A 106,902-nucleotide genomic window follows, 5' to 3' on the forward strand; every position below is an offset into this window, starting at 1 on the left:
TTTGATCCTTTAAATCATACTACAACCAGACTTCCAGGCCCACCAGGTCACACAGTCATGCCCAGCAAAGGAGCTCTGGGCCTGGGCACACTTCACGCAGTTTGACCCTTTAAATAATACTACAACCAGACACATACAGGTGCGCACATATACACAGATACACATTCTGTTTAATTTCTTTACATCTGCAGACTAGAGTAAGCTGAGGGTATAGTGTTAAACCAGGTACTACATAAACAGTATATAGTATATATACAGAGGATATAGTGTTAAACCAGGTACTACATACAGAGTATCTAGTTTTACCAAAAGATCGTGCTGATCTTTGATCTCCTGGTTCTTCATCTCCAGCGCCACTTTCAGACTCATGTCCTGCTCTATGGGCTGGTATAACACACACACACACACACACACACACACACACACACACACACACACACACACTTGATTTCAACTTGACAGGTACAGAGTATATAGTATACATAGAGAGTGAATAGTTTTACCAGATTGAGTGCTACAGATTCTTGTGATGAAAGGTGACAAACCCAGCGATATGAAGAAAACAAGTACTGGGTTAGTCCCTTAAAGGTTTAAAGGAGTCTCCCTTAAAGGTCTTAGTCCTGCTCATATCACATGATGACGTGTGAGTGAAACAGTGCAGAGGTGTAGAGACCTGGACTTGGCGACATGCAGGTCTTTCCTGGCAATTCGTGCTGCATTCTGCTGCAGGAGAACCAGAACATGCTTCTCCACACACACACACACACACACACACACACACACACACACACACACACACACAGGTGCGCACATATACACAGATACACATTCTGTTTAATTTCTTCACATCTGCAGACTAGAGTAAGCTGAGGGTATAGTGTTAAACCAGGTACTACATAAACAGTATATAGTATATATACAGAGGTCTCTCTTCTCCAAAGTAGCGGAGAGATATGAAAGGATAAAAGGGGAAAAGAATAAAATGCGCGTCGGTTTTAAATTCGCAGGCTGGAGTGGAAAACGAGCACGTGACGGAAAGGCTTCCGTACCCGATGGGTCCAGCTCTCGTGGCCAGTCGGTAGCTCGAAGGCCGTGCACATTCGATGCCGCGCGGCCCCTGGGGCTCACGTTTTCAAGGGTCTAAGTGCGCACGTGCTGATGACCGGCGACCTAGCTCCGTGCCTGGGCACAATTCGGGCACTTTGACCCCCTTCAAGTGAATGGATAGATGGGGGGAAACCATACTTCCAGGCCCACCGTGTCACATCGACCATGCAGGGCAAAGTGGCTTCGTCCCTGGGCACACTTTCTTGTGATTTGAGCCTTTAAATAATACAGGATCCAGACTTCCAACGCTCTCTAAATCACATGCCCAGCAAAGTAGCCTTAAACCTGGACACACAATGGAGACCATTTGATCCTTTAAATCATACTACAACCAGACTTCCAGGCCCACCAGGTCACACAGTCATGCCCAGCAAAGGAGCTCTGGGCCTGGGCACACTTCACGCAGTTTGACCCTTTAAATAATACTACAACCAGACACATACAGGTGCGCACATATACACAGATACACATTCTGTTTAATTTCTTTACATCTGCAGACTAGAGTAAGCTGAGGGTATAGTGTTAAACCAGGTACTACATAAACAGTATATAGTATATATACAGAGGATATAGTGTTAAACCAGGTACTACATACAGAGTATCTAGTTTTACCAAAAGATCGTGCTGATCTTTGATCTCCTGGTTCTTCATCTCCAGCGCCACTTTCAGACTCATGTCCTGCTCTATGGGCTGGTATAACACACACACACACACACACACACACACACACACACACACACACACACACACACACACACTTGATTTCAACTTGACAGGTACAGAGTATATAGTATACATAGAGAGTGAATAGTTTTACCAGATTGAGTGCTACAGATTCTTGTGATGAAAGGTGACAAACCCAGCGATATGAAGAAAACAAGTACTGGGTTAGTCCCTTAAAGGTTTAAAGGAGTCTCCCTTAAAGGTCTTAGTCCTGCTCATATCACATGATGACGTGTGAGTGAAACAGTGCAGAGGTGTAGAGACCTGGACTTGGCGACATGCAGGTCTTTCCTGGCAATTCGTGCTGCATTCTGCTGCAGGAGAACCAGAACATGCTTCTCCACACACACACACACACACACACACACACACACACACACACAGGTGCGCACATATACACAGATACACATTCTGTTTAATTTCTTCACATCTGCAGACTAGAGTAAGCTGAGGGTATAGTGTTAAACCAGGTACTACATAAACAGTATATAGTATATATACAGAGGTCTCTCTTCTCCAAAGTAGCGGAGAGATATGAAAGGATAAAAGGGGAAAAGAATAAAATGCGCGTCGGTTTTAAATTCGCAGGCTGGAGTGGAAAACGAGCACGTGACGGAAAGGCTTCCGTACCCGATGGGTCCAGCTCTCGTGGCCAGTCGGTAGCTCGAAGGCCGTGCACATTCGATGCCGCGCGGCCCCTGGGGCTCACGTTTTCAAGGGTCTAAGTGCGCACGTGCTGATGACCGGCGACCTAGCTCCGTGCCTGGGCACAATTCGGGCACTTTGACCCCCTTCAAGTGAATGGATAGATGGGGGGAAACCATACTTCCAGGCCCACCGTGTCACATCGACCATGCAGGGCAAAGTGGCTTCGTCCCTGGGCACACTTTCTTGTGATTTGAGCCTTTAAATAATACAGGATCCAGACTTCCAACGCTCTCTAAATCACATGCCCAGCAAAGTAGCCTTAAACCTGGACACACAATGGAGACCATTTGATCCTTTAAATCATACTACAACCAGACTTCCAGGCCCACCAGGTCACACAGTCATGCCCAGCAAAGGAGCTCTGGGCCTGGGCACACTTCACGCAGTTTGACCCTTTAAATAATACTACAACCAGACACATACAGGTGCGCACATATACACAGATACACATTCTGTTTAATTTCTTTACATCTGCAGACTAGAGTAAGCTGAGGGTATAGTGTTAAACCAGGTACTACATAAACAGTATATAGTATATATACAGAGGATATAGTGTTAAACCAGGTACTACATACAGAGTATCTAGTTTTACCAAAAGATCGTGCTGATCTTTGATCTCCTGGTTCTTCATCTCCAGCGCCACTTTCAGACTCATGTCCTGCTCTATGGGCTGGTATAACACACACACACACACACACACACACACACACACACACACACACACACACACTTGATTTCAACTTGACAGGTACAGAGTATATAGTATACATAGAGAGTGAATAGTTTTACCAGATTGAGTGCTACAGATTCTTGTGATGAAAGGTGACAAACCCAGCGATATGAAGAAAACAAGTACTGGGTTAGTCCCTTAAAGGTTTAAAGGAGTCTCCCTTAAAGGTCTTAGTCCTGCTCATATCACATGATGACGTGTGAGTGAAACAGTGCAGAGGTGTAGAGACCTGGACTTGGCGACATGCAGGTCTTTCCTGGCAATTCGTGCTGCATTCTGCTGCAGGAGAACCAGAACATGCTTCTCCACACACACACACACACACACACACACACACACACACACAGGTGCGCACATATACACAGATACACATTCTGTTTAATTTCTTCACATCTGCAGACTAGAGTAAGCTGAGGGTATAGTGTTAAACCAGGTACTACATAAACAGTATATAGTATATATACAGAGGTCTCTCTTCTCCAAAGTAGCGGAGAGATATGAAAGGATAAAAGGGGAAAAGAATAAAATGCGCGTCGGTTTTAAATTCGCAGGCTGGAGTGGAAAACGAGCACGTGACGGAAAGGCTTCCGTACCCGATGGGTCCAGCTCTCGTGGCCAGTCGGTAGCTCGAAGGCCGTGCACATTCGATGCCGCGCGGCCCCTGGGGCTCACGTTTTCAAGGGTCTAAGTGCGCACGTGCTGATGACCGGCGACCTAGCTCCGTGCCTGGGCACAATTCGGGCACTTTGACCCCCTTCAAGTGAATGGATAGATGGGGGGAAACCATACTTCCAGGCCCACCGTGTCACATCGACCATGCAGGGCAAAGTGGCTTCGTCCCTGGGCACACTTTCTTGTGATTTGAGCCTTTAAATAATACAGGATCCAGACTTCCAACGCTCTCTAAATCACATGCCCAGCAAAGTAGCCTTAAACCTGGACACACAATGGAGACCATTTGATCCTTTAAATCATACTACAACCAGACTTCCAGGCCCACCAGGTCACACAGTCATGCCCAGCAAAGGAGCTCTGGGCCTGGGCACACTTCACGCAGTTTGACCCTTTAAATAATACTACAACCAGACACATACAGGTGCGCACATATACACAGATACACATTCTGTTTAATTTCTTTACATCTGCAGACTAGAGTAAGCTGAGGGTATAGTGTTAAACCAGGTACTACATAAACAGTATATAGTATATATACAGAGGATATAGTGTTAAACCAGGTACTACATACAGAGTATCTAGTTTTACCAAAAGATCGTGCTGATCTTTGATCTCCTGGTTCTTCATCTCCAGCGCCACTTTCAGACTCATGTCCTGCTCTATGGGCTGGTATAACACACACACACACACACACACACACACACACACACACACACACACACACACACACACACACACTTGATTTCAACTTGACAGGTACAGAGTATATAGTATACATAGAGAGTGAATAGTTTTACCAGATTGAGTGCTACAGATTCTTGTGATGAAAGGTGACAAACCCAGCGATATGAAGAAAACAAGTACTGGGTTAGTCCCTTAAAGGTTTAAAGGAGTCTCCCTTAAAGGTCTTAGTCCTGCTCATATCACATGATGACGTGTGAGTGAAACAGTGCAGAGGTGTAGAGACCTGGACTTGGCGACATGCAGGTCTTTCCTGGCAATTCGTGCTGCATTCTGCTGCAGGAGAACCAGAACATGCTTCTCCACACACACACACACACACACACACACACACACACACACACACACACACACAGGTGCGCACATATACACAGATACACATTCTGTTTAATTTCTTCACATCTGCAGACTAGAGTAAGCTGAGGGTATAGTGTTAAACCAGGTACTACATAAACAGTATATAGTATATATACAGAGGTCTCTCTTCTCCAAAGTAGCGGAGAGATATGAAAGGATAAAAGGGGAAAAGAATAAAATGCGCGTCGGTTTTAAATTCGCAGGCTGGAGTGGAAAACGAGCACGTGACGGAAAGGCTTCCGTACCCGATGGGTCCAGCTCTCGTGGCCAGTCGGTAGCTCGAAGGCCGTGCACATTCGATGCCGCGCGGCCCCTGGGGCTCACGTTTTCAAGGGTCTAAGTGCGCACGTGCTGATGACCGGCGACCTAGCTCCGTGCCTGGGCACAATTCGGGCACTTTGACCCCCTTCAAGTGAATGGATAGATGGGGGGAAACCATACTTCCAGGCCCACCGTGTCACATCGACCATGCAGGGCAAAGTGGCTTCGTCCCTGGGCACACTTTCTTGTGATTTGAGCCTTTAAATAATACAGGATCCAGACTTCCAACGCTCTCTAAATCACATGCCCAGCAAAGTAGCCTTAAACCTGGACACACAATGGAGACCATTTGATCCTTTAAATCATACTACAACCAGACTTCCAGGCCCACCAGGTCACACAGTCATGCCCAGCAAAGGAGCTCTGGGCCTGGGCACACTTCACGCAGTTTGACCCTTTAAATAATACTACAACCAGACACATACAGGTGCGCACATATACACAGATACACATTCTGTTTAATTTCTTTACATCTGCAGACTAGAGTAAGCTGAGGGTATAGTGTTAAACCAGGTACTACATAAACAGTATATAGTATATATACAGAGGATATAGTGTTAAACCAGGTACTACATACAGAGTATATAGTTTTACCAAAAGATCGTGCTGATCTTTGATCTCCTGGTTCTTCATCTCCAGCGCCACTTTCAGACTCATGTCCTGCTCTATGGGCTGGTATAACACACACACACACACACACACACACACACACACACACACACACACACACACACACACACACACACACACACACACACACACACACACACAGAGAGAGACAAACAGAAAGACACACAGACATATTGACCATTTTTGGCAGATTTCACCACATTATTACGAACGTGGATACGTTATCTTATAATTATAAGCAGTGTGAGATGTGAAGCTAAGTGAAGCACATGTGCAGAATTTCTAACAATAGCCTGTTTTGTATAGCCTGGCTAACTGACCAATCGGTGAAATTAAATGTGGTTGCTGAGCCTGTCGCAGCTGGGTCAATTTAATTTGATTTCATTGTGTTTAATTTTAAACTCAGCTGCGTGCCACGAGACACAAGTTAATCTGAGCATTTTTTGTTTTAATGCCGACTTAACCTAGCCATGTTTTACAGTTATCTTGAAATAATTGAGGTTCATGGCTAGAGGGTGCTGTTCATCTTTTTTTTTCTTTTTTTCTTTTTCTTTTTTGTATTATCGATCAGGAAAAAACTATAAAATAGATGAAGTGGATGTTTTCTATGGATCATATGGAATTTGAGTATATGAGTGAATGTTACTATGTAAATGTATAAGAATTTGTGGATAAGATTATTATGAGATTATTTCTAATCAAACGACTACACTATACAACCACATCTTCCTTTTATTTACATATTATACAGATATTTATATTTTACTTACAGAGCAGCTCCTCACTGGTTTGGCTCAGAAGCTTCTTTTCGATGTTCTCTTTCTCCAGGTACTCCTGCAGGTTAGGCATCTCCTCCGCCAACCGCCTGAGGGCAGAAGAGACGTGGTGTGAAGCGTAGCCCGCTGTTAAAGGCTACAGATATAGTACATCTGTGAGGCTAACCGCACTTATTATATGAAGCCTTACAGAGGTCATATGGAATGATCTCATTCGATCAACCCTAATGTAACCCTTACAAACTTTCATCAACTCATTTGAATAACACGACCATAGCCCTCAAGAACTTTCCTAAAATGTTTTAGGATGTTCTGAACAGATTCTCTCTTAAAGGTTAAATCCCTTGCAGGTGTTAGTCCTGCTCATCCCACATGCTGATGTGTGAGTGAAACAGTGCATAGGTGTAGAGAACTGGACTTGGCGAGATGCAGGCCTATCCTCTCAGTCTGGTGCTATTCTGTTACTAGAGGACCTGAACACGCTTCTCCAACAGCACGTTCTTCTGGGCCTGATGACAACGCGCACACACATGCACACGCACACGCACACACACGGGCACACGTACAGACATACAGATGCTGTTTAATTTCTTCACATCTGTAGATACACTAGCATAAGTTGATATATACGTTTATGAGTTTGATTATGAGCTGATTTCAACTTGACAGGTACAGAGTATATAGTATACATAGAGAGTGCATAGTTTTACCAGATTGAGTGCTACAGATTCTTGTGATGAAAGGTGACAAACCCAGCGATATGAAGAAAACAAGTACTGGGTTAGTCCCTTAAAGGTTTAAAGGAGTCTCCCTTAAAGGTCTTAGTCCTGCTCATATCACATGATGACGTGTGAGTGAAACAGTGCAGAGGTGTAGAGACCTGGACTTGGCGACATGCAGGTCTTTCCTGGCAATTCGTGCTGCATTCTGCTGCAGGAGAACCAGAACATGCTTCTCCACACACACACACACACACACACACACACACACACACACACACATACAGGTGCGCACATATATACAGATACACATTCTGTTTAATTTCTTCACATCTGCAGACTAGAGTAAGCTGAGGGTATAGTGTTAAACCAGGTACTACATAAACAGTATATAGTATATATACAGAGGTCTCTCTTCTCCAAAGTAGTGGAGAGATATGAAAGGATAAAAGGGGAAAAGAATAAAATGCGCGTCGGTTTTAAATTCGCAGGCTGGAGTGGAAAACGAGCACGTGACGGAAAGGCTTCCGTATCCGATGGGTCCAGCTCTCGTGGCCAGTCGGTAGCTCGAAGGCCGTGCACATTCGATGCCGCGCGGCCCCTGGGGCTCACGTTTTCAAGGGTCTAAGTGCGCACGTGCTGATGACCGGCGACCTAGCTCCGTGCCTGGGCACAATTCGGGCACTTTGACCCCCTTCAACTGAGTGGATAGATGGGGGGAAACCATACTTCCAGGCCCACCGTGTCACATCGACCATGCAGGGCAAAGTGGCTTCGTCCCTGGGCACACTTTCTTGTGATTTGAGCCTTTAAATAATACAGGATCCAGACTTCCAACGCTCTCTAAATCACATGCCCAGCAAAGTAGCCTTAAACCTGGACACACAATGGAGACCATTTGATCCTTTAAATCATACTACAACCAGACTTCCAGGCCCACCAGGTCACACAGTCATGCCCAGCAAAGGAGCTCTGGGCCTGGGCACACTTCACGCAGTTTGACCCTTTAAATAATACTACAACCAGACACATACAGGTGCGCACATATACACAGATACACATTCTGTTTAATTTCTTTACATCTGCAGACTAGAGTAAGCTGAGGGTATAGTGTTAAACCAGGTACTACATAAACAGTATATAGTATATATACAGAGGATATAGTGTTAAACCAGGTACTACATACAGAGTATCTAGTTTTACCAAAAGATCGTGCTGATCTTTGATCTCCTGGTTCTTCATCTCCAGCGCCACTTTCAGACTCATGTCCTGCTCTATGGGCTGGTATAACACACACACACACACACACACACACACACACACACACACACACACACACACACACACTTGATTTCAACTTGACAGGTACAGAGTATATAGTATACATAGAGAGTGAATAGTTTTACCAGATTGAGTGCTACAGATTCTTGTGATGAAAGGTGACAAACCCAGCGATATGAAGAAAACAAGTACTGGGTTAGTCCCTTAAAGGTTTAAAGGAGTCTCCCTTAAAGGTCTTAGTCCTGCTCATATCACATGATGACGTGTGAGTGAAACAGTGCAGAGGTGTAGAGACCTGGACTTGGCGACATGCAGGTCTTTCCTGGCAATTCGTGCTGCATTCTGCTGCAGGAGAACCAGAACATGCTTCTCCACACACACACACACACACACACACACACACACACACACACACAGGTGCGCACATATACACAGATACACATTCTGTTTAATTTCTTCACATCTGCAGACTAGAGTAAGCTGAGGGTATAGTGTTAAACCAGGTACTACATAAACAGTATATAGTATATATACAGAGGTCTCTCTTCTCCAAAGTAGCGGAGAGATATGAAAGGATAAAAGGGGAAAAGAATAAAATGCGCGTCGGTTTTAAATTCGCAGGCTGGAGTGGAAAACGAGCACGTGACGGAAAGGCTTCCGTACCCGATGGGTCCAGCTCTCGTGGCCAGTCGGTAGCTCGAAGGCCGTGCACATTCGATGCCGCGCGGCCCCTGGGGCTCACGTTTTCAAGGGTCTAAGTGCGCACGTGCTGATGACCGGCGACCTAGCTCCGTGCCTGGGCACAATTCGGGCACTTTGACCCCCTTCAAGTGAATGGATAGATGGGGGGAAACCATACTTCCAGGCCCACCGTGTCACATCGACCATGCAGGGCAAAGTGGCTTCGTCCCTGGGCACACTTTCTTGTGATTTGAGCCTTTAAATAATACAGGATCCAGACTTCCAACGCTCTCTAAATCACATGCCCAGCAAAGTAGCCTTAAACCTGGACACACAATGGAGACCATTTGATCCTTTAAATCATACTACAACCAGACTTCCAGGCCCACCAGGTCACACAGTCATGCCCAGCAAAGGAGCTCTGGGCCTGGGCAGACCATGCAGTTTGACCCTTTAAATAATACTACAACCAGACTTCCAGGCACAAGAGGTCACACAGTCATGCCCAGCAAGGTTGCTTTAAACGTGGGCACACTTCAGACCGTTTCACTCTTTAAATCGTTCAAAGCACCACATTTCAAGGCCCAAGAGGTCACAGAATCATGCCCAGCAAAGTAGCTCTGGGCCTGGGCACACTTCATGCAGTTTGACCCTTTAAATTATACTACAACCAGACTTCCAGGCACAAGAGGTCACACAGTCATGCCCAGCAAAGTAGCTCTGGGCCTGGGCACACTTCATGCAGTTTGACCCTTTAAATAATACTACAACCAGACTTCCAGGCACAAGAGGTCACACAGTCATGCCCAGCAAAGGAGCTCTGGGCCTGGGCAGACCATGCAGTTTGACCCTTTAACCAAAACTAGAAACAGACCTCCAAGCCCAGGAGGTCACAGAATCATACCCAGTAAAGTAGCTAGCTAGCTTTCAGCTCAGTAAACCATACAATCAAATGTCCACCAAGCATTTAAACCGCAAGCATTTAAACCAGTAGATACAGCTAGTTACCGGCTGCACGGTTAACAGTGCAAAGCCATTACCAAGCTACCTAGCTAGCTAGCTAGCTACCGGAAGCACTTTTAACAGTGCAAAGTCAGTAGCTAGCTAGCTAGCTGTGACTTTGCACTGTTAAAAGTGCTTCCGGTAGCTAGCTAGCTAGCTAGCTGGCAGCTCAGTAACCGTACAAATTCGCCTGCTGCTGAAAACTGTCAAGTTGTATTTATAGCTTTCGTTTTAGTTCTCTCAGCTTACTTATTTGTTTTTTGTGTGTGTGGTTTTTTTTAGGGAAGTTCAATAATTTCTTAGAAATCTTGGAACATTTTGCCAGTTGGCATCTAGGAAAGCCTTTCTGCCCACAGACAATAAACACAAGCCAGAATTCCTCAAACAGGAATGAATCTACTAATTTACAACACGGTTTAGTAACATTTCAGGCACATGAGTGGAGGAACTAGCAAATTCTAAATGATGAAATCGAAGCTGATAAAAATCCATGAAAATTTAAACTGGTCATGAAAAAATGCTTGTGAATTGAAAATGTAAGTGATAGTTATCTGGAAAAGAAAGGATTAAAACAGTCTTGATTTGATATATTTTTAAAAAATCAAATATCAAGTTTGATCATTCATGACCAGGGGAGTTTCTATGAGGGTGTAAACAACAAATGCATGTGAACTAAATACTACAGTGGTATATAATTAAATAATTTGAATAACTTTGTGTCACGTCATTTAACGTTTAACTCAAGCCGTTTGTGTTACCGGACTCTTTTATCACTTAATATTAGTAACTGTTTTAGTTGCCTTGTTTATCCAATTACATTCATTAATTAATCAATGGTTTAACCCAAGCAATTTTCGTTACTTCCGCCTCTCGAGGCAAAAATGTCAATCAGAACGTTGCGCCCGCAAACTTCAAATAAACGATAAATAAGGCAAGTAATAAAAATTGATAAAGTTGAAAGATAAGTTGATTAAACTTGAGTCAAATAAAACTACTCATCAAACAAAGCATCAATTCATATGCATTTTATTGACTCTAAATTTAATTTACGTGCATTTTTATCAGCCACATTTTTGGTGTACAGGCCTGAGTTTTGTCGTCGAAGAGAATAAAAGAATCCGTCGTGTAAACCTACGCCATCTGCAGGCTAAGATGGTGTTGGGGTGACCCGGATGTGAAATTTGTCAGGCTGATGACATATTGCGATATTAATTGTGAGATTTCCTTACCATCTTTGTTCTTTGCAGAAGGGCACAGTGCGGCCAAACAGCGTAAGGAGTGGACTCCTTGGTATACGTTTCGACCAGTGTTTCGCCCGATTTTACTGCAGGCATGCTGTCGAGACTTGTACTCGTTTCAGGTTGCTTGACTTTATTAAGAAATTCTCAGCTATATCACTATAGTTTGGACATGTGTGAATGTGAAGATTCGGCAAGTGAAGTTGAAGGGCAAAAGAGCAGGCCTAGCTTTAAGTACTGCTTATGATTGTTAAACTAGTTAGCTTAGCTAGCTAGGACAGAAGCTCTGGGCCTGGGCACACTTCAGGCCATTTGACCTTTTATATAATGGAAACACCAGACCTCCAGGCCCAAGAGGTCACACAGTCATGCGCCTGCAACAAAATGTTTTTAAAATACATTCTGGAGATGTTGACGAAGTCTTCATTGTCCTCTTTTAGCAATGTCAGTGTGCTGTCTTATGAGTTGTATTTCTTTTCGAATTCTTGTAAAAGTGAAAAATATTCAAAGAGTTTTGGCTATCCCTGTGTGCTAAACAAAGGATAAGACATCAGCCTTCAGAGTTTAGGATTGTGGGTTCAAGTCCCATCTGGGTCACTTATATCAGTACTACTCTTGCTTAGCCCTTTAAGAGGTTGCAGTCATCCACCCTTGCTTTGGCCAAAAAGCAAAAGTGCCTGGTTTATTTTACTCATAGTGTGGCTATAATGCAAAATTAACTTTTTGCCTTTGTGAACTTGCTTGAAAAGGCATTAAAATTTTACATTATCAGAAACGAGCAATGATTGGGGTTAGATTTTTGTGAAGTGGAAAGCAGGAAGTTTTCCAGTCTAGTAAACCAGGTTGAATACTTGACTGGTGCAGAGAAAACAAGTCTCTTGCGTCGCGTGTTTGCTAGTCATATTCATAAAGGATCCAAGTCTAATCATGTTGATACTGCAAAGGTATAAAACCTTTAAAGCCATCTAGAATGAAGCTGAGATAATATATGGACAAATATTAAACCTAGTCAAATCATGTTTGGTGAGCATGAGAACGCTTCCTGTTGCCAAATGATTGTAGATTAAACAAAAGACAAAGCAAAGTCTTGACGAGCCAAGGAACCAGTGGCTGAACATCATTTCAATTTTACCGTCAAAACTATGCTCTGGGAGATTTTTTTCTTTTGAAAATACACTGATTCTCACTTAAGGAACCCCTCATATGACAAACGAGTAGCCAGCAAAAGTGCGTCATTTTGCTTTTACTTGCCAGACTGCTGGCTGTTCTTTATGTGAAAAAAAAACAAACAAAATGGACTTGTCTTATGGAGAAGACCTTCCAAGAGTATGCACAATCAGTATGTCGTTTGGCTCAGTGGCCTAATGGATAAGGCATCAGCCTTCGGAGCTGAGGATTGTGGGTTCAAGTCCCATCTGGGTCACTTATATCAGTACTACTCTTGCTTAGCCCTTTAAGAGGTTGCAGTCATCCACCCTTGCTTTGGCCAAAAAGTGAAGATGGGAAACAAAATGAAAACCTCTTAAAATTGACTGAATAAATGTGCCAACAGCAAGAAGTGGCCCACCCCACTTCTGTTACCACTCATGTCCCCAATCTTGATCCACCTTTCTGCATCACTCAAAAGCTTGCTTTGCACCATGGTGTACATTTGCTAGAGTCCCATAACTGTTCCATGTTGGCAGATGAGTGATGCATACATTGAGGCTCTTAAAATGAGTATCTTCTTTATTTTATTTGTAGTTCTGGTTATAAATGTGAACTTGCTGAAAAGATTTTTAAAAATTAAATTATCACAGTTTTGTAAAGTGGAATTGTTTACAGTTTTGTAAAGTGGAAACCAGCAAGGTTCCCATTCATGGTTCCCATCCAGATTGGATTCAGGGGTGGTGCAGAGAAAACAAGTGTGTTCCTCTGCATGGTTTTGCTAGTCATATTCATAAAGGATCCAAGTCTAATCATGTTGATACTGCAAAGCTATAAAACCTTTAAAGCCATCTAGAATGAAGCGGAAAGAATATTTTGAGAAATCCGAAACCGTGACAAGTCGTGTTGGTTGAGCATGAGAACGCTTCCTGTTGCCAAATGATTGGAGACTAAACAAAAAACAAAGCAAAGTCTTGAATAGCCAATTTCAATTTTACACAATGCTAAAGACCAAATTATCTTGGACATTGCATTTTGATATCTGCAAAGATTTTCTCCATTAAATGAGCGAAAAGATTAACGAAAAAATGTGTTTGTACTGTCTCAAATGGTTGTTGCACACAAGCAGGATAGGTCCATCTCAAATTTAAACAGTGCCTCAAAGCTTGCTTGAAAAAATGTTTTGAATGTATACTCATGGAATAGCGCTCTGATTAAATTTTCATTTTTAGGGCTTTTAAAAAGCCATTGTTGTAACATGCCAGTGTCGTAGTGGTATCATGCAAAATTCCAAGTCTTGTGAACCGCGTTTGTTTCTCGGCTGGTGCACAGTCATTGAAGCAAGATATTTTATAGACTTCTATTTGTGGTATCTTGAGGACTTCTGAGCTTTTCCAAGGCTTTTTATGTGGCATGCAGGTTCCATCTGAGAAGCAAACAACACTCTTTCAAATGTGTGTGATTTTTGCTTTTGAAAGTAGGCTGATTCTCAATTATGGAACCCATGATATGACACACAAGCAGCGAGCAAAAGTGCCTGGTTTATTTTACTCATAGTGTTGGCTATAATGCAAAATTAACTTTTTGCCTTTGTGAACTTGCTTGAAAAGGCGTTAAAATTTTACATTATCAGAAACGAGCACTGATTGGGGTTAGATTTTTGGGAAGTGGAAAGCAGCAAGTTTTCCAGTCTAGTAAACCAGGTTGAATACTTGACTGGTGCAGAGAAAACAAGTCTCTTGCGTCGCGTGTTTGCTAGTCATATTCATAAAGGATCCAAGTCTAATCATGTTGATACTGCAAAGCTATAAAACCTTTAAAGCCATCTAGAATGAAGCTGAGATAATATATGGACAAATATTAAACCTAGTCAAATCATGTTTGGTGAGCATGAGAACGCTTCCTGTTGCCAAATGATTGTAGATTAAACAAAAGACAAAGCAAAGTCTTGACGAGCCAAGGAACCAGTGGCTGAACATCATTTCAATTTTACCGTCAAAACTATGCTCTGGGAGATTTTTTTCTTTTGAAAATACACTGATTCTCACTTAAGGAACCCCTCATATGACAAACGAGTAGCCAGCAAAAGTGCGTCATTTTGCTTTTACTTGCCAGACTGCTGGCTGTTCTTTATGTGAAAAAAAACAAACAAAATGGACTTGTCTTATGGAGAAGACCTTCCAAGAGTGTGCACAATCAGTGTGTCGTTTGGCTCAGTGGCCTAATGGATAAGGCATCAGCCTTCGGAGCTGAGGATTGTGGGTTCAAGTCCCATCTGGGTTGCTTATATCAGTACTACTCTTGCTTAGCCCTTTAAGAGGTTGCAGTCATCCACCCTTGCTTTGGCCAAAAAGTGAAGATGGGAAACAAAATGAAAACCTCTTAAAATTGACTGAATAAATGTGCCAACAGCAAGAAGTGGCCCACCCCACTTCTGTTACCACTCATGTCCCCAATCTTGATCCACCTTTCTGCATCACTCAAAAGCTTGCTTTGCACCATGGTGTACATTTGCTAGAGTCCCATAACTGTTCCATGTTGGCAGATGAGTGATGCATACATTGAGGCTCTTAAAATGAGTATCTTCTTTATTTTATTTGTAGTTCTGGTTATAAATGTGAACTTGCTGAAAAGATTTTTAAAAATTAAATTATCACAGTTTTGTAAAGTGGAATTGTTTACAGTTTTGTAAAGTGGAAACCAGCAAGGTTCCCATTCATGGTTCCCATCCAGATTGGATTCAGGGGTGGTGCAGAGAAAACAAGTGTGTTCCTCTGCATGGTTTTGCTAGTCATATTCATAAAGGATCCAAGTCTAATCATGTTGATACTGCAAAGCTATAAAACCTTTAAAGCCATCTAGAATGAAGCGGAAAGAATATTTTGAGAAATCCAAAACCGTGACAAGTCGTGTTGGTTGAGCATGAGAACGCTTCCTGTTGCCAAATGATTGGAGACTAAACAAAAAACAAAGCAAAGTCTTGAATAGCCCATTTCAATTTTACACAATGCTAAAGACCAAATTATCTTGGACATTGCATTTTGATATCTGCAAAGATTTTCTCCATTAAATGAGCGAAAAGATTAACGAAAAAATGTGTTTGTACTGTCTCAAATGGTTGTTGCACACAAGCAGGATAGGTCCATCTCAAATTTAAACAGTGCCTCAAAGCTTGCTTGAAAAAATGTTTTGAATGTATACTCATGGAATAGCGCTCTGATTAAATTTTCATTTTTAGGGCTTTTAAAAAGCCATTGTTGTAACATGCCAGTGTCGTAGTGGTATCATGCAAAATTCCAAGTCTTGTGAACCGCGTTTGTTTCTCGGCTGGTGCACAGTCATTGAAGCAAGATATTTTATAGACTTCTATTTGTGGTATCTTGAGGACTTCTGAGCTTTTCCAAGGCTTTTTATGTGGCATGCAGGTTCCATCTGAGAAGCAAACAACACTCTTTCAAATGTGTGTGATTTTTGCTTTTGAAAGTAGGCTGATTCTCAATTATGGAACCCATGATATGACACACAAGCAGCGAGCAAAAGTGCCTGGTTTATTTTACTCATAGTGTTGGCTATAATGCAAAATTAACTTTTTGCCTTTGTGAACTTGCTTGAAAAGGCGTTAAAATTTTACATTATCAGAAACGAGCACTGATTGGGGTTAGATTTTTGGGAAGTGGAAAGCAGCAAGTTTTCCAGTCTAGTAAACCAGGTTGAATACTTGACTGGTGCAGAGAAAACAAGTCTCTTGCGTCGCGTGTTTGCTAGTCATATTCATAAAGGATCCAAGTCTAATCATGTTGATACTGCAAAGCTATAAAACCTTTAAAGCCATCTAGAATGAAGCTGAGATAATATATGGACAAATATTAAACCTAGTCAAATCATGTTTGGTGAGCATGAGAACGCTTCCTGTTGCCAAATGATTGTAGATTAAACAAAAGACAAAGCAAAGTCTTGACGAGCCAAGGAACCAGTGGCTGAACATCATTTCAATTTTACCGTCAAAACTATGCTCTGGGAGATTTTTTTCTTTTGAAAATACACTGATTCTCACTTAAGGAACCCCTCATATGACAAACGAGTAGCCAGCAAAAGTGCGTCATTTTGCTTTTACTTGCCAGACTGCTGGCTGTTCTTTATGTGAAAAAAAACAAACAAAATGGACTTGTCTTATGGAGAGGACCTTCCAAGAGTGTGCACAATCAGTGTGTCGTTTGGCTCAGTGGCCTAATGGATAAGGCATCAGCCTTCGGAGCTGAGGATTGTGGGTTCAAGTCCCATCTGGGTCACTTATATCAGTACTACTCTTGCTTAGCCCTTTAAGAGGTTGCAGTCATCCACCCTTGCTTTGGCCAAAAAGTGAAGATGGGAAACAAAATGAAAACCTCTTAAAATTGACTGAATAAATGTGCCAACAGCAAGAAGTGGCCCACCCCACTTCTGTTACCACTCATGTCCCCAATCTTGATCCACCTTTCTGCATCACTCAAAAGCTTGCTTTGCACCATGGTGTACATTTGCTACAGTCCCATAACTGTTCCATGTTGGCAGATGAGTGATGCATACATTGAGGCTCTTAAAATGAGTATCTTCTTTATTTTATTTGTAGTTCTGGTTATAAATGTGAACTTGCTGAAAAGATTTTTAAAAATTAAATTATCACAGTTTTGTAAAGTGGAATTGTTTACAGTTTTGTAAAGTGGAAACCAGCAAGGTTCCCATTCATGGTTCCCATCCAGATTGGATTCAGGGGTGGTGCAGAGAAAACAAGTGTGTTCCTCTGCATGGTTTTGCTAGTCATATTCATAAAGGATCCAAGTCTAATCATGTTGATACTGCAAAGCTATAAAACCTTTAAAGCCATCTAGAATGAAGCGGAAAGAATATTTTGAGAAATCCGAAACCGTGACAAGTCGTGTTGGTTGAGCATGAGAACGCTTCCTGTTGCCAAATGATTGGAGACTAAACAAAAAACAAAGCAAAGTCTTGAATAGCCAATTTCAATTTTACACAATGCTAAAGACCAAATTATCTTGGACATTGCATTTTGATATCTGCAAAGATTTTCTCCATTAAATGAGCGAAAAGATTAACGAAAAAATGTGTTTGTACTGTCTCAAATGGTTGTTGCACACAAGCAGGATAGGTCCATCTCAAATTTAAACAGTGCCTCAAAGCTTGCTTGAAAAAATGTTTTGAATGTATACTCATGGAATAGCGCTCTGATTAAATTTTCATTTTTAGGGCTTTTAAAAAGCCATTGTTGTAACATGCCAGTGTCGTAGTGGTATCATGCAAAATTCCAAGTCTTGTGAACCGCGTTTGTTTCTCGGCTGGTGCACAGTCATTGAAGCAAGATATTTTATAGACTTCTATTTGTGGTATCTTGAGGACTTCTGAGCTTTTCCAAGGCTTTTTATGTGGCATGCAGGTTCCATCTGAGAAGCAAACAACACTCTTTCAAATGTGTGTGATTTTTGCTTTTGAAAGTAGGCTGATTCTCAGTTATGGAACCCATGATATGACACACAAGCAGCGAGCAAAAGTGCCTGGTTTATTTTACTCATAGTGTTGGCTATAATGCAAAATTAACTTTTTGCCTTTGTGAACTTGCTTGAAAAGGCGTTAAAATTTTACATTATCAGAAACGAGCACTGATTGGGGTTAGATTTTTGGGAAGTGGAAAGCAGCAAGTTTTCCAGTCTAGTAAACCAGGTTGAATACTTGACTGGTGCAGAGAAAACAAGTCTCTTGCGTCGCGTGTTTGCTAGTCATATTCATAAAGGATCCAAGTCTAATCATGTTGATACTGCAAAGCTATAAAACCTTTAAAGCCATCTAGAATGAAGCTGAGATAATATATGGACAAATATTAAACCTAGTCAAATCATGTTTGGTGAGCATGAGAACGCTTCCTGTTGCCAAATGATTGTAGATTAAACAAAAGACAAAGCAAAGTCTTGACGAGCCAAGGAACCAGTGGCTGAACATCATTTCAATTTTACCGTCAAAACTATGCTCTGGGAGATTTTTTTCTTTTGAAAATACACTGATTCTCACTTAAGGAACCCCTCATATGACAAACGAGTAGCCAGCAAAAGTGCGTCATTTTGCTTTTACTTGCCAGACTGCTGGCTGTTCTTTATGTGAAAAAAACAAACAAAATGGACTTGTCTTATGGAGAAGACCTTCCGAGAGTGTGCACAATCAGTGTGTCGTTTGGCTCAGTGGCCTAATGGATAAGGCATCAGCCTTCGGAGCTGAGGATTGTGGGTTCAAGTCCCTTCTGGGTCACTTATATCAGTACTACTCTTGCTTAGCCCTTTAAGAGGTTGCAGTCATCCACCCTTGCTTTGGCCAAAAAGTGAAGATGGGAAACAAAATGAAAACCTCTTAAAATTGACTGAATAAATGTGCCAACAGCAAGAAGTGGCCCACCCCACTTCTGTTACCACTCATGTCCCCAATCTTGATCCACCTTTCTGCATCACTCAAAAGCTTGCTTTGCACCATGGTGTACATTTGCTAGAGTCCCATAACTGTTCCATGTTGGCAGATGAGTGATGCATACATTGAGGCTCTTAAAATGAGTATCTTCTTTATTTTATTTGTAGTTCTGGTTATAAATGTGAACTTGCTGAAAAGATTTTTAAAAATTAAATTATCACAGTTTTGTAAAGTGGAATTGTTTACAGTTTTGTAAAGTGGAAACCAGCAAGGTTCCCATTCATGGTTCCCATCCAGATTGGATTCAGGGGTGGTGCAGAGAAAACAAGTGTGTTCCTCTGCATGGTTTTGCTAGTCATATTCATAAAGGATCCAAGTCTAATCATGTTGATACTGCAAAGCTATAAAACCTTTAAAGCCATCTAGAATGAAGCGGAAAGAATATTTTGAGAAATCCGAAACCGTGACAAGTCGTGTTGGTTGAGCATGAGAACGCTTCCTGTTGCCAAATGATTGGAGACTAAACAAAAAACAAAGCAAAGTCTTGAATAGCCAATTTCAATTTTACACAATGCTAAAGACCAAATTATCTTGGACATTGCATTTTGATATCTGCAAAGATTTTCTCCATTAAATGAGCGAAAAGATTAACGAAAAAATGTGTTTGTACTGTCTCAAATGGTTGTTGCACACAAGCAGGATAGGTCCATCTCAAATTTAAACAGTGCCTCAAAGCTTGCTTGAAAAAATGTTTTGAATGTATACTCATGGAATAGCGCTCTGATTAAATTTTCATTTTTAGGGCTTTTAAAAAGCCATTGTTGTAACATGCCAGTGTCGTAGTGGTATCATGCAAAATTCCAAGTCTTGTGAACCGCGTTTGTTTCTCGGCTGGTGCACAGTCATTGAAGCAAGATATTTTATAGACTTCTATTTGTGGTATCTTGAGGACTTCTGAGCTTTTCCAAGGCTTTTTATGTGGCATGCAGGTTCCATCTGAGAAGCAAACAACACTCTTTCAAATGTGTGTGATTTTTGCTTTTGAAAGTAGGCTGATTCTCAGTTATGGAACCCATGATATGACACACAAGCAGCGAGCAAAAGTGCCTGGTTTATTTTACTCATAGTGTTGGCTATAATGCAAAATTAACTTTTTGCCTTTGTGAACTTGCTTGAAAAGGCGTTAAAATTTTACATTATCAGAAACGAGCACTGATTGGGGTTAGATTTTTGGGAAGTGGAAAGCAGCAAGTTTTCCAGTCTAGTAAACCAGGTTGAATACTTGACTGGTGCAGAGAAAACAAGTCTCTTGCGTCGCGTGTTTGCTAGTCATATTCATAAAGGATCCAAGTCTAATCATGTTGATACTGCAAAGCTATAAAACCTTTAAAGCCATCTAGAATGAAGCTGAGATAATATATGGACAAATATTAAACCTAGTCAAATCATGTTTGGTGAGCATGAGAACGCTTCCTGTTGCCAAATGATTGTAGATTAAACAAAAGACAAAGCAAAGTCTTGACGAGCCAAGGAACCAGTGGCTGAACATCATTTCAATTTTACCGTCAAAACTATGCTCTGGGAGATTTTTTTCTTTTGAAAATACACTGATTCTCACTTAAGGAACCCCTCATATGACAAACGAGTAGCCAGCAAAAGTGCGTCATTTTGCTTTTACTTGCCAGACTGCTGGCTGTTCTTTATGTGAAAAAAAACAAACAAAATGGACTTGTCTTATGGAGAGGACCTTCCAAGAGTGTGCACAATCAGTGTGTCGTTTGGCTCAGTGGCCTAATGGATAAGGCATCAGCCTTCGGAGCTGAGGATTGTGGGTTCAAGTCCCATCTGGGTCACTTATATCAGTACTACTCTTGCTTAGCCCTTTAAGAGGTTGCAGTCATCCACCCTTGCTTTGGCCAAAAAGTGAAGATGGGAAACAAAATGAAAACCTCTTAAAATTGACTGAATAAATGTGCCAACAGCAAGAAGTGGCCCACCCCACTTCTGTTACCACTCATGTCCCCAATCTTGATCCACCTTTCTGCATCACTCAAAAGCTTGCTTTGCACCATGGTGTACATTTGCTAGAGTCCCATAACTGTTCCATGTTGGCAGATGAGTGATGCATACATTGAGGCTCTTAAAATGAGTATCTTCTTTATTTTATTTGTAGTTCTGGTTATAAATGTGAACTTGCTGAAAAGATTTTTAAAAATTAAATTATCACAGTTTTGTAAAGTGGAATTGTTTACAGTTTTGTAAAGTGGAAACCAGCAAGGTTCCCATTCATGGTTCCCATCCAGATTGGATTCAGGGGTGGTGCAGAGAAAACAAGTGTGTTCCTCTGCATGGTTTTGCTAGTCATATTCATAAAGGATCCAAGTCTAATCATGTTGATACTGCAAAGCTATAAAACCTTTAAAGCCATCTAGAATGAAGCGGAAAGAATATTTTGAGAAATCCGAAACCGTGACAAGTCGTGTTGGTTGAGCATGAGAACGCTTCCTGTTGCCAAATGATTGGAGACTAAACAAAAAACAAAGCAAAGTCTTGAATAGCCAATTTCAATTTTACACAATGCTAAAGACCAAATTATCTTGGACATTGCATTTTGATATCTGCAAAGATTTTCTCCATTAAATGAGCGAAAAGATTAACGAAAAAATGTGTTTGTACTGTCTCAAATGGTTGTTGCACACAAGCAGGATAGGTCCATCTCAAATTTAAACAGTGCCTCAAAGCTTGCTTGAAAAAATGTTTTGAATGTATACTCATGGAATAGCGCTCTGATTAAATTTTCATTTTTAGGGCTTTTAAAAAGCCATTGTTGTAACATGCCAGTGTCGTAGTGGTATCATGCAAAATTCCAAGTCTTGTGAACCGCGTTTGTTTCTCGGCTGGTGCACAGTCATTGAAGCAAGATATTTTATAGACTTCTATTTGTGGTATCTTGAGGACTTCTGAGCTTTTCCAAGGCTTTTTATGTGGCATGCAGGTTCCATCTGAGAAGCAAACAACACTCTTTCAAATGTGTGTGATTTTTGCTTTTGAAAGTAGGCTGATTCTCAATTATGGAACCCATGATATGACACACAAGCAGCGAGCAAAAGTGCCTGGTTTATTTTACTCATAGTGTTGGCTATAATGCAAAATTAACTTTTTGCCTTTGTGAACTTGCTTGAAAAGGCGTTAAAATTTTACATTATCAGAAACGAGCACTGATTGGGGTTAGATTTTTGGGAAGTGGAAAGCAGCAAGTTTTCCAGTCTAGTAAACCAGGTTGAATACTTGACTGGTGCAGAGAAAACAAGTCTCTTGCGTCGCGTGTTTGCTAGTCATATTCATAAAGGATCCAAGTCTAATCATGTTGATACTGCAAAGCTATAAAACCTTTAAAGCCATCTAGAATGAAGCTGAGATAATATATGGACAAATATTAAACCTAGTCAAATCATGTTTGGTGAGCATGAGAACGCTTCCTGTTGCCAAATGATTGTAGATTAAACAAAAGACAAAGCAAAGTCTTGACGAGCCAAGGAACCAGTGGCTGAACATCATTTCAATTTTACCGTCAAAACTATGCTCTGGGAGATTTTTTTCTTTTGAAAATACACTGATTCTCACTTAAGGAACCCCTCATATGACAAACGAGTAGCCAGCAAAAGTGCGTCATTTTGCTTTTACTTGCCAGACTGCTGGCTGTTCTTTATGTGAAAAAAAACAAACAAAATGGACTTGTCTTATGGAGAAGACCTTCCAAGAGTGTGCACAATCAGTGTGTCGTTTGGCTCAGTGGCCTAATGGATAAGGCATCAGCCTTCGGAGCTGAGGATTGTGGGTTCAAGTCCCATCTGGGTTGCTTATATCAGTACTACTCTTGCTTAGCCCTTTAAGAGGTTGCAGTCATCCACCCTTGCTTTGGCCAAAAAGTGAAGATGGGAAACAAAATGAAAACCTCTTAAAATTGACTGAATAAATGTGCCAACAGCAAGAAGTGGCCCACCCCACTTCTGTTACCACTCATGTCCCCAATCTTGATCCACCTTTCTGCATCACTCAAAAGCTTGCTTTGCACCATGGTGTACATTTGCTAGAGTCCCATAACTGTTCCATGTTGGCAGATGAGTGATGCATACATTGAGGCTCTTAAAATGAGTATCTTCTTTATTTTATTTGTAGTTCTGGTTATAAATGTGAACTTGCTGAAAAGATTTTTAAAAATTAAATTATCACAGTTTTGTAAAGTGGAATTGTTTACAGTTTTGTAAAGTGGAAACCAGCAAGGTTCCCATTCATGGTTCCCATCCAGATTGGATTCAGGGGTGGTGCAGAGAAAACAAGTGTGTTCCTCTGCATGGTTTTGCTAGTCATATTCATAAAGGATCCAAGTCTAATCATGTTGATACTGCAAAGCTATAAAACCTTTAAAGCCATCTAGAATGAAGCGGAAAGAATATTTTGAGAAATCCAAAACCGTGACAAGTCGTGTTGGTTGAGCATGAGAACGCTTCCTGTTGCCAAATGATTGGAGACTAAACAAAAAACAAAGCAAAGTCTTGAATAGCCCATTTCAATTTTACACAATGCTAAAGACCAAATTATCTTGGACATTGCATTTTGATATCTGCAAAGATTTTCTCCATTAAATGAGCGAAAAGATTAACGAAAAAATGTGTTTGTACTGTCTCAAATGGTTGTTGCACACAAGCAGGATAGGTCCATCTCAAATTTAAACAGTGCCTCAAAGCTTGCTTGAAAAAATGTTTTGAATGTATACTCATGGAATAGCGCTCTGATTAAATTTTCATTTTTAGGGCTTTTAAAAAGCCATTGTTGTAACATGCCAGTGTCGTAGTGGTATCATGCAAAATTCCAAGTCTTGTGAACCGCGTTTGTTTCTCGGCTGGTGCACAGTCATTGAAGCAAGATATTTTATAGACTTCTATTTGTGGTATCTTGAGGACTTCTGAGCTTTTCCAAGGCTTTTTATGTGGCATGCAGGTTCCATCTGAGAAGCAAACAACACTCTTTCAAATGTGTGTGATTTTTGCTTTTGAAAGTAGGCTGATTCTCAATTATGGAACCCATGATATGACACACAAGCAGCGAGCAAAAGTGCCTGGTTTATTTTACTCATAGTGTTGGCTATAATGCAAAATTAACTTTTTGCCTTTGTGAACTTGCTTGAAAAGGCGTTAAAATTTTACATTATCAGAAACGAGCACTGATTGGGGTTAGATTTTTGGGAAGTGGAAAGCAGCAAGTTTTCCAGTCTAGTAAACCAGGTTGAATACTTGACTGGTGCAGAGAAAACAAGTCTCTTGCGTCGCGTGTTTGCTAGTCATATTCATAAAGGATCCAAGTCTAATCATGTTGATACTGCAAAGCTATAAAACCTTTAAAGCCATCTAGAATGAAGCTGAGATAATATATGGACAAATATTAAACCTAGTCAAATCATGTTTGGTGAGCATGAGAACGCTTCCTGTTGCCAAATGATTGTAGATTAAACAAAAGACAAAGCAAAGTCTTGACGAGCCAAGGAACCAGTGGCTGAACATCATTTCAATTTTACCGTCAAAACTATGCTCTGGGAGATTTTTTTCTTTTGAAAATACACTGATTCTCACTTAAGGAACCCCTCATATGACAAACGAGTAGCCAGCAAAAGTGCGTCATTTTGCTTTTACTTGCCAGACTGCTGGCTGTTCTTTATGTGAAAAAAAACAAACAAAATGGACTTGTCTTATGGAGAGGACCTTCCAAGAGTGTGCACAATCAGTGTGTCGTTTGGCTCAGTGGCCTAATGGATAAGGCATCAGCCTTCGGAGCTGAGGATTGTGGGTTCAAGTCCCATCTGGGTCACTTATATCAGTACTACTCTTGCTTAGCCCTTTAAGAGGTTGCAGTCATCCACCCTTGCTTTGGCCAAAAAGTGAAGATGGGAAACAAAATGAAAACCTCTTAAAATTGACTGAATAAATGTGCCAACAGCAAGAAGTGGCCCACCCCACTTCTGTTACCACTCATGTCCCCAATCTTGATCCACCTTTCTGCATCACTCAAAAGCTTGCTTTGCACCATGGTGTACATTTGCTACAGTCCCATAACTGTTCCATGTTGGCAGATGAGTGATGCATACATTGAGGCTCTTAAAATGAGTATCTTCTTTATTTTATTTGTAGTTCTGGTTATAAATGTGAACTTGCTGAAAAGATTTTTAAAAATTAAATTATCACAGTTTTGTAAAGTGGAATTGTTTACAGTTTTGTAAAGTGGAAACCAGCAAGGTTCCCATTCATGGTTCCCATCCAGATTGGATTCAGGGGTGGTGCAGAGAAAACAAGTGTGTTCCTCTGCATGGTTTTGCTAGTCATATTCATAAAGGATCCAAGTCTAATCATGTTGATACTGCAAAGCTATAAAACCTTTAAAGCCATCTAGAATGAAGCGGAAAGAATATTTTGAGAAATCCGAAACCGTGACAAGTCGTGTTGGTTGAGCATGAGAACGCTTCCTGTTGCCAAATGATTGGAGACTAAACAAAAAACAAAGCAAAGTCTTGAATAGCCAATTTCAATTTTACACAATGCTAAAGACCAAATTATCTTGGACATTGCATTTTGATATCTGCAAAGATTTTCTCCATTAAATGAGCGAAAAGATTAACGAAAAAATGTGTTTGTACTGTCTCAAATGGTTGTTGCACACAAGCAGGATAGGTCCATCTCAAATTTAAACAGTGCCTCAAAGCTTGCTTGAAAAAATGTTTTGAATGTATACTCATGGAATAGCGCTCTGATTAAATTTTCATTTTTAGGGCTTTTAAAAAGCCATTGTTGTAACATGCCAGTGTCGTAGTGGTATCATGCAAAATTCCAAGTCTTGTGAACCGCGTTTGTTTCTCGGCTGGTGCACAGTCATTGAAGCAAGATATTTTATAGACTTCTATTTGTGGTATCTTGAGGACTTCTGAGCTTTTCCAAGGCTTTTTATGTGGCATGCAGGTTCCATCTGAGAAGCAAACAACACTCTTTCAAATGTGTGTGATTTTTGCTTTTGAAAGTAGGCTGATTCTCAGTTATGGAACCCATGATATGACACACAAGCAGCGAGCAAAAGTGCCTGGTTTATTTTACTCATAGTGTTGGCTATAATGCAAAATTAACTTTTTGCCTTTGTGAACTTGCTTGAAAAGGCGTTAAAATTTTACATTATCAGAAACGAGCACTGATTGGGGTTAGATTTTTGGGAAGTGGAAAGCAGCAAGTTTTCCAGTCTAGTAAACCAGGTTGAATACTTGACTGGTGCAGAGAAAACAAGTCTCTTGCGTCGCGTGTTTGCTAGTCATATTCATAAAGGATCCAAGTCTAATCATGTTGATACTGCAAAGCTATAAAACCTTTAAAGCCATCTAGAATGAAGCTGAGATAATATATGGACAAATATTAAACCTAGTCAAATCATGTTTGGTGAGCATGAGAACGCTTCCTGTTGCCAAATGATTGTAGATTAAACAAAAGACAAAGCAAAGTCTTGACGAGCCAAGGAACCAGTGGCTGAACATCATTTCAATTTTACCGTCAAAACTATGCTCTGGGAGATTTTTTTCTTTTGAAAATACACTGATTCTCACTTAAGGAACCCCTCATATGACAAACGAGTAGCCAGCAAAAGTGCGTCATTTTGCTTTTACTTGCCAGACTGCTGGCTGTTCTTTATGTGAAAAAAAACAAACAAAATGGACTTGTCTTATGGAGAGGACCTTCCAAGAGTGTGCACAATCAGTGTGTCGTTTGGCTCAGTGGCCTAATGGATAAGGCATCAGCCTTCGGAGCTGAGGATTGTGGGTTCAAGTCCCATCTGGGTCACTTATATCAGTACTACTCTTGCTTAGCCCTTTAAGAGGTTGCAGTCATCCACCCTTGCTTTGGCCAAAAAGTGAAGATGGGAAACAAAATGAAAACCTCTTAAAATTGACTGAATAAATGTGCCAACAGCAAGAAGTGGCCCACCCCACTTCTGTTACCACTCATGTCCCCAATCTTGATCCACCTTTCTGCATCACTCAAAAGCTTGCTTTGCACCATGGTGTACATTTGCTAGAGTCCCATAACTGTTCCATGTTGGCAGATGAGTGATGCATACATTGAGGCTCTTAAAATGAGTATCTTCTTTATTTTATTTGTAGTTCTGGTTATAAATGTGAACTTGCTGAAAAGATTTTTAAAAATTAAATTATCACAGTTTTGTAAAGTGGAATTGTTTACAGTTTTGTAAAGTGGAAACCAGCAAGGTTCCCATTCATGGTTCCCATCCAGATTGGATTCAGGGGTGGTGCAGAGAAAACAAGTGTGTTCCTCTGCATGGTTTTGCTAGTCATATTCATAAAGGATCCAAGTCTAATCATGTTGATACTGCAAAGCTATAAAACCTTTAAAGCCATCTAGAATGAAGCGGAAAGAATATTTTGAGAAATCCGAAACCGTGACAAGTCGTGTTGGTTGAGCATGAGAACGCTTCCTGTTGCCAAATGATTGGAGACTAAACAAAAAACAAAGCAAAGTCTTGAATAGCCAATTTCAATTTTACACAATGCTAAAGACCAAATTATCTTGGACATTGCATTTTGATATCTGCAAAGATTTTCTCCATTAAATGAGCGAAAAGATTAACGAAAAAATGTGTTTGTACTGTCTCAAATGGTTGTTGCACACAAGCAGGATAGGTCCATCTCAAATTTAAACAGTGCCTCAAAGCTTGCTTGAAAAAATGTTTTGAATGTATACTCATGGAATAGCGCTCTGATTAAATTTTCATTTTTAGGGCTTTTAAAAAGCCATTGTTGTAACATGCCAGTGTCGTAGTGGTATCATGCAAAATTCCAAGTCTTGTGAACCGCGTTTGTTTCTCGGCTGGTGCACAGTCATTGAAGCAAGATATTTTATAGACTTCTATTTGTGGTATCTTGAGGACTTCTGAGCTTTTCCAAGGCTTTTTATGTGGCATGCAGGTTCCATCTGAGAAGCAAACAACACTCTTTCAAATGTGTGTGATTTTTGCTTTTGAAAGTAGGCTGATTCTCAATTATGGAACCCATGATATGACACACAAGCAGCGAGCAAAAGTGCCTGGTTTATTTTACTCATAGTGTTGGCTATAATGCAAAATTAACTTTTTGCCTTTGTGAACTTGCTTGAAAAGGCGTTAAAATTTTACATTATCAGAAACGAGCACTGATTGGGGTTAGATTTTTGGGAAGTGGAAAGCAGCAAGTTTTCCAGTCTAGTAAACCAGGTTGAATACTTGACTGGTGCAGAGAAAACAAGTCTCTTGCGTCGCGTGTTTGCTAGTCATATTCATAAAGGATCCAAGTCTAATCATGTTGATACTGCAAAGCTATAAAACCTTTAAAGCCATCTAGAATGAAGCTGAGATAATATATGGACAAATATTAAACCTAGTCAAATCATGTTTGGTGAGCATGAGAACGCTTCCTGTTGCCAAATGATTGTAGATTAAACAAAAGACAAAGCAAAGTCTTGACGAGCCAAGGAACCAGTGGCTGAACATCATTTCAATTTTACCGTCAAAACTATGCTCTGGGAGATTTTTTTCTTTTGAAAATACACTGATTCTCACTTAAGGAACCCCTCATATGACAAACGAGTAGCCAGCAAAAGTGCGTCATTTTGCTTTTACTTGCCAGACTGCTGGCTGTTCTTTATGTGAAAAAAAACAAACAAAATGGACTTGTCTTATGGAGAAGACCTTCCAAGAGTGTGCACAATCAGTGTGTCGTTTGGCTCAGTGGCCTAATGGATAAGGCATCAGCCTTCGGAGCTGAGGATTGTGGGTTCAAGTCCCATCTGGGTTGCTTATATCAGTACTACTCTTGCTTAGCCCTTTAAGAGGTTGCAGTCATCCACCCTTGCTTTGGCCAAAAAGTGAAGATGGGAAACAAAATGAAAACCTCTTAAAATTGACTGAATAAATGTGCCAACAGCAAGAAGTGGCCCACCCCACTTCTGTTACCACTCATGTCCCCAATCTTGATCCACCTTTCTGCATCACTCAAAAGCTTGCTTTGCACCATGGTGTACATTTGCTAGAGTCCCATAACTGTTCCATGTTGGCAGATGAGTGATGCATACATTGAGGCTCTTAAAATGAGTATCTTCTTTATTTTATTTGTAGTTCTGGTTATAAATGTGAACTTGCTGAAAAGATTTTTAAAAATTAAATTATCACAGTTTTGTAAAGTGGAATTGTTTACAGTTTTGTAAAGTGGAAACCAGCAAGGTTCCCATTCATGGTTCCCATCCAGATTGGATTCAGGGGTGGTGCAGAGAAAACAAGTGTGTTCCTCTGCATGGTTTTGCTAGTCATATTCATAAAGGATCCAAGTCTAATCATGTTGATACTGCAAAGCTATAAAACCTTTAAAGCCATCTAGAATGAAGCGGAAAGAATATTTTGAGAAATCCAAAACCGTGACAAGTCGTGTTGGTTGAGCATGAGAACGCTTCCTGTTGCCAAATGATTGGAGACTAAACAAAAAACAAAGCAAAGTCTTGAATAGCCCATTTCAATTTTACACAATGCTAAAGACCAAATTATCTTGGACATTGCATTTTGATATCTGCAAAGATTTTCTCCATTAAATGAGCGAAAAGATTAACGAAAAAATGTGTTTGTACTGTCTCAAATGGTTGTTGCACACAAGCAGGATAGGTCCATCTCAAATTTAAACAGTGCCTCAAAGCTTGCTTGAAAAAATGTTTTGAATGTATACTCATGGAATAGCGCTCTGATTAAATTTTCATTTTTAGGGCTTTTAAAAAGCCATTGTTGTAACATGCCAGTGTCGTAGTGGTATCATGCAAAATTCCAAGTCTTGTGAACCGCGTTTGTTTCTCGGCTGGTGCACAGTCATTGAAGCAAGATATTTTATAGACTTCTATTTGTGGTATCTTGAGGACTTCTGAGCTTTTCCAAGGCTTTTTATGTGGCATGCAGGTTCCATCTGAGAAGCAAACAACACTCTTTCAAATGTGTGTGATTTTTGCTTTTGAAAGTAGGCTGATTCTCAATTATGGAACCCATGATATGACACACAAGCAGCGAGCAAAAGTGCCTGGTTTATTTTACTCATAGTGTTGGCTATAATGCAAAATTAACTTTTTGCCTTTGTGAACTTGCTTGAAAAGGCGTTAAAATTTTACATTATCAGAAACGAGCACTGATTGGGGTTAGATTTTTGGGAAGTGGAAAGCAGCAAGTTTTCCAGTCTAGTAAACCAGGTTGAATACTTGACTGGTGCAGAGAAAACAAGTCTCTTGCGTCGCGTGTTTGCTAGTCATATTCATAAAGGATCCAAGTCTAATCATGTTGATACTGCAAAGCTATAAAACCTTTAAAGCCATCTAGAATGAAGCTGAGATAATATATGGACAAATATTAAACCTAGTCAAATCATGTTTGGTGAGCATGAGAACGCTTCCTGTTGCCAAATGATTGTAGATTAAACAAAAGACAAAGCAAAGTCTTGACGAGCCAAGGAACCAGTGGCTGAACATCATTTCAATTTTACCGTCAAAACTATGCTCTGGGAGATTTTTTTCTTTTGAAAATACACTGATTCTCACTTAAGGAACCCCTCATATGACAAACGAGTAGCCAGCAAAAGTGCGTCATTTTGCTTTTACTTGCCAGACTGCTGGCTGTTCTTTATGTGAAAAAAAACAAACAAAATGGACTTGTCTTATGGAGAGGACCTTCCAAGAGTGTGCACAATCAGTGTGTCGTTTGGCTCAGTGGCCTAATGGATAAGGCATCAGCCTTCGGAGCTGAGGATTGTGGGTTCAAGTCCCATCTGGGTCACTTATATCAGTACTACTCTTGCTTAGCCCTTTAAGAGGTTGCAGTCATCCACCCTTGCTTTGGCCAAAAAGTGAAGATGGGAAACAAAATGAAAACCTCTTAAAATTGACTGAATAAATGTGCCAACAGCAAGAAGTGGCCCACCCCACTTCTGTTACCACTCATGTCCCCAATCTTGATCCACCTTTCTGCATCACTCAAAAGCTTGCTTTGCACCATGGTGTACATTTGCTAGAGTCCCATAACTGTTCCATGTTGGCAGATGAGTGATGCATACATTGAGGCTCTTAAAATGAGTATCTTCTTTATTTTATTTGTAGTTCTGGTTATAAATGTGAACTTGCTGAAAAGATTTTTAAAAATTAAATTATCACAGTTTTGTAAAGTGGAATTGTTTACAGTTTTGTAAAGTGGAAACCAGCAAGGTTCCCATTCATGGTTCCCATCCAGATTGGATTCAGGGGTGGTGCAGAGAAAACAAGTGTGTTCCTCTGCATGGTTTTGCTAGTCATATTCATAAAGGATCCAAGTCTAATCATGTTGATACTGCAAAGCTATAAAACCTTTAAAGCCATCTAGAATGAAGCGGAAAGAATATTTTGAGAAATCCGAAACCGTGACAAGTCGTGTTGGTTGAGCATGAGAACGCTTCCTGTTGCCAAATGATTGGAGACTAAACAAAAAACAAAGCAAAGTCTTGAATAGCCAATTTCAATTTTACACAATGCTAAAGACCAAATTATCTTGGACATTGCATTTTGATATCTGCAAAGATTTTCTCCATTAAATGAGCGAAAAGATTAACGAAAAAATGTGTTTGTACTGTCTCAAATGGTTGTTGCACACAAGCAGGATAGGTCCATCTCAAATTTAAACAGTGCCTCAAAGCTTGCTTGAAAAAATGTTTTGAATGTATACTCATGGAATAGCGCTCTGATTAAATTTTCATTTTTAGGGCTTTTAAAAAGCCATTGTTGTAACATGCCAGTGTCGTAGTGGTATCATGCAAAATTCCAAGTCTTGTGAACCGCGTTTGTTTCTCGGCTGGTGCACAGTCATTGAAGCAAGATATTTTATAGACTTCTATTTGTGGTATCTTGAGGACTTCTGAGCTTTTCCAAGGCTTTTTATGTGGCATGCAGGTTCCATCTGAGAAGCAAACAACACTCTTTCAAATGTGTGTGATTTTTGCTTTTGAAAGTAGGCTGATTCTCAATTATGGAACCCATGATATGACACACAAGCAGCGAGCAAAAGTGCCTGGTTTATTTTACTCATAGTGTTGGCTATAATGCAAAATTAACTTTTTGCCTTTGTGAACTTGCTTGAAAAGGCGTTAAAATTTTACATTATCAGAAACGAGCACTGATTGGGGTTAGATTTTTGGGAAGTGGAAAGCAGCAAGTTTTCCAGTCTAGTAAACCAGGTTGAATACTTGACTGGTGCAGAGAAAACAAGTCTCTTGCGTCGCGTGTTTGCTAGTCATATTCATAAAGGATCCAAGTCTAATCATGTTGATACTGCAAAGCTATAAAACCTTTAAAGCCATCTAGAATGAAGCTGAGATAATATATGGACAAATATTAAACCTAGTCAAATCATGTTTGGTGAGCATGAGAACGCTTCCTGTTGCCAAATGATTGTAGATTAAACAAAAGACAAAGCAAAGTCTTGACGAGCCAAGGAACCAGTGGCTGAACATCATTTCAATTTTACCGTCAAAACTATGCTCTGGGAGATTTTTTTCTTTTGAAAATACACTGATTCTCACTTAAGGAACCCCTCATATGACAAACGAGTAGCCAGCAAAAGTGCGTCATTTTGCTTTTACTTGCCAGACTGCTGGCTGTTCTTTATGTGAAAAAAAACAAACAAAATGGACTTGTCTTATGGAGAAGACCTTCCAAGAGTGTGCACAATCAGTGTGTCGTTTGGCTCAGTGGCCTAATGGATAAGGCATCAGCCTTCGGAGCTGAGGATTGTGGGTTCAAGTCCCATCTGGGTCGCTTATATCAGTACTACTCTTGCTTAGCCCTTTAAGAGGTTGCAGTCATCCACCCTTGCTTTGGCCAAAAAGTGAAGATGGGAAACAAAATGAAAACCTCTTAAAATTGACTGAATAAATGTGCCAACAGCAAGAAGTGGCCCACCCCACTTCTGTTACCACTCATGTCCCCAATCTTGATCCACCTTTCTGCATCACTCAAAAGCTTGCTTTGCACCATGGTGTACATTTGCTAGAGTCCCATAACTGTTCCATGTTGGCAGATGAGTGATGCATACATTGAGGCTCTTAAAATGAGTATCTTCTTTATTTTATTTGTAGTTCTGGTTATAAATGTGAACTTGCTGAAAAGATTTTTAAAAATTAAATTATCACAGTTTTGTAAAGTGGAATTGTTTACAGTTTTGTAAAGTGGAAACCAGCAAGGTTCCCATTCATGGTTCCCATCCAGATTGGATTCAGGGGTGGTGCAGAGAAAACAAGTGTGTTCCTCTGCATGGTTTTGCTAGTCATATTCATAAAGGATCCAAGTCTAATCATGTTGATACTGCAAAGCTATAAAACCTTTAAAGCCATCTAGAATGAAGCGGAAAGAATATTTTGAGAAATCCGAAACCGTGACAAGTCGTGTTGGTTGAGCATGAGAACGCTTCCTGTTGCCAAATGATTGGAGACTAAACAAAAAACAAAGCAAAGTCTTGAATAGCCCATTTCAATTTTACACAATGCTAAAGACCAAATTATCTTGGACATTGCATTTTGATATCTGCAAAGATTTTCTCCATTAAATGAGCGAAAAGATTAACGAAAAAATGTGTTTGTACTGTCTCAAATGGTTGTTGCACACAAGCAGGATAGGTCCATCTCAAATTTAAACAGTGCCTCAAAGCTTGCTTGAAAAAATGTTTTGAATGTATACTCATGGAATAGCGCTCTGATTAAATTTTCATTTTTAGGGCTTTTAAAAAGCCATTGTTGTAACATGCCAGTGTCGTAGTGGTATCATGCAAAATTCCAAGTCTTGTGAACCGCGTTTGTTTCTCGGCTGGTGCACAGTCATTGAAGCAAGATATTTTATAGACTTCTATTTGTGGTATCTTGAGGACTTCTGAGCTTTTCCAAGGCTTTTTATGTGGCATGCAGGTTCCATCTGAGAAGCAAACAACACTCTTTCAAATGTGTGTGATTTTTGCTTTTGAAAGTAGGCTGATTCTCAATTATGGAACCCATGATATGACACACAAGCAGCGAGCAAAAGTGCCTGGTTTATTTTACTCATAGTGTTGGCTATAATGCAAAATTAACTTTTTGCCTTTGTGAACTTGCTTGAAAAGGCGTTAAAATTTTACATTATCAGAAACGAGCACTGATTGGGGTTAGATTTTTGGGAAGTGGAAAGCAGCAAGTTTTCCAGTCTAGTAAACCAGGTTGAATACTTGACTGGTGCAGAGAAAACAAGTCTCTTGCGTCGCGTGTTTGCTAGTCATATTCATAAAGGATCCAAGTCTAATCATGTTGATACTGCAAAGCTATAAAACCTTTAAAGCCATCTAGAATGAAGCTGAGATAATATATGGACAAATATTAAACCTAGTCAAATCATGTTTGGTGAGCATGAGAACGCTTCCTGTTGCCAAATGATTGTAGATTAAACAAAAGACAAAGCAAAGTCTTGACGAGCCAAGGAACCAGTGGCTGAACATCATTTCAATTTTACCGTCAAAACTATGCTCTGGGAGATTTTTTTCTTTTGAAAATACACTGATTCTCACTTAAGGAACCCCTCATATGACAAACGAGTAGCCAGCAAAAGTGCGTCATTTTGCTTTTACTTGCCAGACTGCTGGCTGTTCTTTATGTGAAAAAAAACAAACAAAATGGACTTGTCTTATGGAGAGGACCTTCCAAGAGTGTGCACAATCAGTGTGTCGTTTGGCTCAGTGGCCTAATGGATAAGGCATCAGCCTTCGGAGCTGAGGATTGTGGGTTCAAGTCCCATCTGGGTCACTTATATCAGTACTACTCTTGCTTAGCCCTTTAAGAGGTTGCAGTCATCCACCCTTGCTTTGGCCAAAAAGTGAAGATGGGAAACAAAATGAAAACCTCTTAAAATTGACTGAATAAATGTGCCAACAGCAAGAAGTGGCCCACCCCACTTCTGTTACCACTCATGTCCCCAATCTTGATCCACCTTTCTGCATCACTCAAAAGCTTGCTTTGCACCATGGTGTACATTTGCTAGAGTCCCATAACTGTTCCATGTTGGCAGATGAGTGATGCATACATTGAGGCTCTTAAAATGAGTATCTTCTTTATTTTATTTGTAGTTCTGGTTATAAATGTGAACTTGCTGAAAAGATTTTTAAAAATTAAATTATCACAGTTTTGTAAAGTGGAATTGTTTACAGTTTTGTAAAGTGGAAACCAGCAAGGTTCCCATTCATGGTTCCCATCCAGATTGGATTCAGGGGTGGTGCAGAGAAAACAAGTGTGTTCCTCTGCATGGTTTTGCTAGTCATATTCATAAAGGATCCAAGTCTAATCATGTTGATACTGCAAAGCTATAAAACCTTTAAAGCCATCTAGAATGAAGCGGAAAGAATATTTTGAGAAATCCGAAACCGTGACAAGTCGTGTTGGTTGAGCATGAGAACGCTTCCTGTTGCCAAATGATTGGAGACTAAACAAAAAACAAAGCAAAGTCTTGAATAGCCCATTTCAATTTTACACAATGCTAAAGACCAAATTATCTTGGACATTGCATTTTGATATCTGCAAAGATTTTCTCCATTAAATGAGCGAAAAGATTAACGAAAAAATGTGTTTGTACTGTCTCAAATGGTTGTTGCACACAAGCAGGATAGGTCCATCTCAAATTTAAACAGTGCCTCAAAGCTTGCTTGAAAAAATGTTTTGAATGTATACTCATGGAATAGCGCTCTGATTAAATTTTCATTTTTAGGGCTTTTAAAAAGCCATTGTTGTAACATACCAGTGTCGTAGTGGTATCATGCAAAATTCAAAGTCTTGTGAACCGCGTTTGTTTCTCGGCTGGTGCACAGTCATTGAAGCAAGATATTTCATAGACTTCTATTTGTGGTATCTTGAGGACTTCTGAGCTTTTCCAAGGCTTTTTATGTGGCATGCAGGTTCCATCTGAGAAGCAAACAACACTCTTTCAAATGTGTGTGATTTTTGCTTTTGAAAGTAGGCTGATTCTCAATTATGGAACCCATGATATGACACACAAGCAGCGAGCAAAAGTGCCTGGTTTATTTTACTCATAGTGTTGGCTATAATGCAAAATTAACTTTTTGCCTTTGTGAACTTGCTTGAAAAGGCGTTAAAATTTTACATTATCAGAAACGAGCACTGATTGGGGTTAGATTTTTGGGAAGTGGAAAGCAGCAAAGTTTTCCAGTCTAGTAAACCAGGTTGAATACTTGACTGGTGCAGAGAAAACAAGTCTCTTGCGTCGCGTGTTTGCTAGTCATATTCATAAAGGATCCAAGTCTAATCATGTTGATACTGCAAAGCTATAAAACCTTTAAAGCCATCTAGAATGAAGCTGAGATAATATATGGACAAATATTAAACCTAGTCAAATCATGTTTGGTGAGCATGAGAACGCTTCCTGTTGCCAAATGATTGTAGATTAAACAAAAGACAAAGCAAAGTCTTGACGAGCCAAGGAACCAGTGGCTGAACATCATTTCAATTTTACCGTCAAAACTATGCTCTGGGAGATTTTTTTCTTTTGAAAATACACTGATTCTCACTTAAGGAACCCCTCATATGACAAACGAGTAGCCAGCAAAAGTGCGTCATTTTGCTTTTACTTGCCAGACTGCTGGCTGTTCTTTATGTGAAAAAAAACAAACAAAATGGACTTGTCTTATGGAGAAGACCTTCCAAGAGTGTGCACAATCAGTGTGTCGTTTGGCTCAGTGGCCTAATGGATAAGGCATCAGCCTTCGGAGCTGAGGATTGTGGGTTCAAGTCCCATCTGGGTCGCTTATATCAGTACTACTCTTGCTTAGCCCTTTAAGAGGTTGCAGTCATCCACCCTTGCTTTGGCCAAAAAGTGAAGATGGGAAACAAAATGAAAACCTCTTAAAATTGACTGAATAAATGTGCCAACAGCAAGAAGTGGCCCACCCCACTTCTGTTACCACTCATGTCCCCAATCTTGATCCACCTTTCTGCATCACTCAAAAGCTTGCTTTGCACCATGGTGTACATTTGCTAGAGTCCCATAACTGTTCCATGTTGGCAGATGAGTGATGCATACATTGAGGCTCTTAAAATGAGTATCTTCTTTATTTTATTTGTAGTTCTGGTTATAAATGTGAACTTGCTGAAAAGATTTTTAAAAATTAAATTATCACAGTTTTGTAAAGTGGAATTGTTTACAGTTTTGTAAAGTGGAAACCAGCAAGGTTCCCATTCATGGTTCCCATCCAGATTGGATTCAGGGGTGGTGCAGAGAAAACAAGTGTGTTCCTCTGCATGGTTTTGCTAGTCATATTCATAAAGGATCCAAGTCTAATCATGTTGATACTGCAAAGCTATAAAACCTTTAAAGCCATCTAGAATGAAGCGGAAAGAATATTTTGAGAAATCCGAAACCGTGACAAGTCGTGTTGGTTGAGCATGAGAACGCTTCCTGTTGCCAAATGATTGGAGACTAAACAAAAAACAAAGCAAAGTCTTGAATAGCCCATTTCAATTTTACACAATGCTAAAGACCAAATTATCTTGGACATTGCATTTTGATATCTGCAAAGATTTTCTCCATTAAATGAGCGAAAAGATTAACGAAAAAATGTGTTTGTACTGTCTCAAATGGTTGTTGCACACAAGCAGGATAGGTCCATCTCAAATTTAAACAGTGCCTCAAAGCTTGCTTGAAAAAATGTTTTGAATGTATACTCATGGAATAGCGCTCTGATTAAATTTTCATTTTTAGGGCTTTTAAAAAGCCATTGTTGTAACATGCCAGTGTCGTAGTGGTATCATGCAAAATTCCAAGTCTTGTGAACCGCGTTTGTTTCTCGGCTGGTGCACAGTCATTGAAGCAAGATATTTTATAGACTTCTATTTGTGGTATCTTGAGGACTTCTGAGCTTTTCCAAGGCTTTTTATGTGGCATGCAGGTTCCATCTGAGAAGCAAACAACACTCTTTCAAATGTGTGTGATTTTTGCTTTTGAAAGTAGGCTGATTCTCAATTATGGAACCCATGATATGACACACAAGCAGCGAGCAAAAGTGCCTGGTTTATTTTACTCATAGTGTTGGCTATAATGCAAAATTAACTTTTTGCCTTTGTGAACTTGCTTGAAAAGGCGTTAAAATTTTACATTATCAGAAACGAGCACTGATTGGGGTTAGATTTTTGGGAAGTGGAAAGCAGCAAGTTTTCCAGTCTAGTAAACCAGGTTGAATACTTGACTGGTGCAGAGAAAACAAGTCTCTTGCGTCGCGTGTTTGCTAGTCATATTCATAAAGGATCCAAGTCTAATCATGTTGATACTGCAAAGCTATAAAACCTTTAAAGCCATCTAGAATGAAGCTGAGATAATATATGGACAAATATTAAACCTAGTCAAATCATGTTTGGTGAGCATGAGAACGCTTCCTGTTGCCAAATGATTGTAGATTAAACAAAAGACAAAGCAAAGTCTTGACGAGCCAAGGAACCAGTGGCTGAACATCATTTCAATTTTACCGTCAAAACTATGCTCTGGGAGATTTTTTTCTTTTGAAAATACACTGATTCTCACTTAAGGAACCCCTCATATGACAAACGAGTAGCCAGCAAAAGTGCGTCATTTTGCTTTTACTTGCCAGACTGCTGGCTGTTCTTTATGTGAAAAAAAACAAACAAAATGGACTTGTCTTATGGAGAGGACCTTCCAAGAGTGTGCACAATCAGTGTGTCATTTGGCTCAGTGGCCTAATGGATAAGGCATCAGCCTTCGGAGCTGAGGATTGTGGGTTCAAGTCCCATCTGGGTCACTTATATCAGTACTACTCTTGCTTAGCCCTTTAAGAGGTTGCAGTCATCCACCCTTGCTTTGGCCAAAAAGTGAAGATGGGAAACAAAATGAAAACCTCTTAAAATTGACTGAATAAATGTGCCAACAGCAAGAAGTGGCCCACCCCACTTCTGTTACCACTCATGTCCCCAATCTTGATCCACCTTTCTGCATCACTCAAAAGCTTGCTTTGCACCATGGTGTACATTTGCTAGAGTCCCATAACTGTTCCATGTTGGCAGATGAGTGATGCATACATTGAGGCTCTTAAAATGAGTATCTTCTTTATTTTATTTGTAGTTCTGGTTATAAATGTGAACTTGCTGAAAAGATTTTTAAAAATTAAATTATCACAGTTTTGTAAAGTGGAATTGTTTACAGTTTTGTAAAGTGGAAACCAGCAAGGTTCCCATTCATGGTTCCCATCCAGATTGGATTCAGGGGTGGTGCAGAGAAAACAAGTGTGTTCCTCTGCATGGTTTTGCTAGTCATATTCATAAAGGATCCAAGTCTAATCATGTTGATACTGCAAAGCTATAAAACCTTTAAAGCCATCTAGAATGAAGCGGAAAGAATATTTTGAGAAATCCGAAACCGTGACAAGTCGTGTTGGTTGAGCATGAGAACGCTTCCTGTTGCCAAATGATTGGAGACTAAACAAAAAACAAAGCAAAGTCTTGAATAGCCCATTTCAATTTTACACAATGCTAAAGACCAAATTATCTTGGACATTGCATTTTGATATCTGCAAAGATTTTCTCCATTAAATGAGCGAAAAGATTAACGAAAAAATGTGTTTGTACTGTCTCAAATGGTTGTTGCACACAAGCAGGATAGGTCCATCTCAAATTTAAACAGTGCCTCAAAGCTTGCTTGAAAAAATGTTTTGAATGTATACTCATGGAATAGCGCTCTGATTAAATTTTCATTTTTAGGGCTTTTAAAAAGCCATTGTTGTAACATACCAGTGTCGTAGTGGTATCATGCAAAATTCAAAGTCTTGTGAACCGCGTTTGTTTCTCGGCTGGTGCACAGTCATTGAAGCAAGATATTTCATAGACTTCTATTTGTGGTATCTTGAGGACTTCTGAGCTTTTCCAAGGCTTTTTATGTGGCATGCAGGTTCCATCTGAGAAGCAAACAACACTCTTTCAAATGTGTGTGATTTTTGCTTTTGAAAGTAGGCTGATTCTCAATTATGGAACCCATGATATGACACACAAGCAGCGAGCAAAAGTGCCTGGTTTATTTTACTCATAGTGTTGGCTATAATGCAAAATTAACTTTTTGCCTTTGTGAACTTGCTTGAAAAGGCGTTAAAATTTTACATTATCAGAAACGAGCACTGATTGGGGTTAGATTTTTGGGAAGTGGAAAGCAGCAAAGTTTTCCAGTCTAGTAAACCAGGTTGAATACTTGACTGGTGCAGAGAAAACAAGTCTCTTGCGTCGCGTGTTTGCTAGTCATATTCATAAAGGATCCAAGTCTAATCATGTTGATACTGCAAAGCTATAAAACCTTTAAAGCCATCTAGAATGAAGCTGAGATAATATATGGACAAATATTAAACCTAGTCAAATCATGTTTGGTGAGCATGAGAACGCTTCCTGTTGCCAAATGATTGTAGATTAAACAAAAGACAAAGCAAAGTCTTGACGAGCCAAGGAACCAGTGGCTGAACATCATTTCAATTTTACCGTCAAAACTATGCTCTGGGAGATTTTTTTCTTTTGAAAATACACTGATTCTCACTTAAGGAACCCCTCATATGACAAACGAGTAGCCAGCAAAAGTGCGTCATTTTGCTTTTACTTGCCAGACTGCTGGCTGTTCTTTATGTGAAAAAAAACAAACAAAATGGACTTGTCTTATGGAGAAGACCTTCCAAGAGTGTGCACAATCAGTGTGTCGTTTGGCTCAGTGGCCTAATGGATAAGGCATCAGCCTTCGGAGCTGAGGATTGTGGGTTCAAGTCCCATCTGGGTCGCTTATATCAGTACTACTCTTGCTTAGCCCTTTAAGAGGTTGCAGTCATCCACCCTTGCTTTGGCCAAAAAGTGAAGATGGGAAACAAAATGAAAACCTCTTAAAATTGACTGAATAAATGTGCCAACAGCAAGAAGTGGCCCACCCCACTTCTGTTACCACTCATGTCCCCAATCTTGATCCACCTTTCTGCATCACTCAAAAGCTTGCTTTGCACCATGGTGTACATTTGCTAGAGTCCCATAACTGTTCCATGTTGGCAGATGAGTGATGCATACATTGAGGCTCTTAAAATGAGTATCTTCTTTATTTTATTTGTAGTTCTGGTTATAAATGTGAACTTGCTGAAAAGATTTTTAAAAATTAAATTATCACAGTTTTGTAAAGTGGAATTGTTTACAGTTTTGTAAAGTGGAAACCAGCAAGGTTCCCATTCATGGTTCCCATCCAGATTGGATTCAGGGGTGGTGCAGAGAAAACAAGTGTGTTCCTCTGCATGGTTTTGCTAGTCATATTCATAAAGGATCCAAGTCTAATCATGTTGATACTGCAAAGCTATAAAACCTTTAAAGCCATCTAGAATGAAGCGGAAAGAATATTTTGAGAAATCCGAAACCGTGACAAGTCGTGTTGGTTGAGCATGAGAACGCTTCCTGTTGCCAAATGATTGGAGACTAAACAAAAAACAAAGCAAAGTCTTGAATAGCCCATTTCAATTTTACACAATGCTAAAGACCAAATTATCTTGGACATTGCATTTTGATATCTGCAAAGATTTTCTCCATTAAATGAGCGAAAAGATTAACGAAAAAATGTGTTTGTACTGTCTCAAATGGTTGTTGCACACAAGCAGGATAGGTCCATCTCAAATTTAAACAGTGCCTCAAAGCTTGCTTGAAAAAATGTTTTGAATGTATACTCATGGAATAGCGCTCTGATTAAATTTTCATTTTTAGGGCTTTTAAAAAGCCATTGTTGTAACATGCCAGTGTCGTAGTGGTATCATGCAAAATTCCAAGTCTTGTGAACCGCGTTTGTTTCTCGGCTGGTGCACAGTCATTGAAGCAAGATATTTTATAGACTTCTATTTGTGGTATCTTGAGGACTTCTGAGCTTTTCCAAGGCTTTTTATGTGGCATGCAGGTTCCATCTGAGAAGCAAACAACACTCTTTCAAATGTGTGTGATTTTTGCTTTTGAAAGTAGGCTGATTCTCAATTATGGAACCCATGATATGACACACAAGCAGCGAGCAAAAGTGCCTGGTTTATTTTACTCATAGTGTTGGCTATAATGCAAAATTAACTTTTTGCCTTTGTGAACTTGCTTGAAAAGGCGTTAAAATTTTACATTATCAGAAACGAGCACTGATTGGGGTTAGATTTTTGGGAAGTGGAAAGCAGCAAGTTTTCCAGTCTAGTAAACCAGGTTGAATACTTGACTGGTGCAGAGAAAACAAGTCTCTTGCGTCGCGTGTTTGCTAGTCATATTCATAAAGGATCCAAGTCTAATCATGTTGATACTGCAAAGCTATAAAACCTTTAAAGCCATCTAGAATGAAGCTGAGATAATATATGGACAAATATTAAACCTAGTCAAATCATGTTTGGTGAGCATGAGAACGCTTCCTGTTGCCAAATGATTGTAGATTAAACAAAAGACAAAGCAAAGTCTTGACGAGCCAAGGAACCAGTGGCTGAACATCATTTCAATTTTACCGTCAAAACTATGCTCTGGGAGATTTTTTTCTTTTGAAAATACACTGATTCTCACTTAAGGAACCCCTCATATGACAAACGAGTAGCCAGCAAAAGTGCGTCATTTTGCTTTTACTTGCCAGACTGCTGGCTGTTCTTTATGTGAAAAAAAACAAACAAAATGGACTTGTCTTATGGAGAGGACCTTCCAAGAGTGTGCACAATCAGTGTGTCATTTGGCTCAGTGGCCTAATGGATAAGGCATCAGCCTTCGGAGCTGAGGATTGTGGGTTCAAGTCCCATCTGGGTCACTTATATCAGTACTACTCTTGCTTAGCCCTTTAAGAGGTTGCAGTCATCCACCCTTGCTTTGGCCAAAAAGTGAAGATGGGAAACAAAATGAAAACCTCTTAAAATTGACTGAATAAATGTGCCAACAGCAAGAAGTGGCCCACCCCACTTCTGTTACCACTCATGTCCCCAATCTTGATCCACCTTTCTGCATCACTCAAAAGCTTGCTTTGCACCATGGTGTACATTTGCTAGAGTCCCATAACTGTTCCATGTTGGCAGATGAGTGATGCATACATTGAGGCTCTTAAAATGAGTATCTTCTTTATTTTATTTGTAGTTCTGGTTATAAATGTGAACTTGCTGAAAAGATTTTTAAAAATTAAATTATCACAGTTTTGTAAAGTGGAATTGTTTACAGTTTTGTAAAGTGGAAACCAGCAAGGTTCCCATTCATGGTTCCCATCCAGATTGGATTCAGGGGTGGTGCAGAGAAAACAAGTGTGTTCCTCTGCATGGTTTTGCTAGTCATATTCATAAAGGATCCAAGTCTAATCATGTTGATACTGCAAAGCTATAAAACCTTTAAAGCCATCTAGAATGAAGCGGAAAGAATATTTTGAGAAATCCGAAACCGTGACAAGTCGTGTTGGTTGAGCATGAGAACGCTTCCTGTTGCCAAATGATTGGAGACTAAACAAAAAACAAAGCAAAGTCTTGAATAGCCAATTTCAATTTTACACAATGCTAAAGACCAAATTATCTTGGACATTGCATTTTGATATCTGCAAAGATTTTCTCCATTAAATGAGCGAAAAGATTAACGAAAAAATGTGTTTGTACTGTCTCAAATGGTTGTTGCACACAAGCAGGATAGGTCCATCTCAAATTTAAACAGTGCCTCAAAGCTTGCTTGAAAAAATGTTTTGAATGTATACTCATGGAATAGCGCTCTGATTAAATTTTCATTTTTAGGGCTTTTAAAAAGCCATTGTTGTAACATGCCAGTGTCGTAGTGGTATCATGCAAAATTCCAAGTCTTGTGAACCGCGTTTGTTTCTCGGCTGGTGCACAGTCATTGAAGCAAGATATTTTATAGACTTCTATTTGTGGTATCTTGAGGACTTCTGAGCTTTTCCAAGGCTTTTTATGTGGCATGCAGGTTCCATCTGAGAAGCAAACAACACTCTTTCAAATGTGTGTGATTTTTGCTTTTGAAAGTAGGCTGATTCTCAATTATGGAACCCATGATATGACACACAAGCAGCGAGCAAAAGTGCCTGGTTTATTTTACTCATAGTGTTGGCTATAATGCAAAATTAACTTTTTGCCTTTGTGAACTTGCTTGAAAAGGCGTTAAAATTTTACATTATCAGAAACGAGCACTGATTGGGGTTAGATTTTTGGGAAGTGGAAAGCAGCAAAGTTTTCCAGTCTAGTAAACCAGGTTGAATACTTGACTGGTGCAGAGAAAACAAGTCTCTTGCGTCGCGTGTTTGCTAGTCATATTCATAAAGGATCCAAGTCTAATCATGTTGATACTGCAAAGCTATAAAACCTTTAAAGCCATCTAGAATGAAGCTGAGATAATATATGGACAAATATTAAACCTAGTCAAATCATGTTTGGTGAGCATGAGAACGCTTCCTGTTGCCAAATGATTGTAGATTAAACAAAAGACAAAGCAAAGTCTTGACGAGCCAAGGAACCAGTGGCTGAACATCATTTCAATTTTACCGTCAAAACTATGCTCTGGGAGATTTTTTTCTTTTGAAAATACACTGATTCTCACTTAAGGAACCCCTCATATGACAAACGAGTAGCCAGCAAAAGTGCGTCATTTTGCTTTTACTTGCCAGACTGCTGGCTGTTCTTTATGTGAAAAAAACAAACAAAATGGACTTGTCTTATGGAGAAGACCTTCCAAGAGTGTGCACAATCAGTGTGTCGTTTGGCTCAGTGGCCTAATGGATAAGGCATCAGCCTTCGGAGCTGAGGGTTGTGGGTTCAAGTCCCATCTGGGTCACTTATATCAGTACTACTCTTGCTTAGCCCTTTAAGAGGTTGCAGTCATCCACCCTTGCTTTGGCCAAAAAGTGAAGATGGGAAACAAAATGAAAACCTCTTAAAATTGACTGAATAAATGTGCCAACAGCAAGAAGTGGCCCACCCCACTTCTGTTACCACTCATGTCCCCAATCTTGATCCACCTTTCTGCATCACTCAAAAGCTTGCTTTGCACCATGGTGTACATTTGCTAGAGTCCCATAACTGTTCCATGTTGGCAGATGAGTGATGCATACATTGAGGCTCTTAAAATGAGTATCTTCTTTATTTTATTTGTAGTTCTGGTTATAAATGTGAACTTGCTGAAAAGATTTTTAAAAATTAAATTATCACAGTTTTGTAAAGTGGAATTGTTTACAGTTTTGTAAAGTGGAAACCAGCAAGGTTCCCATTCATGGTTCCCATCCAGATTGGATTCAGGGGTGGTGCAGAGAAAACAAGTGTGTTCCTCTGCATGGTTTTGCTAGTCATATTCATAAAGGATCCAAGTCTAATCATGTTGATACTGCAAAGCTATAAAACCTTTAAAGCCATCTAGAATGAAGCGGAAAGAATATTTTGAGAAATCCGAAACCGTGACAAGTCGTGTTGGTTGAGCATGAGAACGCTTCCTGTTGCCAAATGATTGGAGACTAAACAAAAAACAAAGCAAAGTCTTGAATAGCCAATTTCAATTTTACACAATGCTAAAGACCAAATTATCTTGGACATTGCATTTTGATATCTGCAAAGATTTTCTCCATTAAATGAGCGAAAAGATTAACGAAAAAATGTGTTTGTACTGTCTCAAATGGTTGTTGCACACAAGCAGGATAGGTCCATCTCAAATTTAAACAGTGCCTCAAAGCTTGCTTGAAAAAATGTTTTGAATGTATACTCATGGAATAGCGCTCTGATTAAATTTTCATTTTTAGGGCTTTTAAAAAGCCATTGTTGTAACATGCCAGTGTCGTAGTGGTATCATGCAAAATTCCAAGTCTTGTGAACCGCGTTTGTTTCTCGGCTGGTGCACAGTCATTGAAGCAAGATATTTCATAGACTTCTATTTGTGGTATCTTGAGGACTTCTGAGCTTTTCCAAGGCTTTTTATGTGGCATGCAGGTTCCATCTGAGAAGCAAACAACACTCTTTCAAATGTGTGTGATTTTTGCTTTTGAAAGTAGGCTGATTCTCAATTATGGAACCCATGATATGACACACAAGCAGCGAGCAAAAGTGCCTGGTTTATTTTACTCATAGTGTTGGCTATAATGCAAAATTAACTTTTTGCCTTTGTGAACTTGCTTGAAAAGGCGTTAAAATTTTACATTATCAGAAACGAGCACTGATTGGGGTTAGATTTTTGGGAAGTGGAAAGCAGCAAAGTTTTCCAGTCTAGTAAACCAGGTTGAATACTTGACTGGTGCAGAGAAAACAAGTCTCTTGCGTCGCGTGTTTGCTAGTCATATTCATAAAGGATCCAAGTCTAATCATGTTGATACTGCAAAGCTATAAAACCTTTAAAGCCATCTAGAATGAAGCTGAGATAATATATGGACAAATATTAAACCTAGTCAAATCATGTTTGGTGAGCATGAGAACGCTTCCTGTTGCCAAATGATTGTAGATTAAACAAAAGACAAAGCAAAGTCTTGACGAGCCAAGGAACCAGTGGCTGAACATCATTTCAATTTTACCGTCAAAACTATGCTCTGGGAGATTTTTTTCTTTTGAAAATACACTGATTCTCACTTAAGGAACCCCTCATATGACAAACGAGTAGCCAGCAAAAGTGCGTCATTTTGCTTTTACTTGCCAGACTGCTGGCTGTTCTTTATGTGAAAAAAACAAACAAAATGGACTTGTCTTATGGAGAAGACCTTCCAAGAGTGTGCACAATCAGTGTGTCGTTTGGCTCAGTGGCCTAATGGATAAGGCATCAGCCTTCGGAGCTGAGGGTTGTGGGTTCAAGTCCCATCTGGGTCACTTATATCAGTACTACTCTTGCTTAGCCCTTTAAGAGGTTGCAGTCATCCACCCTTGCTTTGGCCAAAAAGTGAAGATGGGAAACAAAATGAAAACCTCTTAAAATTGACTGAATAAATGTGCCAACAGCAAGAAGTGGCCCACCCCACTTCTGTTACCACTCATGTCCCCAATCTTGATCCACCTTTCTGCATCACTCAAAAGCTTGCTTTGCACCATGGTGTACATTTGCTAGAGTCCCATAACTGTTCCATGTTGGCAGATGAGTGATGCATACATTGAGGCTCTTAAAATGAGTATCTTCTTTATTTTATTTGTAGTTCTGGTTATAAATGTGAACTTGCTGAAAAGATTTTTAAAAATTAAATTATCACAGTTTTGTAAAGTGGAATTGTTTACAGTTTTGTAAAGTGGAAACCAGCAAGGTTCCCATTCATGGTTCCCATCCAGATTGGATTCAGGGGTGGTGCAGAGAAAACAAGTGTGTTCCTCTGCATGGTTTTGCTAGTCATATTCATAAAGGATCCAAGTCTAATCATGTTGATACTGCAAAGCTATAAAACCTTTAAAGCCATCTAGAATGAAGCGGAAAGAATATTTTGAGAAATCCGAAACCGTGACAAGTCGTGTTGGTTGAGCATGAGAACGCTTCCTGTTGCCAAATGATTGGAGACTAAACAAAAAACAAAGCAAAGTCTTGAATAGCCAATTTCAATTTTACACAATGCTAAAGACCAAATTATCTTGGACATTGCATTTTGATATCTGCAAAGATTTTCTCCATTAAATGAGCGAAAAGATTAACGAAAAAATGTGTTTGTACTGTCTCAAATGGTTGTTGCACACAAGCAGGATAGGTCCATCTCAAATTTAAACAGTGCCTCAAAGCTTGCTTGAAAAAATGTTTTGAATGTATACTCATGGAATAGCGCTCTGATTAAATTTTCATTTTTAGGGCTTTTAAAAAGCCATTGTTGTAACATGCCAGTGTCGTAGTGGTATCATGCAAAATTCCAAGTCTTGTGAACCGCGTTTGTTTCTCGGCTGGTGCACAGTCATTGAAGCAAGATATTTCATAGACTTCTATTTGTGGTATCTTGAGGACTTCTGAGCTTTTCCAAGGCTTTTTATGTGGCATGCAGGTTCCATCTGAGAAGCAAACAACACTCTTTCAAATGTGTGTGATTTTTGCTTTTGAAAGTAGGCTGATTCTCAATTATGGAACCCATGATATGACACACAAGCAGCGAGCAAAAGTGCCTGGTTTATTTTACTCATAGTGTTGGCTATAATGCAAAATTAACTTTTTGCCTTTGTGAACTTGCTTGAAAAGGCGTTAAAATTTTACATTATCAGAAACGAGCACTGATTGGGGTTAGATTTTTGGGAAGTGGAAAGCAGCAAAGTTTTCCAGTCTAGTAAACCAGGTTGAATACTTGACTGGTGCAGAGAAAACAAGTCTCTTGCGTCGCGTGTTTGCTAGTCATATTCATAAAGGATCCAAGTCTAATCATGTTGATACTGCAAAGCTATAAAACCTTTAAAGCCATCTAGAATGAAGCTGAGATAATATATGGACAAATATTAAACCTAGTCAAATCATGTTTGGTGAGCATGAGAACGCTTCCTGTTGCCAAATGATTGTAGATTAAACAAAAGACAAAGCAAAGTCTTGACGAGCCAAGGAACCAGTGGCTGAACATCATTTCAATTTTACCGTCAAAACTATGCTCTGGGAGATTTTTTTCTTTTGAAAATACACTGATTCTCACTTAAGGAACCCCTCATATGACAAACGAGTAGCCAGCAAAAGTGCGTCATTTTGCTTTTACTTGCCAGACTGCTGGCTGTTCTTTATGTGAAAAAAACAAACAAAATGGACTTGTCTTATGGAGAAGACCTTCCAAGAGTGTGCACAATCAGTGTGTCTTTTGGCTCAGTGGCCTAATGGATAAGGCATCAGCCTTCGGAGCTGAGGATTGTGGGTTCAAGTCCCATCTGGGTCACTTATATCAGTACTACTCTTGCTTAGCCCTTTAAGAGGTTGCAGTCATCCACCCTTGCTTTGGCCAAAAAGTGAAGATGGGAAACAAAATGAAAACCTCTTAAAATTGACTGAATAAATGTGCCAACAGCAAGAAGTGGCCCACCCCACTTCTGTTACCACTCATGTCCCCAATCTTGATCCACCTTTCTGCATCACTCAAAAGCTTGCTTTGCACCATGGTGTACATTTGCTAGAGTCCCATAACTGTTCCATGTTGGCAGATGAGTGATGCATACATTGAGGCTCTTAAAATGAGTATCTTCTTTATTTTATTTGTAGTTCTGGTTATAAATGTGAACTTGCTGAAAAGATTTTTAAAAATTAAATTATCACAGTTTTGTAAAGTGGAATTGTTTACAGTTTTGTAAAGTGGAAACCAGCAAGGTTCCCATTCATGGTTCCCATCCAGATTGGATTCAGGGGTGGTGCAGAGAAAACAAGTGTGTTCCTCTGCATGGTTTTGCTAGTCATATTCATAAAGGATCCAAGTCTAATCATGTTGATACTGCAAAGCTATAAAACCTTTAAAGCCATCTAGAATGAAGCGGAAAGAATATTTTGAGAAATCCGAAACCGTGACAAGTCGTGTTGGTTGAGCATGAGAACGCTTCCTGTTGCCAAATGATTGGAGACTAAACAAAAAACAAAGCAAAGTCTTGAATAGCCAATTTCAATTTTACACAATGCTAAAGACCAAATTATCTTGGACATTGCATTTTGATATCTGCAAAGATTTTCTCCATTAAATGAGCGAAAAGATTAACGAAAAAATGTGTTTGTACTGTCTCAAATGGTTGTTGCACACAAGCAGGATAGGTCCATCTCAAATTTAAACAGTGCCTCAAAGCTTGCTTGAAAAAATGTTTTGAATGTATACTCATGGAATAGCGCTCTGATTAAATTTTCATTTTTAGGGCTTTTAAAAAGCCATTGTTGTAACATGCCAGTGTCGTAGTGGTATCATGCAAAATTCCAAGTCTTGTGAACCGCGTTTGTTTCTCGGCTGGTGCACAGTCATTGAAGCAAGATATTTTATAGACTTCTATTTGTGGTATCTTGAGGACTTCTGAGCTTTTCCAAGGCTTTTTATGTGGCATGCAGGTTCCATCTGAGAAGCAAACAACACTCTTTCAAATGTGTGTGATTTTTGCTTTTGAAAGTAGGCTGATTCTCAATTATGGAACCCATGATATGACACACAAGCAGCGAGCAAAAGTGCCTGGTTTATTTTACTCATAGTGTTGGCTATAATGCAAAATTAACTTTTTGCCTTTGTGAACTTGCTTGAAAAGGCGTTAAAATTTTACATTATCAGAAACGAGCACTGATTGGGGTTAGATTTTTGGGAAGTGGAAAGCAGCAAAGTTTTCCAGTCTAGTAAACCAGGTTGAATACTTGACTGGTGCAGAGAAAACAAGTCTCTTGCGTCGCGTGTTTGCTAGTCATATTCATAAAGGATCCAAGTCTAATCATGTTGATACTGCAAAGCTATAAAACCTTTAAAGCCATCTAGAATGAAGCTGAGATAATATATGGACAAATATTAAACCTAGTCAAATCATGTTTGGTGAGCATGAGAACGCTTCCTGTTGCCAAATGATTGTAGATTAAACAAAAGACAAAGCAAAGTCTTGACGAGCCAAGGAACCAGTGGCTGAACATCATTTCAATTTTACCGTCAAAACTATGCTCTGGGAGATTTTTTTCTTTTGAAAATACACTGATTCTCACTTAAGGAACCCCTCATATGACAAACGAGTAGCCAGCAAAAGTGCGTCATTTTGCTTTTACTTGCCAGACTGCTGGCTGTTCTTTATGTGAAAAAAACAAACAAAATGGACTTGTCTTATGGAGAAGACCTTCCAAGAGTGTGCACAATCCGTGTGTAGTTTGGCTCAGTGGCCTAATGGATAAGGCATCAGCCTTCGGAGCTGAGGATTGTGGGTTCAAGTCCCATCTGGGTCACTTATATCAGTACTACTCTTGCTTAGCCCTTTAAGAGGTTGCAGTCATCCACCCTTGCTTTGGCCAAAAAGTGAAGATGGGAAACAAAATGAAAACCTCTTAAAATTGACTGAATAAATGTGCCAACAGCAAGAAGTGGCCCACCCCACTTCTGTTACCACTCATGTCCCCAATCTTGATCCACCTTTCTGCATCACTCAAAAGCTTGCTTTGCACCATGGTGTACATTTGCTAGAGTCCCATAACTGTTCCATGTTGGCAGATGAGTGATGCATACATTGAGGCTCTTAAAATGAGTATCTTCTTTATTTTATTTGTAGTTCTGGTTATAAATGTGAACTTGCTGAAAAGATTTTTAAAAATTAAATTATCACAGTTTTGTAAAGTGGAATTGTTTACAGTTTTGTAAAGTGGAAACCAGCAAGGTTCCCATTCATGGTTCCCATCCAGATTGGATTCAGGGGTGGTGCAGAGAAAACAAGTGTGTTCCTCTGCATGGTTTTGCTAGTCATATTCATAAAGGATCCAAGTCTAATCATGTTGATACTGCAAAGCTATAAAACCTTTAAAGCCATCTAGAATGAAGCGGAAAGAATATTTTGAGAAATCCGAAACCGTGACAAGTCGTGTTGGTTGAGCATGAGAACGCTTCCTGTTGCCAAATGATTGGAGACTAAACAAAAAACAAAGCAAAGTCTTGAATAGCCAATTTCAATTTTACACAATGCTAAAGACCAAATTATCTTGGACATTGCATTTTGATATCTGCAAAGATTTTCTCCATTAAATGAGCGAAAAGATTAACGAAAAAATGTGTTTGTACTGTCTCAAATGGTTGTTGCACACAAGCAGGATAGGTCCATCTCAAATTTAAACAGTGCCTCAAAGCTTGCTTGAAAAAATGTTTTGAATGTATACTCATGGAATAGCGCTCTGATTAAATTTTCATTTTTAGGGCTTTTAAAAAGCCATTGTTGTAACATGCCAGTGTCGTAGTGGTATCATGCAAAATTCCAAGTCTTGTGAACCGCGTTTGTTTCTCGGCTGGTGCACAGTCATTGAAGCAAGATATTTTATAGACTTCTATTTGTGGTATCTTGAGGACTTCTGAGCTTTTCCAAGGCTTTTTATGTGGCATGCAGGTTCCATCTGAGAAGCAAACAACACTCTTTCAAATGTGTGTGATTTTTGCTTTTGAAAGTAGGCTGATTCTCAATTATGGAACCCATGATATGACACACAAGCAGCGAGCAAAAGTGCCTGGTTTATTTTACTCATAGTGTTGGCTATAATGCAAAATTAACTTTTTGCCTTTGTGAACTTGCTTGAAAAGGCGTTAAAATTTTACATTATCAGAAACGAGCACTGATTGGGGTTAGATTTTTGGGAAGTGGAAAGCAGCAAAGTTTTCCAGTCTAGTAAACCAGGTTGAATACTTGACTGGTGCAGAGAAAACAAGTCTCTTGCGTCGCGTGTTTGCTAGTCATATTCATAAAGGATCCAAGTCTAATCATGTTGATACTGCAAAGCTATAAAACCTTTAAAGCCATCTAGAATGAAGCTGAGATAATATATGGACAAATATTAAACCTAGTCAAATCATGTTTGGTGAGCATGAGAACGCTTCCTGTTGCCAAATGATTGTAGATTAAACAAAAGACAAAGCAAAGTCTTGACGAGCCAAGGAACCAGTGGCTGAACATCATTTCAATTTTACCGTCAAAACTATGCTCTGGGAGATTTTTTTCTTTTGAAAATACACTGATTCTCACTTAAGGAACCCCTCATATGACAAACGAGTAGCCAGCAAAAGTGCGTCATTTTGCTTTTACTTGCCAGACTGCTGGCTGTTCTTTATGTGAAAAAAACAAACAAAATGGACTTGTCTTATGGAGAAGACCTTCCAAGAGTGTGCACAATCAGTGTGTAGTTTGGCTCAGTGGCCTAATGGATAAGGCATCAGCCTTCGGAGCTGAGGATTGTGGGTTCAAGTCCCATCTGGGTCACTTATATCAGTACTACTCTTGCTTAGCCCTTTAAGAGGTTGCAGTCATCCACCCTTGCTTTGGCCAAAAAGTGAAGATGGGAAACAAAATGAAAACCTCTTAAAATTGACTGAATAAATGTGCCAACAGCAAGAAGTGGCCCACCCCACTTCTGTTACCACTCATGTCCCCAATCTTGATCCACCTTTCTGCATCACTCAAAAGCTTGCTTTGCACCATGGTGTACATTTGCTAGAGTCCCATAACTGTTCCATGTTGGCAGATGAGTGATGCATACATTGAGGCTCTTAAAATGAGTATCTTCTTTATTTTATTTGTAGTTCTGGTTATAAATGTGAACTTGCTGAAAAGATTTTTAAAAATTAAATTATCACAGTTTTGTAAAGTGGAATTGTTTACAGTTTTGTAAAGTGGAAACCAGCAAGGTTCCCATTCATGGTTCCCATCCAGATTGGATTCAGGGGTGGTGCAGAGAAAACAAGTGTGTTCCTCTGCATGGTTTTGCTAGTCATATTCATAAAGGATCCAAGTCTAATCATGTTGATACTGCAAAGCTATAAAACCTTTAAAGCCATCTAGAATGAAGCGGAAAGAATATTTTGAGAAATCCGAAACCGTGACAAGTCGTGTTGGTTGAGCATGAGAACGCTTCCTGTTGCCAAATGATTGGAGACTAAACAAAAAACAAAGCAAAGTCTTGAATAGCCAATTTCAATTTTACACAATGCTAAAGACCAAATTATCTTGGACATTGCATTTTGATATCTGCAAAGATTTTCTCCATTAAATGAGCGAAAAGATTAACGAAAAAATGTGTTTGTACTGTCTCAAATGGTTGTTGCACACAAGCAGGATAGGTCCATCTCAAATTTAAACAGTGCCTCAAAGCTTGCTTGAAAAAATGTTTTGAATGTATACTCATGGAATAGCGCTCTGATTAAATTTTCATTTTTAGGGCTTTTAAAAAGCCATTGTTGTAACATGCCAGTGTCGTAGTGGTATCATGCAAAATTCCAAGTCTTGTGAACCGCGTTTGTTTCTCGGCTGGTGCACAGTCATTGAAGCAAGATATTTCATAGACTTCTATTTGTGGTATCTTGAGGACTTCTGAGCTTTTCCAAGGCTTTTTATGTGGCATGCAGGTTCCATCTGAGAAGCAAACAACACTCTTTCAAATGTGTGTGATTTTTGCTTTTGAAAGTAGGCTGATTCTCAATTATGGAACCCATGATATGACACACAAGCAGCGAGCAAAAGTGCCTGGTTTATTTTACTCATAGTGTTGGCTATAATGCAAAATTAACTTTTTGCCTTTGTGAACTTGCTTGAAAAGGCGTTAAAATTTTACATTATCAGAAACGAGCACTGATTGGGGTTAGATTTTTGGGAAGTGGAAAGTAGCAAAGTTTTCCAGTCTAGTAAACCAGGTTGAATACTTGACTGGTGCAGAGAAAACAAGTCTCTTGCGTCGCGTGTTTGCTAGTCATATTCATAAAGGATCCAAGTCTAATCATGTTGATACTGCAAAGCTATAAAACCTTTAAAGCCATCTAGAATGAAGCTGAGATAATATATGGACAAATATTAAACCTAGTCAAATCATGTTTGGTGAGCATGAGAACGCTTCCTGTTGCCAAATGATTGTAGATTAAACAAAAGACAAAGCAAAGTCTTGACGAGCCAAGGAACCAGTGGCTGAACATCATTTCAATTTTACCGTCAAAACTATGCTCTGGGAGATTTTTTTCTTTTGAAAATACACTGATTCTCACTTAAGGAACCCCTCATATGACAAACGAGTAGCCAGCAAAAGTGCGTCATTTTGCTTTTACTTGCCAGACTGCTGGCTGTTCTTTATGTGAAAAAAACAAACAAAATGGACTTGTCTTATGGAGAAGACCTTCCAAGAGTGTGCACAATCAGTGTGTCGTTTGGCTCAGTGGCCTAATGGATAAGGCCTCAGCCTTCGGAGCTGAGGATTGTGGGTTCAAGTCCCATCTGGGTCACTTATATCAGTACTACTCTTGCTTAGCCCTTTAAGAGGTTGCAGTCATCCACCCTTGCTTTGGCCAAAAAGTGAAGATGGGAAACAAAATGAAAACCTCTTAAAATTGACTGAATAAATGTGCCAACAGCAAGAAGTGGCCCACCCCACTTCTGTTACCACTCATGTCCCCAATCTTGATCCACCTTTCTGCATCACTCAAAAGCTTGCTTTGCACCATGGTGTACATTTGCTAGAGTCCCATAACTGTTCCATGTTGGCAGATGAGTGATGCATACATTGAGGCTCTTAAAATGAGTATCTTCTTTATTTTATTTGTAGTTCTGGTTATAAATGTGAACTTGCTGAAAAGATTTTTAAAAATTAAATTATCACAGTTTTGTAAAGTGGAATTGTTTACAGTTTTGTAAAGTGGAAACCAGCAAGGTTCCCATTCATGGTTCCCATCCAGATTGGATTCAGGGGTGGTGCAGAGAAAACAAGTGTGTTCCTCTGCATGGTTTTGCTAGTCATATTCATAAAGGATCCAAGTCTAATCATGTTGATACTGCAAAGCTATAAAACCTTTAAAGCCATCTAGAATGAAGCGGAAAGAATATTTTGAGAAATCCGAAACCGTGACAAGTCGTGTTGGTTGAGCATGAGAACGCTTCCTGTTGCCAAATGATTGGAGACTAAACAAAAAACAAAGCAAAGTCTTGAATAGCCAATTTCAATTTTACACAATGCTAAAGACCAAATTATCTTGGACATTGCATTTTGATATCTGCAAAGATTTTCTCCATTAAATGAGCGAAAAGATTAACGAAAAAATGTGTTTGTACTGTCTCAAATGGTTGTTGCACACAAGCAGGATAGGTCCATCTCAAATTTAAACAGTGCCTCAAAGCTTGCTTGAAAAAATGTTTTGAATGTATACTCATGGAATAGCGCTCTGATTAAATTTTCATTTTTAGGGCTTTTAAAAAGCCATTGTTGTAACATGCCAGTGTCGTAGTGGTATCATGCAAAATTCCAAGTCTTGTGAACCGCGTTTGTTTCTCGGCTGGTGCACAGTCATTGAAGCAAGATATTTCATAGACTTCTATTTGTGGTATCTTGAGGACTTCTGAGCTTTTCCAAGGCTTTTTATGTGGCATGCAGGTTCCATCTGAGAAGCAAACAACACTCTTTCAAATGTGTGTGATTTTTGCTTTTGAAAGTAGGCTGATTCTCAATTATGGAACCCATGATATGACACACAAGCAGCGAGCAAAAGTGCCTGGTTTATTTTACTCATAGTGTTGGCTATAATGCAAAATTAACTTTTTGCCTTTGTGAACTTGCTTGAAAAGGCGTTAAAATTTTACATTATCAGAAACGAGCACTGATTGGGGTTAGATTTTTGGGAAGTGGAAAGCAGCAAAGTTTTCCAGTCTAGTAAACCAGGTTGAATACTTGACTGGTGCAGAGAAAACAAGTCTCTTGCGTCGCGTGTTTGCTAGTCATATTCATAAAGGATCCAAGTCTAATCATGTTGATACTGCAAAGCTATAAAACCTTTAAAGCCATCTAGAATGAAGCTGAGATAATATATGGACAAATATTAAACCTAGTCAAATCATGTTTGGTGAGCATGAGAACGCTTCCTGTTGCCAAATGATTGTAGATTAAACAAAAGACAAAGCAAAGTCTTGACGAGCCAAGGAACCAGTGGCTGAACATCATTTCAATTTTACCGTCAAAACTATGCTCTGGGAGATTTTTTTCTTTTGAAAATACACTGATTCTCACTTAAGGAACCCCTCATATGACAAACGAGTAGCCAGCAAAAGTGCGTCATTTTGCTTTTACTTGCCAGACTGCTGGCTGTTCTTTATGTGAAAAAAACAAACAAAATGGACTTGTCTTATGGAGAAGACCTTCCAAGAGTGTGCACAATCAGTGTGTTGTTTGGCTCAGTGGCCTAATGGATAAGGCATCAGCCTTCGGAGCTGAGGATTGTGGGTTCAAGTCCCATCTGGGTCACTTATATCAGTACTACTCTTGCTTAGCCCTTTAAGAGGTTGCAGTCATCCACCCTTGCTTTGGCCAAAAAGTGAAGATGGGAAACAAAATGAAAACCTCTTAAAATTGACTGAATAAATGTGCCAACAGCAAGAAGTGGCCCACCCCACTTCTGTTACCACTCATGTCCCCAATCTTGATCCACCTTTCTGCATCACTCAAAAGCTTGCTTTGCACCATGGTGTACATTTGCTAGAGTCCCATAACTGTTCCATGTTGGCAGATGAGTGATGCATACATTGAGGCTCTTAAAATGAGTATCTTCTTTATTTTATTTGTAGTTCTGGTTATAAATGTGAACTTGCTGAAAAGATTTTTAAAAATTAAATTATCACAGTTTTGTAAAGTGGAATTGTTTACAGTTTTGTAAAGTGGAAACCAGCAAGGTTCCCATTCATGGTTCCCATCCAGATTGGATTCAGGGGTGGTGCAGAGAAAACAAGTGTGTTCCTCTGCATGGTTTTGCTAGTCATATTCATAAAGGATCCAAGTCTAATCATGTTGATACTGCAAAGCTATAAAACCTTTAAAGCCATCTAGAATGAAGCGGAAAGAATATTTTGAGAAATCCGAAACCGTGACAAGTCGTGTTGGTTGAGCATGAGAACGCTTCCTGTTGCCAAATGATTGGAGACTAAACAAAAATCAAAGCAAAGTCTTGAATAGCCAATTTCAATTTTACACAATGCTAAAGACCAAATTATCTTGGACATTGCATTTTGATATCTGCAAAGATTTTCTCCATTAAATGAGCGAAAAGATTAACGAAAAAATGTGTTTGTACTGTCTCAAATGGTTGTTGCACACAAGCAGGATAGGTCCATCTCAAATTTAAACAGTGCCTCAAAGCTTGCTTGAAAAAATGTTTTGAATGTATACTCATGGAATAGCGCTCTGATTAAATTTTCATTTTTAGGGCTTTTAAAAAGCCATTGTTGTAACATGCCAGTGTCGTAGTGGTATCATGCAAAATTCCAAGTCTTGTGAACCGCGTTTGTTTCTCGGCTGGTGCACAGTCATTGAAGCAAGATATTTTATAGACTTCTATTTGTGGTATCTTGAGGACTTCTGAGCTTTTCCAAGGCTTTTTATGTGGCATGCAGGTTCCATCTGAGAAGCAAACAACACTCTTTCAAATGTGTGTGATTTTTGCTTTTGAAAGTAGGCTGATTCTCAATTATGGAACCCATGATATGACACACAAGCAGCGAGCAAAAGTGCCTGGTTTATTTTACTCATAGTGTTGGCTATAATGCAAAATTAACTTTTTGCCTTTGTGAACTTGCTTGAAAAGGCGTTAAAATTTTACATTATCAGAAACGAGCACTGATTGGGGTTAGATTTTTGGGAAGTGGAAAGCAGCAAGTTTTCCAGTCTAGTAAACCAGGTTGAATACTTGACTGGTGCAGAGAAAACAAGTCTCTTGCGTCGCGTGTTTGCTAGTCATATTCATAAAGGATCCAAGTCTAATCATGTTGATACTGCAAAGCTATAAAACCTTTAAAGCCATCTAGAATGAAGCTGAGATAATATATGGACAAATATTAAACCTAGTCAAATCATGTTTGGTGAGCATGAGAACGCTTCCTGTTGCCAAATGATTGTAGATTAAACAAAAGACAAAGCAAAGTCTTGACGAGCCAAGGAACCAGTGGCTGAACATCATTTCAATTTTACCGTCAAAACTATGCTCTGGGAGATTTTTTTCTTTTGAAAATACACTGATTCTCACTTAAGGAACCCCTCATATGACAAACGAGTAGCCAGCAAAAGTGCGTCATTTTGCTTTTACTTGCCAGACTGCTGGCTGTTCTTTATGTGAAAAAAACAAATAAAATGGACTTGTCTTATGGAGAAGACCTTCCAAGAGTGTGCACAATCAGTGTGTCGTTTGGCTCAGTGGCCTAATGGATAAGGCATCAGCCTTCGGAGCTGAGGATTGTGGGTTCAAGTCCCATCTGGGTCACTTATATCAGTACTACTCTTGCTTAGCCCTTTAAGAGGTTGCAGTCATCCACCCTTGCTTTGGCCAAAAAGTGAAGATGGGAAACAAAATGAAAACCTCTTAAAATTGACTGAATAAATGTGCCAACAGCAAGAAGTGGCCCACCCCACTTCTGTTACCACTCATGTCCCCAATCTTGATCCACCTTTCTGCATCACTCAAAAGCTTGCTTTGCACCATGGTGTACATTTGCTAGAGTCCCATAACTGTTCCATGTTGGCAGATGAGTGATGCATACATTGAGGCTCTTAAAATGAGTATCTTCTTTATTTTATTTGTAGTTCTGGTTATAAATGTGAACTTGCTGAAAAGATTTTTAAAAATTAAATTATCACAGTTTTGTAAAGTGGAATTGTTTACAGTTTTGTAAAGTGGAAACCAGCAAGGTTCCCATTCATGGTTCCCATCCAGATTGGATTCAGGGGTGGTGCAGAGAAAACAAGTGTGTTCCTCTGCATGATTTTGCTAGTCATATTCATAAAGGATCCAAGTCTAATCATGTTGATACTGCAAAGCTATAAAACCTTTAAAGCCATCTAGAATGAAGCGAAAAGAATATTTTGAGAAATCCGAAACCGTGACAAGTCGTGTTGGTTGAGCATGAGAACGCTTCCTGTTGCCAAATGATTGGAGACTAAACAAAAAACAAAGCAAAGTCTTGAATAGCCAATTTCAATTTTACACAATGCTAAAGACCAAATTATCTTGGACATTGCATTTTGATATCTGCAAAGATTTTCTCCATTAAATGAGCGAAAAGATTAACGAAAAAATGTGTTTGTACTGTCTCAAATGGTTGTTGCACACAAGCAGGATAGGTCCATCTCAAATTTAAACAGTGCCTCAAAGCTTGCTTGAAAAAATGTTTTGAATGTATACTCATGGAATAGCGCTCTGATTAAATTTTCATTTTTAGGGCTTTTAAAAAGCCATTGTTGTAACATGCCAGTGTCGTAGTGGTATCATGCAAAATTCCAAGTCTTGTGAACCGCGTTTGTTTCTCGGCTGGTGCACAGTCATTGAAGCAAGATATTTTATAGACTTCTATTTGTGGTATCTTGAGGACTTCTGAGCTTTTCCAAGGCTTTTTATGTGGCATGCAGGTTCCATCTGAGAAGCAAACAACACTCTTTCAAATGTGTGTGATTTTTGCTTTTGAAAGTAGGCTGATTCTCAGTTATGGAACCCATGATATGACACACAAGCAGCGAGCAAAAGTGCCTGGTTTATTTTACTCATAGTGTTGGCTATAATGCAAAATTAACTTTTTGCCTTTGTGAACTTGCTTGAAAAGGCGTTAAAATTTTACATTATCAGAAACGAGCACTGATTGGGGTTAGATTTTTGGGAAGTGGAAAGCAGCAAGTTTTCCAGTCTAGTAAACCAGGTTGAATACTTGACTGGTGCAGAGAAAACAAGTCTCTTGCGTCGCGTGTTTGCTAGTCATATTCATAAAGGATCCAAGTCTAATCATGTTGATACTGCAAAGCTATAAAACCTTTAAAGCCATCTAGAATGAAGCTGAGATAATATATGGACAAATATTAAACCTAGTCAAATCATGTTTGGTGAGCATGAGAACGCTTCCTGTTGCCAAATGATTGTAGATTAAACAAAAGACAAAGCAAAGTCTTGACGAGCCAAGGAACCAGTGGCTGAACATCATTTCAATTTTACCGTCAAAACTATGCTCTGGGAGATTTTTTTCTTTTGAAAATACACTGATTCTCACTTAAGGAACCCCTCATATGACAAACGAGTAGCCAGCAAAAGTGCGTCATTTTGCTTTTACTTGCCAGACTGCTGGCTGTTCTTTATGTGAAAAAAACAAATAAAATGGACTTGTCTTATGGAGAAGACCTTCCAAGAGTGTGCACAATCAGTGTGTCGTTTGGCTCAGTGGCCTAATGGATAAGGCATCAGCCTTCGGAGCTGAGGATTGTGGGTTCAAGTCCCATCTGGGTCACTTATATCAGTACTACTCTTGCTTAGCCCTTTAAGAGGTTGCAGTCATCCACCCTTGCTTTGGCCAAAAAGTGAAGATGGGAAACAAAATGAAAACCTCTTAAAATTGACTGAATAAATGTGCCAACAGCAAGAAGTGGCCCACCCCACTTCTGTTACCACTCATGTCCCCAATCTTGATCCACCTTTCTGCATCACTCAAAAGCTTGCTTTGCACCATGGTGTACATTTGCTAGAGTCCCATAACTGTTCCATGTTGGCAGATGAGTGATGCATACATTGAGGCTCTTAAAATGAGTATCTTCTTTATTTTATTTGTAGTTCTGGTTATAAATGTGAACTTGCTGAAAAGATTTTTAAAAATTAAATTATCACAGTTTTGTAAAGTGGAATTGTTTACAGTTTTGTAAAGTGGAAACCAGCAAGGTTCCCATTCATGGTTCCCATCCAGATTGGATTCAGGGGTGGTGCAGAGAAAACAAGTGTGTTCCTCTGCATGGTTTTGCTAGTCATATTCATAAAGGATCCAAGTCTAATCATGTTGATACTGCAAAGCTATAAAACCTTTAAAGCCATCGAGAATGAAGCGGAAAGAATATTTTGAGAAATCCGAAACCGTGACAAGTCGTGTTGGTTGAGCATGAGAACGCTTCCTGTTGCCAAATGATTGGAGACTAAACAAAAAACAAAGCAAAGTCTTGAATAGCCAATTTCAATTTTACACAATGCTAAAGACCAAATTATCTTGGACATTGCATTTTGATATCTGCAAAGATTTTCTCCATTAAATGAGCGAAAAGATTAACGAAAAAATGTGTTTGTACTGTCTCAAATGGTTGTTGCACACAAGCAGGATAGGTCCATCTCAAATTTAAACAGTGCCTCAAAGCTTGCTTGAAAAAATGTTTTGAATGTATACTCATGGAATAGCGCTCTGATTAAATTTTCATTTTTAGGGCTTTTAAAAAGCCATTGTTGTAACATGCCAGTGTCGTAGTGGTATCATGCAAAATTCCAAGTCTTGTGAACCGCGTTTGTTTCTCGGCTGGTGCACAGTCATTGAAGCAAGATATTTTATAGACTTCTATTTGTGGTATCTTGAGGACTTCTGAGCTTTTCCAAGGCTTTTTATGTGGCATGCAGGTTCCATCTGAGAAGCAAACAACACTCTTTCAAATGTGTGTGATTTTTGCTTTTGAAAGTAGGCTGATTCTCAGTTATGGAACCCATGATATGACACACAAGCAGCGAGCAAAAGTGCCTGGTTTATTTTACTCATAGTGTTGGCTATAATGCAAAATTAACTTTTTGCCTTTGTGAACTTGCTTGAAAAGGCGTTAAAATTTTACATTATCAGAAACGAGCACTGATTGGGGTTAGATTTTTGGGAAGTGGAAAGCAGCAAGTTTTCCAGTCTAGTAAACCAGGTTGAATACTTGACTGGTGCAGAGAAAACAAGTCTCTTGCGTCGCGTGTTTGCTAGTCATATTCATAAAGGATCCAAGTCTAATCATGTTGATACTGCAAAGCTATAAAACCTTTAAAGCCATCTAGAATGAAGCTGAGATAATATATGGACAAATATTAAACCTAGTCAAATCATGTTTGGTGAGCATGAGAACGCTTCCTGTTGCCAAATGATTGTAGATTAAACAAAAGACAAAGCAAAGTCTTGACGAGCCAAGGAACCAGTGGCTGAACATCATTTCAATTTTACCGTCAAAACTATGCTCTGGGAGATTTTTTTCTTTTGAAAATACACTGATTCTCACTTAAGGAACCCCTCATATGACAAACGAGTAGCCAGCAAAAGTGCGTCATTTTGCTTTTACTTGCCAGACTGCTGGCTGTTCTTTATGTGAAAAAAAACAAACAAAATGGACTTGTCTTATGGAGAAGACCTTCCAAGAGTGTGCACAATCAGTGTGTCGTTTGGCTCAGTGGCCTAATGGATAAGGCATCAGCCTTCGGAGCTGAGGATTGTGGGTTCAAGTCCCATCTGGGTCACTTATATCAGTACTACTCTTGCTTAGCCCTTTAAGAGGTTGCAGTCATCCACCCTTGCTTTGGCCAAAAAGTGAAGATGGGAAACAAAATGAAAACCTCTTAAAATTGACTGAATAAATGTGCCAACAGCAAGAAGTGGCCCACCCCACTTCTGTTACCACTCATGTCCCCAATCTTGATCCACCTTTCTGCATCACTCCATGGTGCACCATGGTGTACATTTGCTAGAGTCCCATAACTGTTCCATGTTGGCAGATGAGTGATGCATACATTGAGGCTCTTAAAATGAGTATCTTCTTTATTTTATTTGTAGTTCTGGTTATAAATGTGAACTTGCTGAAAAGATTTTTAAAAATTAAATTATCACAGTTTTGTAAAGTGGAATTGTTTACAGTTTTGTAAAGTGGAAACCAGCAAGGTTCCCATTCATGGTTCCCATCCAGATTGGATTCAGGGGTGGTGCAGAGAAAACAAGTGTGTTCCTCTGCATGGTTTTGCTAGTCATATTCATAAAGGATCCAAGTCTAATCATGTTGATACTGCAAAGCTATAAAACCTTTAAAGCCATCGAGAATGAAGCGGAAAGAATATTTTGAGAAATCCGAAACCGTGACAAGTCGTGTTGGTTGAGCATGAGAACGCTTCCTGTTGCCAAATGATTGGAGACTAAACAAAAAACAAAGCAAAGTCTTGAATAGCCAATTTCAATTTTACACAATGCTAAAGACCAAATTATCTTGGACATTGCATTTTGATATCTGCAAAGATTTTCTCCATTAAATGAGCGAAAAGATTAACGAAAAAATGTGTTTGTACTGTCTCAAATGGTTGTTGCACACAAGCAGGATAGGTCCATCTCAAATTTAAACAGTGCCTCAAAGCTTGCTTGAAAAAATGTTTTGAATGTATACTCATGGAATAGCGCTCTGATTAAATTTTCATTTTTAGGGCTTTTAAAAAGCCATTGTTGTAACATGCCAGTGTCGTAGTGGTATCATGCAAAATTCCAAGTCTTGTGAACCGCGTTTGTTTCTCGGCTGGTGCACAGTCATTGAAGCAAGATATTTTATAGACTTCTATTTGTGGTATCTTGAGGACTTCTGAGCTTTTCCAAGGCTTTTTATGTGGCATGCAGGTTCCATCTGAGAAGCAAACAACACTCTTTCAAATGTGTGTGATTTTTGCTTTTGAAAGTAGGCTGATTCTCAGTTATGGAACCCATGATATGACACACAAGCAGCGAGCAAAAGTGCCTGGTTTATTTTACTCATAGTGTTGGCTATAATGCAAAATTAACTTTTTGCCTTTGTGAACTTGCTTGAAAAGGCGTTAAAATTTTACATTATCAGAAACGAGCACTGATTGGGGTTAGATTTTTGGGAAGTGGAAAGCAGCAAGTTTTCCAGTCTAGTAAACCAGGTTGAATACTTGACTGGTGCAGAGAAAACAAGTCTCTTGCGTCGCGTGTTTGCTAGTCATATTCATAAAGGATCCAAGTCTAATCATGTTGATACTGCAAAGCTATAAAACCTTTAAAGCCATCTAGAATGAAGCTGAGATAATATATGGACAAATATTAAACCTAGTCAAATCATGTTTGGTGAGCATGAGAACGCTTCCTGTTGCCAAATGATTGTAGATTAAACAAAAGACAAAGCAAAGTCTTGACGAGCCAAGGAACCAGTGGCTGAACATCATTTCAATTTTACCGTCAAAACTATGCTCTGGGAGATTTTTTTCTTTTGAAAATACACTGATTCTCACTTAAGGAACCCCTCATATGACAAACGAGTAGCCAGCAAAAGTGCGTCATTTTGCTTTTACTTGCCAGACTGCTGGCTGTTCTTTATGTGAAAAAAAACAAACAAAATGGACTTGTCTTATGGAGAGGACCTTCCAAGAGTGTGCACAATCAGTGTGTCGTTTGGCTCAGTGGCCTAATGGATAAGGCATCAGCCTTCGGAGCTGAGGATTGTGGGTTCAAGTCCCATCTGGGTCACTTATATCAGTACTACTCTTGCTTAGCCCTTTAAGAGGTTGCAGTCATCCACCCTTGCTTTGGCCAAAAAGTGAAGATGGGAAACAAAATGAAAACCTCTTAAAATTGACTGAATAAATGTGCCAACAGCAAGAAGTGGCCCACCCCACTTCTGTTACCACTCATGTCCCCAATCTTGATCCACCTTTCTGCATCACTCAAAAGCTTGCTTTGCACCATGGTGTACATTTGCTACAGTCCCATAACTGTTCCATGTTGGCAGATGAGTGATGCATACATTGAGGCTCTTAAAATGAGTATCTTCTTTATTTTATTTGTAGTTCTGGTTATAAATGTGAACTTGCTGAAAAGATTTTTAAAAATTAAATTATCACAGTTTTGTAAAGTGGAATTGTTTACAGTTTTGTAAAGTGGAAACCAGCAAGGTTCCCATTCATGGTTCCCATCCAGATTGGATTCAGGGGTGGTGCAGAGAAAACAAGTGTGTTCCTCTGCATGGTTTTGCTAGTCATATTCATAAAGGATCCAAGTCTAATCATGTTGATACTGCAAAGCTATAAAACCTTTAAAGCCATCTAGAATGAAGCGGAAAGAATATTTTGAGAAATCCGAAACCGTGACAAGTCGTGTTGGTTGAGCATGAGAACGCTTCCTGTTGCCAAATGATTGGAGACTAAACAAAAAACAAAGCAAAGTCTTGAATAGCCAATTTCAATTTTACACAATGCTAAAGACCAAATTATCTTGGACATTGCATTTTGATATCTGCAAAGATTTTCTCCATTAAATGAGCGAAAAGATTAACGAAAAAATGTGTTTGTACTGTCTCAAATGGTTGTTGCACACAAGCAGGATAGGTCCATCTCAAATTTAAACAGTGCCTCAAAGCTTGCTTGAAAAAATGTTTTGAATGTATACTCATGGAATAGTGCTCTGATTAAATTTTCATTTTTAGGGCTTTTAAAAAGCCATTGTTGTAACATGCCAGTGTCGTAGTGGTATCATGCAAAATTCCAAGTCTTGTGAACCGCGTTTGTTTCTCGGCTGGTGCACAGTCATTGAAGCAAGATATTTTATAGACTTCTATTTGTGGTATCTTGAGGACTTCTGAGCTTTTCCAAGGCTTTTTATGTGGCATGCAGGTTCCATCTGAGAAGCAAACAACACTCTTTCAAATGTGTGTGATTTTTGCTTTTGAAAGTAGGCTGATTCTCAGTTATGGAACCCATGATATGACACACAAGCAGCGAGCAAAAGTGCCTGGTTTATTTTACTCATAGTGTTGGCTATAATGCAAAATTAACTTTTTGCCTTTGTGAACTTGCTTGAAAAGGCGTTAAAATTTTACATTATCAGAAACGAGCACTGATTGGGGTTAGATTTTTGGGAAGTGGAAAGCAGCAAGTTTTCCAGTCTAGTAAACCAGGTTGAATACTTGACTGGTGCAGAGAAAACAAGTCTCTTGCGTCGCGTGTTTGCTAGTCATATTCATAAAGGATCCAAGTCTAATCATGTTGATACTGCAAAGCTATAAAACCTTTAAAGCCATCTAGAATGAAGCTGAGATAATATATGGACAAATATTAAACCTAGTCAAATCATGTTTGGTGAGCATGAGAACGCTTCCTGTTGCCAAATGATTGTAGATTAAACAAAAGACAAAGCAAAGTCTTGACGAGCCAAGGAACCAGTGGCTGAACATCATTTCAATTTTACCGTCAAAACTATGCTCTGGGAGATTTTTTTCTTTTGAAAATACACTGATTCTCACTTAAGGAACCCCTCATATGACAAACGAGTAGCCAGCAAAAGTGCGTCATTTTGCTTTTACTTGCCAGACTGCTGGCTGTTCTTTATGTGAAAAAAAACAAACAAAATGGACTTGTCTTATGGAGAAGACCTTCCAAGAGTGTGCACAATCAGTGTGTCGTTTGGCTCAGTGGCCTAATGGATAAGGCATCAGCCTTCGGAGCTGAGGATTGTGGGTTCAAGTCCCATCTGGGTCACTTATATCAGTACTACTCTTGCTTAGCCCTTTAAGAGGTTGCAGTCATCCACCCTTGCTTTGGCCAAAAAGTGAAGATGGGAAACAAAATGAAAACCTCTTAAAATTGACTGAATAAATGTGCCAACAGCAAGAAGTGGCCCACCCCACTTCTGTTACCACTCATGTCCCCAATCTTGATCCACCTTTCTGCATCACTCAAAAGCTTGCTTTGCACCATGGTGTACATTTGCTAGAGTCCCATAACTGTTCCATGTTGGCAGATGAGTGATGCATACATTGAGGCTCTTAAAATGAGTATCTTCTTTATTTTATTTGTAGTTCTGGTTATAAATGTGAACTTGCTGAAAAGATTTTTAAAAATTAAATTATCACAGTTTTGTAAAGTGGAATTGTTTACAGTTTTGTAAAGTGGAAACCAGCAAGGTTCCCATTCATGGTTCCCATCCAGATTGGATTCAGGGGTGGTGCAGAGAAAACAAGTGTGTTCCTCTGCATGGTTTTGCTAGTCATATTCATAAAGGATCCAAGTCTAATCATGTTGATACTGCAAAGCTATAAAACCTTTAAAGCCATCTAGAATGAAGCGGAAAGAATATTTTGAGAAATCCGAAACCGTGACAAGTCGTGTTGGTTGAGCATGAGAACGCTTCCTGTTGCCAAATGATTGGAGACTAAACAAAAATCAAAGCAAAGTCTTGAATAGCCAATTTCAATTTTACACAATGCTAAAGACCAAATTATCTTGGACATTGCATTTTGATATCTGCAAAGATTTTCTCCATTAAATGAGCGAAAAGATTAACGAAAAAATGTGTTTGTACTGTCTCAAATGGTTGTTGCACACAAGCAGGATAGGTCCATCTCAAATTTAAACAGTGCCTCAAAGCTTGCTTGAAAAAATGTTTTGAATGTATACTCATGGAATAGCGCTCTGATTAAATTTTCATTTTTAGGGCTTTTAAAAAGCCATTGTTGTAACATGCCAGTGTCGTAGTGGTATCATGCAAAATTCCAAGTCTTGTGAACCGCGTTTGTTTCTCGGCTGGTGCACAGTCATTGAAGCAAGATATTTTATAGACTTCTATTTGTGGTATCTTGAGGACTTCTGAGCTTTTCCAAGGCTTTTTATGTGGCATGCAGGTTCCATCTGAGAAGCAAACAACACTCTTTCAAATGTGTGTGATTTTTGCTTTTGAAAGTAGGCTGATTCTCAATTATGGAACCCATGATATGACACACAAGCAGCGAGCAAAAGTGCCTGGTTTATTTTACTCATAGTGTTGGCTATAATGCAAAATTAACTTTTTGCCTTTGTGAACTTGCTTGAAAAGGCGTTAAAATTTTACATTATCAGAAACGAGCACTGATTGGGGTTAGATTTTTGGGAAGTGGAAAGCAGCAAGTTTTCCAGTCTAGTAAACCAGGTTGAATACTTGACTGGTGCAGAGAAAACAAGTCTCTTGCGTCGCGTGTTTGCTAGTCATATTCATAAAGGATCCAAGTCTAATCATGTTGATACTGCAAAGCTATAAAACCTTTAAAGCCATCTAGAATGAAGCTGAGATAACATATGGACAAATATTAAACCTAGTCAAATCATGTTTGGTGAGCATGAGAACGCTTCCTGTTGCCAAATGATTGTAGATTAAACAAAAGACAAAGCAAAGTCTTGACGAGCCAAGGAACCAGTGGCTGAACATCATTTCAATTTTACCGTCAAAACTATGCTCTGGGAGATTTTTTTCTTTTGAAAATACACTGATTCTCACTTAAGGAACCCCTCATATGACAAACGAGTAGCCAGCAAAAGTGCGTCATTTTGCTTTTACTTGCCAGACTGCTGGCTGTTCTTTATGTGAAAAAAAACAAACAAAATGGACTTGTCTTATGGAGAAGACCTTCCAAGAGTGTGCACAATCAGTGTGTAGTTTGGCTCAGTGGCCTAATGGATAAGGCATCAGCCTTCGGAGCTGAGGATTGTGGGTTCAAGTCCCATCTGGGTCACTTATATCAGTACTGCTCTTGCTTAGCCCTTTAAGAGGTTGCAGTCATCCACCCTTGCTTTGGCCAAAAAGTGAAGATGGGAAACAAAATGAAAACCTCTTAAAATTGACTGAATAAATGTGCCAACAGCAAGAAGTGGCCCACCCCACTTCTGTTACCACTCATGTCCCCAATCTTGATCCACCTTTCTGCATCACTCAAAAGCTTGCTTTGCACCATGGTGTACATTTGCTAGAGTCCCATAACTGTTCCATGTTGGCAGATGAGTGATGCATACATTGAGGCTCTTAAAATGAGTATCTTCTTTATTTTATTTGTAGTTCTGGTTATAAATGTGAACTTGCTGAAAAGATTTTTAAAAATTAAATTATCACAGTTTTGTAAAGTGGAATTGTTTACAGTTTTGTAAAGTGGAAACCAGCAAGGTTCCCATTCATGGTTCCCATCCAGATTGGATTCAGGGGTGGTGCAGAGAAAACAAGTGTGTTCCTCTGCATGGTTTTGCTAGTCATATTCATAAAGGATCCAAGTCTAATCATGTTGATACTGCAAAGCTATAAAACCTTTAAAGCCATCTAGAATGAAGCGGAAAGAATATTTTGAGAAATCCGAAACCGTGACAAGTCGTGTTGGTTGAGCATGAGAACGCTTCCTGTTGCCAAATGATTGGAGACTAAACAAAAAACAAAGCAAAGTCTTGAATAGCCAATTTCAATTTTACACAATGCTAAAGACCAAATTATCTTGGACATTGCATTTTGATATCTGCAAAGATTTTCTCCATTAAATGAGCGAAAAGATTAACGAAAAAATGTGTTTGTACTGTCTCAAATGGTTGTTGCACACAAGCAGGATAGGTCCATCTCAAATTTAAACAGTGCCTCAAAGCTTGCTTGAAAAAATGTTTTGAATGTATACTCATGGAATAGCGCTCTGATTAAATTTTCATTTTTAGGGCTTTTAAAAAGCCATTGTTGTAACATGCCAGTGTCGTAGTGGTATCATGCAAAATTCCAAGTCTTGTGAACCGCGTTTGTTTCTCGGCTGGTGCACAGTCATTGAAGCAAGATATTTTATAGACTTCTATTTGTGGTATCTTGAGGACTTCTGAGCTTTTCCAAGGCTTTTTATGTGGCATGCAGGTTCCATCTGAGAAGCAAACAACACTCTTTCAAATGTGTGTGATTTTTGCTTTTGAAAGTAGGCTGATTCTCAATTATGGAACCCATGATATGACACACAAGCAGCGAGCAAAAGTGCCTGGTTTATTTTACTCATAGTGTTGGCTATAATGCAAAATTTACTTTTTGCCTTTGTGAACTTGCTTGAAAAGGCGTTAAAATTTTACATTATCAGAAACGAGCACTGATTGGGGTTAGATTTTTGGGAAGTGGAAAGCAGCAAAGTTTTCCAGTCTAGTAAACCAGGTTGAATACTTGACTGGTGCAGAGAAAACAAGTCTCTTGCGTCGCGTGTTTGCTAGTCATATTCATAAAGGATCCAAGTCTAATCATGTTGATACTGCAAAGCTATAAAACCTTTAAAGCCATCTAGAATGAAGCTGAGATAATATATGGACAAATATTAAACCTAGTCAAATCATGTTTGGTGAGCATGAGAACGCTTCCTGTTGCCAAATGATTGTAGATTAAACAAAAGACAAAGCAAAGTCTTGACGAGCCAAGGAACCAGTGGCTGAACATCATTTCAATTTTACCGTCAAAACTATGCTCTGGGAGATTTTTTTCTTTTGAAAATACACTGATTCTCACTTAAAGAACCCCTCATATGACAAACGAGTAGCCAGCAAAAGTGCGTCATTTTGCTTTTACTTGCCAGACTGCTGGCTGTTCTTTATGTGAAAAAAACAAACAAAATGGACTTGTCTTATGGAGAAGACCTTCCAAGAGTGTGCACAATCAGTGTGTCGTTTGGCTCAGTGGCCTAATGGATAAGGCATCAGCCTTCGGAGCTGAGGATTGTGGGTTCAAGTCCCATCTGGGTCACTTATATCAGTACTACTCTTGCTTAGCCCTTTAAGAGGTTGCAGTCATCCACCCTTGCTTTGGCCAAAAAGTGAAGATGGGAAACAAAATGAAAACCTCTTAAAATTGACTGAATAAATGTGCCAACAGCAAGAAGTGGCCCACCCCACTTCTGTTACCACTCATGTCCCCAATCTTGATCCACCTTTCTGCATCACTCAAAAGCTTGCTTTGCACCATGGTGTACATTTGCTAGAGTCCCATAACTGTTCCATGTTGGCAGATGAGTGATGCATACATTGAGGCTCTTAAAATGAGTATCTTCTTTATTTTATTTGTAGTTCTGGTTATAAATGTGAACTTGCTGAAAAGATTTTTAAAAATTAAATTATCACAGTTTTGTAAAGTGGAATTGTTTACAGTTTTGTAAAGTGGAAACCAGCAAGGTTCCCATTCATGGTTCCCATCCAGATTGGATTCAGGGGTGGTGCAGAGAAAACAAGTGTGTTCCTCTGCATGGTTTTGCTAGTCATATTCATAAAGGATCCAAGTCTAATCATGTTGATACTGCAAAGCTATAAAACCTTTAAAGCCATCTAGAATGAAGCGGAAAGAATATTTTGAGAAATCCGAAACCGTGACAAGTCGTGTTGGTTGAGCATGAGAACGCTTCCTGTTGCCAAATGATTGGAGACTAAACAAAAAACAAAGCAAAGTCTTGAATAGCCAATTTCAATTTTACACAATGCTAAAGACCAAATTATCTTGGACATTGCATTTTGATATCTGCAAAGATTTTCTCCATTAAATGAGCGAAAAGATTAAAGAAAAAATGTGTTTGTACTGTCTCAAATGGTTGTTGCACACAAGCAGGATAGGTCCATCTCAAATTTAAACAGTGCCTCAAAGCTTGCTTGAAAAAATGTTTTGAATGTATACTCATGGAATAGCGCTCTGATTAAATTTTCATTTTTAGGGCTTTTAAAAAGCCATTGTTGTAACATGCCAGTGTCGTAGTGGTATCATGCAAAATTCCAAGTCTTGTGAACCGCGTTTGTTTCTCGGCTGGTGCACAGTCATTGAAGCAAGATATTTTATAGACTTCTATTTGTGGTATCTTGAGGACTTCTGAGCTTTTCCAAGGCTTTTTATGTGGCATGCAGGTTCCATCTGAGAAGCAAACAACACTCTTTCAAATGTGTGTGATTTTTGCTTTTGAAAGTAGGCTGATTCTCAATTATGGAACCCATGATATGACACACAAGCAGCGAGCAAAAGTGCCTGGTTTATTTTACTCATAGTGTTGGCTATAATGCAAAATTAACTTTTTGCCTTTGTGAACTTGCTTGAAAAGGCATTAAAATTTTACATTATCAGAAACGAGCACTGATTGGGGTTAGATTTTTGGGAAGTGGAAAGCAGCAAAGTTTTCCAGTCTAGTAAACCAGGTTGAATACTTGACTGGTGCAGAGAAAACAAGTCTCTTGCGTCGCGTGTTTGCTAGTCATATTCATAAAGGATCCAAGTCTAATCATGTTGATACTGCAAAGCTATAAAACCTTTAAAGCCATCTAGAATGAAGCTGAGATAATATATGGACAAATATTAAACCTAGTCAAATCATGTTTGGTGAGCATGAGAACGCTTCCTGTTGCCAAATGATTGTAGATTAAACAAAAGACAAAGCAAAGTCTTGACGAGCCAAGGAACCAGTGGCTGAACATCATTTCAATTTTACCGTCAAAACTATGCTCTGGGAGATTTTTTTCTTTTGAAAATACACTGATTCTCACTTAAGGAACCCCTCATATGACAAACGAGTAGCCAGCAAAAGTGCGTCATTTTGCTTTTACTTGCCAGACTGCTGGCTGTTCTTTATGTGAAAAAAACAAACAAAATGGACTTGTCTTATGGAGAAGACCTTCCAAGAGTGTGCACAATCAGTGTGTCGTTTGGCTCAGTGGCCTAATGGATAAGGCATCAGCCTTCGGAGCTGAGGATTGTGGGTTCAAGTCCCATCTGGGTCACTTATATCAGTACTACTCTTGCTTAGCCCTTTAAGAGGTTGCAGTCATCCACCCTTGCTTTGGCCAAAAAGTGAAGATGGGAAACAAAATGAAAACCTCTTAAAATTGACTGAATAAATGTGCCAACAGCAAGAAGTGGCCCACCCCACTTCTGTTACCACTCATGTCCCCAATCTTGATCCACCTTTCTGCATCACTCAAAAGCTTGCTTTGCACCATGGTGTACATTTGCTAGAGTCCCATAACTGTTCCATGTTGGCAGATGAGTGATGCATACATTGAGGCTCTTAAAATGAGTATCTTCTTTATTTTATTTGTAGTTCTGGTTATAAATGTGAACTTGCTGAAAAGATTTTTAAAAATTAAATTATCACAGTTTTGTAAAGTGGAATTGTTTACAGTTTTGTAAAGTGGAAACCAGCAAGGTTCCCATTCATGGTTCCCATCCAGATTGGATTCAGGGGTGGTGCAGAGAAAACAAGTGTGTTCCTCTGCATGGTTTTGCTAGTCATATTCATAAAGGATCCAAGTCTAATCATGTTGATACTGCAAAGCTATAAAACCTTTAAAGCCATCTAGAATGAAGCGGAAAGAATATTTTGAGAAATCCGAAACCGTGACAAGTCGTGTTGGTTGAGCATGAGAACGCTTCCTGTTGCCAAATGATTGGAGACTAAACAAAAAACAAAGCAAAGTCTTGAATAGCCAATTTCAATTTTACACAATGCTAAAGACCAAATTATCTTGGACATTGCATTTTGATATCTGCAAAGATTTTCTCCATTAAATGAGCGAAAAGATTAACGAAAAAATGTGTTTGTACTGTCTCAAATGGTTGTTGCACACAAGCAGGATAGGTCCATCTCAAATTTAAACAGTGCCTCAAAGCTTGCTTGAAAAAATGTTTTGAATGTATACTCATGGAATAGCGCTCTGATTAAATTTTCATTTTTAGGGCTTTTAAAAAGCCATTGTTGTAACATGCCAGTGTCGTAGTGGTATCATGCAAAATTCCAAGTCTTGTGAACCGCGTTTGTTTCTCGGCTGGTGCACAGTCATTGAAGCAAGATATTTTATAGACTTCTATTTGTGGTATCTTGAGGACTTCTGAGCTTTTCCAAGGCTTTTTATGTGGCATGCAGGTTCCATCTGAGAAGCAAACAACACTCTTTCAAATGTGTGTGATTTTTGCTTTTGAAAGTAGGCTGATTCTCAATTATGGAACCCATGATATGACACACAAGCAGCGAGCAAAAGTGCCTGGTTTATTTTACTCATAGTGTTGGCTATAATGCAAAATTAACTTTTTGCCTTTGTGAACTTGCTTGAAAAGGCATTAAAATTTTACATTATCAGAAACGAGCACTGATTGGGGTTAGATTTTTGGGAAGTGGAAAGCAGCAAAGTTTTCCAGTCTAGTAAACCAGGTTGAATACTTGACTGGTGCAGAGAAAACAAGTCTCTTGCGTCGCGTGTTTGCTAGTCATATTCATAAAGGATCCAAGTCTAATCATGTTGATACTGCAAAGCTATAAAACCTTTAAAGCCATCTAGAATGAAGCTGAGATAATATATGGACAAATATTAAACCTAGTCAAATCATGTTTGGTGAGCATGAGAACGCTTCCTGTTGCCAAATGATTGTAGATTAAACAAAAGACAAAGCAAAGTCTTGACGAGCCAAGGAACCAGTGGCTGAACATCATTTCAATTTTACCGTCAAAACTATGCTCTGGGAGATTTTTTTCTTTTGAAAATACACTGATTCTCACTTAAGGAACCCCTCATATGACAAACGAGTAGCCAGCAAAAGTGCGTCATTTTGCTTTTACTTGCCAGACTGCTGGCTGTTCTTTATGTGAAAAAAACAAACAAAATGGACTTGTCTTATGGAGAAGACCTTCCAAGAGTGTGCACAATCAGTGTGTCGTTTGGCTCAGTGGCCTAATGGATAAGGCATCAGCCTTCGGAGCTGAGGATTGTGGGTTCAAGTCCCATCTGGGTCACTTATATCAGTACTACTCTTGCTTAGCCCTTTAAGAGGTTGCAGTCATCCACCCTTGCTTTGGCCAAAAAGTGAAGATGGGAAACAAAATGAAAACCTCTTAAAATTGACTGAATAAATGTGCCAACAGCAAGAAGTGGCCCACCCCACTTCTGTTACCACTCATGTCCCCAATCTTGATCCACCTTTCTGCATCACTCAAAAGCTTGCTTTGCACCATGGTGTACATTTGCTAGAGTCCCATAACTGTTCCATGTTGGCAGATGAGTGATGCATACATTGAGGCTCTTAAAATGAGTATCTTCTTTATTTTATTTGTAGTTCTGGTTATAAATGTGAACTTGCTGAAAAGATTTTTAAAAATTAAATTATCACAGTTTTGTAAAGTGGAATTGTTTACAGTTTTGTAAAGTGGAAACCAGCAAGGTTCCCATTCATGGTTCCCATCCAGATTGGATTCAGGGGTGGTGCAGAGAAAACAAGTGTGTTCCTCTGCATGGTTTTGCTAGTCATATTCATAAAGGATCCAAGTCTAATCATGTTGATACTGCAAAGCTATAAAACCTTTAAAGCCATCTAGAATGAAGCGGAAAGAATATTTTGAGAAATCCGAAACCGTGACAAGTCGTGTTGGTTGAGCATGAGAACGCTTCCTGTTGCCAAATGATTGGAGACTAAACAAAAAACAAAGCAAAGTCTTGAATAGCCAATTTCAATTTTACACAATGCTAAAGACCAAATTATCTTGGACATTGCATTTTGATATCTGCAAAGATTTTCTCCATTAAATGAGCGAAAAGATTAACGAAAAAATGTGTTTGTACTGTCTCAAATGGTTGTTGCACACAAGCAGGATAGGTCCATCTCAAATTTAAACAGTGCCTCAAAGCTTGCTTGAAAAAATGTTTTGAATGTATACTCATGGAATAGCGCTCTGATTAAATTTTCATTTTTAGGGCTTTTAAAAAGCCATTGTTGTAACATGCCAGTGTCGTAGTGGTATCATGCAAAATTCCAAGTCTTGTGAACCGCGTTTGTTTCTCGGCTGGTGCACAGTCATTGAAGCAAGATATTTTATAGACTTCTATTTGTGGTATCTTGAGGACTTCTGAGCTTTTCCAAGGCTTTTTATGTGGCATGCAGGTTCCATCTGAGAAGCAAACAACACTCTTTCAAATGTGTGTGATTTTTGCTTTTGAAAGTAGGCTGATTCTCAGTTATGGAACCCATGATATGACACACAAGCAGCGAGCAAAAGTGCCTGGTTTATTTTACTCATAGTGTTGGCTATAATGCAAAATTAACTTTTTGCCTTTGTGAACTTGCTTGAAAAGGCGTTAAAATTTTACATTATCAGAAACGAGCACTGATTGGGGTTAGATTTTTGGGAAGTGGAAAGCAGCAAGTTTTCCAGTCTAGTAAACCAGGTTGAATACTTGACTGGTGCAGAGAAAACAAGTCTCTTGCGTCGCGTGTTTGCTAGTCATATTCATAAAGGATCCAAGTCTAATCATGTTGATACTGCAAAGCTATAAAACCTTTAAAGCCATCTAGAATGAAGCTGAGATAATATATGGACAAATATTAAACCTAGTCAAATCATGTTTGGTGAGCATGAGAACGCTTCCTGTTGCCAAATGATTGTAGATTAAACAAAAGACAAAGCAAAGTCTTGACGAGCCAAGGAACCAGTGGCTGAACATCATTTCAATTTTACCGTCAAAACTATGCTCTGGGAGATTTTTTTCTTTTGAAAATACACTGATTCTCACTTAAGGAACCCCTCATATGACAAACGAGTAGCCAGCAAAAGTGCGTCATTTTGCTTTTACTTGCCAGACTGCTGGCTGTTCTTTATGTGAAAAAAACAAACAAAATGGACTTGTCTTATGGAGAAGACCTTCCAAGAGTGTGCACAATCAGTGTGTCGTTTGGCTCAGTGGCCTAATGGATAAGGCATCAGCCTTCGGAGCTGAGGATTGTGGGTTCAAGTCCCATCTGGGTCACTTATATCAGTACTACTCTTGCTTAGCCCTTTAAGAGGTTGCAGTCATCCACCCTTGCTTTGGCCAAAAAGTGAAGATGGGAAACAAAATGAAAACCTCTTAAAATTGACTGAATAAATGTGCCAACAGCAAGAAGTGGCCCACCCCACTTCTGTTACCACTCATGTCCCCAATCTTGATCCACCTTTCTGCATCACTCAAAAGCTTGCTTTGCACCATGGTGTACATTTGCTAGAGTCCCATAACTGTTCCATGTTGGCAGATGAGTGATGCATACATTGAGGCTCTTAAAATGAGTATCTTCTTTATTTTATTTGTAGTTCTGGTTATAAATGTGAACTTGCTGAAAAGATTTTTAAAAATTAAATTATCACAGTTTTGTAAAGTGGAATTGTTTACAGTTTTGTAAAGTGGAAACCAGCAAGGTTCCCATTCATGGTTCCCATCCAGATTGGATTCAGGGGTGGTGCAGAGAAAACAAGTGTGTTCCTCTGCATGGTTTTGCTAGTCATATTCATAAAGGATCCAAGTCTAATCATGTTGATACTGCAAAGCTATAAAACCTTTAAAGCCATCTAGAATGAAGCGGAAAGAATATTTTGAGAAATCCGAAACCGTGATAAGTCGTGTTGGTTGAGCATGAGAACGCTTCCTGTTGCCAAATGATTGGAGACTAAACAAAAAACAAAGCAAAGTCTTGAATAGCCAATTTCAATTTTACAAAATGCTAAAGACCAAATTATCTTGGACATTGCATTTTGATATCTGCAAAGATTTTCTCCATTAAATGAGCGAAAAGATTAACGAAAAAATGTGTTTGTACTGTTTCAAATGGTTGTTGCACACAAGCAGGATAGGTCCATCTCAAATTTAAACAGTGCCTCAAAGCTTGCTTGAAAAAATGTTTTGAATGTATACTCATGGAATAGCGCTCTGATTAAATTTTCATTTTTAGGGCTTTTAAAAAGCCATTGTTGTAACATGCCAGTGTCGTAGTGGTATCATGCAAAATTCCAAGTCTTGTGAACCGCGTTTGTTTCTCGGCTGGTGCACAGTCATTGAAGCAAGATATTTTATAGACTTCTATTTGTGGTATCTTGAGGACTTCTGAGCTTTTCCAAGGCTTTTTATGTGGCATGCAGGTTCCATCTGAGAAGCAAACAACACTCTTTCAAATGTGTGTGATTTTTGCTTTTGAAAGTAGGCTGATTCTCAATTATGGAACCCATGATATGACACACAAGCAGCGAGCAAAAGTGCCTGGTTTATTTTACTCATAGTGTTGGCTATAATGCAAAATTAACTTTTTGCCTTTGTGAACTTGCTTGAAAAGGCGTTAAAATTTTACATTATCAGAAACGAGCACTGATTGGGGTTAGATTTTTGGGAAGTGGAAAGCAGCAAGTTTTCCAGTCTAGTAAACCAGGTTGAATACTTGACTGGTGCAGAGAAAACAAGTCTCTTGCGTCGCGTGTTTGCTAGTCATATTCATAAAGGATCCAAGTCTAATCATGTTGATACTGCAAAGCTATAAAACCTTTAAAGCCATCTAGAATGAAGCTGAGATAATATATGGACAAATATTAAACCTAGTCAAATCATGTTTGGTGAGCATGAGAACGCTTCCTGTTGCCAAATGATTGTAGATTAAACAAAAGACAAAGCAAAGTCTTGACGAGCCAAGGAACCAGTGGCTGAACATCATTTCAATTTTACCGTCAAAACTATGCTCTGGGAGATTTTTTTCTTTTGAAAATACACTGATTCTCACTTAAGGAACCCCTCATATGACAAACGAGTAGCCAGCAAAAGTGCGTCATTTTGCTTTTACTTGCCAGACTGCTGGCTGTTCTTTATGTGAAAAAAACAAACAAAATGGACTTGTCTTATGGAGAAGACCTTCCAAGAGTGTGCACAATCAGTGTGTCGTTTGGCTCAGTGGCCTAATGGATAAGGCATCAGCCTTCGGAGCTGAGGATTGTGGGTTCAAGTCCCATCTGGGTCACTTATATCAGTACTACTCTTGCTTAGCCCTTTAAGAGGTTGCAGTCATCCACCCTTGCTTTGGCCAAAAAGTGAAGATGGGAAACAAAATGAAAACCTCTTAAAATTGACTGAATAAATGTGCCAACAGCAAGAAGTGGCCCACCCCACTTCTGTTACCACTCATGTCCCCAATCTTGATCCACCTTTCTGCATCACTCAAAAGCTTGCTTTGCACCATGGTGTACATTTGCTAGAGTCCCATAACTGTTCCATGTTGGCAGATGAGTGATGCATACATTGAGGCTCTTAAAATGAGTATCTTCTTTATTTTATTTGTAGTTCTGGTTATAAATGTGAACTTGCTGAAAAGATTTTTAAAAATTAAATTATCACAGTTTTGTAAAGTGGAATTGTTTACAGTTTTGTAAAGTGGAAACCAGCAAGGTTCCCATTCATGGTTCCCATCCAGATTGGATTCAGGGGTGGTGCAGAGAAAACAAGTGTGTTCCTCTGCATGGTTTTGCTAGTCATATTCATAAAGGATCCAAGTCTAATCATGTTGATACTGCAAAGCTATAAAACCTTTAAAGCCATCTAGAATGAAGCGGAAAGAATATTTTGAGAAATCCGAAACCGTGACAAGTCGTGTTGGTTGAGCATGAGAACGCTTCCTGTTGCCAAATGATTGGAGACTAAACAAAAAACAAAGCAAAGTCTTGAATAGCCAATTTCAATTTTACACAATGCTAAAGACCAAATTATCTTGGACATTGCATTTTGATATCTGCAAAGATTTTCTCCATTAAATGAGCGAAAAGATTAACGAAAAAATGTGTTTGTACTGTCTCAAATGGTTGTTGCACACAAGCAGGATAGGTCCATCTCAAATTTAAACAGTGCCTCAAAGCTTGCTTGAAAAAATGTTTTGAATGTATACTCATGGAATAGCGCTCTGATTAAATTTTCATTTTTAGGGCTTTTAAAAAGCCATTGTTGTAACATGCCAGTGTCGTAGTGGTATCATGCAAAATTCCAAGTCTTGTGAACCGCGTTTGTTTCTCGGCTGGTGCACAGTCATTGAAGCAAGATATTTTATAGACTTCTATTTGTGGTATCTTGAGGACTTCTGAGCTTTTCCAAGGCTTTTTATGTGGCATGCAGGTTCCATCTGAGAAGCAAACAACACTCTTTCAAATGTGTGTGATTTTTGCTTTTGAAAGTAGGCTGATTCTCAATTATGGAACCCATGATATGACACACAAGCAGCGAGCAAAAGTGCCTGGTTTATTTTACTCATAGTGTTGGCTATAATGCAAAATTAACTTTTTGCCTTTGTGAACTTGCTTGAAAAGGCATTAAAATTTTACATTATCAGAAACGAGCACTGATTGGGGTTAGATTTTTGGGAAGTGGAAAGCAGCAAAGTTTTCCAGTCTAGTAAACCAGGTTGAATACTTGACTGGTGCAGAGAAAACAAGTCTCTTGCGTCGCGTGTTTGCTAGTCATATTCATAAAGGATCCAAGTCTAATCATGTTGATACTGCAAAGCTATAAAACCTTTAAAGCCATCTAGAATGAAGCTGAGATAATATATGGACAAATATTAAACCTAGTCAAATCATGTTTGGTGAGCATGAGAACGCTTCCTGTTGCCAAATGATTGTAGATTAAACAAAAGACAAAGCAAAGTCTTGACGAGCCAAGGAACCAGTGGCTGAACATCATTTCAATTTTACCGTCAAAACTATGCTCTGGGAGATTTTTTTCTTTTGAAAATACACTGATTCTCACTTAAGGAACCCCTCATATGACAAACGAGTAGCCAGCAAAAGTGCGTCATTTTGCTTTTACTTGCCAGACTGCTGGCTGTTCTTTATGTGAAAAAAACAAACAAAATGGACTTGTCTTATGGAGAAGACCTTCCAAGAGTGTGCACAATCAGTGTGTCGTTTGGCTCAGTGGCCTAATGGATAAGGCATCAGCCTTCGGAGCTGAGGATTGTGGGTTCAAGTCCCATCTGGGTCACTTATATCAGTACTACTCTTGCTTAGCCCTTTAAGAGGTTGCAGTCATCCACCCTTGCTTTGGCCAAAAAGTGAAGATGGGAAACAAAATGAAAACCTCTTAAAATTGACTGAATAAATGTGCCAACAGCAAGAAGTGGCCCACCCCACTTCTGTTACCACTCATGTCCCCAATCTTGATCCACCTTTCTGCATCACTCAAAAGCTTGCTTTGCACCATGGTGTACATTTGCTAGAGTCCCATAACTGTTCCATGTTGGCAGATGAGTGATGCATACATTGAGGCTCTTAAAATGAGTATCTTCTTTATTTTATTTGTAGTTCTGGTTATAAATGTGAACTTGCTGAAAAGATTTTTAAAAATTAAATTATCACAGTTTTGTAAAGTGGAATTGTTTACAGTTTTGTAAAGTGGAAACCAGCAAGGTTCCCATTCATGGTTCCCATCCAGATTGGATTCAGGGGTGGTGCAGAGAAAACAAGTGTGTTCCTCTGCATGGTTTTGCTAGTCATATTCATAAAGGATCCAAGTCTAATCATGTTGATACTGCAAAGCTATAAAACCTTTAAAGCCATCTAGAATGAAGCGGAAAGAATATTTTGAGAAATCCGAAACCGTGACAAGTCGTGTTGGTTGAGCATGAGAACGCTTCCTGTTGCCAAATGATTGGAGACTAAACAAAAAACAAAGCAAAGTCTTGAATAGCCAATTTCAATTTTACACAATGCTAAAGACCAAATTATCTTGGACATTGCATTTTGATATCTGCAAAGATTTTCTCCATTAAATGAGCGAAAAGATTAACGAAAAAATGTGTTTGTACTGTCTCAAATGGTTGTTGCACACAAGCAGGATAGGTCCATCTCAAATTTAAACAGTGCCTCAAAGCTTGCTTGAAAAAATGTTTTGAATGTATACTCATGGAATAGCGCTCTGATTAAATTTTCATTTTTAGGGCTTTTAAAAAGCCATTGTTGTAACATGCCAGTGTCGTAGTGGTATCATGCAAAATTCCAAGTCTTGTGAACCGCGTTTGTTTCTCGGCTGGTGCACAGTCATTGAAGCAAGATATTTTATAGACTTCTATTTGTGGTATCTTGAGGACTTCTGAGCTTTTCCAAGGCTTTTTATGTGGCATGCAGGTTCCATCTGAGAAGCAAACAACACTCTTTCAAATGTGTGTGATTTTTGCTTTTGAAAGTAGGCTGATTCTCAGTTATGGAACCCATGATATGACACACAAGCAGCGAGCAAAAGTGCCTGGTTTATTTTACTCATAGTGTTGGCTATAATGCAAAATTAACTTTTTGCCTTTGTGAACTTGCTTGAAAAGGCGTTAAAATTTTACATTATCAGAAACGAGCACTGATTGGGGTTAGATTTTTGGGAAGTGGAAAGCAGCAAGTTTTCCAGTCTAGTAAACCAGGTTGAATACTTGACTGGTGCAGAGAAAACAAGTCTCTTGCGTCGCGTGTTTGCTAGTCATATTCATAAAGGATCCAAGTCTAATCATGTTGATACTGCAAAGCTATAAAACCTTTAAAGCCATCTAGAATGAAGCTGAGATAATATATGGACAAATATTAAACCTAGTCAAATCATGTTTGGTGAGCATGAGAACGCTTCCTGTTGCCAAATGATTGTAGATTAAACAAAAGACAAAGCAAAGTCTTGACGAGCCAAGGAACCAGTGGCTGAACATCATTTCAATTTTACCGTCAAAACTATGCTCTGGGAGATTTTTTTCTTTTGAAAATACACTGATTCTCACTTAAGGAACCCCTCATATGACAAACGAGTAGCCAGCAAAAGTGCGTCATTTTGCTTTTACTTGCCAGACTGCTGGCTGTTCTTTATGTGAAAAAAACAAACAAAATGGACTTGTCTTATGGAGAAGACCTTCCAAGAGTGTGCACAATCAGTGTGTCGTTTGGCTCAGTGGCCTAATGGATAAGGCATCAGCCTTCGGAGCTGAGGATTGTGGGTTCAAGTCCCATCTGGGTCACTTATATCAGTACTACTCTTGCTTAGCCCTTTAAGAGGTTGCAGTCATCCACCCTTGCTTTGGCCAAAAAGTGAAGATGGGAAACAAAATGAAAACCTCTTAAAATTGACTGAATAAATGTGCCAACAGCAAGAAGTGGCCCACCCCACTTCTGTTACCACTCATGTCCCCAATCTTGATCCACCTTTCTGCATCACTCAAAAGCTTGCTTTGCACCATGGTGTACATTTGCTAGAGTCCCATAACTGTTCCATGTTGGCAGATGAGTGATGCATACATTGAGGCTCTTAAAATGAGTATCTTCTTTATTTTATTTGTAGTTCTGGTTATAAATGTGAACTTGCTGAAAAGATTTTTAAAAATTAAATTATCACAGTTTTGTAAAGTGGAATTGTTTACAGTTTTGTAAAGTGGAAACCAGCAAGGTTCCCATTCATGGTTCCCATCCAGATTGGATTCAGGGGTGGTGCAGAGAAAACAAGTGTGTTCCTCTGCATGGTTTTGCTAGTCATATTCATAAAGGATCCAAGTCTAATCATGTTGATACTGCAAAGCTATAAAACCTTTAAAGCCATCTAGAATGAAGCGGAAAGAATATTTTGAGAAATCCGAAACCGTGATAAGTCGTGTTGGTTGAGCATGAGAACGCTTCCTGTTGCCAAATGATTGGAGACTAAACAAAAAACAAAGCAAAGTCTTGAATAGCCAATTTCAATTTTACAAAATGCTAAAGACCAAATTATCTTGGACATTGCATTTTGATATCTGCAAAGATTTTCTCCATTAAATGAGCGAAAAGATTAACGAAAAAATGTGTTTGTACTGTTTCAAATGGTTGTTGCACACAAGCAGGATAGGTCCATCTCAAATTTAAACAGTGCCTCAAAGCTTGCTTGAAAAAATGTTTTGAATGTATACTCATGGAATAGCGCTCTGATTAAATTTTCATTTTTAGGGCTTTTAAAAAGCCATTGTTGTAACATGCCAGTGTCGTAGTGGTATCATGCAAAATTCCAAGTCTTGTGAACCGCGTTTGTTTCTCGGCTGGTGCACAGTCATTGAAGCAAGATATTTTATAGACTTCTATTTGTGGTATCTTGAGGACTTCTGAGCTTTTCCAAGGCTTTTTATGTGGCATGCAGGTTCCATCTGAGAAGCAAACAACACTCTTTCAAATGTGTGTGATTTTTGCTTTTGAAAGTAGGCTGATTCTCAATTATGGAACCCATGATATGACACACAAGCAGCGAGCAAAAGTGCCTGGTTTATTTTACTCATAGTGTTGGCTATAATGCAAAATTAACTTTTTGCCTTTGTGAACTTGCTTGAAAAGGCGTTAAAATTTTACATTATCAGAAACGAGCACTGATTGGGGTTAGATTTTTGGGAAGTGGAAAGCAGCAAGTTTTCCAGTCTAGTAAACCAGGTTGAATACTTGACTGGTGCAGAGAAAACAAGTCTCTTGCGTCGCGTGTTTGCTAGTCATATTCATAAAGGATCCAAGTCTAATCATGTTGATACTGCAAAGCTATAAAACCTTTAAAGCCATCTAGAATGAAGCTGAGATAATATATGGACAAATATTAAACCTAGTCAAATCATGTTTGGTGAGCATGAGAACGCTTCCTGTTGCCAAATGATTGTAGATTAAACAAAAGACAAAGCAAAGTCTTGACGAGCCAAGGAACCAGTGGCTGAACATCATTTCAATTTTACCGTCAAAACTATGCTCTGGGAGATTTTTTTCTTTTGAAAATACACTGATTCTCACTTAAGGAACCCCTCATATGACAAACGAGTAGCCAGCAAAAGTGCGTCATTTTGCTTTTACTTGCCAGACTGCTGGCTGTTCTTTATGTGAAAAAAACAAACAAAATGGACTTGTCTTATGGAGAAGACCTTCCAAGAGTGTGCACAATCAGTGTGTCGTTTGGCTCAGTGGCCTAATGGATAAGGCATCAGCCTTCGGAGCTGAGGATTGTGGGTTCAAGTCCCATCTGGGTCACTTATATCAGTACTACTCTTGCTTAGCCCTTTAAGAGGTTGCAGTCATCCACCCTTGCTTTGGCCAAAAAGTGAAGATGGGAAACAAAATGAAAACCTCTTAAAATTGACTGAATAAATGTGCCAACAGCAAGAAGTGGCCCACCCCACTTCTGTTACCACTCATGTCCCCAATCTTGATCCACCTTTCTGCATCACTCAAAAGCTTGCTTTGCACCATGGTGTACATTTGCTAGAGTCCCATAACTGTTCCATGTTGGCAGATGAGTGATGCATACATTGAGGCTCTTAAAATGAGTATCTTCTTTATTTTATTTGTAGTTCTGGTTATAAATGTGAACTTGCTGAAAAGATTTTTAAAAATTAAATTATCACAGTTTTGTAAAGTGGAATTGTTTACAGTTTTGTAAAGTGGAAACCAGCAAGGTTCCCATTCATGGTTCCCATCCAGATTGGATTCAGGGGTGGTGCAGAGAAAACAAGTGTGTTCCTCTGCATGGTTTTGCTAGTCATATTCATAAAGGATCCAAGTCTAATCACGTTGATACTGCAAAGCTATAAAACCTTTAAAGCCATCTAGAATGAAGCGGAAAGAATATTTTGAGAAATCCGAAACCGTGACAAGTCGTGTTGGTTGAGCATGAGAACGCTTCCTGTTGCCAAATGATTGGAGACTAAACAAAAAACAAAGCAAAGTCTTGAATAGCCAATTTCAATTTTACACAATGCTAAAGACCAAATTATCTTGGACATTGCATTTTGATATCTGCAAAGATTTTCTCCATTAAATGAGCGAAAAGATTAACGAAAAAATGTGTTTGTACTGTCTCAAATGGTTGTTGCACACAAGCAGGATAGGTCCATCTCAAATTTAAACAGTGCCTCAAAGCTTGCTTGAAAAAATGTTTTGAATGTATACTCATGGAATAGCGCTCTGATTAAATTTTCATTTTTAGGGCTTTTAAAAAGCCATTGTTGTAACATGCCAGTGTCGTAGTGGTATCATGCAAAATTCCAAGTCTTGTGAACCGCGTTTGTTTCTCGGCTGGTGCACAGTCATTGAAGCAAGATATTTTATAGACTTCTATTTGTGGTATCTTGAGGACTTCTGAGCTTTTCCAAGGCTTTTTATGTGGCATGCAGGTTCCATCTGAGAAGCAAACAACACTCTTTCAAATGTGTGTGATTTTTGCTTTTGAAAGTAGGCTGATTCTCAATTATGGAACCCATGATATGACACACAAGCAGCGAGCAAAAGTGCCTGGTTTATTTTACTCATAGTGTTGGCTATAATGCAAAATTAACTTTTTGCCTTTGTGAACTTGCTTGAAAAGGCGTTAAAATTTTACATTATCAGAAACGAGCACTGATTGGGGTTAGATTTTTGGGAAGTGGAAAGCAGCAAGTTTTCCAGTCTAGTAAACCAGGTTGAATACTTGACTGGTGCAGAGAAAACAAGTCTCTTGCGTCGCGTGTTTGCTAGTCATATTCATAAAGGATCCAAGTCTAATCATGTTGATACTGCAAAGCTATAAAACCTTTAAAGCCATCTAGAATGAAGCTGAGATAATATATGGACAAATATTAAACCTAGTCAAATCATGTTTGGTGAGCATGAGAACGCTTCCTGTTGCCAAATGATTGTAGATTAAACAAAAGACAAAGCAAAGTCTTGACGAGCCAAGGAACCAGTGGCTGAACATCATTTCAATTTTACCGTCAAAACTATGCTCTGGGAGATTTTTTTCTTTTGAAAATACACTGATTCTCACTTAAGGAACCCCTCATATGACAAACGAGTAGCCAGCAAAAGTGCGTCATTTTGCTTTTACTTGCCAGACTGCTGGCTATTCTTTATGTGAAAAAAACAAACAAAATGGACTTGTCTTATGGAGAAGACCTTCCAAGAGTGTGCACAATCAGTTTGTCGTTTGGCTCAGTGGCCTAATGGATAAGGCATCAGCCTTCGGAGCTGAGGATTGTGGGTTCAAGTCCCATCTGGGTCACTTATATCAGTACTACTCTTGCTTAGCCCTTTAAGAGGTTGCAGTCATCCACCCTTGCTTTGGCCAAAAAGTGAAGATGGGAAACAAAATGAAAACCTCTTAAAATTGACTGAATAAATGTGCCAACAGCAAGAAGTGGCCCACCCCACTTCTGTTACCACTCATGTCCCCAATCTTGATCCACCTTTCTGCATCACTCAAAAGCTTGCTTTGCACCATGGTGTACATTTGCTAGAGTCCCATAACTGTTCCATGTTGGCAGATGAGTGATGCATACATTGAGGCTCTTAAAATGAGTATCTTCTTTATTTTATTTGTAGTTCTGGTTATAAATGTGAACTTGCTGAAAAGATTTTTAAAAATTAAATTATCACAGTTTTGTAAAGTGGAATTGTTTACAGTTTTGTAAAGTGGAAACCAGCAAGGTTCCCATTCATGGTTCCCATCCAGATTGGATTCAGGGGTGGTGCAGAGAAAACAAGTGTGTTCCTCTGCATGGTTTTGCTAGTCATATTCATAAAGGATCCAAGTCTAATCACGTTGATACTGCAAAGCTATAAAACCTTTAAAGCCATCTAGAATGAAGCGGAAAGAATATTTTGAGAAATCCGAAACCGTGACAAGTCGTGTTGGTTGAGCATGAGAACGCTTCCTGTTGCCAAATGATTGGAGACTAAACAAAAAACAAAGCAAAGTCTTGAATAGCCAATTTCAATTTTACACAATGCTAAAGACCAAATTATCTTGGACATTGCATTTTGATATCTGCAAAGATTTTCTCCATTAAATGAGCGAAAAGATTAACGAAAAAATGTGTTTGTACTGTCTCAAATGGTTGTTGCACACAAGCAGGATAGGTCCATCTCAAATTTAAACAGTGCCTCAAAGCTTGCTTGAAAAAATGTTTTGAATGTATACTCATGGAATAGCGCTCTGATTAAATTTTCATTTTTAGGGCTTTTAAAAAGCCATTGTTGTAACATGCCAGTGTCGTAGTGGTATCATGCAAAATTCCAAGTCTTGTGAACCGCGTTTGTTTCTCGGCTGGTGCACAGTCATTGAAGCAAGATATTTTATAGACTTCTATTTGTGGTATCTTGAGGACTTCTGAGCATTTCCAAGGCTTTTTATGTGGCATGCAGGTTCCATCTGAGAAGCAAACAACACTCTTTCAAATGTGTGTGATTTTTGCTTTTGAAAGTAGGCTGATTCTCAATTATGGAACCCATGATATGACACACAAGCAGCGAGCAAAAGTGCCTGGTTTATTTTACTCATAGTGTTGGCTATAATGCAAAATTAACTTTTTGCCTTTGTGAACTTGCTTGAAAAGGCGTTAAAATTTTACATTATCAGAAACGAGCACTGATTGGGGTTAGATTTTTGGGAAGTGGAAAGCAGCAAGTTTTCCAGTCTAGTAAACCAGGTTGAATACTTGACTGGTGCAGAGAAAACAAGTCTCTTGCGTCGCGTGTTTGCTAGTCATATTCATAAAGGATCCAAGTCTAATCATGTTGATACTGCAAAGCTATAAAACCTTTAAAGCCATCTAGAATGAAGCTGAGATAATATATGGACAAATATTAAACCTAGTCAAATCATGTTTGGTGAGCATGAGAACGCTTCCTGTTGCCAAATGATTGTAGATTAAACAAAAGACAAAGCAAAGTCTTGACGAGCCAAGGAACCAGTGGCTGAACATCATTTCAATTTTACCGTCAAAACTATGCTCTGGGAGATTTTTTTCTTTTGAAAATACACTGATTCTCACTTAAGGAACCCCTCACATGACAAACGAGTAGCCAGCAAAAGTGCGTCATTTTGCTTTTACTTGCCAGACTGCTGGCTATTCTTTATGTGAAAAAAACAAACAAAATGGACTTGTCTTATGGAGAAGACCTTCCAAGAGTGTGCACAATCAGTTTGTCGTTTGGCTCAGTGGCCTAATGGATAAGGCATCAGCCTTCGGAGCTGAGGATTGTGGGTTCAAGTCCCATCTGGGTCACTTATATCAGTACTACTCTTGCTTAGCCCTTTAAGAGGTTGCAGTCATCCACCCTTGCTTTGGCCAAAAAGTGAAGATGGGAAACAAAATGAAAACCTCTTAAAATTGACTGAATAAATGTGCCAACAGCAAGAAGTGGCCCACCCCACTTCTGTTACCACTCATGTCCCCAATCTTGATCCACCTTTCTGCATCACTCAAAAGCTTGCTTTGCACCATGGTGTACATTTGCTAGAGTCCCATAACTGTTCCATGTTGGCAGATGAGTGATGCATACATTGAGGCTCTTAAAATGAGTATCTTCTTTATTTTATTTGTAGTTCTGGTTATAAATGTGAACTTGCTGAAAAGATTTTTAAAAATTAAATTATCACAGTTTTGTAAAGTGGAATTGTTTACAGTTTTGTAAAGTGGAAACCAGCAAGGTTCCCATTCATGGTTCCCATCCAGATTGGATTCAGGGGTGGTGCAGAGAAAACAAGTGTGTTCCTCTGCATGGTTTTGCTAGTCATATTCATAAAGGATCCAAGTCTAATCACGTTGATACTGCAAAGCTATAAAACCTTTAAAGCCATCTAGAATGAAGCGGAAAGAATATTTTGAGAAATCCGAAACCGTGACAAGTCGTGTTGGTTGAGCATGAGAACGCTTCCTGTTGCCAAATGATTGGAGACTAAACAAAAAACAAAGCAAAGTCTTGAATAGCCAATTTCAATTTTACACAATGCTAAAGACCAAATTATCTTGGACATTGCATTTTGATATCTGCAAAGATTTTCTCCATTAAATGAGCGAAAAGATTAACGAAAAAATGTGTTTGTACTGTCTCAAATGGTTGTTGCACACAAGCAGGATAGGTCCATCTCAAATTTAAACAGTGCCTCAAAGCTTGCTTGAAAAAATGTTTTGAATGTATACTCATGGAATAGCGCTCTGATTAAATTTTCATTTTTAGGGCTTTTAAAAAGCCATTGTTGTAACATGCCAGTGTCGTAGTGGTATCATGCAAAATTCCAAGTCTTGTGAACCGCGTTTGTTTCTCGGCTGGTGCACAGTCATTGAAGCAAGATATTTTATAGACTTCTATTTGTGGTATCTTGAGGACTTCTGAGCTTTTCCAAGGCTTTTTATGTGGCATGCAGGTTCCATCTGAGAAGCAAACAACACTCTTTCAAATGTGTGTGATTTTTGCTTTTGAAAGTAGGCTGATTCTCAATTATGGAACCCATGATATGACACACAAGCAGCGAGCAAAAGTGCCTGGTTTATTTTACTCATAGTGTTGGCTATAATGCAAAATTAACTTTTTGCCTTTGTGAACTTGCTTGAAAAGGCGTTAAAATTTTACATTATCAGAAACGAGCACTGATTGGGGTTAGATTTTTGGGAAGTGGAAAGCAGCAAGTTTTCCAGTCTAGTAAACCAGGTTGAATACTTGACTGGTGCAGAGAAAACAAGTCTCTTGCGTCGCGTGTTTGCTAGTCATATTCATAAAGGATCCAAGTCTAATCATGTTGATACTGCAAAGCTATAAAACCTTTAAAGCCATCTAGAATGAAGCTGAGATAATATATGGACAAATATTAAACCTAGTCAAATCATGTTTGGTGAGCATGAGAACGCTTCCTGTTGCCAAATGATTGTAGATTAAACAAAAGACAAAGCAAAGTCTTGACGAGCCAAGGAACCAGTGGCTGAACATCATTTCAATTTTACCGTCAAAACTATGCTCTGGGAGATTTTTTTCTTTTGAAAATACACTGATTCTCACTTAAGGAACCCCTCATATGACAAACGAGTAGCCAGCAAAAGTGCGTCATTTTGCTTTTACTTGCCAGACTGCTGGCTATTCTTTATGTGAAAAAAACAAACAAAATGGACTTGTCTTATGGAGAAGACCTTCCAAGAGTGTGCACAATCAGTTTGTCGTTTGGCTCAGTGGCCTAATGGATAAGGCATCAGCCTTCGGAGCTGAGGATTGTGGGTTCAAGTCCCATCTGGGTCACTTATATCAGTACTACTCTTGCTTAGCCCTTTAAGAGGTTGCAGTCATCCACCCTTGCTTTGGCCAAAAAGTGAAGATGGGAAACAAAATGAAAACCTCTTAAAATTGACTGAATAAATGTGCCAACAGCAAGAAGTGGCCCACCCCACTTCTGTTACCACTCATGTCCCCAATCTTGATCCACCTTTCTGCATCACTCAAAAGCTTGCTTTGCACCATGGTGTACATTTGCTAGAGTCCCATAACTGTTCCATGTTGGCAGATGAGTGATGCATACATTGAGGCTCTTAAAATGAGTATCTTCTTTATTTTATTTGTAGTTCTGGTTATAAATGTGAACTTGCTGAAAAGATTTTTAAAAATTAAATTATCACAGTTTTGTAAAGTGGAATTGTTTACAGTTTTGTAAAGTGGAAACCAGCAAGGTTCCCATTCATGGTTCCCATCCAGATTGGATTCAGGGGTGGTGCAGAGAAAACAAGTGTGTTCCTCTGCATGGTTTTGCTAGTCATATTCATAAAGGATCCAAGTCTAATCACGTTGATACTGCAAAGCTATAAAACCTTTAAAGCCATCTAGAATGAAGCGGAAAGAATATTTTGAGAAATCCGAAACCGTGACAAGTCGTGTTGGTTGAGCATGAGAACGCTTCCTGTTGCCAAATGATTGGAGACTAAACAAAAAACAAAGCAAAGTCTTGAATAGCCAATTTCAATTTTACACAATGCTAAAGACCAAATTATCTTGGACATTGCATTTTGATATCTGCAAAGATTTTCTCCATTAAATGAGCGAAAAGATTAACGAAAAAATGTGTTTGTACTGTCTCAAATGGTTGTTGCACACAAGCAGGATAGGTCCATCTCAAATTTAAACAGTGCCTCAAAGCTTGCTTGAAAAAATGTTTTGAATGTATACTCATGGAATAGCGCTCTGATTAAATTTTCATTTTTAGGGCTTTTAAAAAGCCATTGTTGTAACATGCCAGTGTCGTAGTGGTATCATGCAAAATTCCAAGTCTTGTGAACCGCGTTTGTTTCTCGGCTGGTGCACAGTCATTGAAGCAAGATATTTTATAGACTTCTATTTGTGGTATCTTGAGGACTTCTGAGCTTTTCCAAGGCTTTTTATGTGGCATGCAGGTTCCATCTGAGAAGCAAACAACACTCTTTCAAATGTGTGTGATTTTTGCTTTTGAAAGTAGGCTGATTCTCAATTATGGAACCCATGATATGACACACAAGCAGCGAGCAAAAGTGCCTGGTTTATTTTACTCATAGTGTTGGCTATAATGCAAAATTAACTTTTTGCCTTTGTGAACTTGCTTGAAAAGGCGTTAAAATTTTACATTATCAGAAACGAGCACTGATTGGGGTTAGATTTTTGGGAAGTGGAAAGCAGCAAGTTTTCCAGTCTAGTAAACCAGGTTGAATACTTGACTGGTGCAGAGAAAACAAGTCTCTTGCGTCGCGTGTTTGCTAGTCATATTCATAAAGGATCCAAGTCTAATCATGTTGATACTGCAAAGCTATAAAACCTTTAAAGCCATCTAGAATGAAGCTGAGATAATATATGGACAAATATTAAACCTAGTCAAATCATGTTTGGTGAGCATGAGAACGCTTCCTGTTGCCAAATGATTGTAGATTAAACAAAAGACAAAGCAAAGTCTTGACGAGCCAAGGAACCAGTGGCTGAACATCATTTCAATTTTACCGTCAAAACTATGCTCTGGGAGATTTTTTTCTTTTGAAAATACACTGATTCTCACTTAAGGAACCCCTCATATGACAAACGAGTAGCCAGCAAAAGTGCGTCATTTTGCTTTTACTTGCCAGACTGCTGGCTATTCTTTATGTGAAAAAAACAAACAAAATGGACTTGTCTTATGGAGAAGACCTTCCAAGAGTGTGCACAATCAGTGTGTCGTTTGGCTCAGTGGCCTAATGGATAAGGCATCAGCCTTCGGAGCTGAGGATTGTGGGTTCAAGTCCCATCTGGGTCACTTATATCAGTACTACTCTTGCTTAGCCCTTTAAGAGATTGCAGTCATCCACCCTTGCTTTGGCCAAAAAGTGAAGATGGGAAACAAAATGAAAACCTCTTAAAATTGACTCAATAAATGTGCCAACAGCAAGAAGTGGCCCACCCCACTTCTGTTACCACTCATGTCCCCAATCTTGATCCACTTTTCTGCATCACTCAAAAGCTTGCTTTGCACCATGGTGTACATTTGCTAGAGTCCCATAACTGTTCCATGTTGGCAGATGAGTGATGCATACATTGAGGCTCTTAAAATGAGTATCTTCTTTATTTTATTTGTAGTTCTGGTTATAAATGTGAACTTGCTGAAAAGATTTTTAAAAATTAAATTATCACAGTTTTGTAAGGTGGAATTGTTTACAGTTTTGTAAAGTGGAAACCAGCAAGGTTCCCATTCATGGTTCCCATCCAGGTTGGATTCAGGGCTGGTGCAGAGAAAACAAGTGTGTTCCTCTGCATGGTTTTGCTAGTCATATTCATAAAGGATCCAAGTCTAATCATGTTGATACTGCAAAGCTATAAAACCTTTAAAGCCATCTAGAATGAAGCTGAGATAATATATGGACAAATATTAAACCTAGTCAAATCATGTTTGGTGAGCATGAGAACGCTTCCTGTTGCCAAATGATTGGAGACTAAGCAAAAAACAAAGCAAAGTCTTGAATAGCCAATTTCAATTTTACACAATGCTAAAGACCAAATTATCTTGGACATTGCATTTTGATATCTGCAAAGATTTTCTCCATTAAATGAGCGAAAAGATTAACGAAAAAATGTGTTTGTACTGTCTCAAATGGTTGTTGCACACAAGCAGGATAGGTCCGTCTCAAATTTAAACAGTGCCTCAAAGCTTGCTTGAAAAAAATGTTTTGAATGTATACTCATGGAATAGCGCGCTGATTAAATTTTCATTTTTAGGGCTTTTAAAAAGCCATTGTTGTAACATGCCAGTGTCGTAGTTGTATCATGCAAAATTCCAAGTCTTGTGAACCGCGTTTGTTTCTCGGTTGGTGCACAGTCATTGAAGCAAGATATTTTATAGACTTCTATTTGTGGTATCTTGAGGACTTCTGAGCTTTTCCAAGGCTTTTTATGTGGCATGCAGGTTCCATCTGAGAAGCAAACAACACTCTTTCAAATGTGTGTGATTTTTGCTTTTGAAAGTAGGCTGATTCTCAATTATGGAACCCATGATATGAAACACAAGCAGCGAGCAAAAGTGCCTGGTTTATTTTACTCATAGTGTTGGCTATAATGCAAAATTAACTTTTTGCCTTTGTGAACTTGCTTGAAAAGGCATTAAAATTTTACATTATCAGAAACGAGCACTGATTGGGGTTAGATTTTTGTGAAGTGGAAAGCAGCAAGTTTTCCAGTCTAGTAAACCAGGTTGAATACTTGACTGGTGCAGAGAAAACAAGTCTCTTGCGTCGCGTGTTTGCTAGTCATATTCATAAAGGATCCAAGTCTAATCATGTTGATACTGCAAAGCTATAAAACCTTTAAAGCCATCTAGAATGAAGCTGAGATAATATATGGACAAATATTAAACCTAGTCAAATCATGTTTGGTGAGCATGAGAACACTTCCTGTTGCCAAATGATTGGAGACTAAGCAAAAAACAAAGCAAAGTCTTGAATAGCCAAATTCAATTTTACACAATGCTAAAGACCAAATTATCTTGGACATTGCATTTTGATATCTGCAAAGATTTTCTCCATTAAATGAGCGAAAAGATTAACGAAAAAATGTGTTTGTACTGTCTCAAATGGTTGTTGCACACAAGCAGGATAGGTCCATCTCAAATTTAAACAGTGCCTCAAAGCTTGCTTGAAAAAATGTTTTGAATGTATACTCATGGAATAGCGCTCTGATTAAATTTTCATTTTTAGGGCTTTTAAAAAGCCATTGTTGTAACATGCCAGTGTCATAGTGGTATCATGCAAAATTCCAAGTCTTGTGAACCGCGTTTGTTTCTCGGCTGGTGCACAGTCATTGAAGCAAGATATTTTATAGACTTCTATTTGTGGTATCTTGAGGACTTCTGAGCTTTTCCAAGGCTTTTTATGTGGCATGCAGGTTCCATCTGAGAAGCAAACAACACTCTTTCAAATGTGTGTGATTTTTGCTTTTGAAAGTAGGCTGATTCTCAATTATGGAACCCATGATATGACACACAAGCAGCGAGCAAAAGTGCCTGGTTTATTTTACTCATAGTGTTGGCTATAATGCAAAATTAACTTTTTGCCTTTGTGAACTTGCTTGAAAAGGCGTTAAAATTTTACATTATCAGAAACGAGCACTGATTGGGGTTAGATTTTTGGGAAGTGGAAAGCAGCAAGTTTTCCAGTCTAGTAAACCAGGTTGAATACTTGACTGGTGCAGAGAAAACAAGTCTCTTGCGTCGCGTGTTTGCTAGTCATATTCATAAAGGATCCAAGTCTAATCATGTTGATACTGCAAAGCTATAAAACCTTTAAAGCCATCTAGAATGAAGCTGAGCTAATATATGGACAAATATTAAACCTAGTCAAATCATGTTTGGTGAGCATGAGAACGCTTCCTGTTGCCAAATGATTGGAGACTAAGCAAAAAACAAAGCAAAGTCTTGAATAGCCAATTTCAATTTTACACAATGCTAAAGACCAAATTATCTTGGACATTGCATTTTGATATCTGCAAAGATTTTCTCCATTAAATGAGCGAAAAGATTAACGAAAAAATGTGTTTGTACTGTCTCAAATGGTTGTTGCACACAAGCAGGATAGGTCCGTCTCAAATTTAAACAGTGCCTCAAAGCTTGCTTGAAAAAAATGTTTTGAATGTATACTCATGGAATAGCGCGCTGATTAAATTTTCATTTTTAGGGCTTTTAAAAAGCCATTGTTGTAACATGCCAGTGTCGTAGTTGTATCATGCAAAATTCCAAGTCTTGTGAACCGCGTTTGTTTCTCGGTTGGTGCACAGTCATTGAAGCAAGATATTTTATAGACTTCTATTTGTGGTATCTTGAGGACTTCTGAGCTTTTCCAAGGCTTTTTATGTGGCATGCAGGTTCCATCTGAGAAGCAAACAACACTCTTTCAAATGTGTGTGATTTTTGCTTTTGAAAGTAGGCTGATTCTCAATTATGGAACCCATGATATGAAACACAAGCAGCGAGCAAAAGTGCCTGGTTTATTTTACTCATAGTGTTGGCTATAATGCAAAATTAACTTTTTGCCTTTGTGAACTTGCTTGAAAAGGCATTAAAATTTTACATTATCAGAAACGAGCACTGATTGGGGTTAGATTTTTGTGAAGTGGAAAGCAGCAAGTTTTCCAGTCTAGTAAACCAGGTTGAATACTTGACTGGTGCAGAGAAAACAAGTCTCTTGCGTCGCGTGTTTGCTAGTCATATTCATAAAGGATCCAAGTCTAATCATGTTGATACTGCAAAGCTATAAAACCTTTAAAGCCATCTAGAATGAAGCTGAGATAATATATGGACAAATATTAAACCTAGTCAAATCATGTTTGGTGAGCATGAGAACACTTCCTGTTGCCAAATGATTGGAGACTAAGCAAAAAACAAAGCAAAGTCTTGAATAGCCAAATTCAATTTTACACAATGCTAAAGACCAAATTATCTTGGACATTGCATTTTGATATCTGCAAAGATTTTCTCCATTAAATGAGCGAAAAGATTAACGAAAAAATGTGTTTGTACTGTCTCAAATGGTTGTTGCACACAAGCAGGATAGGTCCATCTCAAATTTAAACAGTGCCTCAAAGCTTGCTTGAAAAAATGTTTTGAATGTATACTCATGGAATAGCGCTCTGATTAAATTTTCATTTTTAGGGCTTTTAAAAAGCCATTGTTGTAACATGCCAGTGTCATAGTGGTATCATGCAAAATTCCAAGTCTTGTGAACCGCGTTTGTTTCTCGGCTGGTGCACAGTCATTGAAGCAAGATATTTTATAGACTTCTATTTGTGGTATCTTGAGGACTTCTGAGCTTTTCCAAGGCTTTTTATGTGGCATGCAGGTTCCATCTGAGAAGCAAACAACACTCTTTCAAATGTGTGTGATTTTTGCTTTTGAAAGTAGGCTGATTCTCAATTATGGAACCCATGATATGACACACAAGCAGCGAGCAAAAGTGCCTGGTTTATTTTACTCATAGTGTTGGCTATAATGCAAAATTAACTTTTTGCCTTTGTGAACTTGCTTGAAAAGGCGTTAAAATTTTACATTATCAGAAACGAGCACTGATTGGGGTTAGATTTTTGGGAAGTGGAAAGCAGCAAGTTTTCCAGTCTAGTAAACCAGGTTGAATACTTGACTGGTGCAGAGAAAACAAGTCTCTTGCGTCGCGTGTTTGCTAGTCATATTCATAAAGGATCCAAGTCTAATCATGTTGATACTGCAAAGCTATAAAACCTTTAAAGCCATCTAGAATGAAGCTGAGATAATATATGGACAAATATTAAACCTAGTCAAATCATGTTTGGTGAGCATGAGAACGCTTCCTGTTGCCAAATGATTGGAGACTAAGCAAAAAACAAAGCAAAGTCTTGAATAGCCAATTTCAATTTTACACAATGCTAAAGACCAAATTATCTTGGACATTGCATTTTGATATCTGCAAAGATTTTCTCCATTAAATGAGCGAAAAGATTAACGAAAAAATGTGTTTGTACTGTCTCAAATGGTTGTTGCACACAAACAGGATAGGTCCATCTCAAATTTAAACAGTGCCTCAAAGCTTGCTTGAAAAAATGTTTTGAATGTATACTCATGGAATAGCGCTCTGATTAAATTTTCATTTTTAGGGCTTTTAAAAAGCCATTGTTGTAACATGCCAGTGTCATAGTGGTATCATGCAAAATTCCAAGTCTTGTGAACCGCGTTTGTTTCTCGGCTGGTGCACAGTCATTGAAGCAAGATATTTTATAGACTTCTATTTGTGGTATCTTGAGGACTTCTGAGCTTTTCCAAGGCTTTTTATGTGGCATGCAGGTTCCATCTGAGAAGCAAACAACACTCTTTCAAATGTGTGTGATTTTTGCTTTTGAAAGTAGGCTGATTCTCAATTATGGAACCCATGATATGACACACAAGCAGCGAGCAAAAGTGCCTGGTTTATTTTACTCATAGTGTTGGCTATAATGCAAAATTAACTTTTTGCCTTTGTGAACTTGCTTGAAAAGGCGTTAAAATTTTACATTATCAGAAACGAGCACTGATTGGGGTTAGATTTTTGGGAAGTGGAAAGCAGCAAGTTTTCCAGTCTAGTAAACCAGGTTGAATACTTGACTGGTGCAGAGAAAACAAGTCTCTTGCGTCGCGTGTTTGCTAGTCATATTCATAAAGGATCCAAGTCTAATCATGTTGATACTGCAAAGCTATAAAACCTTTAAAGCCATCTAGAATGAAGCTGAGATAATATATGGACAAATATTAAACCTAGTCAAATCATGTTTGGTGAGCATGAGAACGCTTCCTGTTGCCAAATGATTGGAGACTAAGCAAAAAACAAAGCAAAGTCTTGAATAGCCAATTTCAATTTTACACAATGCTAAAGACCAAATTATCTTGGACATTGCATTTTGATATCTGCAAAGATTTTCTCCATTAAATGAGCGAAAAGATTAACGAAAAAATGTGTTTGTACTGTCTCAAATGGTTGTTGCACACAAACAGGATAGGTCCATCTCAAATTTAAACAGTGCCTCAAAGCTTGCTTGAAAAAATGTTTTGAATGTATACTCATGGAATAGCGCTCTGATTAAATTTTCATTTTTAGGGCTTTTAAAAAGCCATTGTTGTAACATGCCAGTGTCATAGTGGTATCATGCAAAATTCCAAGTCTTGTGAACCGCGTTTGTTTCTCGGCTGGTGCACAGTCATTGAAGCAAGATATTTTATAGACTTCTATTTGTGGTATCTTGAGGACTTCTGAGCTTTTCCAAGGCTTTTTATGTGGCATGCAGGTTCCATCTGAGAAGCAAACAACACTCTTTCAAATGTGTGTGATTTTTGCTTTTGAAAGTAGGCTGATTCTCAATTATGGAACCCATGATATGACACACAAGCAGCGAGCAAAAGTGCCTGGTTTATTTTACTCATAGTGTTGGCTATAATGCAAAATTAACTTTTTGCCTTTGTGAACTTGCTTGAAAAGGCATTAAAATTTTACAATATCAGAAACGAGCACTGATTGGGGTTAGATTTTTGTGAAGTGCAAAGCAGCAAGTTTTCCAGTCTAGTAAACCAGGTTGAATACTTGACTGGTGCAGAGAAAACAAGTCTCTTGCGTCGCGTGTTTGCTAGTCATATTCATAAAGGATCCAAGTCTAATCATGTTGATACTGCAAAGCTATAAAACCTTTAAAGCCATCTAGAATGAAGCTGAGATAATATATGGACAAATATTAAACCTTGTCAAATCATGTTTGGTGAGCATGAGAACGCTTCCTGTTGCCAAATGATTGTAGATTAAACAGAAGACAAAGCAAAATCTTGACGAGTCAAGGAACCAGTGGCTGAACATCATTTCAATTTTACCGTCAAAACTATGCTGTTTTCTGGGAGATTTTTTTCTTTTGAAAATGCACTGATTCTCAGTTAAGGAACCCCTCATATGACAAATTAGTAGCCAGCAAAAGTGCGTCATTTTGCTTTTACTTGCCAGACTGCTGGCTTTTCTTTATGTGAAAAAAACAAACAAAATGGACTTGTCTTATGGAGAAGACCTTCCAAGAGTGTGCACAATGACTATGTTATGTGGCTCAGTGGCCTAATGGATAAGGCATCAGCCTTCGGAGCTGAGGATTGTGGGTTCAAGTCCCATCTGGGTCACTTATATCAGTACTACTCTTGCTTAGCCCTTTAAGAGATTGCAGTCATCCACCCTTGCTTTGGCCAAAAAGTGAAGATGGGAAACAAAATGAAAACCTCTTAAAATTGACTCAATAAATGTGCCAACAGCAAGAAGTGGCCCACCCCACTTCTGTTACCACTCATGTCCCCAATCTTGATCCACTTTTCTGCATCACTCAAAAGCTTGCTTTGCACCATGGTGTACATTTGCTAGAGTCCCATAACTGTTCCATGTTGGCAGATGAGTGATGCATACATTGAGGCTCTTAAAATGAGTATCTTCTTTATTTTATTTGTAGTTCTGGTTATAAATGTGAACTTGCTGAAAAGATTTTTAAAAATTAAATTATCACAGTTTTGTAAGGTGGAATTGTTTACAGTTTTGTAAAGTGGAAACCAGCAAGGTTCCCATTCATGGTTCCCATCCAGGTTGGATTCAGGGCTGGTGCAGAGAAAACAAGTGTGTTCCTCTGCATGGTTTTGCTAGTCATATTCATAAAGGATCCAAGTCTAATCATGTTGATACTGCAAAGCTATAAAACCTTTAAAGCCATCTAGAATGAAGCTGAGATAATATATGGACAAATATTAAACCTAGTCAAATCATGTTTGGTGAGCATGAGAACGCTTCCTGTTGCCAAATGATTGGAGACTAAACAAAAAACAAAGCAAAGTCTTGAATAGCCAATTTCAATTTTACACAATGCTAAAGACCAAATTATCTTGGACATTGCATTTTGATATCTGCAAAGATTTTCTCCATTAAATGAGCGAAAAGATTAACGAAAAAATGTGTTTGTACTGTCTCAAATGGTTGTTGCACACAAGCAGGATAGGTCCGTCTCAAATTTAAACAGTGCCTCAAAGCTTGCTTGAAAAAAATGTTTTGAATGTATACTCATGGAATAGCGCGCTGATTAAATTTTCATTTTTAGGGCTTTTAAAAAGCCATTGTTGTAACATGCCAGTGTCGTAGTTGTATCATGCAAAATTCCAAGTCTTGTGAACCGCGTTTGTTTCTCGGTTGGTGCACAGTCATTGAAGCAAGATATTTTATAGACTTCTATTTGTGGTATCTTGAGGACTTCTGAGCTTTTCCAAGGCTTTTTATGTGGCATGCAGGTTCCATCTGAGAAGCAAACAACACTCTTTCAAATGTGTGTGATTTTTGCTTTTGAAAGTAGGCTGATTCTCAATTATGGAACCCATGATATGAAACACAAGCAGCGAGCAAAAGTGCCTGGTTTATTTTACTCATAGTGTTGGCTATAATGCAAAATTAACTTTTTGCCTTTGTGAACTTGCTTGAAAAGGCATTAAAATTTTACATTATCAGAAACGAGCACTGATTGGGGTTAGATTTTTGTGAAGTGGAAAGCAGCAAGTTTTCCAGTCTAGTAAACCAGGTTGAATACTTGACTGGTGCAGAGAAAACAAGTCTCTTGCGTCGCGTGTTTGCTAGTCATATTCATAAAGGATCCAAGTCTAATCATGTTGATACTGCAAAGCTATAAAACCTTTAAAGCCATCTAGAATGAAGCTGAGATAATATATGGACAAATATTAAACCTAGTCAAATCATGTTTGGTGAGCATGAGAACGCTTCCTGTTGCCAAATGATTGGAGACTAAGCAAAAAACAAAGCAAAGTCTTGAATAGCCAAATTCAATTTTACACAATGCTAAAGACCAAATTATCTTGGACATTGCATTTTGATATCTGCAAAGATTTTCTCCATTAAATGAGCGAAAAGATTAACGAAAAAATGTGTTTGTACTGTCTCAAATGGTTGTTGCACACAAGCAGGATAGGTCCATCTCAAATTTAAACAGTGCCTCAAAGCTTGCTTGAAAAAATGTTTTGAATGTATACTCATGGAATAGCGCTCTGATTAAATTTTCATTTTTAGGGCTTTTAAAAAGCCATTGTTGTAACATGCCAGTGTCATAGTGGTATCATGCAAAATTCCAAGTCTTGTGAACCGCGTTTGTTTCTCGGCTGGTGCACAGTCATTGAAGCAAGATATTTTATAGACTTCTATTTGTGGTATCTTGAGGACTTCTGAGCTTTTCCAAGGCTTTTTATGTGGCATGCAGGTTCCATCTGAGAAGCAAACAACACTCTTTCAAATGTGTGTGATTTTTGCTTTTGAAAGTAGGCTGATTCTCAATTATGGAACCCATGATATGACACACAAGCAGCGAGCAAAAGTGCCTGGTTTATTTTACTCATAGTGTTGGCTATAATGCAAAATTAACTTTTTGCCTTTGTGAACTTGCTTGAAAAGGCGTTAAAATTTTACATTATCAGAAACGAGCACTGATTGGGGTTAGATTTTTGGGAAGTGGAAAGCAGCAAGTTTTCCAGTCTAGTAAACCAGGTTGAATACTTGACTGGTGCAGAGAAAACAAGTCTCTTGCGTCGCGTGTTTGCTAGTCATATTCATAAAGGATCCAAGTCTAATCATGTTGATACTGCAAAGCTATAAAACCTTTAAAGCCATCTAGAATGAAGCTGAGATAATATATGGACAAATATTAAACCTAGTCAAATCATGTTTGGTGAGCATGAGAACGCTTCCTGTTGCCAAATGATTGGAGACTAAGCAAAAAACAAAGCAAAGTCTTGAATAGCCAATTTCAATTTTACACAATGCTAAAGACCAAATTATCTTGGACATTGCATTTTGATATCTGCAAAGATTTTCTCCATTAAATGAGCGAAAAGATTAACGAAAAAATGTGTTTGTACTGTCTCAAATGGTTGTTGCACACAAACAGGATAGGTCCATCTCAAATTTAAACAGTGCCTCAAAGCTTGCTTGAAAAAATGTTTTGAATGTATACTCATGGAATAGCGCTCTGATTAAATTTTCATTTTTAGGGCTTTTAAAAAGCCATTGTTGTAACATGCCAGTGTCATAGTGGTATCATGCAAAATTCCAAGTCTTGTGAACCGCGTTTGTTTCTCGGCTGGTGCACAGTCATTGAAGCAAGATATTTTATAGACTTCTATTTGTGGTATCTTGAGGACTTCTGAGCTTTTCCAAGGCTTTTTATGTGGCATGCAGGTTCCATCTGAGAAGCAAACAACACTCTTTCAAATGTGTGTGATTTTTGCTTTTGAAAGTAGGCTGATTCTCAATTATGGAACCCATGATATGACACACAAGCAGCGAGCAAAAGTGCCTGGTTTATTTTACTCATAGTGTTGGCTATAATGCAAAATTAACTTTTTGCCTTTGTGAACTTGCTTGAAAAGGCATTAAAATTTTACAATATCAGAAACGAGCACTGATTGGGGTTAGATTTTTGTGAAGTGCAAAGCAGCAAGTTTTCCAGTCTAGTAAACCAGGTTGAATACTTGACTGGTGCAGAGAAAACAAGTCTCTTGCGTCGCGTGTTTGCTAGTCATATTCATAAAGGATCCAAGTCTAATCATGTTGATACTGCAAAGCTATAAAACCTTTAAAGCCATCTAGAATGAAGCTGAGATAATATATGGACAAATATTAAACCTTGTCAAATCATGTTTGGTGAGCATGAGAACGCTTCCTGTTGCCAAATGATTGTAGATTAAACAGAAGACAAAGCAAAATCTTGACGAGTCAAGGAACCAGTGGCTGAACATCATTTCAATTTTACCGTCAAAACTATGCTGTTTTCTGGGAGATTTTTTTCTTTTGAAAATGCACTGATTCTCAGTTAAGGAACCCCTCATATGACAAATTAGTAGCCAGCAAAAGTGCGTCATTTTGCTTTTACTTGCCAGACTGCTGGCTTTTCTTTATGTGAAAAAAACAAACAAAATGGACTTGTCTTATGGAGAAGACCTTCCAAGAGTGTGCACAATGACTATGTTATGTGGCTCAGTGGCCTAATGGATAAGGCATCAGCCTTCGGAGCTGAGGATTGTGGGTTCAAGTCCCATCTGGGTCACTTATATCAGTACTACTCTTGCTTAGCCCTTTAAGAGATTGCAGTCATCCACCCTTGCTTTGGCCAAAAAGTGAAGATGGGAAACAAAATGAAAACCTCTTAAAATTGACTCAATAAATGTGCCAACAGCAAGAAGTGGCCCACCCCACTTCTGTTACCACTCATGTCCCCAATCTTGATCCACTTTTCTGCATCACTCAAAAGCTTGCTTTGCACCATGGTGTACATTTGCTAGAGTCCCATAACTGTTCCATGTTGGCAGATGAGTGATGCATACATTGAGGCTCTTAAAATGAGTATCTTCTTTATTTTATTTGTAGTTCTGGTTATAAATGTGAACTTGCTGAAAAGATTTTTAAAAATTAAATTATCACAGTTTTGTAAGGTGGAATTGTTTACAGTTTTGTAAAGTGGAAACCAGCAAGGTTCCCATTCATGGTTCCCATCCAGGTTGGATTCAGGGCTGGTGCAGAGAAAACAAGTGTGTTCCTCTGCATGGTTTTGCTAGTCATATTCATAAAGGATCCAAGTCTAATCATGTTGATACTGCAAAGCTATAAAACCTTTAAAGCCATCTAGAATGAAGCTGAGATAATATATGGACAAATATTAAACCTAGTCAAATCATGTTTGGTGAGCATGAGAACGCTTCCTGTTGCCAAATGATTGGAGACTAAACAAAAAACAAAGCAAAGTCTTGAATAGCCAATTTCAATTTTACACAATGCTAAAGACCAAATTATCTTGGACATTGCATTTTGATATCTGCAAAGATTTTCTCCATTAAATGAGCGAAAAGATTAACGAAAAAATGTGTTTGTACTGTCTCAAATGGTTGTTGCACACAAGCAGGATAGGTCCGTCTCAAATTTAAACAGTGCCTCAAAGCTTGCTTGAAAAAAATGTTTTGAATGTATACTCATGGAATAGCGCGCTGATTAAATTTTCATTTTTAGGGCTTTTAAAAAGCCATTGTTGTAACATGCCAGTGTCGTAGTTGTATCATGCAAAATTCCAAGTCTTGTGAACCGCGTTTGTTTCTCGGTTGGTGCACAGTCATTGAAGCAAGATATTTTATAGACTTCTATTTGTGGTATCTTGAGGACTTCTGAGCTTTTCCAAGGCTTTTTATGTGGCATGCAGGTTCCATCTGAGAAGCAAACAACACTCTTTCAAATGTGTGTGATTTTTGCTTTTGAAAGTAGGCTGATTCTCAATTATGGAACCCATGATATGAAACACAAGCAGCGAGCAAAAGTGCCTGGTTTATTTTACTCATAGTGTTGGCTATAATGCAAAATTAACTTTTTGCCTTTGTGAACTTGCTTGAAAAGGCATTAAAATTTTACATTATCAGAAACGAGCACTGATTGGGGTTAGATTTTTGTGAAGTGGAAAGCAGCAAGTTTTCCAGTCTAGTAAACCAGGTTGAATACTTGACTGGTGCAGAGAAAACAAGTCTCTTGCGTCGCGTGTTTGCTAGTCATATTCATAAAGGATCCAAGTCTAATCATGTTGATACTGCAAAGCTATAAAACCTTTAAAGCCATCTAGAATGAAGCTGAGATAATATATGGACAAATATTAAACCTAGTCAAATCATGTTTGGTGAGCATGAGAACGCTTCCTGTTGCCAAATGATTGGAGACTAAGCAAAAAACAAAGCAAAGTCTTGAATAGCCAAATTCAATTTTACACAATGCTAAAGACCAAATTATCTTGGACATTGCATTTTGATATCTGCAAAGATTTTCTCCATTAAATGAGCGAAAAGATTAACGAAAAAATGTGTTTGTACTGTCTCAAATGGTTGTTGCACACAAGCAGGATAGGTCCATCTCAAATTTAAACAGTGCCTCAAAGCTTGCTTGAAAAAATGTTTTGAATGTATACTCATGGAATAGCGCTCTGATTAAATTTTCATTTTTAGGGCTTTTAAAAAGCCATTGTTGTAACATGCCAGTGTCATAGTGGTATCATGCAAAATTCCAAGTCTTGTGAACCGCGTTTGTTTCTCGGCTGGTGCACAGTCATTGAAGCAAGATATTTTATAGACTTCTATTTGTGGTATCTTGAGGACTTCTGAGCTTTTCCAAGGCTTTTTATGTGGCATGCAGGTTCCATCTGAGAAGCAAACAACACTCTTTCAAATGTGTGTGATTTTTGCTTTTGAAAGTAGGCTGATTCTCAATTATGGAACCCATGATATGACACACAAGCAGCGAGCAAAAGTGCCTGGTTTATTTTACTCATAGTGTTGGCTATAATGCAAAATTAACTTTTTGCCTTTGTGAACTTGCTTGAAAAGGCGTTAAAATTTTACATTATCAGAAACGAGCACTGATTGGGGTTAGATTTTTGGGAAGTGGAAAGCAGCAAGTTTTCCAGTCTAGTAAACCAGGTTGAATACTTGACTGGTGCAGAGAAAACAAGTCTCTTGCGTCGCGTGTTTGCTAGTCATATTCATAAAGGATCCAAGTCTAATCATGTTGATACTGCAAAGCTATAAAACCTTTAAAGCCATCTAGAATGAAGCTGAGATAATATATGGACAAATATTAAACCTAGTCAAATCATGTTTGGTGAGCATGAGAACGCTTCCTGTTGCCAAATGATTGGAGACTAAGCAAAAAACAAAGCAAAGTCTTGAATAGCCAATTTCAATTTTACACAATGCTAAAGACCAAATTATCTTGGACATTGCATTTTGATATCTGCAAAGATT

General features: G+C 38.8%; 43 non-coding genes across 43 annotated transcripts; all 43 read left to right on the top strand.

Moving 5' to 3' along the window:
• The first annotated feature begins 13,039 nt into the window (after window positions 1–13,039).
• Window positions 13,040–13,112, top strand: trnar-ucg (transfer RNA arginine (anticodon UCG)). Its single transcript has one exon. It is a non-coding gene; the product is annotated as a tRNA-Arg (tRNA).
• A 1,933-nt stretch (window positions 13,113–15,045) lies between these two features.
• Window positions 15,046–15,118, top strand: trnar-ucg (transfer RNA arginine (anticodon UCG)). The gene has a single exon. It is a non-coding gene; the product is annotated as a tRNA-Arg (tRNA).
• A 1,933-nt stretch (window positions 15,119–17,051) lies between these two features.
• On the top strand, window positions 17,052–17,124 carry trnar-ucg (transfer RNA arginine (anticodon UCG)). The gene has a single exon. It is a non-coding gene; the product is annotated as a tRNA-Arg (tRNA).
• A 1,932-nt stretch (window positions 17,125–19,056) lies between these two features.
• On the top strand, window positions 19,057–19,129 carry trnar-ucg (transfer RNA arginine (anticodon UCG)). Its single transcript has one exon. It is a non-coding gene; the product is annotated as a tRNA-Arg (tRNA).
• A 1,933-nt stretch (window positions 19,130–21,062) lies between these two features.
• On the top strand, window positions 21,063–21,135 carry trnar-ucg (transfer RNA arginine (anticodon UCG)). Its single transcript has one exon. It is a non-coding gene; the product is annotated as a tRNA-Arg (tRNA).
• A 1,933-nt stretch (window positions 21,136–23,068) lies between these two features.
• trnar-ucg (transfer RNA arginine (anticodon UCG)) lies at window positions 23,069–23,141 on the top strand. Its single transcript has one exon. It is a non-coding gene; the product is annotated as a tRNA-Arg (tRNA).
• Window positions 23,142–25,074: 1,933 nt separating this feature from the next.
• Window positions 25,075–25,147, top strand: trnar-ucg (transfer RNA arginine (anticodon UCG)). The gene has a single exon. It is a non-coding gene; the product is annotated as a tRNA-Arg (tRNA).
• Window positions 25,148–27,080: 1,933 nt separating this feature from the next.
• Window positions 27,081–27,153, top strand: trnar-ucg (transfer RNA arginine (anticodon UCG)). The gene has a single exon. It is a non-coding gene; the product is annotated as a tRNA-Arg (tRNA).
• A 1,933-nt stretch (window positions 27,154–29,086) lies between these two features.
• Window positions 29,087–29,159, top strand: trnar-ucg (transfer RNA arginine (anticodon UCG)). The gene has a single exon. It is a non-coding gene; the product is annotated as a tRNA-Arg (tRNA).
• A 1,933-nt stretch (window positions 29,160–31,092) lies between these two features.
• On the top strand, window positions 31,093–31,165 carry trnar-ucg (transfer RNA arginine (anticodon UCG)). The gene has a single exon. It is a non-coding gene; the product is annotated as a tRNA-Arg (tRNA).
• A 1,933-nt stretch (window positions 31,166–33,098) lies between these two features.
• Window positions 33,099–33,171, top strand: trnar-ucg (transfer RNA arginine (anticodon UCG)). The gene has a single exon. It is a non-coding gene; the product is annotated as a tRNA-Arg (tRNA).
• Window positions 33,172–35,104: 1,933 nt separating this feature from the next.
• On the top strand, window positions 35,105–35,177 carry trnar-ucg (transfer RNA arginine (anticodon UCG)). Its single transcript has one exon. It is a non-coding gene; the product is annotated as a tRNA-Arg (tRNA).
• A 1,934-nt stretch (window positions 35,178–37,111) lies between these two features.
• trnar-ucg (transfer RNA arginine (anticodon UCG)) lies at window positions 37,112–37,184 on the top strand. Its single transcript has one exon. It is a non-coding gene; the product is annotated as a tRNA-Arg (tRNA).
• Window positions 37,185–39,117: 1,933 nt separating this feature from the next.
• Window positions 39,118–39,190, top strand: trnar-ucg (transfer RNA arginine (anticodon UCG)). The gene has a single exon. It is a non-coding gene; the product is annotated as a tRNA-Arg (tRNA).
• A 1,934-nt stretch (window positions 39,191–41,124) lies between these two features.
• On the top strand, window positions 41,125–41,197 carry trnar-ucg (transfer RNA arginine (anticodon UCG)). The gene has a single exon. It is a non-coding gene; the product is annotated as a tRNA-Arg (tRNA).
• Window positions 41,198–43,130: 1,933 nt separating this feature from the next.
• trnar-ucg (transfer RNA arginine (anticodon UCG)) lies at window positions 43,131–43,203 on the top strand. Its single transcript has one exon. It is a non-coding gene; the product is annotated as a tRNA-Arg (tRNA).
• A 1,933-nt stretch (window positions 43,204–45,136) lies between these two features.
• trnar-ucg (transfer RNA arginine (anticodon UCG)) lies at window positions 45,137–45,209 on the top strand. The gene has a single exon. It is a non-coding gene; the product is annotated as a tRNA-Arg (tRNA).
• A 1,933-nt stretch (window positions 45,210–47,142) lies between these two features.
• Window positions 47,143–47,215, top strand: trnar-ucg (transfer RNA arginine (anticodon UCG)). The gene has a single exon. It is a non-coding gene; the product is annotated as a tRNA-Arg (tRNA).
• A 1,933-nt stretch (window positions 47,216–49,148) lies between these two features.
• trnar-ucg (transfer RNA arginine (anticodon UCG)) lies at window positions 49,149–49,221 on the top strand. Its single transcript has one exon. It is a non-coding gene; the product is annotated as a tRNA-Arg (tRNA).
• A 1,933-nt stretch (window positions 49,222–51,154) lies between these two features.
• trnar-ucg (transfer RNA arginine (anticodon UCG)) lies at window positions 51,155–51,227 on the top strand. The gene has a single exon. It is a non-coding gene; the product is annotated as a tRNA-Arg (tRNA).
• Window positions 51,228–53,160: 1,933 nt separating this feature from the next.
• trnar-ucg (transfer RNA arginine (anticodon UCG)) lies at window positions 53,161–53,233 on the top strand. The gene has a single exon. It is a non-coding gene; the product is annotated as a tRNA-Arg (tRNA).
• A 1,933-nt stretch (window positions 53,234–55,166) lies between these two features.
• Window positions 55,167–55,239, top strand: trnar-ucg (transfer RNA arginine (anticodon UCG)). The gene has a single exon. It is a non-coding gene; the product is annotated as a tRNA-Arg (tRNA).
• A 1,933-nt stretch (window positions 55,240–57,172) lies between these two features.
• trnar-ucg (transfer RNA arginine (anticodon UCG)) lies at window positions 57,173–57,245 on the top strand. The gene has a single exon. It is a non-coding gene; the product is annotated as a tRNA-Arg (tRNA).
• A 1,932-nt stretch (window positions 57,246–59,177) lies between these two features.
• Window positions 59,178–59,250, top strand: trnar-ucg (transfer RNA arginine (anticodon UCG)). The gene has a single exon. It is a non-coding gene; the product is annotated as a tRNA-Arg (tRNA).
• A 1,932-nt stretch (window positions 59,251–61,182) lies between these two features.
• On the top strand, window positions 61,183–61,255 carry trnar-ucg (transfer RNA arginine (anticodon UCG)). Its single transcript has one exon. It is a non-coding gene; the product is annotated as a tRNA-Arg (tRNA).
• Window positions 61,256–63,188: 1,933 nt separating this feature from the next.
• Window positions 63,189–63,261, top strand: trnar-ucg (transfer RNA arginine (anticodon UCG)). Its single transcript has one exon. It is a non-coding gene; the product is annotated as a tRNA-Arg (tRNA).
• A 1,926-nt stretch (window positions 63,262–65,187) lies between these two features.
• trnar-ucg (transfer RNA arginine (anticodon UCG)) lies at window positions 65,188–65,260 on the top strand. The gene has a single exon. It is a non-coding gene; the product is annotated as a tRNA-Arg (tRNA).
• Window positions 65,261–67,193: 1,933 nt separating this feature from the next.
• trnar-ucg (transfer RNA arginine (anticodon UCG)) lies at window positions 67,194–67,266 on the top strand. The gene has a single exon. It is a non-coding gene; the product is annotated as a tRNA-Arg (tRNA).
• Window positions 67,267–69,199: 1,933 nt separating this feature from the next.
• On the top strand, window positions 69,200–69,272 carry trnar-ucg (transfer RNA arginine (anticodon UCG)). Its single transcript has one exon. It is a non-coding gene; the product is annotated as a tRNA-Arg (tRNA).
• Window positions 69,273–71,205: 1,933 nt separating this feature from the next.
• trnar-ucg (transfer RNA arginine (anticodon UCG)) lies at window positions 71,206–71,278 on the top strand. The gene has a single exon. It is a non-coding gene; the product is annotated as a tRNA-Arg (tRNA).
• Window positions 71,279–73,211: 1,933 nt separating this feature from the next.
• On the top strand, window positions 73,212–73,284 carry trnar-ucg (transfer RNA arginine (anticodon UCG)). The gene has a single exon. It is a non-coding gene; the product is annotated as a tRNA-Arg (tRNA).
• Window positions 73,285–75,217: 1,933 nt separating this feature from the next.
• On the top strand, window positions 75,218–75,290 carry trnar-ucg (transfer RNA arginine (anticodon UCG)). Its single transcript has one exon. It is a non-coding gene; the product is annotated as a tRNA-Arg (tRNA).
• A 1,932-nt stretch (window positions 75,291–77,222) lies between these two features.
• trnar-ucg (transfer RNA arginine (anticodon UCG)) lies at window positions 77,223–77,295 on the top strand. Its single transcript has one exon. It is a non-coding gene; the product is annotated as a tRNA-Arg (tRNA).
• Window positions 77,296–79,227: 1,932 nt separating this feature from the next.
• On the top strand, window positions 79,228–79,300 carry trnar-ucg (transfer RNA arginine (anticodon UCG)). The gene has a single exon. It is a non-coding gene; the product is annotated as a tRNA-Arg (tRNA).
• Window positions 79,301–81,233: 1,933 nt separating this feature from the next.
• trnar-ucg (transfer RNA arginine (anticodon UCG)) lies at window positions 81,234–81,306 on the top strand. The gene has a single exon. It is a non-coding gene; the product is annotated as a tRNA-Arg (tRNA).
• A 1,932-nt stretch (window positions 81,307–83,238) lies between these two features.
• Window positions 83,239–83,311, top strand: trnar-ucg (transfer RNA arginine (anticodon UCG)). Its single transcript has one exon. It is a non-coding gene; the product is annotated as a tRNA-Arg (tRNA).
• A 1,932-nt stretch (window positions 83,312–85,243) lies between these two features.
• Window positions 85,244–85,316, top strand: trnar-ucg (transfer RNA arginine (anticodon UCG)). The gene has a single exon. It is a non-coding gene; the product is annotated as a tRNA-Arg (tRNA).
• A 1,932-nt stretch (window positions 85,317–87,248) lies between these two features.
• Window positions 87,249–87,321, top strand: trnar-ucg (transfer RNA arginine (anticodon UCG)). Its single transcript has one exon. It is a non-coding gene; the product is annotated as a tRNA-Arg (tRNA).
• Window positions 87,322–89,253: 1,932 nt separating this feature from the next.
• trnar-ucg (transfer RNA arginine (anticodon UCG)) lies at window positions 89,254–89,326 on the top strand. Its single transcript has one exon. It is a non-coding gene; the product is annotated as a tRNA-Arg (tRNA).
• Window positions 89,327–91,258: 1,932 nt separating this feature from the next.
• trnar-ucg (transfer RNA arginine (anticodon UCG)) lies at window positions 91,259–91,331 on the top strand. The gene has a single exon. It is a non-coding gene; the product is annotated as a tRNA-Arg (tRNA).
• Window positions 91,332–93,263: 1,932 nt separating this feature from the next.
• On the top strand, window positions 93,264–93,336 carry trnar-ucg (transfer RNA arginine (anticodon UCG)). Its single transcript has one exon. It is a non-coding gene; the product is annotated as a tRNA-Arg (tRNA).
• A 6,809-nt stretch (window positions 93,337–100,145) lies between these two features.
• trnar-ucg (transfer RNA arginine (anticodon UCG)) lies at window positions 100,146–100,218 on the top strand. The gene has a single exon. It is a non-coding gene; the product is annotated as a tRNA-Arg (tRNA).
• A 3,886-nt stretch (window positions 100,219–104,104) lies between these two features.
• trnar-ucg (transfer RNA arginine (anticodon UCG)) lies at window positions 104,105–104,177 on the top strand. The gene has a single exon. It is a non-coding gene; the product is annotated as a tRNA-Arg (tRNA).
• The last annotated feature ends 2,725 nt before the right edge of the window (window positions 104,178–106,902 follow it).

The sequence above is a fragment of the Electrophorus electricus genome, chromosome 22, assembly GCF_041902795.1.
Source record: "Electrophorus electricus isolate QZ-2024a chromosome 22, ASM4190279v1, whole genome shotgun sequence".
NCBI classification, from domain to species: Eukaryota; Metazoa; Chordata; class Actinopteri; order Gymnotiformes; family Gymnotidae; genus Electrophorus; species Electrophorus electricus.